Source organism: Sphaeramia orbicularis, chromosome 12, assembly GCF_902148855.1.
Source record: "Sphaeramia orbicularis chromosome 12, fSphaOr1.1, whole genome shotgun sequence".
Taxonomy (NCBI): Eukaryota; Metazoa; Chordata; class Actinopteri; order Kurtiformes; family Apogonidae; genus Sphaeramia; species Sphaeramia orbicularis.
The window spans coordinates 51,434,395-51,556,290 of NC_043968.1; the positions used below are offsets into that span (position 1 = coordinate 51,434,395).

Sequence of the window (121,896 nt, forward strand, 5' to 3'; positions counted from 1 at the left end):
CTTGCTCCAGGTTTTTGTGTAACACATTGTGTCCAGAACCTGCCCATTTAAACACATGTAAATCATGAGTGATTTTGTAACTGCGGTCATTTTTGTGAAACACTCTGCCTCGCATAATTAGTTTGATTCCCAAAATGTAAATGTGAAAGAACAAAAAGATATTCAAAAAATAGTCTTAGACCTTTTTACCATGTTACATCCGGATTTTTGTATAAAAATAATATAAAAAATATAACAATGTTTTTATCTGAACAATAGTTTCTCTTTTATCTCAGTAAATATTTATTTTTATAATAGACCCAAAGTGCTTCCAGACTTGCATCATAACATTAGTCTACATCTGGTTTGATTTTTTAGCCCCCATGTCCTGTTTTTAGGGACCAGTTTCATAGAAGCACCCAGTTATCAATATTTGTATTCTTTTTCTGACCTTCATGGTGCCAATTAGGGGAAGTAAACCATTAATAATTGTCTTGCATTTCACGTCTCACCTGCCATGTGACACGCCTTCTTGCACTGCGCCATATTTCCAAAGTTATTCCGGTTGCCATCACAGCCTCCATAAACAAAGACTTCGCATTTCATTGACGTGGAGTTGTAGAAAAACCTTGTAATATACGCTCTGCATGGGCCTGTTTTTGGTGGCAGACGGCAAACCTCTACAAAGCACAGAGCACAGTAGTTAAAGTTAATGCACAAGTAAATAGAAATGATATCCATTCCATTAGCTATGTATGTTTAACTCTTACCAGCCTTTCTTCGAGCAGGTGTTCTAAATAGAGACACTTCACCTGTAAAATATGGTTTGCAGAGTCAAAGTACTTACAAATCACAATAAAGTATTACATGCACATCTGTAAATGTGTTAGCACGTTTATTAAACATCTATTTGTGGTTGTTCTGTTATAATCCAATCATTGTGGAAACTGGTAAAATAATAAATCAATACCATTGTTTTCCATTTTTTACCTTTAGTGCCACAACTCTGGACACACTCTTCCTTGCTTCCAAAGTTGTTTAGGTTTCCACCACACCCTCCATAAATGAACGCTTCGCACTTCATTGAGGTGACATTGTAGAAGTACTTCTCAAAGGAGCCTAAACATTGTCCTCGTTCCAATTGTTGCTGACAAGCATCTACAGAAAGTTAAATTAACTCAAAAGTAAGAAAACCATTGGTTAAAACGTGGTAGCAGTTGTTCATGAATAATTTGCCCAGTTCATTGATTTGATCTGAAGATTGTCATCAACATAGATAATAAATTTAAAAAAAAAAAAAAAAAAAAAGTAATTTGTTTTCCACTTCTCACCTTCAGGTTGGCATGTCTGCAAACACTTTGACATGGTCTCAAAATTGTTCAGGTTGCCTTTACACCCTCCATAGATGAAAACTTTGCAAGTCTTTGAGTTGGTGTCATAGTAATAACGTCTGAAATAAGCTCTACATGGACCTGTTCTTGGTGGCTGATCACAAATGTCTTTAGGAAGGGAGAGAAATACAGGATAAGGCACAGAAAAGAACATAAACATCATTGTTTGTTACTGCAGAACTACAATTAAACAAACCACAGAATCATATTTAAAGTTAAATGAGATAAACTCTTACTCGGTTTATTGAGGACAGATGTTTCACCACTCTGTCAGAGCCACAGACAGAAAAAAGACCATGTATTTAATACTACAAGTATGGAATAGTTTTAAAGATGCATCAAATTAAACTATATAAGTAAAGTATAACATTTTATACCATTTTATTCTTATAAAATCTGAGAGCAGAACGATAATCTTGATGTAAAGAAATCATTTTTCACTGAAAAAAGGGAAGGTTAATGACTCACCTGGTGGGGATCATCATTTTCTTCCGCAGTCGTTCCTTGCAGACTGCAGGTCCATAACAGGACCACATAGGAAACCAGAGTCACCAGTTTCCTCATCCTAACAGTGGCTCTGTCAAACTGTTTCTGATGTGACTGAGTTCACTCTAGGACCCTTAGACTCAACCCAGTATTGACACTGACCTTTTATTGGGCTTTCTTTGCCACATTAATACAAACAGTTAAAGTAAGTAAAGAATAACTGAGTGAAAAACAAACTCCTACAATGTTTAACTTTGATACAAAGTTCAGTTTTAACAAATCAATAATGCCATGCTACTAGAGAGTGCACTCCATTTTTTTAAGCAGATGTCTTTTCACTTGTTAGAGTTTTCTATATTTTTCAGAAATTAAAATAGTTCTGATTCATAGATATAAAAGATAGCACTTCTATCTCTCTCTGCCTTGTCTGTGTTGATGTAAATGTTGTCGTTTTTTTAAAGCTTAATTACATTTTGCATTGTAACTAGCCACATTTTGATAAGCCAATAAGGAGGAGAAACCAAAGAGCAATAACCATGGAACCATGGATTCTAGATCTTCTGATACAGTTCATTCCTTTACTTTCTTCAATCAATCAAACTTTATTTCTATAGCACTTTTCATACATGTTACATGTAGCACAAAGTGCTTCACAACAAAACCCCCCACAGTCCCGCGGTTGCAAATAAAAATACAAGCAATCAAAGTAAAATTTATAGTAAGAGTTTAATTAAAAGCTAGCCTAAAAAGATAAGTTTTAAGTTTACTTTTAAAAATATGAACACTCGCAGCGGACCTCAGGTCCTCAGGTAGGCTGTTCCATAGTTTGGGGCCATAAAAGCTGAATGAGGCCTCACCATGAGTCTTAGTGTGGACTCTAGGAACAGTTAAGAGATTACTACCTGAGGACCTGAGGGTCCGAGAGGGCTCATATGTTAAAAGCAAATCAGATAAATAAATAGGGCTAAGAACATTAAGAGTTTTAAAAACCAATAAAAGCACTTTAAAACTGATCCTGAAGCTCACAGGGAGCCAGTGCAGAGACCTGAGCACTGGTGTTATATGCTGTCTCTTTCTGGTCCTCGTCAGCAGTCGGGCTGCAGAGTTCTGGAGCAACTGCAGCGGTGCAATGGTCTTCTTGGGAAGACCAGAAAGGAGAGCGTTACAGTAATCAATTCGACTTGAGACAAAAGCATGTATCAAAGTCTCTGCACTGGCTCGAGAGAGAAATGGTCGTACTCTGGCAATATTTTTTAAATGATAAAAACCAGTTTTGGTGACAGACCTGATGTGTGGCTCAAAGCTAAGCTCACAATCTAGTAAAACACCCAGACTTTTAACCCTCTCAGAGGAGCCGAGTGAATGGGTTTGGAGCTTAGCTTTGAGCCTCTCCCTCTGAGCCTCAGGACCAACAATCTCCTCTTGGTTGATTCCACGGGCATTTTCAGTTGAAGAACCTCTCAGCTGGCATGTTTGTTTCTCCACACGAAATTTGACACTATAGCAATGTGGTCCGATTGTTTATGTGTTGCAAGGTAACCCACTTCAATGATGATTCTATGATTCTGGGCATAGCAATGTGATTGGCCATTGGGAGGCTTGTATTCCAAAATGACTAATATCTTCCAAAATATTGGTCCTATCAACTTGTCGTTTTTGCTAGTCTCTTCCTTGAGCAGAACTGCATCAGTATGCCAAACTGCAGCAGTCAGCTCTTTTCGGATTTTGTGTGATGCCCGAGACACACAGAGTCCACTTTGCTTTTATGATATAGGATGATTTGGTGAAAATCTGCCAACGTAAAATCTGCAACCTTCTTGAGTTTAGTTTGTGGAAGAATATAGGTCATGTGCCAGGATCAATGTATTCAGATGTTCCCCAAGTCTTTTAAAAACAATAAAAATAAAACATAGATTCCCAAAACTGAAGAGTCAATATCTGAAGTTCAGAGTTGGATAATATTTCCTGAACATCAGTGGGAAGATTGGAACAAGTCAGAGAAGATTCAGCAAGGACTGACACACAGGTGGGCACCAAGCTTGTTAGAGCGTGCTAGTCTGTGAGCTAATTCCATGATATGATGATGATATTGAATTATTTACTCACTTATGAACGGTTTTTGGCCCCAAAACTATAGCTGTTGAAGAATAGGACCACGACCAAAAGCGACAAGTGAATGTTTTGGGCAGATAGCAGGGTGGACTCTCACGTACCTTGAATTGCGGCGCTTCCCTCCTCCTCATTGATTCTCCAGACTGCATGACATGTGCGTGTTAGTGATGTGACGTTCATGACCGAATCGAATCTTTTGAATGGCTCTTTGAAATGAACGATGGGAACCGAGCCTTTGTAAAGAGCTGTTCTTTTTTTTTTTTTTTTTTTTTAAGGAGGGAGTGTCCAATTGCCTATCAATTTAGTATCACTGGGGAGGCATTAGGCAGGAGGAGAATGTTCGAGCAGAAAAAAAAGAGTGCGCCGCACATGTCTCATGGCAAGAAGTTAGCAAAAAAGCAACAGTTTGAAGTGTGAGGTAAGCATACTGGAGGAGGCGGAGCTGGAAGACTGGTCGAAACTGAAATTGCAGTGATTAATCACTGTTGTGTTTTGTGCAATTTTTTTCCGTTTGTTTACACACATTTATTGTTCTTGTTCTGAGGAGAATAAAATGTTATTTCAGAAGAAAGTGTTCTATTTTCTTCTTCATTTTTAGGCTACAGACCAGTCCACATAATGTACTGGGATGTTTTTTGTCAAATTCCAGCATTTGCCTAATGTCACCTCTCATGTCATGTATTTAGCCCACACATTTGAACTAACTATTCTTTTTTACGGTAAGATAATATTTACTGCCGCACCAATTAAACACCTTTAAAATGTAATGTCAATCATCACATGTAGCCTATTTAATCATTAAGACATTGGTGTTTCAAAATAATGCAAAAAACATAAAAGAGCCAGTCTTTTGAACGGCTCTTTTCAGTGAACGGCTCCTGACTGAACGGCTCCCTTCAAAGAGTCAAAAGTCACTAGTGTGTGTGTGTTGCAAGCGAGGTTGCACAGGAGGAAGGGGTGCGGCGTGACAGAGATGAAAGGGCACCATGACCAGGTCAAGTGACAGCGACACTAAACCACTCTTAACATTTATTATCACTGATCTAAATTTTAGTCATGAAAATTTTAGTCATGCAGTTTTTTTGCACAAAAAAAAAGGAGTAAAAAGGGCACTTGTAGGCAGAGGATTAAAGTGGCAGAAGCTCAAGCCCCCCCGGCCCCCTGCTTTGCACGTGCCAGCAAACTAACACACTCTAACAAGCTCAGTGCCCACCTGAGTCTCAGTCCTCGCTGAAGTAGTCACACATATTTGCTCATGTTTTATTTCCATAAACTGTTGAGTTTTAGCCGCAAAATTGTAACATATGGTAATAGTCCTCCCTTTTGAGACTGAGAGACATATATTTTACATTGTAGAAAATGCACATCTTTTACAGTAGCCTAATGTAGCCTACTCTACACAGAATAGGTGCAGTCTGAGTCTAGTCTAATTAGTCATATAAATTTATTGAATGAAAATAAGCAACAGCCAGCCCACAGTTTTCAGATAATTTTAACAAGGTATTTCCAAGGACTTGTTTGGAATCTGGAGTCTGGAAAATAATGATAATACTGAATGATAATGATAATAATAAATATAGTAATAATAATGATGATGATGATGATGATGTAGCATTAGTATTATATATCTTTTTTGGAAACTCAGTGACACTTTTCATTGGATTTTGTATTCATTCCATACACATTGGTGGCAAGCTGCTGTTGTAGCCACATCTGCCCACCACCAACTACTCACTCACCCCTTACATTCACTCATGAATAATAAAATAACTTGACATGCATGGTGTGTATGTGGGTGTATTTGTTGTATTTCTTATATACTGTATTGTTTTGTTATTTAGTTTGAAGATGCCTTGCAAAGAAAGATGCATTAAACAAAAAAGAAAGGAGCTACTTGAAGCTGCTAAAAGTAGCAGATCCCTTCCCAACTGGGTGAAAAAAAGGACTACAGGTAAGCACAATATAAGGAATAACATTACTATTCATGGGCATTATGCACACCATTCACACATATAGGTATTTACAGAACTCTCACACACACACACACACACACACACACATACCCATACAAACATCTTTTAACCATGGGGGGGGGGGGGGGGGGGTTACTTTTTAGCACTGTTGGCAAATATTGATCTGGTGATATATCCCTCTCAAGTTCCTGTAAATGTCTACAGTTCCAGAATTTGCCACATTTGGGATGGGGATTATTCAAGACCACTGAGACCATCCTTTTCAGAGTGATCTTCACCTGGCCTGCAAGGAGGCTACAACAAGAAAGAATTTCAAACCTAATTTTTATGACTTTATTCGACTGTGTAAGTTATGACATATTGTTATTGTAGCTGTCTGCCAAACTAATGTAAAAATATATACTTTGTGTAATGATTGATTAAACATTTCAAATCATATGTAATTGGTGGTTATTTGTTTTCATGTGCCCTTTTGGAAGTTTGAGCCCCTGCCCCTTTATAGCTCTCTGCACGGCCCTGTTAAGTATTGTATAAACCATCACTTCTGTAAGTCCAGGTCATAGAGCTGTGAGATGTTTGTTACCCCACCCCCCAAAGGGGAGGCAAGGGGTATTGGTTTTGTTTGTTTGTTTGTTTGTTTGTTTGTTTGTTTGTTTGTTTGTTTGTTTGTTTGTTTGTTTGATTGTTTGTTTGTTTGTTTGTTTGTTAACACTTCAGCAGCAAAACTATTGGTTGAATTCATACCAAACTTGGTTTATAGATTGCCAGTGACCCAGAATAGATCTCATTACAGTAGGTCAAAGTTCAAATTTTTCATGACTTTTTAAAATCTTCCCTTTTACTTATAATGGGCAAAATATGCCTGAGGGGCAGGATTTGTTGTGCCTGACACCACTTGTTTTAAGGTTGTTTTTGGATCAAATCAAAAACAATGACAGACTACACAAAAACAACAAAACTGACCTTTATGAAACTTAGTCAAAGAAAAACATCACATTCTGAAGCAGATCAATAAAAAACTTTAAATTTTCTTTGTCAAACAACATACAATATATTGACTGAATTACAACACTGTGGGGCCTTGTTGGAGGTACACACTCCACTGAGTACCTTATAGACAGGGATGATACTTTTTTACAGACTAATTTTCAGAAGGATAGATTTCAATATCATTCACATCACATGTACAGACTTAAACTTGAACTATATTGTTACTAATGAATGATCTGTGCCGCACAAGAGGCACAATGTATGTTCAAATAAAAGTCAATCATTAAGTTATAAGTTTTCATGAGAATGTCCTAAAACTCTTCACAGATATACTGTAGCTTAGATTGGCTTTGTGAGAATTCGTCAATGGAAAAATCTTGGGTCTAACTGTATTTGTGATCTGTTTACTGTTTTTTCATTGATTATCTTCTATCATATTTATGCTGTAAGTGCACTGTCATTAGTGAAAATGAAGACATGCATTATGTGAAATGCAAAAATTACCCTGATGATATTAACAATCAAGGATGTCAAAATCATTTTAGTTCAGGTTCCACATTCAGACCAATTCAATCTCAAGTAGGTCAGACCAGTAAAATAAGAGCATAAAAATAATGACACCTAATGTTTCTCTTTGTTTAAGTGTTAAAAAAAAAAAAAAAATGAAATTACAATAAAAGGTTTACATTTACAAACTATCCTTTCACAAAAAAAATTGGAATAACCTGAACAAATATAAACAACCTGAAATGTCTTAAGAGAAGTAAGTGCTTTTTTTTTTTTTTTTTTGGTAATATTATGCCTTTTATTAAATACTTTGTGCAATTGTAGATCCACTGTGATCTGTAAGTTATAATGCACATGTGTAAATGATAAATTAAGGTATAATAATGATAAAATTGCAATTATTTTTCTTAATATAATTGAAGTTGTTCATGTTATTCAGATTTTTAAGAAACCTTTACAGATGTAAACATTTTCTTAATGTAATTTTACTTTTTTTTTTGCTGTGTTTTACAGTTTGGCCTACTTGAGATGATATTGGGCTGAATGTTGCCCCTAAACTAAAGTTTGACACCCCTGCCTTAAATGAATCTCAGAGATTTAAATAGTGTGTACCATAGGGGGCGATATTACTCTAGTTAAAGATAATTCAGTTCTGTCACAAAATCACTATCAGATACATACACATATTCAATAAAACACACCAAAAGTCCAGCACACCACCTGCTTCAGTCCTGTCACTGACTCTTTTATTTTTGTCCCCGCTGCTCTGCGAAGTTTTGTTTTTCAACAGAAAAAAATGAGTCATTCAGCAGTGCAAAAATCAGTAAATAGACACGTATGTACTCTCTCGTTTGCTAAGGAGCCAGGCTTCCTGCTTTTAGTTCCCAGAGTTCCCGGCTGCTGGCAGGAGAATGCTGGGAATATCCGGAGAGGAAGGGGAAGTGACATCACAGCGATGACCTTCCGTACCAGGCCATATCACCTGGTGCTGCATGGAGGAGTGCTACCAAACAAACACACACAATCACGCATACAGTTTACATACACACACATTCTCTGAGAAACCTCAAACACTCCAGTGTGCTTTCCAGGAGAAGAGAGAGAGAGAGAGAGGGAGAGGGAGAGAGAGAGAGGGGGAGAGAGAGGGAGAAACTGAGAGCAGTTTCCCATGAAGAGAGAGAGGAAGCGATAACTTTAGTTGGTCATGCAGAAAACTTTCCAGTACCTTTGCACAGACAGGCTGAAAAAACACATATCTATCTATCTATCTATCTATCTATCTATCTATCTATCTATCTATCTATCTATCTATCTATCTATCTATCTATCTATCTATCTATCTATCTATCTATCTATCTATCAAGTGTCTCCTCATCCCTAGTTTAATTAATTCTTAAAAAAAAAAGAAAAAACACTGAATTGAGTTTCGAGGCTCAAGGATTTAAGAAGATTTTATTGTCGTTCTAACCAAGAACAGCACATGAGAAGAAAAAAGATAAGACTCTATAACGAATTTTTAAGAAAAAAATGGAATTTAGATGATAAAATGTGTAGAAAAGCTCAGGTTTAGAAACAAAGGCTTACATAAAATTAAATAAGTACCAGTGTAAGAGACTGTACTTTTCCTTGCACCATAAAAACAGGTGACAAAACATGTCAGATAACAGCACTGGACCAAGAACAGTGTTTAATAACCATGTAGTAGATCATTTGTGCATGAAGTTCAAGTTTCTTCTGGGAGTTTTTAGAAAAATGTTGTTGTCACTGGACAGTAGCATGACAATCATATGATCATCTGATAAACCACAGTAGGTCAGACTACCCAACAGTGTATAAAGTAGTTAAACATCTCAACCTTAACCCTTTCATGCATGAATTATGAGAACCTTAGTCAAATTTTTTTCTTGAATGTTTTTATTCCTCCTTGGGCATGAAAAAACCAATGCAATCGAGTTTGTTTTTTTTTTAAATTGAGTTACAAAAATGTCCCTGCATTAAATTTTTGAAGTATAGAAATGTGTTTAAATCCCAATATCAGAAAGAGATATGAAAACAATGAAATAAAAACATTTTTAATCCTGCTAATCTGATGTTTTCTCACATTTTAACATATTCTAATGCTAGTTATTACTCACTTCATGGAGATAATATGCAAAAAAAAAAAAAAAAATTGTCTAACAATTAACAATTGATTTATACGTGTTAGTGCAGATCAGGTTTATCAAGAACAGCAAAGTTACAGTAATGGTATGAATTGCAGTGTATGAGATGATGCATACATGTCCACTGTGTTGGCTGATATGGAACTAAAACAACAAAACCCATAAATATACAACAGTTTTGAATAACTGTCCATTGTAGTGACCACTATGTATGAAAGGGTTAAACACCTACAACAGCAAAAGGCAACTCGAACATTAATGCACCAACAAATGGATCTAAAACCATCGTATTTAGTAATGAAAAAGGGAAGGTTGTACTGCACGACAACTTTTTTCACCTTTCATTCAAACAAAACTTTGCAAAGCTTTTACTTTTAAAAAAGCAAGTAGCACAAGTATTTTCGCTCTGTGGTTAGTACTCTTACCTAAGTGAAGGATCCAAAAACTTCTTCAACCACTGACCAGTGAACTGGACTGTTTTTTGATGCACCTTTTAATAACCATTCTCTTAAAAGTGTTAGATGTCCACTCCTGTGATAATAAACTTTTACTCAGTCAACATTGCTAAACAGAACATTATAGGTTGTCAGTACATTTACTCCAATAAAAACTAAACATTTCTCCCACAGCTGACTGGGGTTTAATGGATCCTCAAAGGTTACATTCTTTGGAAGCAAAACCTGAAAAACAGATATATAAACCTACATATTTGCACAAGCACAGACACACAAAGACATTTCCAAACAGAAAATGATGTATGGAGTGAAAGACAGATATGAGAAGACAAGGAAGTGAACTTGGAGGAGAAAGGGGAGAAGACGGGGGCCAGGAAACAGGGATGAGAGAGCAGAGGTAGAGAGAGAAAGAAAGTTGGTTTATGTCAAATCAGGAGGGATGAGCAGTGAACCAGCAAGGAATGAAGGAAGAAACAGTGTGTGTGTGTGTGTGTGTGTGTGTGTGTGTGTGTGTGTGTGTGTGTGTGTGTGCGTGTGTGCGTGCGTGTGTGTGTGTGTGTGTGTGTGTGTGTGTGTGTGTGTGTGTGTGTGTGTGTGGTGGAAACGTCATTATACAGGATGACAAAAGAAGAAGGGATTCTCTGGTCAGCTGCTGCTGCTTCTGCCACTGTCTATTGTCCTGCCGACAGAAGACCCAGACCCCCCCTCCGCACACACACATACATAGGGTTACACATTTACTCCCTCCCCCTCTTTCCTCTCTCTCTCGCTCTCTCACATGTTGTGTTGTACATCACTTTCTTTCCTTCTTCAAGTTCAACTCTGATTACATGGCCGACCAACTGGCAGCTCTCACCATTTAAAGACCCCCTTCTTAGTCCCCCCCCTCCCCCAAACCCCAGCTGTGTCATCTGAGTGTTTTTCAGTGAGTCTGGGACCTAACAGATGTTTGCTCTAAATAGTCAGAATACAGAACATTTGTAAAGATGTTAAGAGCTACAAAAAAGTTAGGTTATTATCAACTAGTACGTGTAACATTCAGCAAAGTTAAAATTGGTTTAGATTCAAGTTATGCTGCACTTTGGGGGATAATAAATTATTACTTCTAAAGTCTTACTTCTACCTGTAGTGCCTGATTGTTATTTGTTTATTAGGGGCTCGGGGCCTAGTTTGTGTATTATTTTTACTTCGTTCTTTCAGTTTATTGTATACTAGAATAAATTCCCGATATTGTGAAAACTATTCCTATAAATGAACATTTTTGCTGATTCTGTAATGCACCTTAACCCTTAAAGACCAGGTGCTACTTTTGTGGCAGTTCCAAAACATTTTTTTCTCCATATTTAACATTTCTGAAATAATTTATCACCATATATTATAATATTATCTTGTATATGTTGCATTTTTCAGTGAAAATAAGGTATCTCATATATTTATTTTACTGATCCTGTAGATGTTCATTACAGCTCAGATTTAATCTGACTTTTTCAGTAAAATATATCAATAACTGAATATAAAACAAATGTCTCGATCCACTGTCATGTGTGAAAGGCCATAGGTTTTACTGGTGAATCAATGTTGTAGAAGACGACAGTGTTTCCAGTGTTTACGGAGCCTCTAAACGTCCAAATGGGTCATATCTGATGACCATGAAAAGATGACAAACTGATAGGATTAGTGGATCAGCAACTATTAGCTGATGTTTTTGGTCACCAGTGGTTGCTTGGGTCTTTATGGGTTAAAGTTGTGACCAACAACTTATACTTACATTCAAATGCTGAATTAATTAAATTGAGAAATAGAATTTTTGTTTTTGAGCAATGTTAAAAACACCTTCCAAAATGATTTGAGTGTTTCTTCTGAATACCTTCCTTGTTAAATGCTGGGTTGACAACAACAACAATAATCATCATTCTTGTCATGTATTTCTATCTCTGCATTTGTTTATAATTGACTATTAATTAACTATTTAACATACAATTTACCAAGAGCTCTTTTAGCAAAAGCTATATTACTTTAAAATGATGAAGTCCGTCTCATCCACGTAGAATTCCTTAATCAAAAGCATTTTTACAAAATAGAAGATCTCTCAATTAGATACTGCATGTCATTACAGTCGTTATTGAGGAGTGTTATTGTTGGACAGAGAGAGGTTTTCTAAGAATTCATGATTGGTGCTTCAGAGGAGGCAATAAATTCAGCCACCTAATAGAAGCAGCTATGAATGAAGCTCCATTCTTCCCTTTGTGTGTGTGGTGTATGTATTCGTCTCACGTAGACGCCAAAGGTGCTGAGCTCTGCATTATCATTTATCTACCTCCCTGGTGTTTTAGCAGGAACTACTGTGCAATTATGTGTGTGTCTGCATGTGAATGAGTGTACACCACTCATTACCTATGCATTTATTTATGATTACACTTTCTGTTCTGTTTGTTCAGAGATGTTTAGGGATGTGTATTTTCTTCATTTCTGTGTTGAAATATATCTAAACTAAGTGATCTTTGACCAATAACCTCTAGAATATTCTGCCCTCCACTGTCTCTGCACGGCGTGTGACGCCCATTCTGCTTTAATTGACCTCCCTTTGACACACACACACAGAGTATATGACCACTTGGTGACACTTGCAGACAGACAGACACAATAGAGGACCCCGCACATTCCTTTCCCCAGGTGGCATAAAAGACACAGCCAGATCAATGGCCTAATGGGCTCCAAACCAATGACCGACCATCATTGACCCCCAGCGAGTGTGAGCTCCTCATACTGCAAGCCAGACCATTGTGTGACCAGTGTGTGTCCGTATACAGACCATTGTGTCGTGTGGAGCTGTTTAACTGCTGGACCAGGGGTCTAACACGGGGCAACTTAGAGATGGTGACAAGAGATGGTTTCTTAACCTCAGATAAGAGTGGGAAACTAGACCACTGTGTCAGAAATCCATTGTTTTCTGTGTGGCAGTGAGCCACAGGATTGCTGTAATTTTATCACATGTCAGTGAAATGGAAAGATTTTCAGTCTATCTGGTCTTTGTAGGAAACCTGGATATTAAAAATTGAGTTGAATATGGTCTCGATCACTAAATCCTGACTTAATTACTGATGGTTCTTCATGGTTCTACCAATGGTTTCTCACTGAAGTAAAAGTCATTCAACACTGAGAAAAGTACTCCACAAATCTGACGTCTGAATAATGTAAAAGTAGGTAGATATAGTCAGTAAAATGCACTTATACACATTTAATGCTCATTAAGTAAAGGTCATTGTGGAGTAAAATGGTCCCCTTCAGTGATTTACAGTTTTGCACAATGTTTTTGGTTCATATTAGCGTTTGTTAGATTCACTTTAATTATGTCCAGAACAGGAGTGTCAAACTCATTTTAGTTCAGGGGCCACACTCCACCTAATATGATCTGAAGTGGGCCAGACCAGTAAAATAATATAAATAATAGGATAAGAAGTTATAAACAATGTCAACTCCAAATTTTTTTTCTCTGTTTTTGAGTGAAAAAAAGTCAAATTCTGTAATGAAAATGTTTACATCTACGAACTGTACTTGAACATAACATGAACAAATATGAAGTATGTGGAATTGTATCAATATTCTGCCTCTCACTAAATGTTGTGCGTATTTGTAGATCCACTGTGATCTGTAAGTTGTGATGCACATGTATAAATGATAAGCTAAGGTGTAATTTTGTTCAAATTGCATTTATTTTTCTTAAGAATTTCAGGTGATTCACATTTTTTGTGAAAGGCTAGTCTGTAAATGTAAACATTTTTTTGTAATTTTACTTTTTTTTTTACACTACAACAAAGACAAAAATTGTAGTTTTCATTATTTACAGATTATTATGATAGTATTTTACTGGTCTGACCCACTTTAGATTGAATTGACTTAAAATGATTTTAACATCCTTGATTGTTAATATCTTCAGTGTAATTTTTGCATTTCACAAATTCATCCCAGGGGCCAGATTGGACCCTTTGGTGGGCCGGATTTGGCCCCCAGGCCGCATGTTTGACATCTTTGGTCTAGAATGTCAACTCTGTAGTAGTTCATAAACAGTCCATCCCTATTTTCCGCTTTGTGACATTAGATATCCCTAGTGATCTGTGAGAGTATCATCATATTACATTATGTATCATATTTAGCAACCCACAAGGAAATTTTTTAATTTATTACAAACATTTTAGAATCAGCACATTTGGAGATAAAAATGATTTTCACTTGACAAGAAAGGGTTGAAATATAATTGTCTGAGAAGTGATTTAAGTGAAATAAAAAGTCAAAGTCATAGTTGAAGTATGAATGGAAATATAAGTATACTTCAAATACTTCTTGGATAATAGTACACATTTACTTTCCACCTCTGCGAGTAATACTTTAAAATGAGGTTTCAAAAATGTATCATTAGTGTTGTCAGTATTGTTACCTGTGACAGATGCTTGAGGCATTTATCGGAGCATCTGCAGCCTCACCATTAGTAGGGCATCATTCAGTAAATATCTTACAGTTAAATTTAAGGGTGTATGTTAGATAGATACCTCATAATCAGAATTTTCCTTTCATCATTTCACTCCATCCATTATTGTTTTCATTCACCAGATCCCCTCTCTTCCTCACTTCACCCCCAGCAGCTCTCAGATTCAGCAGGAGCGCCCTCATCCCCCAACACCACATCCCTCTTTCTCCTCCAGGCCTCCACTCTAGTCCCTACAGCTGTGTGTGTAGGGTTAGTGGTGGGAGGACAATGGGCGGTAAGGGGGCTGGCTGAATGGGACCATTGAGTCTGCTCAGCCAAACAGAAAAGCATCTCCCATCTCACTTCAAAACCCACAGTTTCACTCTGTACAACCAGGCCTTTATTCTCCATAATTACACCCTGACACACATGTATACACACACATACATACTTACATGTACACCCACACGTATACATACACCCACAGTCAGAACATCAAATATAAATCTAATTTTGACACCCATGAAGTCAGGATTGTGTTAAAATTGATTGTGTGTGATGTTGTGTTTATGTAGGTGACATGAAAATGACTGAAAATGTCAATACCACACATATATAAAAAAAAAAAAAAACTGTTTAAGTTGTTAAGTAGTACACTGTAAAAAATGACTGTAGAATTAACACCAAAAAGTTGTAAAATTTCAACATAAAAAACTGTAAGTGACAATACAATGCAAAGTTATTTATTTGAAAAGATTTTTGTGTTTACGATTGAATCAAATATAGCTGTAGTTTTTACAGGAAGAGTATGTGAACAAAACCAGATTTGCATGTAGAAATGATGTATTTCTATTGTTTTTAGAAAATAAAACTGTAAATTGAAATACAATGTGGTGCCGTTTAAATTGCAAGACCATAATGTTGAAATAACGATGTATTTGCTTTTTTATATATATAAATATAAAAGTTATTAAAAAGTAAACATTGAGCAATGCAACATTTTAAATTTGTAAATGAATGGGTTGGTAGAGTTGGTAGAGCGGCTTGTCCAATGATCAAAGGGTTGGTGGTTTGAATCTTGGCTCTGACTGTCCATATGTCAATGGGTCCATGGAAGACACTGAACCCTAAATTGCTCCCAGTTGGACCTGGTGGTTTTGGAAAGTGCTTTGGACACCATGAAGGTGGAGAAAATGCATTAAATAAGTGCAGCCCATTTACCAGTTACATCTACATGTTTAAAATGTTAAATCTACATGTTACTCTGCAAATATGTTTACAGTTGGATGTGTTTTTTACAGTATTGTTCTGGAAACCACAGCTGCCAGTTTTTTTCCGTAAAAACAATAGGATTTTTTTTTTTACAGTGTAGATCAAGAGAGAAGACAGGAAACATGTTTAAGTCCATGAATTGTATTTATTGTTGTGTGTGTTATTATCATCATTATTGTTCCATCATTCAAGACCTAAACAATTTCTATGTATGTGCAAATCTAGTTGGTAAAAAGCCAGAAAACAAAAACACAGTCAGGACAAGTTTGACCTTTAATGTTGTTTTTGGAGATCCTGCAGCAACATATTCATTATCTATTGCTGTTTTACATCCAGATCTGCCTTGTACCTACCTTTGCAGGTGGGTTTGAAGGAAAACGTCACAAGTGTTGTTTTGTTGTCACTATAATCTAAATTTTACAGATTTAAAAAAAATTCTGTTCAGCACTGTATCGAGGCTTTGCAACATTATCTGTGCTTGGCCTGAATATTGGTTGAAATGTTCACACGGCTACCCTTTGCAGCTGGTAAATCAGCCACATTCATCCACGATCCCATCTGAGTCTCATATCTTTGCTATAATAGAACAAAATAGCTGCAACAGCTGTGTAACAATATGTGTTAACAACCTAATTCACTGTAAGCTCTTTAACAAGAGGTATTATCATAAACAGCCTGTCAGACAAAGACAGCAGGTCCTTACAGAGAAAGTGCTGCCACAGAGTGCAGTATCACCAACAGTTTGTGTCACTGTTATGTTGGGCCATTTAAACTCCACCGAGCTCGTTAGCCTATATCCAGACCTGTAGGCAGCCTGTGCATTGTGTGTCCAGCACACTGAAGCATTGTGGACTGGGATAATCCACACAGGGTAACTGGTGCACCCTATCACACAACACAGAAGATTTAGGTATGGATGGAGGCATGGGCTGATCCATCCATTCATATGACATATGCTGCGGTTAGTTAGTTTTTAAGGTAGTCAGTTATTACACTTGTCTAATTTTTTTTTTTTCTTTAGAAATCATCTGCCTCAGAGATTAAATGTGCAAAATCTTATATACTTTAATAAGAGGAACAGGAAAACAAACGATAAAAGTGCTGGTTAGCTGATAAAGTGTTAGTACATATATATTGGTTTATGTACATTTATACAATAGTTTTATAACTCTTCCACAAAAGTGAATGATGTGAATGATAATGTGCATACAGTGTTTTGAAGGTAGCTCTGAGACAAACATTCCTTTTGATTAAAACCCATTCCCTCAGTGAGTCTCAGAATTTTACATTTAGACCCAAGACTTTATCTTGGAAACTAGAGCCAACCAACATTTTTGACTTAATTTTTCTAAATTAGTGACTCAAACTTGGCAAAACTTCATTATTTCACCTCTGGAAGTATTGTACTTGTGGACTAGTGTTATTAACAAGGTTGCTAATAAAAATTCATATGGAAAAAAAGTTAGATTAACTGTCAAAGCTAAACAGACTTTGCAAAAGACACTGAGTACCTGAAACTACATTTTTACAAAACTAATTGAGATAGAATAAAATTGCGGAAGAAAATGTCCTCAGTTTGTCAGTTTATTTACTTAAGTCACAAACACGCTGACTGATGACACATACACTTCTCATGTAGTTGGTTTTTGTGGATGGATTCTTAAGTGATATATTTTTTCTGCCTTTGCAAATACACTTTATTACAAGAATAGACTAAAACATTGAAAATAATAATCTAAAATCAAAAACTAATCAAACATGAAATCCAAAAAAAGAAAAAAAAAAAAAAGTCATGTCTGTGTGATGGAATGGCATAGCATCTCACAATTACAGTGAAACAAAGGATGCAGGCAGCAGGAGATATGATGCTGGAATTGTGTGTGTGTGTGTGTGTGTGTGTGTGTGTGTGTGTGTGTGTGTGTGTGTGTGTGTGCGTGTGTGCGTGTGTGTGTGTGTGTGTGTGTGTGTGTGTGTGTGTGTCAGGCTGGGTCTGATAAAGGGGAGGAGGGGTGGGGGGGGTTAAAGCTCCATATGGGCACCCCACCCCTTGTATCCCGTACCACCACCCTCTCAGCCCCCCTGCAAACAGGCAGATGTCAAATGAGACGTCCCTCCCTGATGGGGCACAGGGTCACACTGCACAGGGGTAAATAACAGAACAGGAGGGAGAGAGAGAGAGAAAAGAGAGATGCCTTCCTGCCAACATCCCCACCCCCCGAAAACACACCAAAAGAGATACACACATGCACATGGTCCAAAAAAAAAAAACCTCCACAACACAAACATACCAACACATAGTCACAAGCACAGTCTGCAAGAGTAAGCAACAACTAGAATCACTAGAATCAGTGTCTTATTCCTTTGATCAAATGAGGTAATTTTGTCAAATTAAAAAATATATATATATATGTCAAGTATGAACAGTGAATGTGAAAAAATACAATCAGTCCCACTGCTATTTCCTGAATGGTGCTACACCTTGCAAAATATCTTGTGGGCTTTGTCATTTTCAAGGTTTGGACTTTTTTTTTCATATTTTCTATTTTTGTTGGGTTTGGGCTGAATATCTTGCAATACATTTGTACATTCCTGAGGATTTAAAGATGTACACAATGCAATACTTCTTTTTAATAAATAAAAGTCAAATATTTTCACATCTATTTCTACTTTTTAACATTGCTACAATGGACAGTTGCATCCATTTTGCATTTCATTATGCTATAATGTCCACAACTGTGAAAAAATTTTATTCTATTCTATTCTATTCTAGGTATTTTATTGGCAATGTAGGATTAGGTTGTTCTTTGTCATTAGAAAAAAAAAACTTCCTTCTCTCATATAAATTATGAATTTGTTTAAAATAAACAGCCACACTCTAACCAAAATAATTGTAGAGTTTATCTTGAAAATGTGACCTGCTCTGTAAGGTTTGGGATGAATTAAGAGACTCAACTGAATATGCACAAAATGCAAAGTGGACACAAACTGTTGTGTGCTGATGTGTGGATACATATGTTATCTGACTGTGTTTAAGTGCAAAGGGAAATGCAAGTGCTTTTCATGGACAGGTGTCAGTTCTGTGTGGAGGTATGGGCTGCAGTTCTAAACAAAGCAAGGGAATGGACACACACACACGCACACACACGCACACACACACACACACACAGGCTGCTCTCTGTGTATTGAGCTCTGAATGGTTACGCCTGCAGGGCCGGAGTAGGGTTACTTTACATACTGCACTTACAGCTCCCTTTACCACTGGGGTATAAAATGGATTTGAATGAGAAAGAGGGGAACAGAGGGGTGGAGGAAGGAGGGAAAAGGGGAAAAGGAGGGCCTGGGGACTCCCTTTGTGTAACAGGAGGTCTGCTGCTGCTCTGGCATGGCTATGGAGATGGAGGAGCGGGGTCACTCTCCCTGTACTCCCTCCCTCTGTCCTTTTACTATAGGCTGCCTGCTCTGTCTCTCCTCCTCATGCCTCCCTCCCTCCCTCCCTCTATCCATCCATCCCTTCCTCCCTATTAGCATAGCAGCTGCTTGATACAGGGTGTAGGGTGGGGAATGGCCAGGTTGCTGTGTGCATATGTGTGTGAGGGTGTTTTGCAGAGGGAGGTGGTGGTGGGGGTCCAGTCAATGGCGGTCCGTCTGGCTGGTGAATAGCAGCTAAAGCCGGCCCCCACAAGCTAGACAAAGGAGCTGGGGAGGGAGGGGACAAGGTCGGAGTGTGTGAGGGGAGATGGAGGGAGGGAGGGAAGGGTGGAAGAATGAAGCAGTGAATGGAGCGCCTTGTCACTAGCGCTATGGAAAGAAGCACAGAATGAACTGGAAGAATGAAAGAAAAGTTCAAAAAGGAGCGGAGGGCAAGGAAAAGACCGGCCCGACCACCTGTCTCTCTCTCTCTCTCTCTCTCTCTCTCTCTCTCTCTCTCTCTCTCTCTCTCTCTCTCTCTCTCTCTCTCTCTCTCTCTCACTCACTCACTCACTTTATTTCTTTTACTCCCCTTCTTACTCACAGACAGACTTTGAGGAGGGGGTGTTCACTGGTTGTGTTTAGCGACAGACATGTTTTTGTTTTCAGGCAGAGATGGACAGAAAGTGCAATATCAGCAGGATTTAAAGCTCACTGTCATCCACCAGCAGCCCTGACTCAATGTGTTTACTGCATCACTGTGGTGTGCAGCTTAAAATGGGTGTTTTGACCAAAGAAAAAGCAATATCCAGTAAACAGGACTGTGTAAGAATTTAACTCCACCAATAAGGCACAGAAAATAAAAATTAAAATAGAGATTTTAAGGGAATGTGCATCTAACTCAGCAATAAACTCACAACTAAAATTCAAGCTAAATATAGTATAAACTCCCAAATACCATTGTTATTTATTAGACATGGTCACCTGTCCTGGTAGAATACAGACAGAGCAGAAGACAGTGAGAGAGAAAGTGTCAAAGCAGATGAATTAAGCTTGTAAATTCAGTCATGAAAATCAGTCTCTTTGCAAAAGTGACACATCAAGGCTTTTTCATGTAACACTGCTGCTCACAACTTGGGTTCTTTACCCATTTAATAACCTGTGCATAACTGACAATTTTAAATGTCATTCAGTCTGTGGAAATCATACAGCTCTTCTGCTCTGCAAGATAAAAACATGAAGATAAGTAACAAAATAAACACAATAAATACATGTTAGTTACACACAAAAAAATACTTCTCATTTTTCACGAGCTGATGCTCATGCAAACGACGACATACAAAATAAGTTGTAAAACATAGACTTCATTCATTAAAATACTTACAGGATTTGCATCAACAGTCTGATTCGTTTGAGAATTACACCGAATCATATATGAATCTACTGTGTCAGTTTGCTGATTTTGGGGGGTTTGTGCACATTTACATGTCACATAAAAATATGTAGAAGGTTTTATCACAATAGTAAAATAAATTGCAGGTACACAATAACTTACTTAGATGTCCCTTTTCACTCTGTCAGTGGCATCACCTGAATATGTCATCAAAGCATAACATATAAGACACTTGTAGCAAATGTAAGGAATTATCTGTGGTCACAGTACCCACTGAGCAGGAAATCTAAAAAACACTTATTTTATGTTAATTTCTTTATCTTTATGTAATTGACTCGGCAGCTAAACTGCTTATATCACAACATGAGTCTTTAAATATGATGTGGCATGGTGCCAGTGGCTAATAAAACACTGGATTATAATTTGATACAATTTGATGTACATACAAAGGTGTCACAGACTGCATTTTTAGTGTTTTCATATCACTGCTTCCTCCAGATCTTTAGGTCAAATCAAAAACCGTACGTTATAATTGCTTTAAAATAAAATGACAAACTTGGCTGGTTGTTTAAGTCACCACAATTAAACATGTCATTTTATCAAAATTTGCCTCCAATATAATTTATAAAATACCTCCACACCTATTTTACTCACACACAGTTAATTGCACTCAAATGTTATGTATTTTCATGCATGTAGAGACATACTTTTATACTGACCATTCTCATTTCACTTCAGCCAGTCACAGCTCTGCCCACTCAGCAAGAATCACTGAAACACTTGTGATTGTACGCAGGACTTTTAAAATTAAAGTTTAACTTTAATAAGCTACAGATATTCACAGTAACACACTTGACAACGGGAAATAATATCTCAGCCACCTGTGTTGCCTAACATCTGATTAATGTAAAAACTGTTAAACGTTTCTATGAGTTCCTCTTTATGTGGCCATCATCACTCAACAGGTTCCTGCTGCAACTCTTTAAGTTCCTCATCAATGTTCTTGAGTTGGACTACGTGTCAGTATAAAACCATTTGTATCACACCGTTAGTCATCCAGAGATCAATCTGGGCAATACTGATCTCACAATCAAAGTTCATATGGTTCCTGTGTTGATCACAGTTATTATAAAAAGGAATTCAGTTTTGTGAAACCAATTAAATTGCATTTTACACGTATCACAAGACTGTCCGTTAAACTTTAACCACTCATTTGAGGATGTAGGGACAGGTATGATGCTTGACACAAAACTTTTTGGTTGCAATTAGAAATAAATCACTCTGATTCATGTAACAGCTGTTGTAATGTCAATCAGCTACCAATATTTAACTGGTTGTTGTAAGACACAAAAAACACTATACTGCCAAATACAGATTTGGAGGTGTTTTTTTTTTTTTTACCACTGTGATAAGGTAGTAAAACTTCAATATTCGTCATAAATGTGACCCACAGTGAGGGGGTTTTTCAAGTGGATGTGAGACAAAAACCTGCCAAAAGACATGTGAAAAGTTTGCTTTATGATGATGATATTTAAATGAATTGCAACAGACAGGATTTTTTTTCTCAATAAAAACTAACAAGTTAAAACCATCTAGTAATCCAGAACCTTCCAACAACAGAATACCAAAAGGTCACATTAAAGGGCTGTTCTAATGACTTTCTACTGAAAATCACAGGTGGTCTGATGATTTTATCTATGGCCGTGGCCTGTGCACACATAGGAACAAGTTGTTAAGGTATGTATCAGATGTCACCTGTTGAGTGCACTACTTAGATGACTCTAATTATGAATGAACACTTATGTCTCTGAAGTTGCAACAGTTCTCTGAGCAATTCATCTGATTTTCTCTCATCGCCTTCTCTGCAAAATTCCTCCCAAAATGCCTTGTGTTGCTCCATGCACAGGCCAGACCAAGACGAAGGAAAGCCAAGGCACATGAAGAACCTATTAGGGGGCCTAGCAGCCAGCAGCAACCCTGGGAGGCCAGCCAACTCAGTGTGTGAACAATGGGAACCCAGCTCAACAAAAACATCCTGCAGAAGTGAGAGACTGGGAGGGAGAGAGGGAGGGAGGAAAGGACAAGCGAGCAGCAAGCCAGATAGTCTGTTCAGCCTGACATGGTATCAAACATAGAGGGGCTGGTGTTTAAAGGAGCAAACTTTCCTGGTGTTGAGTTTATATCTGAGACTTTTAACAAAGAAACACATTAGATTGGTGCAACTGATGTGGTAAGTTCAAAACATTTGCGCTAAGGTCATAGATGGTTCAGCTGCAGCTCAGAAAGTTTAACAGCTGCTCTAACAATAGCCCAGACTCGTACTTGTCAGTGACGACCAGATGCAAAGAGCACCGTTTCATTTTACAGAATCAGTATCATGCTGAAATAAAAATGTTGCAACCACAGTTTAGCTGAGAACTGTTAAACTATTGCCTCCACATTTGCTAACTGCAGGTCTACACCCAATAAATGTTGCAACATGAACAGGTCGAACATGTAGAAAGATGTATTGTCGTGTCAGTTTTCCCACAACCCTCCCACAGCCATGCAATATCAGTTGCAACTCGACATTTCCATGAAACGAGGACAACATGAATAAACAGGTGCTGAGACTTAACAGTAATAATCAGAGGTCAGTGTGATCCTCGGAAAAGGCCGCTGGACACCGTCTCATATCTCGTGCTACTTTAAGAGTCGCAACTTAAATATTCGCAATTACTAACCTGAGATTCAGACTGCACACACTAACACACTGTTTATGAACATCTTTTGGTTGCAAATGAATCCGTTTTTGCAGCTCTTTTCCTTTTTGAATCATGACAAACCCAAAGAAGTTTAAATGATTTCACATTCATTTGATGCATATGTTGACTGGCTTGGAAGTGCATGTCAGACATTAAAAAAAAAAAACAACCCCCCCACACACAAATATACACATAAATAAAAGTGTTTGTTGCTTTAGTTTCCGTTCAAGTTGAGATCTGAAGCCCCTATCCAGCATGTTTTCTTACATATGATACAGAATCATGGAAAAGTAAGATAAAGCAAAAGAAGAAAAAGTATCAGTGGTAAACATACTATAGTTACATGTTCCGTGCAGAAGTTAGCAGTGAAGGGAAGAACAGGTTGTTAGTGGAGAGTTGGATTGCAGTGCAAAGCTTGGGTCTTAATCATTAGAAAGAGAGAACAAGAGGAGAGTGTGTGTTGGAAAGTTTTTGAGTGTGTGGGGGTAACATAAAACCAGCTCTCCTACAACACACACAGGGGAGGGGACCCTTCTTTAAACTGAGCCTACCCACAATGCACCAGGCTCTTTTATCCCGGCAGTGAAAGGATGAGGCCAGATGAATGACAAAAGGAGAGAATGGGGATCTGGGTTGGGCCCGGCTTGGAAGACAGGGAGGGAAAAGAGAGGAGGGTGGGGGTGTGTTTCCCAAACCAACCTTTTCTATGAAAAATGTAGAAGGGAGGTGGGGGGTGAGGGTTAGTGCGTGCGTGCGTGTGTGTGTGTGTGTGTGTGTGTGTGTTTGGGGGGGTGGTGGTGGTGCAGCTAGTGAAAACATTTGCTACGGAGATGGGGAAGAAATATATGCATACACAGAAAATTTGAGTTTAATGATTTCTTTACTGGCTTGTACACAAACGTACAAAAATAATACAGCACTCATCTCCACATGACATCACGTCATCATCACAGTGTTACAAACGTTCAAAAATAAAAGAATACAAACATAAAACAAACAAAAAAAATGGAAACCAAAAGAATCAAACATGATGGAACATCTGCATCACTCATGAAAAATCTGCTGTTTCCACTTGCTTGAAATGAAGCAAGACCAGAAACACAACTTGGTCCAAAGAAGTCAGCACTTTTTCTTTAAAAAAAAAAATCATCTCACTCATGTACACCATTCCGGCGGCTGGCTTCTTACGTCATAAATGTTATGACCCTGATAAGCCAAACAACCACACAACCGTGCAATTTTAATCATGTTACAATGATCTTACCATCAAATGTATTATTCCCCCTTCAAAAGAAAAAAAAAGGAAGACAGCACTTCAGAAAAGAAAGTGCCCCAAGATTTCATCATTATCAGCGTTGATATATATATCCATATGTATATATACATACACCCAATCACAGAGATACACGCATCTTTGTTAAAAAACATCATGTTTTTCCACAAAGTAACACACACATTAGGACATTATCACCTGGAGCATATATTTATACAATAGTATTTTGTTGTGTTTGTCTTTTTTCTATTCAGAAAAAATTTAAATGTTGACACATAAAAGCCAACCTTTCAACAACAGTCATCAGTGCAATATTCAAACAAAAAAAGAAAAGGAAAAAACATCAAGTTTAAGACAAGCGATGCATATTTCATTTGTTGCCTGATACCAATCTATACCTTGATGTGGTGGATCTATCGCTTCAGTTATTTGTGGTTGTTCCAGGTTTTAAAATGGGTAAGATCTCAGTCTGGTTGACTGTTTAACACAACGACACAGGGCCTCATGAGAAACATCACACATGCTCACACATACACAATTCACTTTAAAAAACACACACAAACATACTCCCTCAACAACTTCTCATGAGGTGAACCGGTGTGGCTGTGAAGCTTCTATACAACTGTTGGCCATTTGAGCAGTAGGCTTTAAAAAATAACATTAACAATAACAAAAAAGAAACATACAAGCAGCATTGATACAAATGTTAGGGTGCCATGACTTTCAAAATGCAGCAGGCAAGTTTATGAAACCAAATCCTTTTTTTTTTTTTTTCATTTCTGTGACATCCTGCAATAGTCATGTGTTGTTGTTTTTTTCTTACGTCTTCATCGTCCAACAGTAATAGGGTCCTGCTCAGTAGTAAGTAACTATTCCAAAGCCTTGACTCCTGCAGTTACCCCATGCAAACACTGGGGGCGCACAAGGCTCCGCATTTTTGTGCAATAAAACTCCCTGCATTTACAAGTCATGCAATACAATTCCACTTTTTGTATGACTGAAAAATAGAAAACAAAACAGACCATACAGGCTGATGAAGACAGAGAGAGAGCGACGTGGAGGTTTATAGGGAAGACATGCAACAATGGCAGTGTATGTGAGAGAGAAAAAAACCACAGACTCCCTTGCAGGAAGGCTAAATGACGCTTTGCTTGTGAGAATTCGTTTGGTTGTAGTGTAAAATAAACTGTCCCGACTGAGGATGCAGAGAGGGGTTCATCGCATCTTCTGTACTGAAGTCCATCTGCCTGTTAGGCTACATAACAAAAAATAACCTACTTGTATGCGGATGATCACAGACAAATTGTGAATCTCTTCAGACCCCAAACAAGGTGGCAGAGTGGTGAGAGAAGTGGAAAAAAAACTTGAGAATACTTTATAGTCGAGGTAGCTGGCAAAAGGCAACCAAACAAAGTCCTTAGATGGAAGAGTGAGGGGAGAAAATCCACTTGAGAATCAACAGATGATAATAGAGGGCTTTCTGTTGTGATGATGAGTGGGGTGGGAGTGGCAGGTCTACCTCCACATGGGACAGTTTATACTACAAGTCTGCAGCAGCTTGAGTCACCCTAGATATTTTTACATTTATAGATTTTTTTTAAGATGAACCACAACATATTCAAAAATGCATCTTCTCAATGTACCTTCATAAATAAAAAAAAACCCAGCCTGCTTTCACAGTGATGACTAGGATGTTAATAAAATACTGAAAGGAGATTATAAAGTGAATTTCAAATGCGACTTTTTGATACAAAGCGAAAGCAGCGGTTTTTAGTAACACAATGACCATTGGCAAATTGGTCGCACTGGCCTGAAAAGTTGGACGCCAGTATGGCAAGATCTGCTTGCAGTAGGCAGAGCGCATTGAGCTACTGTCTCTTTTTTTCTTTAAAAACAGAAACAAAGTAAAGCTATTGTGTACAGTACTTCACAACAAAGTTGAAGTCAGTTGTTGTTACATTATGATTACACATCTGAAAAGCGAGTTGGATATAATGCCGCACTTTGAGTTAAAAAAAAAAAAAAGAAAAAGAAAAACAAATCAATGAATTTATTAAACAAAATAGACCTCTGGTAGCCAACAGAGGGCAACCCTTCTTATCTTGTTCATGTGTCTTCCCTTAGATATTCCAGCATGCAGCTATATAGCATCAAGTGCCGTGTTTCATATAAAATAACTTAAAAAGGGTCTTAGAAGTGAACAATGAGGAGCAACAGGTCAAATCTGCGCCCCCAAATAGAAACTATTCAACTGTACTGAGGATGGAAGGCCATGTATAGAAAAAAAACTGGGCCATCTGCACTCTGCAGTCCAAACACACACACACACCAATGATCCACAGAAGCAGGCTTCTATTAGAGCGAACGACACGATCTAGTAGGCTAGACACATTCAAGAGGAAAGCTTTAGTACCAACAACCCCATCGAAATGGTGTTTTCTTTTGTTAAAGATTTCGTGTTGAAGCGCTGTGTATGTGCATGTGTTTGACTCAGGAGTGCAAAAAAGGCCCCGTTTGGTTTACAGTGAGGGAAGATTATTATGCAGGCCTGGTTTTGAATTTCTTTTCTATAATTTGGCACAACTATGAAGATAATGACAGTTTCTGCTTTTCAAGAGCCTGGCTTTCCCGTGTGTTGCAGTTTGATTTTCTACTTGTTATTTTGTTGCTTTTGTTTTCTTTTTTTACCTGACAGCAGAGACAGATCACCGGGCGCCAGAGGAGTACTTGGCCTTGGTGATGAGGTATAGCACAATGTCTTGGTGGCCCCCGAAGGCGGCGATGTGTAAAGCGCTCCACCCTTCCCTGTTGGCCAGCCGGATATCTGCACCAAACTTCACCAGCAGTTTTACCAGCTCCAAATTCCCGTCAATGACGGACTGGTGGAGGGCCGTCTGTCCTTCTGGCCCGAAGGAGTTAACGTTGAACTCACAGTTTGTCATGTTCTGCAGCAATGAGTGAAGCTCCTTGGTGTTGCCCTTCTTCACCGCCTCCTGGAAAACCCTCTGCGGCGCGGAGCAAGTCGACACATCCGCCTGGCTCATGGTTGCAGCTCGCTGGAGATGGGGGACCAGTAATCCTGCCTGGGCTCTAAAGCTGATAATAAGCTTCTCCTTATGAGCGTCTCTGGTCTGGTAACTATGCCACAGTTACACTGGATTACAACCAGTTATTAAGGCACTTTAAAGTACTAAATCAGAAAAAGAAGATCACTGTGTATATCCCAAAAAGGACAAGAGAAGAAACACACTTAGTGTGCAAAAATGTTTATATCTGAGAGATCCTGAAATCTCTACAATATAAAAAAGGGTGCTTTCAGATCCAGGGGTCTTTTGACTTTTAATCCCCCTCTGTAGCAGCAGCAGGTAGCCTAAATCAGGGGATGGAGGAGACACCTCCGACTTCACTTGGCGAAATTTAAGTATGACCACTATCTCCACTGGACAGCCCTCTGGTTCGTGTGTCCCCCCACAGGGTTTCCTTGAATGGTCCGACCTGTTTCCCGGCTACACGTCCCTGCTAATGTCGCTGTTCATGTGGCCAGGGCGTCTGAGAAACACAAAAAAGACAAGAGAAGTCCACATGAATTCCGATTCCTCCCCAACAGACCGCGGCACAGACCCTACACATTCCGCCACATCCAAACGAACACATCTCCATGCGCACACGTTTACGCACGGATAAAGCGCCGGACTTTTGACTCTAAACATGTCTCAAAATGTAATCCGTCCGGGATTTGTGACTTACCTGTGACAGATGGACGGGTCCGTAGCGACGAAAATGATAGAAATCCACCGTGTGGCCCGGTCTGTGTCCTCCGTGCGGTCTGTGAGTCTCTGCCCTGCGCTGCGCTTTGGGGGAATATTTTACGCGTCCTTTATTTGCATGACAATACCATCCCAAAGAATCAACTGTGGAGGAATGGGCGGAAACCCGGGGAGGTTATAGGCTACCGGCTTGGTGAGGGGGAGGGACCAAGGCCCTGTGAATCTGCTGGGAGGGGGCGTGGTCTTTCAAGGGGGAGCCAAATGTTGCTGCAGTAATATTAAACAAGCCGCCTGCAGCAATATTATGGAGAGCTCTATATCCGATCTCCTGTAGCTGACCCCAGGAAGCGGACTGAAAGCCAGAGGCACGGTGCTGCCAAAGCTGTAAACTGCTGAGAAAGCGGCACGTTGTAAAGGATCATCCACTGGATCTTATCATCAGCAGGAGATTGAAACAAAAAAGTCAGGCAAGCACTTTAATGCCATGCCGTGCATGTATGAAATATTCAGAAATGAGTTTAAGGAAAAGGATGAAAGAAAAATAACTACCTATTTATATACTGATGTAAATAAACAGGAACAAAATGAGTGATTTGTTACGTTTAGTTTGACCTGCAACAGGTGAAATCTTGCGTAAAAAGCAGTGGCATCAACCGCATCCCTTCATGAATTTGATGCCGATGAAATTAAAATGCAGCCAATGGGTGAAAGCCTGTCAGAATGAACACGTTTCAGTAAAGATTTAACCTGAACTCGTTAACACTCTTTCGTGGTGGCTAATTGGGGGCTTGAAAGGCAATAATAATGCCAAACCATCCAGGAGAGGGTGGGGTTTACAACTATGCGCAGCACTTAGAACTACGTGGCACAACTTTCTCTGTTGTATGACCATAAAAATGAATGACAGCAAACTAAAACACCTCCATTAAATAAAAACCCACATGGGCAATATACACAAAAATCTAAACCCTAGACAGTCCATCCTTTTGGTAGGACAGTTGCCTCCTAACCAAATATTACATGCAGTGCAATAAAAGCTCCAAAAGGCCGGCAGTCTGTCCACAGCTCCATATAAAAACACCTCTGCACAGGAGATTATAGGTGACTGAATCATAAACTGCGGATATATTCCAGTTGTTTTTAAATGACTGGACTGGGGGACTTCAGATAACAAAAGCCCTACGCTACTTCCTCTTTGCAAGTGAAAAGAGGTGACGCTGTGCGCAGATTGACACGCCGCTCAGCTGCCCCCGCCACCGTGGGAACTGGGCGTCTGTGAGTGTGTGTGTGGGGTGTGGGTGAGTGAGAGAAAGGTAGTTATACTAGTAATAGACAGATGAAATACAGATAAGCACGCAGCAGTGTGTGTGAATATGTAAGAGATGGATAACTGACAGAGGCAAAGACAGAAAGACACGGAAACCACCCCGGGTATATCTCAGCCAACCTCGGGCCGTTTGCTCCGTTTGGCCGCCCAGACTCCTCTCATTTGTGCAACACTATAAACCACTCTCCGCTCTGATGGTTTGGCGGTTTTCACACTGTCCTCTTTTTCCCACACACAGAACTGTACATTTGGCGCACGTCTGTGGCTGCAACTGCCTGCAGGAGTGTGCGTATATGCCTCTGTGCAGCATAGATCCCACAGATGAAGGTCATAACCCACTTTATTTAATCTAAAAGATCATCATAACGACAATGGAAAACATCCATAGCTAGACATTAATGAAATATCATCATATTTTCAAACATTGCTGCTGCACCCCCAGAGATCTGTCGTCTATTAATAAAGGGAACTGGGCAAAAATAAGTAATCGGTGCCATATAAGAACATAAATGGATGTATTATGAGAACCAGTGAAGGCACTGATGTGAGACTGAATGGAAGTAGATCCAGTCAAAAAAGGTGCCTATTTGAAGTACAAGAAAGCACTTTAATCATTGTCAGTCAAAGTACAAGTTAGCAACACAGCAGTAGTTTTCAATTCATTCAAGCTTTATTAAGGACACAAAAAACTTGGTCCAGGATAAAATAAAACAACAGAACAAAAAACTATGGCCTAAACAGAACTTTTAGTTGTCATTAAAATTACATCTGGGACAATGCTTTTCATACTCAAAAATAATTTACTCCCACTTCATCACACATTAAATAAGTATTAAACAGAAGCTGCTTAGGTCCATAACTTTGAATCATATAAGTGTAGGTGTATCATCCACACTTTTTGTTGTGGTTACAAGGAAGATAAAGACACTCTGCTTAAAATTTTGAACAGAGCTGTCATGTTGAAATGTAAATATTTGACTGTAGGATCTCCAGAATAGATGGAACAGTGGAATTGTGGGCAGTGACTTTTTAGTGAACCTGTGATTCATGTGTTTTGGACACATTAATGTTGATGTGCAGGTGAGGTTGTGTGTATCACTGTGCTGACTATTTTTGTTTGTTCCTGTATATCAAGTCATACACAGCTGGGAATGCTCTAGAACAAAGAGCGTGGCTTTGACTCATTCATAGAAATGTGGTGAATACCTAACTCAGGGACTTCATAAAGGCTACAGTACCAGATGGATGTGCCTGTCATACAGCTTTGATCTGAGTTTGCAGATCAGAAGCACATGCACATAACTATAGGATTTCTTAACAATTCAGTAAAACTGCCCTTTTTGTTTTTTTCTCTCTTTGGGGCTTAATGAATGGTGCAGAACATCTTCTGGAAAATCAGGAACATCTGTCCGCTATCAGAGCTTTTGGCTGCAGTATGTCTGGACACTTGGAAAACATTTGCACAGACCGCAGGAGCCAAAAGTTTCTCCGATTGGATGAGTTTCTCCCCCAAACTCTGTGGCATTTGCTCTCCTCTCTCTGCCCCCCCCCCCCCCCACCTCCTTGCTCTCGACTCTTGGGTAATGTGTGGGGAAAAAAGACAAATCCAGATACAGACGTTCCGTGTGGTGTAGGTAGCCTGGTTCGACACAAGATGAAATACTTTGCGGACGGAAAAAACGCAAATAAGCTTTAATACGTGCGTAAAAGCGCACGCAGTACATCACTCGCCTTTCTTTGGGAGTCAGTCTATTTCTGTTCTATTTATTCTAATTGTGCAGTCATATCTCCGTTCTATTGCTATGAGTTTATAAACACGCCGTGCTTTTGTAGATAACATGCAGTGCAGTGCTGTGAGGCTCCGCTGTGAACGGAGCACGGCAGCGCGGCGCACTGGGCCGCGTTTTGGCGCCGAGACCCGGGGTAACTGGGGCCAGACTAACGGGAGGTGTCTCCTGTCCAGTCCCGGGCATGTCCGGGGGTGTGCACGGTTTAGTTAGAGAAGAACACCGGTATAAACCCTGGGAGATGAGTGTCGACATTTACATGAAGATGTTAGTACCGGTAATGTTAATCTCTACATTCATGACGGAAAGCATGAGAGAGAGAGAGAGAGAGAGAGAGAGAGAGAGAGAGAGAGAGAGAGAGAGAGAGAGAGAGAGAGAGAGAGAGGTGACGTCTAACAGGAGGGAGGGGCTTCTGAATCCAATTCATTCCGGGCACCACGTGTCCACAGAGCGTGGGAAAGAGGCGAGCTTTTCTTCCCAGCAAAGAAAGAGCAAGGATCAAATAACACGGTGCTGCAGCAGAAAGCTCGCGTTCTGCACAGAGACTACGACCACCCGGACAAGGACGGGACAAGACACACAGAGAGGGGCTTATTTGGGAGTTATACGCTGTCGAATTATTCGTATCAATAAAAATACTTTTCCATAGTAGAGTAATGTTACTGTAGATTTCATACGGGGTGGTTTAAAAAGCGCACGGTGACATGACGGGAATGTTTATTCTCCGAAAACACGGAGCATCTTATTAAACTCATAGAAACCGTAACCCATTTGTCCCAAAGGATAGAAAGTAACTTCTGCGTAAGAACAGATACAGACCCAAAAGAATGACTGATTCTTCACTTTGTGCTCTCCCCATGTTTCAGAACACACTTTTACTTTCAAGTGATAGAGTGACTTCACTTTATTTTACAAATTAGAACTTTGGCAACCAAATGTCTGATAATACATTTTGATTTATTGAAGTAGCAACCAAAAAGACACAAAGAAACCAAATATGACTTCTGTCTTCAGTCTTAAATTGTGATTACATGTCAGTTTCCATACAGTATATCTAACATATTTGACACAAGTGTCAAGTGAAATGCACAATGTAATGAATGTTCAAAAGGCTGGAATATTTTCATAATTGTACTTACAGTATGAGCATAAAGCCTTAGAGACATTAAAATAGTCTTTCTGCTATCTGCATTTTGGACCATTTAGCTTTTCTGGTTATTTTTAATAAATATCCTGTCATTTTAAAGACTTTTTATTGGAATCTATTTAAGACCATTGTCGGTGTGAGCCAGTTTTAATCCCACATTTGGATTATTAACCAAGCTTGTTTTGGTTATTTTAAAGGCTGATGAGGGCTTAGCTGTAGCTGTGTCTGAACAGGATTACACTTTTCAAAGGTCAGTAACCCATATGGCAGGCAGACATAGTGTACAATGTGCATGGTGTAAGACGAAATAGCAATAAACAAAGATGTCAAACTTGCAAAAAAGATTCTTTCTTATTCAATTGTAACGACTCCACTTGAAGAATGAACTACTAGACGTATCATATCACCATGCAATACTCTGCCTGAGAATATTTAAGTCACGTCTGAGACTGTAATCCTCATGATCTCCAACTGTCCAAGACAGTTCCTTGGTTATTCACTATCCCAGATTTCATGATTTTCCACGAGTAGCAAGTTTAGATCCAACTCTGACAAAAGCAAACCATTATTCCACTCACTCTTGAAGAATTGCAACACTTAAAAAAGGTCCCTACAGATAACAGTATTATGAGAGGTTTAACATTACTTACTGCAACAAAACCCTAAGCCTACATTGTGTAATGCCCTTAAGGTTATGTATTTGGTAATCTGATGTTACTAATATGCAGTATATGTAGAAGACCCAACTCGTCAGGAACCCAGTTCTGCAATGTTTATTAAAAACAGCTGACATTTCATAGACAAACTGCTAATAGATGGGAAAAGGGAAAAACAGGCACACAATGTGAACATTTACTAAGCCTCCTTGTGATCCATTTTAGTCAGAATCTTAGTTGTAATAAAGATGACACAGCATCTTAGCTCCAATCTTTCAGAGAATTTTGTCTCTTTAAATACCTTTAAGAAATGTATTTTCTCAGTCTGGGTATCCTCAATTACATAGTGTGCATTTACTAAGTTTAAATGGATTTTATGTTTAGTAGCTTTGAGTTTTCAGCTGCTAATGAAATGTAAGCGTTCCCTGCGAAAGCAACACATTTGCTGCAGTGACTCACCAGATGACCTGTCTGTGAAAATAATTGGCTTTTTTTTTAATGCAAGTTAAATTATCAATAAAAGAAAGTGCACAACTGCCAATAGTTAGAACTTGTTAAATTTTATGAGAGTAACAATATTAACTCTGAACAATATCCAGGGAATGCACTTGTCCAGAAATCACCAGTATATTCTTTTTTAATTGCTAAGTTTTTCACATTGTATCTCTTAAAACCTTTCTGGGCAGTCCCATTTACTGTAATCACATAAATCCGATGTGGGATTCATGAGCAGTGGGGAGGAGATTGGAAAAGAAGGTATGAGAAAATATGAAGGGATTCAGGCAAAATGTGTTGGGTTACTTTGGGACCCATCTACCCTGAAGCTTTGTGGGTGGAAACACCACACTCAACACCTGACAGACATGAGTGAAGCCAAGATGATCTCATCAATCTGTCTGCTGCTTTTATAGGAGTAATGCTGTGAAACTGTTGAGGGATAACACCACTAAAAGCCTTGAATATTATTAGACAAAGCTCCAATTCAATGGCAGAAATCATTTACTGACTCAAATTTGTAATAGATTAATAATGAAAACAAAAATCATTTTAATCACACATATTCAGATTCCAGCCTTATTATACACATGAAGAAAATATACAGTGTCTCAGACTATTAAAAAGATCAAGGAAATGATGCCTGTTATATCCCACATGCATTTTTTTAGAACCATATGTAAAAACATTTAAATAAATCCAACCCCAGAATGTTGAATAGAACAAGCTCAACTCTGACATGTGCTTTAAGGTTTGATGATGTTATTTCCCAAAGAGTCAAAGTACCCTTTAGGAATAAACAATATAAATGATTTAACAACAATCTGAGGTGTAAACATGCCCATAAAAGTGCATGGGATAACACTGGATATATTCAGACAACAAAAGTGAAAAAAGGTAAAAATGTCATTTCAGTTAAAGCCATCTTTGGTTCACTGAAAATAAAGTGAGTTTCAAACTCTTATAAACATCAGTTTTATGTTACTGAATTATATATACCAACTGTAATAAAAAAGCTTTGGGACAAGCAGCGATATGTATATAACCGTTCATCCATTAACATTACATGACAGATGTGTTGAGACAGATCCAACCTTTGAGGGTAGTCTGTTGATTCAAGCATTAAAATAAATTAATAACACACCCAAAACAAAATAGGCAAGAAGCCTTATTCTTCATGTTCCAACTAAATGTTATCCAAATAATGTATTCCTTCAACAAGGTTTACATATTAAATGGTAATGTTGTCAATTAACCAAGAATTTTATGACAGGTGGGTGCTCATATGTATCAGAACATCTGGGTGTTTTTAGATGTCATGTGCGCTGAGGTATCCCTTCCTCAGTCAGTTTTATTGTGCTGCTGTAACGGGCGCTGCAGCTGACTCCTCATCCTCATCTGTTATGTGAAAGATATCCTGAAACATGGAAAGGACACGACCAAAGTGGGAGCCTTCCCAGAAGACCTTGCCACATCTGGTGCAGACATAGAAGAGCCGTATCCTCGGCAGAATGGTGGGGGGCACCGTGTGGAGTTGTATGGGCGCCCCGCCAGGAAAGGTCAGAGTGTCTGGATCCAACCCTGAAAGGGGGGCCCAGCGACACTGAAGGGCATACCTGGGGAGGTCAGGGGTCACACTGGAGGTCAGCTTCTCCTCTTCCAGTTGGTTTGATGTTTGTTGTGTGTAATCAGTTTCTGGATCCTGCAAAAATCCTACAGAAAAGCCACAAAACTCCACTGATATTTTTACAATATAAAGGTACAATCTTTCAAGTCAAGATAAGCAGGTATATTAATCTACCTGTCTGTCAGAATCTACCTGTCTAAAAGCAGAACTAATGGTCTATAATATATTTGATTATTTTCTCTTTCCAGTATTGGTGTGTGATTTGACTCACCTCTTTGATGGAGCATACTGACCATGTCCTCTCTGGGCACCACCACATACTGATCACTGTTACAAGCCTGAAAATATATGAAGAAAAAAAAAACCTTATTTGCAAAATATTAGAAAATGAAAGGAGTTCTGTAGGGGAAGTTGGCTGTTGGATTGCTTAGGTTATGAATATTCACAGACAGTCAAGACCTCAAGATGTGGACAGGAAAATATGGCATTTACTTACTTATACTCACATTATTCCATTTCACTTAAATTAAATTTGTGCAAGTAAAGTTAAATGCTAAGTTAAGATGCAACTTGCAAGTAGCATTTTTAAAACCCTGTCTAGGAAAGGTGCTATAAACGTGATGTTTATTATTACTGATATGGCTCTTTTTCAGTGGATCCCATCAGTAACTTCCAACCAAAGATAAATGATATTTTAGGTTTGGTACGGTATCATTATGGAAATTATAGTGACCAGAGTTCACCTGCCCAAGTCCAAAAGTGTCAGACCTGTGTTAAAGCCTGGTCTACACTAGTGTCACTGTTCAAGTAACCTGTGTTCACCTATTCACACTAATGGCAAGCATGTTGTTGCTATGGTGTGAAAAGGGTTAAGTGTTACACAAAAAAACAGATCAGTGTGTGTATGGAGACAGCGTTTACACCTAAGTGGTGTTCACATGTCCATGCCGGCCTTTCCTTGTCTGTGGTAAAGGTCTCTCTGTTAGGACATTAGTGACCCCTTGTTTGCCGGCCCCTAACGTGCACACACAGTTGTGTCTGTAAGCCATCCTGGCAGCATGTCAGTGCTAAAAGCCTAGTCAACACACCTGAGCCTCACCCAGCAAACATCACTCCACTTAGAGGTGGGCTGTAAATCAAACCACAGACCTTATAATTCCAGATCTGTCTAGGAAAGCTTACTTCAGGGCATTTTGTCTTCAATCACCATGGAAAAGTGTAACAAAGACTGAAAATCATGACTCTACACCACTGCAAAGGTATGTCCTTTCTCTGTGTGCACATGCAGAGCCGTGTTTGTCTCTGCGGTATCTGAGGTCAGGACAGGAGAAAGTGGCTAGACAGTGGAGGTGTGGGAATAGCAGAGGTGTCATCTCCTGTCTTGTCTGTGGGAATGAAGCTCATGTTTCCCTCAGTAGTCTCCACTTTGCATCATACCTTACACATACTCACAGGCATGTAAATCATACAGACACACACAAAAATGACCGCACAGACAAAACACCTCGCACATCTAAACTCTGCAATGGTGTGCATACAAACGCTCACAGCGCATACACATGGCTCTCACACTTACGAGTGTGGCAGCAGCCAGGAAAACAGACCCAGCTATTTGCTCAGCTCAAAGTTTCCCAGAGTTGAGCAAGCCAGAACCTGCTCTGAACTCTCAAGGCTTAGACACGGAGAGGCAAGCACACACGCACACTGTCTCTAATGCACGCAACCTGTATGGAAACAATTTTGTGTATGATTAATCAAAACACAACTACAAGTAAAACTGCGCTCTGTAAAAAATTCATGTGTGTGAACATTATTCTCAAGCACAAAATAAAATGAGCTCAGTAATGTTTAGCACTTCAAAAACCCAATATTAGTTTTTGATCAGTGTTGGACATCAAGTATTGCATTTTTCACAGAACCACGTGGGAAGTGTAATTTTTAGGCATGCAGCACAGCAGGAGAAGCAACAACCCAAGTACACAGGTGGATTATCTGCAGCTTCTGCACATATAGTCATATGAAAAGCATTAGAATTGCAGTGATGTCAAACAAATTCAAGTTTGGTACGTTTACATAGACAAAACTGGATGTGTGTAATCACTGAAAAGCCTGCCATGAGACCTCACTCTCCACAGTTTGTGCAGGTTTAACATATTTTCTTCAGCTGGGTGTTGTGGGTTCCTTCAAATGAGCCATGCTTTCATGTTAATCAGTGTCTTTTAAACATGTGCACTCCCAATGCATCACACATTCCTCTGTCTCGCATTAAACTGGGCAGTGAGAAAGCAGTAAAAACAGGCAACTAATATTTCTTACAGTTTGCAAGCAAGACAAAATTCCATCCTTGAAGCCATTTGGCTGTTAAGGTCACTGATAGGCCTCACAGTCAAAGTATTACCAATATTATATCAGCAACTCTACATTAAACAATTCAATTGTATAGTTATTTTAATGTAACTATACAAGGTATTGTGTACTTGTTACATCTTCTCATTCTTTCTCTCTATTGTTCTTTGTGTTTTTCAGGGAACCTCCTGCATTCTCACACTCCGTGTGGCCGTGCCAAAGAAAGAATGCTCCTTGCCGTGACAACAAAGGCTATCTAAAGTGTGATACTGCGTTTCAAAGGATGGGAGGTGGTGGAAAAAAGAGGAGAGAAAGGGGGATAGTTGAGAGGAGGTAGGAAAGAAAGGGAGGGGGAAAACGGAGAAAGGGGGGGTGGGAGATTTTTCCCTAACGTGCTCAAACACACTCACATACACACAAATGCTCACACTGCAGTGCTCTGTAGGCAGCTCCCATGGGAAAATCCTAGACCAATCTAAAAAGGCGGGGCTTTTGGGACTGCTGTAGGTCACATGGGCCAAAGCAACCAATTGGGCTCTAGTGATTTGGTTCAAATTGTGGTAAGTCAGGTAAAGGGCAGCGTGGGAACGAAAGAGATGGGAGCGGCAGAGGAAAAAGAAGTGCCCCATGGCTTCCTTTTAAAAATTGTCTTTTTGTTGCAAATGCAAATCTCAAGTCTAAGCTAGTGTTAAAATTACCAAAGTCGACTGTTCAAGGCTGCAGTGGTCTAAAACATACACACAGGATATGAGAATAGCGTCCCTCTACAGTAAGCCTTCCAAGAGAAGAAAAATAAATCATACAATCCTAAAGACCCATTGTTTGCTCCCATCATCCCATGTCTGGGATGTTCTCCCATCTTTGGTTCCCTGTCATTCTGTTTGAGCAGATGTCAAATTTTGCTGCTGCTGTGAAATGACGCAGACCAACTCAAAGTAATGGCATAGCGACCGGAAAAAGCTGCTTCATGGGACTGTAGAAATAATGTCTAAGGAGAACCTAGGAGACTGAAAACATTAATTTTTTTCTCCGCTTTCCCACACAGTCAAAAGGTCATGCCAGGTGATGTGGACCCAACGGCGATGCCAATCTCACACTGAACATGATTCTCACTGGTGGAAACACCTGGTGGAATAGTGACCTGATTTACTTTTTAGGTGGTCGGAAGGCAATGAAGGTGAACTTCTTGTTTCATTCAGTGCTCTACCATTGAACAACACTTTGAGTTAATAATTAAATCAGTTGCTACGGTTTAAAGGAAATTAAAGTCTAACTAGTAATTCTTGATCTTCTGTGTGATACAGAAGAACGCTGAAATGAGTAACAACATTAAGGACTTTGATTATCTATTTCTTTAAACAGCTTTAAAGCTACAATCTGTAATATGTCCATATTAAAATATCTGAAAAGCACTAAGCCTTTTTTGTGAACTTTATATAATTTAAGTCAATAACATTTTCAAAGAATTCTATAATATCGTTACATGTAAATGGCATCATATTCTCTTAACGGGAAACCCAGCAAACATTGTATTTAACATTATGTTAGTTAACATTAATCATATTTTTTTAATTAGAATAAAGTTTCAATACATGTCAAAAAATGTAATATGAAAACAAAAATATTTATCTCCTTTTCAGTACTAGACAAAAGGCAAAGCATATTTTATTCCCTTCAGATGCTACAAGATACCAAACTTTTATTTTGGCCAAATTAATATTAGGTTCAGTGACAAATTCCCTTATCTGAAAATATATGTATTAAGGACATTTGTTGCACGTATTTATTTTAAAATGCTGGATGTTGGTTTTAAACATGGGAAACATTTCATTACTAAGTAAAAAAGGTCTTGTATGAGTCAAAAGCTGCCGTCATCTGTTTAATATTTGTCACAAATACATCTTGATATTTTGCCCATTGTTGTAATATCAGGCTTAAACATGAAAAAGATTCACTGTGTAATTATATTTGACAATTATTCTTTATATGTGTTGATGTCTATTGGCACAGTGTAAGAGTTTCATTCTTTAGCTTGTCAAATTCTTTCTGTAGATAGCCTCTAGACATCTAGAATAGTGGCAAGTCTTCTGCTACAGCCAGAGCATGAAGGGAAATACTGTACACCAAATGTACTTTCCCACAGTATCCTGAGGGTATCTGGCCACTGTCACAGCCCGACAGTCTGAGGTAATTACCAGCTCTGTTAACTAACCACTACCACCTGACAGCAACCTGAACTTGGACCACAGCAGAGCCTGTCTGGGCTTGACATCACACACACCTTCCTCTGACTCACACATACACACACACATGCTCACATACACAACACAGATATTCGAAAGATGAAAAAACTCAACTTAAATTCACACACACATTCACACCCTTCCCGTCCCTGACTCACCTTGTACCCACTCATTTCACCTGAATGAAACACAAATCATATGAGACATACTGTGTCCTTTCCAGTTTTCCCAGGGCTCATATAGATGTGTTTTATAGAGAATGAAAACAAGAGTTCAGTTAATTGTGCTTGTGCGTGCAATTTGTCTATGTAAACTAAATTAATACTGCCATGACAAAAATTCATTTTAATTCAATTCAACAGATTTAATCCAAAATATGTAACATACTTTTGCTGTAATGAAGATCCATAGTGTTGGCTGGCAGTGAGAGACACTCTAATAAAGTTAAAAATCCCTTATTACATCCCAGATATTCCTGGTCTTAGTCAACTTCAAAAAGGCTCCATCATGACATAGCAGTCCCTGTTTTTTCCTCCTTGGATTTACAGCACATCCCATTTCTTATCCTTCACTTTATTTAGAGCTGTTTTAGTTGATTATTTCAGTTGGTTGAGTAGAGGCCAACTGAATCAGTCGCTAATTACTTGCGAGTTTTGCATTTTGTCTTTATTAAACATAGAAGTTGCAACATTGCCATTTATAATGAATTGAAATGGTTTGGAAAAGCCAAAGGAGCCACACAAGTTTAGGAAAAACAAAGATTTTGTGTCTATTTTAAAACATGGCATGGTCACCACTATGTTATCTGTAACAATTGCTCAATCCTTCTTTTATACAATCTATGGCCCAATCTCTCGTTGTTTCTTGTCTTTTGTCAGCTTTGTTTTCCACTTTCAACCATTTTCTCACCCACAACTTGGCCTCAACATTTCTGCCTTTTCTCCCCTCCCTCCCTTGCTTCCTTAGTCTGTCTTTACTGAAGCTGACTAAAAGGGGTAATGAAGAAGATAATAGTCTAGAGTCTAGTAGATAACAGTCTAGCCGTCACACAAATAGTACTAATGCTTTCCCTCGGCTTGGCACAGTCAGTCCATTCTGTTTTTTACCCACTCAACCTTCAACCTAAACCGCCATCTCTCCCTCTCTCCAATTGAACCTATGTCTTCTCTTGTTCGGTGTCTTGCTCAGAGCTCCATCCACCCCCTTCCAGTGTTCCCTTCAATCTCCCTCTCTCTGGTTGTCCCTCACCTCTAACCTCTTTCTTTTCTCTGCTTCTCCAAGTGCTTCTTTTTTTCTCTCTCTTCACATGCCGGATAGCCGGGGCCAGTCTAAGCCAAACAGCTCAGGAAAACAACGTGCTGAAAAGGTCCGCTGACAATGCTGCTCACTGGGCAATGGGTTTTGAAGAGGGATAAAAACAGCTCATCTCAAAAACGTAAAAAGCTGGATTAAACCACCAGACAGCTTCTGTTGATATGTTTTGTTATGGGTCAAAATTACAACAATCAGGTGAAAAAAAAAATCAGTTAGAGGGGCAATGGGATAGATGGCACATTTCAGCTGAGTATTAGTTAAAAAAATGTAATAGTGTGTTAAAGCTGAAATCAGGAAGGATAAAAGCCAGAAACACCTTGCTTCCACTGCTCTCTTCTGTGCAAATCGAAAGACTAAACATGAAGATAAATGATATGATACCATTTCATGCTACAACAGAATATCATGGCTAAGGGAGCTGCCATGACTCTTCTGATGGAATCTTAAAAACACATGTTTAACTCCCACCTTTCTGCAAACACATGTGATCAGACAAAACATTGCAAAGGGGTAGGTTTTCTACAGCTTGTAAAAATTAGGTGCAGAAGTCTTGTGTCCTCTTGAACTATGTGAATTACAATACGCTGAGCGGTAAATTATGGAACAAAAACTATTGTGCAATGAAGCTTTAACATACATTTTCTATTTCACAAGATGTCTTATTTTGGCGTGTTAATGCATGTACATGCTCTGTCACAGCCAAAAGTGTAATCTTTTCTTGTCTAATAGATACATAAAAGGAAGTCTGAGGCAGAATGATGTTTGCTGTTCCCACTCAAATGGTTCATGGAGCTCACAAATCAAAAAGTGGCCAAGATATTATGATGCTCTGTTTATCCCTTTCAAGATCAGTATCTATCTTTCATTCACCTCTTGCTGCTGAAATGTTGAACAAGACTTTTCTGTGATCCAAATCTGGTTTATGGTATGCTTTTTACACTTCATTACCTTTGCTATGTATGTACAGAAGCTTCCTATGTGGCTGTGTTTACAGCTATATTAGTAGTTTATGTTCGATGTGTAGCCTTGCATTGTTGTTTGAACTCACTGATGTAAACCTCTTACTCAAAGTTTCCTTGATTCAATATCCCTCAACCAAAAAAGCAAGTTAACATGTCAAGTTTTGTTGTGTTGAAGCACTAATATCTGACCTATTATAACATACAGTATAAAATGTGTCTTTTAATGTACATTTTAATATGTTTAAAATGCAACTATCCACAATGTTATTTGTGCAAAATGATGTCCCATACCTCAGGTACATTTTCACAGAAAAACAAAGAAAAGCCAATGACAGACTGGAACAATTTAGAAAAATGGATAAAATTATTACTCAGAATTCCTCAAACAATCTATTTAACAGTGATACTCAACAATGATAATCCAGAGGTCCTTCTCAGTTTCTTATCTATTTTGAAATATAATTGCTGAACAGACAAATGGTAGGTTTAACTATGATGTCATGTGTGCCACACAGACAACTGGTTCTCTCAAACTGTAGATGCAACTGTTGGTTCACATTTGTCTTTTTAACACTCAGGGCTCCAAATTTTTCCCACCGTTTGGTTGCACACAGCAAGACAGTCATACATAACTGTCAATATATCAAAATATGTTCATTTTGTCAGTCAGCTTAGCCTGGTATTGTTGCAACATCATCCACAGCTCCCCTTGACACGCACAAACAGTTCTCAAACTGTCACTACACATTCAAAATGAAATTCCACCCACCACCTGAATCCATCACCTGGAACTACATCTGCGCACTCAAACACACACAGTGCCGTCATGGGAGATTCATCAGCAGATTTCTTTGCTCAACGTTTATCACTGCTAGCACATATTTCACCCTTTGGCCCCCCTCTTCACCCCTTGGCTCACTTTTCTTTTTTTTCCCCTGATCTCCCCCTGATGTAGAAGCACGCAGGCATGCAGGGAATGTTATTGTAATGCAGAGTGATTCATCCAGGACTGTAAATATTGACAGTGGTGGTGGTGGCTGCTGGTCTCTTCAGGTCTGTTCAGTCCTGAAGAGCTAAAAGGGAAAGGCGAGGAGGCAACTCTCACAAATAGATTTTTGAGAAAGAAAGTGTCAGTGATGGGCCAGGTCCCAGTGAATGACTTTACAAGAATCCAGTTGTCTGAAAATCAAACACTTATGTCACCTCATGGAAGTTTTCTGTGGTTCAATTTCTGTGGTTCTAATATTCAATCTTGCTGGGGTTTGGTGGATGACAACTAATATTATTTTCTTTAAGTGTCTCTGGGACTCTTGTTCATGTCAACAGGACACATAGGAGAAAAACATTAGAAAAAGTGGCGTGAAGGGGGTAAAAAAAAAAAGGAAGAAGTACACACTGTTGATTATTGCATCATCTGGTACAAAACTATTCAGAGCTTCACAAGTCCATGCAAATCCAGGGATTATTGCCAAAGTACATGACTATCAACATTAGTGTAAGTTTCCAGGTTGTAAAACCACTTGTTTAATTAAACATCTTGTCGTGTGTATTAAATACTACTAGAACTTTGTTTCTAAACACAGGGTCGGATTGCCTAATAACTTCTTTTGTCACTTTAGGACCAAAACAAAACAACACAAATCATGCCTGATCCTACGGATGAATGCAAGAATGAACAAACCAATGACCTTTCTGTACATACTTATAAATGTGGCATTAATTCCAGGTTTTGGAATTTGAGTTTAGTAATTTCTTGATCTGCATAAGCACCAATAAAACTTCCTAAATTATAGACACTATTCTAAAATATAAATACTAAAATATAAAAATCTGAAATTCTAAAAAATGATTTCATCATGCAGGTAGATTGTGCTGCTGCTCAGTGAAGGAAGCCCATGTAGCCTAAGTGTTTATCACTATATGGAGAAAAATGAACTTGATATTTAAAGCAAGGAAAAAAAGTATGGTATTAGACCTTAATGCATAATTTTATCCAAACATAAAGCCAGACTGGACAAAGACTCAAAATGGGAAAAGAAAACTAGATGCAAATGTTGTGTAAAAATGTTTGACATCTTCAACATGGAAGCGGTGACTGTAAGTCACATGTAAAGGCTAAAATACTAGTGTCTTGTCACATGCACAAGGTTTTCAGTCTAGTCTGATGTGAATCCAAGACCGACCACAGCAAGTTACGAGCTAATATGAACGATGAGAATGTAACCTGTGTAAACAGCTGGCTTTTAAAATGATTTTTTCAAGTAGATATTTAACCATTTAACAGTGATTTTGAATGTGGTCTGACAAAAAGTGAGGAATTTGTCAAATAGAAAATGTGCACGCTATGGCATTAGTGACTTCAGATTTTTTCAGATCGACTTATTTGTCAATAAAGTTGAAGTCGAGTCGACTAGTCGTATGATGATGTCATCACATTGACAGCAGAGGAACAACACAGACACACAGCCGTTCAACAATGAGCATCTTGTACTAAAGTCCACTGGAACAATAACAATGTAAAGAGCAGAATAAAAAACCTGCAAGACACAAGCATCAACAGTTCTTCTCAGACATTTAACCAAAGAAAACATAAGCTAACACCCTGAATTTTCTTTAAAATTTCAGTGAACAACATAAAGTGGGAAAAGGTTAAGACAGTGGCAGCCAAGACACAGCATGTTACAGAAAACAGCGCATTGTCTTCATGAAATAAATGAACAGAATAATTCAAACACACTGGCTGTCCAGATTATTATTCAGTATTGGTCGTGCTTACATGGTTCACAGAACACTACTTAGACCATAGTTTTTCTGGATCAGTCAGTGTAGTAATCCTACTCTGAGTCGTCTTCTTCCTTCAGTCTTACATTTGCGCTAGTGATGCATGGGTGTTTTTTTTTTTCTTCCAACCTGCTTTTGTGGAATTATTTGACCCGCCCCACAAATAAAGTGACATTTTTTGGACTCGCACCAACCCAACCCGGGTTCGCTGATCTGTGCATCACTACCTTGCACTCCATATTTTCATGTAGAGAGAACAGTTATGTCAAATTGTGCCACAGACATTGACACGTCGACAAACCGGATTTTCTGTTAATTCCCTAGTGTACACACCACAATTCTAACTTAGGGTATTTCGAAAATTATCAGTTAACCAATTTTTAAACTAGTAGAAACTACCGTTGAAGTTACACATTTACGAATAACTCTAACAGCAAGTCACAGTCAGCTAAATTTGTCGGTTAGTACGGCTGTAAATTGTTTCAAGAAGTGCATGTAAGCACAAAGGAAAGCAAGTCAAGATGTGATTTTTTGTGATTTTTATTGGGACTGCAAATGACCAAAGGATCCATGAAACAATGAAGTCAGACACTTTGCATTTTGGCAACATCATTACAGCTTCAAACAGTTATCACTTTCACACAGACCATCACATCTAAACATCTGCAGAGAGATAAACACACTCATCTGCAGCACATCTGTCTGAGTGTTGTCATATATATTATCAGGACACGGGCGCATGCATCTTGCAGTGTGCAGGCTATGTGAGGGTGAGATAAAAGCAAATAAAAGAGGCAAAGGGCTCAGGGTTAAGTGGCAATAATGATGCAGGATAAGACATTTATGTGTGTGACTTCAGACTCACATCAAAGTATCTCTGGGAGCCTTGTTCATGTCAACAGGACACATAGGAGAGGAACATTAGAAAAGTGGTGCTGTGCAGGGGGAGGTAAAAAAAAAAGGGGGGGGGGGTAAAGGGGGTAAAAAGGAAGCAGTACACGATGTTGAACAAAGGCTGAAGGGAAAGAGGAGACTGAGGTGGAGGAGGGTATGGAAAGGTTAAGGAGAAGTGGGTCGTAGGTGAGAGGTTGGGGTACTCGGGCAGAGGAAGGGAGGAGGGGGACTCTTGGTGAGGGGGTTCACCTCTGGTGTGAATGCAGTGAGGTAAAACCTGAAGAAAGGATGATGGAGAGAGTTCCTGTGTCATACATACACCCTCTTTAATTTCACCCTCCCCACCCTCCCCTCTGCTGTCCCTTTCCCTCCCTCCACTGTTGCTGCTCCCTCTCAGCAACCGGCCCCAGCAAATTCCCTAGGGCCAGGGGCAGTCCCCTTTCAGTCTCCAGTGACACAGTAATTAGAAGTGTGGGAACTGAATCCGTCCCTCTTTCTGAGCCCCGCACCCCTCCCTCCCTCCCTCCTTTCGTTGGCCCTTGCCCCCCTAACCAGCTCCCGGGTCTACCCTTCCCCTTCACTTCCTTTGCCACCTCTCTTTTAGTGACCCACCTCAGCGCTCTTTCTGAGGAAGTTGCATCAGTTCCAAAAAAGACATAACGTCAGACCCACATGTGCTGGCATCTTATTCTAAATTAGGCTTCATATATTAAAACGTCTCCTAATCTGTATCACTCACATCTCTCAATTTTGGGAAGATATTATCATATGATACCACCTCCTGGCACATTCAATCTCTTCCGACAACTCATACCGGCTGAATCCTCATGGGCCACCTGTGATGTTCATGGGAGCTACACATCACACACACTCACACACATATACGCACACTCAACCCCATACCCTTCATCCCCACCCCACCCCTCCTCTACAGCCACAGAGTCCCCTATCTCTTCGAACAGAGCAACGCTGTCTCTCCCGCTCTCTGTCAAGCCCACCACCACCACCACCACCCCAACCCCCATTCGCTATCTCTGCGGCGATAACCATGGGAACAGCAGCACTGTGGGAACGGGCCACCAGTTGACCAAAATAGACAGGAGGAAAATGGAGGGAAAGAAAGAAAGAAAGGACTCCCTGCGTCCAAGGAGGCTAGTGTGTGTGTGTGTGTGTGTGTGTGTGTGTGTGTGTGTGTGTGTGTGTGTGTGTGTGTGTGTGTGTGTGTGTGTGTTTGAGTGTAGGAGGTCCATGGGATCAACCAGACAGACAGGTACTCAGGCACTCCAGTCACCTCTGGTTTCCACCGGTAACAAAAGGGATGCTGGGTGGCTTGAGTTGCTACATTAATTCATTAATGGATACGAGGTCTCGGTTCGAGTCGGTGGGATACGCTGCAAGTTCACCGTCTCACAAACAAGCACCCTTTTTTTAACAGTGCTATAGTTACAAGATAGCAGCACAGCACCCACACATAGGACCACACCCTTAACCACAATCACCCACACACCCTGACAGCAATACTACACCGCCACACACCCAGTCACACCCGCAACCATGCACCTTTAAAAGCACACGTGCAATACACAACTCTTTCAGTTTTAAAGTTTACACAAGTTAAGGAGTGAGATGATTAGAACAACATGACTGGTATTCAGAATTAAAAGTGGTGCTGCACAGATAGCTCTTCAACAGAGATTTACACAAGTACAGAAAACATAATGGGCAAAGATAAGGCTGAATATTTTGAAAAATGCTTAAAATTCTTAAGCGAAATATTTTTGTACTGAGAAACATATTCACATTAAGATTTTGACAGTGGCATTAGTTCTTTTTTTCCTTCTTGTTATTGGCCTTTGGGTTTATTATCAGTCCCTTGCATCTTTTTCTTGAGTAGCACTTAATATGCTAGATGAATGTTATAAACAATTTAAACATGTCTTTTTATAAATTTTTCTAGCTGCATTAAGTTAAAACTGATAATCCTGTCTCTGCCAGAGGCAAAACGTAAAGCATGGAAATAAACTTGTCATAGTTACTGGTAGTGGGTGTTCAGTTTTACTTATTTATTTTGTTAGCAGTCAACGCTAATGCTCTTGAGAGATTACACACAAAAATACACGTCTGTGAACACACTCCTAAGATTTCATGGCATAAGTTAAAATGCTGGGATGCAGTTCCTATGAGAAACCGTGGACACTGGTTTTCCTTGGCCTGAAAGAGGAGGAGGAGGAAGTTGGGATAGACGCAAGTTGAGCATCATCATCATTTTTTTACCTACTCAGGGTATGATTTTCCATTCCATTTATATCCTAAATGGCTTTCAGTCACTGGTAGAGGAAGTGGTCTGATCTGATCTTAAGTACAGAAGTATTAGCATCAAAAATGCTTAAATTATAAAAAGTGCAGACTGGTCTGTTTTGCATGCATTAATATGTTCATCTGTAGTGTTGCTCTGATAATGGTGAGGATCATTTTAATCACTATATAGTATATACTGTTAGATTATAGTTTAATCTATAATAACTCATTGGAATTTATGAGTTAATTAAAAATTTACATGAATATGAATGCGCAAACAAAATGATTTACACATAATAGCTGTAGTGGAGTAAAAGTAAAATAGTTCCTTGAAAATGTATTGGGAAAAAAAGTAGGAAAAAAATGTAAATGGTCTAGGCCTAGTAGTTAAGTACACATATTTTTGAAATTTGTGCTTAAGTATTTCAATTAAAGTAAATCAATATTTATTTTCCATAGACAGAAGAAGTTTCCTTTATTTCTCTTTCCTCCAAACCTTCAGTAAGATTATATCCTGTTCTGTGTGATGGCTCTTTGACTTTCCCTACTTTCTTCATTCTTTCATAATGAAAGAATATATTGATTCTTTCATGTTGAAGCACCACCACTATTTATGCTCCATGTCTTTCCCACTTTCTCTTTATGTGTTTTTCATACAGAACATCCTTTCTTTCTGTCATCTCTTCCCATTTCTATCAGTCCATCTCCCCTCTTTTATCTATCCACACTGCCCCTCTTTTGCTCTTTCCCAGGCCAAAAAGCCTGACCTCTCCAGCCTGCTACCTCTTGCTCCCTGGGGGTGGGGGGTGGGGGGGTCTGACTATGGTCATTCCCACCCCGCATGGACTTTCACTTTAATCTGAGTCTAAGTAACAGAGGAGAAAGAGAACAAAACAGTGGACTGGTGTTGCGTGAGTGTGTGCCCGCCAAGTGTAGAGTTCCCAAAGCAGGCTTCAAACCTCCTGATAGCATCTCATCACGCAAACCGCAGGCTTTGGGAAGAACCACAGCAAGACTTCAAGTTTTCAGGGAGAGCTGGCCTCACATTCCCAAGAACTACACATGCACGTACAAGCAGTGAACATGAACACAGACATCTGAAGAATGTACAGACATACAGTCTGTACATAAACTGAGAAAACATGCTCACAGACCCAGTGTTCACACGGACAGAGTCAAGTTAAATATTTTACAAAACAGCGGTACATCACAGGAACATCAACCCCAAAGCACAACACACACAGAGACAGCACCGTGGTTGGGTTCACAAACCACAGACTGTGTGGGGGGTTACCATCTATTATCTCTGTCTCCATGAGGTTTAAATTTAATTGTTGACACAACTCATTCTCGGAAACTGCACACACACAAGCTTGCACATACTTAGGGGTGCAGAAAAAAAACAGCTCAGCCTGTAATGGATGAAGGTATTGTTGTGACAATATATAGGTCAGTGATTCCCAGTCCCAGGCTTACAGTGTACTGATGGCTTTCTGTCAGTTTCATTATCCACAGTCACGAGGACTGTGCCGACCTGCTGAGCTGATCTTCTTCATTAAATAGTTAAACTATGCAAGCTATGAAAACAGCTGATGTGAATGGAAAAACTGTGTATTGTTTGCAATTGTAGTACGTTATTATGTGTTCTTCTGAATACCTTGTGTGTTGACTGAATGTTCAGACGATTTTGCATGTTATTTTCATGTTTAACTTAGTTGGTTATACCCAGGCAGAGACTGCACTTAAAAAGTCTGATTTTAACCCAATACTTGTTGCCACCAACCTATATTAGCATCTAGATGATTTTCAGATGTAAGTGTTATCATTTGATCTAAAGGATGAGGGGGCAACTTAATTAATAACATAAGTAATCATTTTTTTTAATGAAGTGGATGAATAACCAGTAGTATTTCTAACAACACAGACACAATTGTGATTGTCCCCTTTGAGCAGAAAATATCAGTATTGCACTAATTTGGTATCTCTGTTCTTACATAATTTTCTCTCATAAATTATCTAAGACTGTGGGAACAGTATGAACATTGTGACTCCAATAGAAGCTTTCTGAAACTCAAAAAACAGGAGACAGGAAGATGTATGCAACCACATAATTTCAATAGCCCTACTATAGTGCATCTGTCAGCTCACAGACAACAGACCACACACATCATGCTGCAAGACAGCAATCATTAACTGAAAGGTAACAAACATTATGCAGTTTGTAACCCAACATTAGCAAAACACAGCAGGGAGGGATAATATATCTGATTCCTGATAACTATATCATGCCATAATGTCTTTACAGTGAAGAAATGGAAGGCACACTGTAAATAAGTTTCAGTTTATAATTTTCTCCTGTGCTGTGCTATAAAACAGTTTCACTGGAATGGAATTAATCATAATTGATGATACACTGTGGTATAATTGCACCTACAGTGTAATAACTAGTTTAGAATCAACTGGTTCCATGTCAGCCTGTTACGTTGTTTGCTGCCACAAAAACTGATGTAACCTTCAAAATCTTGGCTTACACCTACGATTTTGCTCACTCTGTGTTTTTGTACTGTGATTTTATTGCTGTGACTTCTCAGACAGTAAAACATTTAGGCTGCTGCCAAAAGGGCTCACTGGTTCATCATACGTGAGGGAGCAGGGTGCTTCTAAAGCATGGCTATGTGGAGGAGTTACCAGGCTACTTAAACAAGTCCCTATGTCACGAAGTCATGGTCATATGAACTCTAAAGCACTCAGCTATTTCTTTTCTGCAGGTATTGACATTTGTTGACAAGAGTTCCTGCAGTGTGTGCAGCAGTGAATGAGCTCAGATGGTTTGCTATGTTGCAGTGCATGCTGAGTGTGGGAGAATGATTTATGATTTACTAAGCTGCAAAGACTGAAGATCACATTTCACTATCGCAAGGGAAACCATTATACCATGACCAGTGACACAAAGACAGTCATACCAGCAGAATCTGCAAGAGAAAAACACAATTGTAAGGGCTAATTCTCACAACATTTTTCTTAGGTTACCTCCTTGATTTCATTGATGGGAGCAACATATAAAGGAAACTCTTGATGAAATAGGAGCAAGCATACATGTTGAATGATTTTAAACCTTTTTAAATTTCAAATTAAACTAACATTGACCTACTTACACATGGTGTCAAGGTCAGGATATGTTTTTCCAAATGTTTCTTTCTGTAAATCTAAAGAACTGTGTGTAATAATGCATCTTTACTGGTATAATATCTTTTCTGTGTGGTACTATTGTCATTCAGTGACCTAAGCCTTGTTATTACACTGCAAAGAATTTTGTCTCCCATAGGAGACTATTAAGAAGCAGAGGGCAATCACTCACAGCAGCACAGTCTGGCTCTGCAGCTACTGTGCTCTGCAAAACATGAGAAACTTCCTCTTTATGTGTGTATGTTTGAGAGGAAGGCATCAGTAAGTGGTTCCCTCTCCCTGAGCGGCAGGGGAAAGTAGACCCTCTCGAGTGCCTCTCGGCTTCCCCACCTCCCCCATGAGCCAATAATGCACTCAGACAGACACACACATTCATGCTAACACACATACACACTCAGACACACAGTGTGGTTTCTCCTCTGGAGGGGAACATAAACAGGGCTGTCTGTCTGCGAGCAGAGAGCTAGTTCTCATGACATCACCACCCAGCAGGAATGCTCTGCTCTGCCCCGTCAAAACCCCTACATCGGCCAGCAACGAGGGCACACATACGCAAAAACACATGTTGAAGGATTTATGTATATCCGCATTTCACAAGAAAATGTACCACATACACATCATACAGCTAAAAGGCATTTTGACTTATTTTATGGTCTGACTTTTTTTTACTTTGCACTTGTTTGTCATTTGTCACTGCTTGTAGACATCCTCTTCCTCTGTAACCTTTCTCTTATCTTTAGCACTCTTGTTTTTTTCTCATTCTTACTCATAATTTCTCATTCTCTCATATCTACAATGCCCTGGGCAGTCCACAGTGTCAGACCACACAGACCACAGAGACAGGGAATAAGCATAAAAAACAAATGAAGGAGACCTAAGTAGAACCAGCTGAATATAAATCATGGTATCTGCACACTTTCTGAAAAAAAAATTTGATGCTTAAAATGGCTTCAAGTAAAGAAATTTAATATGCTTTGCACTGCAGCTGTTCAGTGTTAGGTGCAATCACAGTCACCCTATATGTATCACCATAAAAAAGCAATACGTTACAAATATTTTTCAAAATATATGACCCTAATTTTTTTCTCATTTACTCATAGACATCATATTGTTTAAGACCATTCAGAAGAAAAAATAAGAATCTTGAGGCCATTACGATACCCTTACACTTACAGACACCGCAATAGAAAATAAAGCTATATCACCAATGAGAAACTGTATGTGCGTTTGTGTGTGTACATTGTGTGTGGGTGTGGGAGACATGGGAAATTACGCACTACTTCATTGTATTGGTGTTTGGCGGAAAAGCCCTATTGAAGCTCTCCCTCCTTCCTTCTCACCTCTCTTCCTCCCTTACTAACTCTCTCCTCCTGTTTCCATCCCTCCATCACATCCTGCTTTATCTCCATCCTCCCAGTCATTTCTATCTACCTTCCCTATTTTTCTCACCCTCTGGCAACTCTTTCTCCAACACAATCTGTCACTATCATGCATTCTCATAATTTCTCTCCACTCTCTCCTTTCTGCTCTGTTTCTCTCAGGCTTTTGGGGAAGGGAGCAGGGGCAGGAAGCAGCTTGGCTCCCAGACAATGGAACACATCAAAAAGCAGCACCAGCCTCACCAACTTCACACACACACACAGAGCAAGACAAACAGGACATTCCAGCTGCCGGCTGCACCGGATTCCTCGCCTTGGCTAATCTGAAACGGAGAGTGAGACTGGGAGTGGAGTAGAGCAGGGAGGCAGGGTGAGAACGGTGGGTGAGGGAGAGGAGAGCAGGGGAGATGGGGAGAGAGTCAAACAGAGGGTAAGAAGGAGAAACTGATACAGAGATTAGGAAGAGGAAAAAAATGTGTTGGGGAGCAGAAAGGGGGAAATTGGAGAGGGGATCACCAAAGATGAAACAGTGGAAAAATGTTTGCAAGAAATGACAAAACTACTATAAAACACCAAATGCATGTACTCACTTCTCCAGTTATTCTGTTTGAGTTTTGATATCTGTCTATGTCAAATAATCATTACACTGACTTGGACACTAATATTCTGGGTCATGCAAATAGCATATTCCATTTGTATATTTCACATCAAGTTTTATTCTACATGAAACATTTTCAAAGGAAGATGCGGAATATTTCAGCATTCTTCAGGTTTTAGGAGCATATCGAGTTCTTGGCATATCTACCACAGACTTGGAATATGCAACCCAGCTGGGTTTTTTTCTGTAGATTGCAACTTGCTCTAAATTCTGTGCATTGATCACAAACAACCAGCAACAGTTTGCAAGGCTGGGGTGGATACACATGGCCAAAAGAAAATCCACATTTTTGACTGCAAGTAGACCTACTTTTAAACATTATGAAAGACTTGGACGTTAACAGATATGTAAATATGACAATGCCAAAATTTTCAAGAAGGTGGGTGAAGGAAAGCATGAAAGAGGCTGTGTTTGTGTGGTTGAATAAGTCCACCACTAGTGAAACACAAGGAAGCCAAAGCGGCTCCATCTAATCCACTTTTCCAGGCTTTTACATTTTAAACAACAAGTTAGGACAAATGTGTAAATGAACAATTGATGTACATGTGGGTGCATGTGAAAGGAAAATAAAAGGTAAGGTTGTTCAGCTGAATCACTATCTGATGTAGTCTTACGGTGTCAGTGATGCCATCAAGTAAGCCAAGTAAGTACTCGACATGCTGGTCGAGTTGGAAACGGATGTAGGGCGGCATCTTAATATTAATATTAATTAATATAATCTTAATATTCCTCATAAGAATTATAGTTTATTATTATGGATGCGAAAATTGTCTTTGTCCTCAATACATCTAAAACAACTTCAGACTCTTTACTTCGAGAGAAACCTGATTGACTCAGGGTTGTCATGTGAAAAGGAAGGAGGACAATATTACCTCTGCATTGATTCTTAGATTTATGATGAAATCTGGCACAAAAGAAGTAATAATGCACAAACTACCCAACGTCTCTAAGCTTTAAGATGAGCCTCAGTAACCATGAGGATGCCATGAGTATGTTACAACTCACACGCATACACACAGCAAAAGCATGCAGACACACATCAAGTGTGCATTCACATGCACAGGTGTCACTTCATTGCTATGCTATCCTGGGGCCAAAATGACTGTGGGAAAAGTGAGCACGCATGCTTTCTTTTAAACCAGATGCCTGGAGAGTGATGGCTCAACTTTATCCTTATCTAACTGCCTTTTTGTGTTTCTGTATCTGCTATTGTGTTTGCTCAGACAGTCATGGGAATTGACTACAAAATGAGTCACGGACATATGGACGCAATAATCTTTATATTTTACAAATGTGGAAAAGTTCTTAGGATAATCAATAAGGTAAATACTTCTTAAGAGTGAACAAACGTACGATGCAGTTTTGATGTAGTTCTTAATATATGGTAACAAATGATGCACAACTACAATTGGTCTGTTTTTATTCTGTTTTGTAGATCTTGGCCAATAATCTTTATTGTGTATTAGAATAGAATAGAATAGAACAGAATAGAATAGAATAGAATAGAATACCTTTATTGTCATTATACATATGCACAACGAAATTAAAAGAGACAACTCTCTAGTGGTGTGTAGTGCAAAACAGTTTAAAAGAGGAAGAAAAGAAAAGTGTAAATATATATATAGAATAAAAACAGGCATGTTACCAATCAAGAAACAGTAGAGATAAGTATATATTGCACTTTGACCCTGGCTGGACACTATGAATATATGTTAAATATATGTCCTTATTTGAGGTATTATCATTGCAATGTGTTCAGTACTCGTATTGCACTTGGATAAAACGCACTGCTAACATGTAATGTCAGTAGTTATATATTATATTACACGACATGTGGTCATACACATAAATATCGCAGCTCAGTGTCATTATGCTGAAAATAAATTAGACCGACATTTTCCTTTAAATATGATGCAATAAGGGTGTTTGATTTATTTCTGCTGTCATTTCCAGTTTAACAAACAGGGATATTCCATTCCTGATGAATAAAGATTATTTCCACTCCTCATTCCATAAAAGAAGTCATCTCCCAGTAAATATCATTACAGAGTAGTGATATGAGAGCTGGATGTTTTCAGTCATGTTTTACTTGCTCACTCATTCATAACTTTGGAGTGACAAAACAATCACAATAGCCTTTCCTGATTGGGCTCCCCAGCAGACAGACACAGCGACAGCATGTCGCCCTCAAGACAAAAAAAACAGACAAAGAAGATGTACAAGCAAACGGCCCATCAGTCACTCATAACTGCATAACTTCACCCACTAACTATCTACATGTGACCATGCTATAAAGTATGAGTGTTTTGAGTGACCTGTGTTAGGTTCGGGCAACAGCTTTTGTGTGTACATTCACTTTCGACACTTTCTCAAGACGTATTTGTATGTGTGTAACAGGAGCTGTGAAACACTCGCCACACACAGTGGGAAATATTTGGGATGGTTTTCCTAGGAATGTCTTGGCGTGCCTATGGAATGCCCCCTCCCCATCGTCTCCTCCTCCCTTCTCCCGTTGTCAGTCCCTGTCGTCTCTGTGGAGGGGAGAGAGTGGGAAAACGGCGGGACACACAAATTCGACCCCTGTTTTGTCACCACGCTGAACAGTATAATCACAGAGACAGCACACAAATACAGACAGAGCAACAGACTTCGAACACACTTGAAAACACGAACAAGATTCACACAGATTCAATGTCATTGTGAAAATGTCACAATGCATGTTTTGGTTTTACAGCTCGTGTGCGACCAGAGTGGGACACTGCATATTTGCGGTTTTCTAGAAGACCTATTTGCATGTGTGTTTACACATAATCCTATCGCAAGGGAAAGGAAAGGGGAGGAAAAGTAAATTGATTATTCCAATTTACTTTCCTCCACAGGAAGAAAGTAAATTACAACAATTATAAAGCATGTTTACAAAAAACTAACTTATTACTGCATACTATTTTTTGTATATTTTAGTAAAAAAGAAAAAAATATGAAATATTGCTGCCAAATATTCTATACAGTAATATTTGGGTGAAAATAAATTCTTCCGCAAGGTTATTTTATTTTTACACTATGCTATTGCTATTTTTACCAACAGACAAGCTCTAAATATTCCTTCCATTACTGGTGTGAATATAAAGGCAAGTATTGTCTGTTTTCAACTACATTTTAACACATACACACATTCTAAACATGACAAACCCTCTTTCACTCATGCACTCACACATGCACAAATATACACACAGCCAGTGAAGGGTAACTTTAAACGTGTCTCAACCTCTCACATTCCTCCTGGTTCTCAGCCCGCGGCTTTCTTTGTAGATCAAAGCTCAGACAACAAGTCTTTCTATCGCCTCGCCCTCCTCCACCGCTCCTCTTCCTTCAATGCCACCTTTCTCAGACACTCTCTCTTCCTCACTCTGCAAACACTTATCTCACTGATGCAGACACTGATTATTTCTGATTTTGTCACACACATAGCCTTCCAAGTTTAATGTCTCTCTCCTCAGCACAGACTTATTTATTTATTCCTTTCCATTTGCTTTTACTGCCGTTCCTTTTCTCTCTCGCTCTATGTTTCTTTACATCCCTGCCATCACCTCTGTCCTCACTTCTCTCCCCTCCCTCCCTCCCTCCTGTTTTCCTCTCCCCTAACCCCCCATCTCTCCCACCCCTCCCTCTCACGGTGTGGCAGTTCCTGTTGCTCTTGTTTTCACTTCCCCAGTAGTCTGGTGCGTGGGAACCAGCGTTTCTGCTGCAACAGTGTCTAACACTGAGTCTGTGTGTATGTGTATATATGTCCCTTATTCTTCTATCCTGGTGGGGACTTGAATGCACACTGGCCCAAGGGGACTCATTTCAAAGTGGGGACAAAAATTAATGTTGTCAGGGGTAGAGTGCATTTTCTGAGGGTTACAGCATCATTTTAGGGTTAAATGTAAATGAGGTTAGGGTTAGGGCTATGGCTGTCAATGCGTATTCTTACCCAGACAGTGAAACAAACTTGAATGTGTCTGTAGGTCTGTGTAACAACTACTGTGTATGTGTGAAAAGAAGCTAAGGTGTGTGCGCGATTGTATCAGTATGCTTGTCAGCTTTGGCTTTTGAATGTGTGTGTGAGTATCACTGTATGTGTCAGTGTGTGTGTTTGGTTGGTTTGAAGTCTATCTCTCAGACAATCTCTGCTATCTCAACATGTCTATAAAAGGCCAGTATGGGACATCTGATGGAACTGTGCAACTCAATGGAAGTGTGTGCGTTTGTATGTGTCAGTGTGTGTGTACGGAAAGTATATTCACAGCAGGCATTAGTGGCAGGGATAGGATATAGCTGAATAAGGAAACTGCAATGGACCAATGGCCAACTCCACCCTCTAACCTAACCCCCTGCAGGAATCCACCGAGATGAAATTTAGACATGATTTAATACTGTGACAGATGTTGACAAGTTGACACAGTTACCTTGATCTTTACACAGATGCAGGGTGATTTTCATATTAATATAATATCAAATGACAAAACAAGCTCTTAATTCAGAATATAATAGTGTAGACAGTCTTTTGCCATGTGTGCCAGAGGTTACAACAACTTGAACTGAGAAGTTATGACTTATTACTGAAGGTGAACAATTAGGAAAACTGTAACGATTATATCGTTGGTATACAGAATTTACTGTATGTGAAGGACATGAAAATCACCTATATTCCACCAAATATTAATTTCTGAACTGATGAGGTTTCTTTGTATTACTTAACACCTGAAAAATCACTATTTTCCACAAATCTCTTCTTTAAATTACATCTTTTTTTTTAAATTTAGAATTACAAAGTAATGTTTACACTAGTCTGTAAAACAAGCAAAATAAAACTTACATACACTCAAATATATACTTATACATAGTAAAGATAATGATCTCTATAATATTTTCTTGAACTGAACAGGTATTACCCTTGATAATGTACTTGCATTGGTTATGAGTATTTGAGATTTTTTCTCAAAGAAATACACCCACTGGAAGAATATAACACAAGTTATCTACATTGATCACTGCAAGACCCTGTAATCGTAATATCAGCTTGTGTAATTATATATTTTTAAATGCCTGAAACTTAAAATCCCAGATTTAGGAGGACTTAAGTTGATCTAACTGCAGAAATGGAGTAAAAATAAACACAACCTCTGTTACTCTGTAATAGTTTAGAGTGACACTGATTAGTGAGGTGTACTGTGCAAAACATGCAAAATGAACTATATATTTTTTTTAAATACCAGTTGACGTTTGTATGTTTGTGCATTTTCCCATGCTCATCATTAGTGAAATTATAATGACAATGTGACTTTTTCACCAAATAATGCAGTCCTACATTGTATACAGTTCTTCTAAAAACTTCAGTCTGCAACTAATCAGTTTTGTAGTACCAATTATTATGGACTACTAAGGTCATTTTCAAGCCTCTGTATTAAGACACAGAGGAAACCAGTAGTCATATCTAGAAAGAATCTGATCAGCAATTGGTAATTACAGCTGTCAATCATGTACGTAGCTCTCTACCTGTCTGAAAATCCCTGATTAGCAAAACTCTAGATGCCACGAGGCAGATTTTCTACAGATTTACTTTGATGCTAAAAGATAATAAAGGATAGTTAGCCCTGTGCCACTAAAAACTGTCAAGCACTGTAGCTTTAATGACATTTAAATGAAAAAAAGACATTTCCATATTTTTCTGTGTTCGTCATCATGGGTCAAGAATTCAGACAAGGACACACATACATATGAGGCCCTTCTCCATCTCTCTTCCCCTCTTGGGGTCTCCCTGGTGGAGAGACATTCCTAAGCTTCTAAAATCTGTGTGGCCTATTGATATACAGACACAAACATTAACCCTTTCTATGCACAGTCTTCACACATGTACACAAGCCTGTTGTTAATCTCCTCTCCCCTGTCTTTTTTACTTCTCTTTCCTTATGACATTCATCAGCGTGCATGAGTTAGAGCCACAGAGAGACAAAGAGGGAGAAACTAACCCATCCATTGCTAATCAGAGAGCTTTAAATTCAGATAAAGGGGTTAACTTTGCCTGGGTGGGCTATAGAGCAGGCCTGAGGTAAAACTCTTTCTCTCTAAAACCCACTCATACACAAATCAGGTAACCTTACATTTAGTATTAATTAGTATTTTCCTTTGACTGTAACAAAGGAATTTTTAACAGTCAAAATGAACTGGCAACCCAGAGTTACAGTTTCCTATATATTTCGCTTCTGGTGATATTTAATATCCTTTTGTCAAATTATAACACTGGAAAAACCAAAACCAGCAATGAACTGATCCTACAGACACGTTTGGCCTATTCCTGTGTGCCATATAAACCTTGAGGAAGTTATAGCTTTTAGTGGGAAACACTAAATTATTTTAGGGTTTGCATTTGGCCCTCCACTGACAATATTAAACCAAAGTCACCCTTTGAAACAGACTCAGGACTCACCAATAAATATTTTAGGGGCAACTACCATTTGGCCACTAGTTATTTGGGCTACTAGTCATCAGGATGTTTTAGGTGGATGTGTGTGTGTTTGGGACATTATTCTAAGAAGATAGGAGGTAGATTCAAGGTGGTCCAACTTTTAACATTTTGGGTCTGAGACAAACGTAGCTCAGTTACTGGCACATTTGAGGCCCCCCTGCTAGGAGCAGCCCAGAACACCCAAGTTTAGAAGCTGCCCTACAGAGATATCCCTCCACTGCCACACACAAACACAAACGAGCTCTCGTAACACACACAGGTTTCCCTAAACAGCCACCCATGGAGAGATCCACAGGTCAGGGACTGTAAATTCTACAATGATTGAAGTCTGACAAACATCTTTTCCAGACTTCATACAAGTTATTGAAGAGGAAGCAGATGAATGTAGTGCAGGACACAATAGGGATGACCCTGTAAATGCAGAAACGTTGTCACTGGGGTGTTTATGCTGATGTTTGTGCCCGAATGCCACCATTTACTCCTGGCAATGCATTTAGTTTGGACAGAAGAGTGTGGGCTCTATCAAGACATTTAAGTCACACAGCAGTGCTCTGCAAAGGCAGTCCCAACTATGTAGTGAGTATTGGAGAAATCTGGCCATGTGTACATGTGACAAGGTTTCTGCTTGTCTATTAATAGGAGTATGAGAAAGTACTCAGGTACTTTCAGTTGTGATGTGACAGCAGTAGGGTAGTAGAGCAGAAGGATTCATGCTGATCAGTGCTGATCTACAAACAAACGAATTCATGGATCTGATCCAAACTTTTATGGATTCATGCTTGGCTGATGCTGTACCCTTTTGCCAACTTCCACAGAAATCAACATTGTAGGTATTGTGTAATTCTGCTCACAAGCAAACTAACAAACAAACACACAAACAGTAATGAAAATAAGCCTCTAGGTGGGGTTAACAAATCAACAATTCAGATAAGGCTGATAAGAGTTAGTTCGTTGGCAAACGTAACAAAAACTAATCCAAGCTTACAACATAAAGGCTCACTGTTGCTGTTAAACTTGAGTAACTCCTCACCAGTTCACAATATATTGTATAATGGTAACCAGGTTATTTAAGTGTTACTGTGATCATTTGTCTCATTACAATCACTCAGTCTAGCGTGTTTATCCCTTTAAGAATACAGACACTTTACATCCCCCAAAGCCATATTTCAGCATTTCACAGCTCCAGATACCACATTTTCTCACAAAAGTAAAAGAAAGGCTTTCTTTTAAAAGCAGCTTTTTACATTTTATTAACCTCTTCCCCTTTCACTCTCTGTTACACAATATACCACAGTCACCACAACCTTGGTTCTCATAATTCAGCAGTGTTTAATGGCCACAGAAATATTGCCTGAGCATTGATGTCATTTTTTTTCGCTGATACAGGGACTCAAGACGTTTCCTTTCTCACTGTACATTTTATGTATGTAATTAGCCTTCATTCCACATTTACCACTCATTCTGAATCCAACTGTCTCTCATTCCCTTGCTTTCAAAAGTAATTTTTAGTCTGTTTTGCTTTATGAGGTCATAATTTAATGAGCTCATAACTATCCCTGCTGTCATGATTTCTTTAGATTTCAGTGATCATCCTTGTTTTGTTTTGGACACTTCAATTCATATGGGTTCTCACCATTTGATCCTCATTTCCGTATCATATTTATTAGGAGTGGGAATCACTGAGCATGTCATAGTACAACACTATCACAATAAGTTAGGTATAATAATGAAGGTATCATGATGCAGTCATTGTGCAATTGTGCATTACCTGATACAAAGCAATTTAATTATTTATGATGCATAATTGCATTATTGAAGGAGAAAAAATATCTCTAAAAATGCAAAAATCAAGTATTTATTCACTGCACTATAGTATCCATTTCATGGAGTTTTACAGCAGATCATTTGACTTGCTACAGGAGGGGGAAAAGATTATAGAATATTTATGTGTTAAATCTGTTCTATCTTGGTCTTCAAGAAACCCAGTGAGGCAGCACACATGAACCTAAACCCCTGGAAATGATTCACCTAAATGTATTTATGAAATAATATAATTACACCTCTTAATTTTCTGCCATAAGTCAAAATGTCATCTGGGAAAAACATATCTGGCACTTGAGATGGAACTATGTAAAAAGTGAAATTTGTGCCTTTTTAATACAAACAAAGTTGTGACACAGGTAAATCAGATTGACTGGAAACTTCATTTAGAGACCCTTTATGCATTTAGTGCCAGTGCATCAGTAAGGTTTCACAAGGGTAAATAGTAGCATTTATTCTCAAATCAGTATTTTGTCTGATCCTTAATAATAATCAGTACTAATAGGGCAATAGTGGTGTGTATGAAAGGTGGTATTCTTTACACAAATTTACAAAAGCACAGTACGAGGATGAGTTTAACCACAGACACACAAACATACCTGACAGCGGCTGAATATGTCACTGGGAGTGGGCTGGACATTGAAGTGTTTGAGGACTCGAATTGCCTGGTCTCTGGCCTTTTCTGAACAGTCCAGGGAGAGACAGCGACCTTCACCCACCTGGGACCGCAACTGCATGGAGACACACAAAAACACTGTGTTCACACAAGGAATCACTGGATAGACTCATTCACATCAGAAGTTTTAGATTATAGATCTGATCATTATTTGATAGTGAGTACGACTTACACTTTGGAATGGCTGCCCACATGTGAGTATGACACGGCCTTCAGTTTGTGCCAACTAACACACAAGATTACAACAAAATAAAAAGTTAATAGCATATGTAGTAAGTCTTCTGTGTTTATTGTCATTGGCAAAGACTGTTAACTCACTTTTGCTGCTTCTCTGTGATCATCAGTGTTCTCCAACATGACCACATCAACTCCTAAACACCGCAGGTATCTGCCGAGTCCCTGCAGCATATTGTCACAAACCACCCGCAACTGTTGTGGGGGTAAAGGAGGGGAGTCTTCACGGGGCTTTTCACCACACAGGAGCCTTTTCTCTATGTCAGAGCAAGAGGGACTGACCCTTTGAGCTCCCTGACATTCCTAAATGGAGAGAGACAATAATGTGATACTTAACTGATCCCCACAGGGGGATTTTCTTTTCACTTGCACCACGGTGAAGGGAGGTCGAAGCACAGGGTGAGCTATACAACTGCACCCCTGGAGCTCAACGGCAGTGCTGTAGAGTCTTGATCAAACACTTATCATCCCTCCCTATAGGTCAGATCATCAGATGTTCATAAATTCCACCCACAAGCTGAGTTTTTCATGGAAGTATGACTGTTGAAGTATCAGCACTAAATTTATTTTAAAAGAAAGGACTGCCACTAATTTATGACAGCAGGACGTTAAATTGAATGCAGATATAAAATGTGCCTAGTAGATAGGTTATTCAGCAGCCATTGCTGATTAAAGCTGCGGGAGACTTTCATCACCAATTTTTCATCAGTGGCAGCGGCAGTGCAACCATATGATATCTTATGGCTGCAACAAACATGACGCAGAAACGGCTGAGGGGAAGCGGAGCTCCAGCTGTTTCCTCGTAATGGTTGTTGCAGCTGCTGCTGCCAGGCAGCTACGCGAACCTCCGCTTCCCCCAACAAATGTCACGACAAAATTCTGAAGATGCCCAAGTTACCTACCAGCTCTGTTTGTAAACAAATGCTTTGTTTATGGTAGAGTACACTTTGAAATTGTTCACCATGAGGACATAGATTCAGGTGAGTAATCACAGAAAGACTTACGGATTCATGATACTTAGGCTATGACAGGTTTTACAGATTTGATGAAAAATTGGTGACATAAAGTCTCCTGCAGCTTTAAGAAAGCAGTCAATGGTTAAGATACAATGCTGTTGTTGACCACTCACGTTGCTGAAAATACAAATAAAATAAATAAAATAAAATTCAACAAAAGAGCCAAAATTGCTGAACTTGTCTGCACCCTCTTTTGTAAGTAGATCTATTTGGTACATAAATGTCTGTAGGAAAAAGAGTGGGAAATAAAGTTATAGGGCACATGACAACAGCAGTGTAGCATCTTCCTTTTTCTGTGAAAACAAAAACTTACTCTTGTGACTGTGTTCATTTTCTGTTTACTGACCTTGTGAAATACTTATTCTCTCAAAATGACATTCAATCAGACAAAATAATCACCAGTCTGTTTATCCCTAAATGCTAGATGGATTAATGAGTACCTAGTTTCATTTATGGGGGAAAAAATGTCATGCACATTGTCCTCTTTCTTGCAGGTAAGTCTTTATGTAAAAAAAAAAAAAAAAAAAAAAAAACTAAATTGAAATCTTTTAGTTTTAAGATTCGCTTAAAGTAGTGAATAAATTCTTAGGGTGTCTGGTTTTATCCCATTTATCCTCTCTATCTGAAGCACTACATGGATAGTCTAACGTCACTTAGCCCTAAAAGAAATGTGAATTTATCTATTCTATACCTCAAAATATTTTATGCAAGTAACAACTTCTTAAAAATACGTTAAACATTACCAGTTACAGCAATAGCAGTTAACTCCTGACCTTTTTGTTGCAGGCCTGTTTGATCTCATTGGCCTGTTTATTTTTCTGTTTCTTGTCTTTGCCCTTTTCTGACTGGCTTGGTGAGATGCTCCGCAGGTCAGCTGGAAGCCCGAAGGACGCTGGAGTCCTGCTAAGCACAGCGTACACATCTAGCAAGCAGTAGGCATCAGCCACTAGAAGGATGTCCACCAGCAAGAGAAAGAGAGTAACAGGAAGAGTGATTATGTTAGTTTGCATAATATGAGCAAAATGATCAGTTATGAATGGATATAGTCTGTACTGAAAAGCGCAAAGACCATCTGTCTTTTAGTCATTGTGTTTCTGTGCATGCATAATAGCTCACCTGCATATCTAATTTGGCTGATGCGGAGAGGCCGTTTCTCCCAGTTGGACATCTGCTCCGTCTTGTCCAGAGGCTTTCCGAGGACCTGCTGTACCAGCAGACTAAGGCCTTTCTCTGCAGAGTTCTCTCCTACCAGCACCTCTGAAGGACCATTATGAGTCCTGTTGGACTTTCCTTGCTGGATCTGTACAATACATTATGATCAATGCATTGATCAAAAAAAGTATAGTCCAATTTCTGACATCCCACTTTTAAATATTGTTTTAACTTACTAAGAAGTCCAAGTTGCAACCCAAAAAGTTTTATGAATTGTAATTACTCTACGATTTGGGACTATTTGAAGCCCCAGGTAAAAAAATTATGAGCAGCCCCTCTCATTTTAAGCAACACAACATTGTATTAATAAAAATGTTACCATCTACGGCAACATGTGGCCACCTCATCAATCTCATAAATTACTCGCCAGAGTTACCAGTCACTCATTCCTCCAGCACAATTTGACATCAGCTCTTAGACTAACTGTTGGTCTCCATGACTAAACTAGGACTATGATGAAGCTATGGACTGCATTCACTAGAACCACACAAAATTATTTACCTTGGCTTTCTAAAACCTACCATCTAGTCATCCGAAACTGATGCTTGTCAAGCTGAACTTAAAACTGGGACCTGAAGATCATTTAATAATTGTTTTGCAAAATCCCTTTTACATTACCCAATTTCGTAAAATAAGTAGATATTATATATTTCTTTATCTGACTTCACATTCTTTGCTATTTTGTAACTATTAGACCACCTGCTAGATTTTTATTAAGAACCCAGTTGTGTCACTGTAAATGATGTTTAACGTTACCTTTTGGTGTATATTCAGAAGATCTAACACCCCTTCCATCTTAAGTGGCTCTTCTAAAAACTGGTGCCAGGTGGCCAAGAGACACTTGAGATCCCCTGCCATACCATAACCTGGAAGGGGAGCGACAAGCACAGACCATCTGTACAGAAGATTTACTCAGATGAATTTGATTAGCCTGTCTTGAATCTGCCACATACCTAGTTTAAGGAGATTTTGTTCAGAAAACAGGCTCCTGATGAAACTGACAGTATCTGGGTGTTGACAGAATCCTTTTGCACAGATGTCTAATAAGAAAATGTGATCAGACACTGCCAGCTGTATCAAGGCAACTTGCTCAGATGAGATACAACCAAATGTTGGCTGCCACTCCATGTCAACTCCCACTATACCACCTTCCTAGAAAAGGAACACGAGAATGAAGGAAAACAACATCATACAACGTTACTGATTATAGAAAGATTTCCTACAAAAAAGTTGACTGAATTTAAGGACATATAAACTTTTTGAATGTACCTTGAGCACAATGTCCCGACATCTTTGTAGAGCCTCTGGTGTGTCCACAAAGTGAACCTGATCTTGGGAGAGTGGAACCTGGTAGAACTTCTGAAGATGAGATTCTGGAGGCATCCACTCTTCGGTTAGTGATGAAGCACTTGGTTGTACTTGTCTGAGCAAGGAGGATAAATGTAAACTTTATGGTCGCCTCACGGAGCAAGAGGGTGAAAAACAAAACAACATTAATAGAAAATTAAAAGCTAGAGAAGTTACATTAAAGAAATAAGATACAAAAAAATTGTTTTAATCATATGTCCCTGGGCATGAGGTCTCAAATATTGGAAAAATTCTCTCAAACCACACAGCCAATGTTAATATTGAAATACATTCAGTACATAATTTTTAACAGGACAAAAGGTGAGCAGACATGAGTAAAAATGTAAAAAAAACAAACAAACAAACAAAAAAAAAAAAACAGACCAAAACAGATAACTTACAGTAAAGTGACACACAATGTCTGAGTAAGGGGATGTGGTAAAGGATTCAATTTATAAATAAAGTGTTCTTCTTAGTATAAAGAGTCTGTGGAAACCACATGTTGCATAGCAGAGTATGTTTATGCATATTTTGGTGAACTCACTGCAGATGAAGTGGTAGACTTTGTTGAGTTTCCCATACTCCACATGGAAGTCGATGTCTGGGGACGTTGTACCTCAGTGACCACTGAGCAGCTTTCCGAAGGCAACTGTATCTCACTAACAGCTCCACCAACTGGATCTGCAGTTCCCTGTCATTTCCTACTACATACTACACAAACACAAGACATACATGTTCTTAAACATAACATATTCAGTAAACATTTTTTATCAAGACTTGCATCTTTACTTATTAATGTTATAGTGATCTAGCAAAACATACCTGCACATGATCACACCAATTCTCCTCTGTCATGCTTTTCTGAAAGAAAAAAATTATTAGTCATCAGATATCAGACATAGTCATTTGATATTTCTGACAAAGGGTTGTTATTGGGTAATAGTACTAAGAATATGCTTGGTCTGAATTCACAGTACACTACACAGAATGTTGTCACTGATCTAAATCTAAAGTCTCTGTCTTTAACATTTGCATGCACGGGGGATGAGGTTTTTTATTCTTATTTTGCTGTATTTCTTTAATCCCATAGATCAAGTGTTCAAAGTCATTGGGTGAATATAATCAATATTATAAAAGAATATTAACGTATAAGACATATTCTGAATTGAAGAATATTCAGGGTAATGTATCAAAAAACTAAATCCATCTTGTACCTTGTGATTATGAGATTACGTTCAAACTATTCATTCATTCATTTATTTTCTGAACCCGCTTTATCCTCACTAGGGTCATGGGGATCGCTTGGAGCCTATCCCAGCTACATAGGGGTGAAGGCGGGGTACACCCTGGACATTTCGCCAGTTCATCGCAGGGCTGAACATATAGAGACAAACAATCACTCTCACATTCACACCTATGGGCAATTTAGATTAACCAATTAACCTATTAGTACATGTTTTTGGATGGTGGGAGGAAGCCGGAGTACCCGGAGAGAACCCACGCAGACACGGGGAGAACATGCAAACTCCACACAGAAAGGTCCCACCCCCCATCGACTGGTGTTGGAATCGAACCCAGGACCTTCTTGCTGTGAGGCACGAGTGCTAACCACTGCACCACCGTGTCGCCCACGTTCAAACTATTAACACATAAAACACAGAATTTCAACAATAATAATTTAAAGGCATTTTGTTGTTAATTCCAGATACACAAGGATTGCTCAAAGGTTTTCATGAGACTTGTACCTGAGCTTCTCCACTTTGTCATAACTATTGGAGACAAACATCATGAGAGTAATCATCTTGTTCTCCCACGTACATCATATAAGACTACATGTGTACTCCTCTTTCACCCCCATTTTAACAACCATCAAGAAAACTACTCCCTTGGAATTAGAAGCTGTACATAGGTACATTGAATCACTTAACAGCCCCATATGAATATATCTTTGCAAACATACCATTTTAGTACATTTACAGTAAAATCTTGAAAGTTGAAATGAAATCAAATATTCTCAATAATCACATAGTTCAAATAAGAAGTGCCATAAATATTGCAACACCCCCAGCTAGTCTACTGTGGGAGTTTATAAATTTACTTCAGTTTTGGCCATTGGTGGATAGGGTGGGATGGGAATCTCCAAAAATCAGACATAAATGTCAAATCCTCAAGCTTTGGACAGAAACATAGCTTTGGAATTGTGATGTTCAAGAGATTAGGAGTAAAATATTTCCCATGTGTTGAGAAATAAACAGTCTTATTCATCAGCAGTGTAGCACTCTATGTAATGTAACTTTAACAAGACAAATCGGTGTGTTACGATAGCAACATTAGGAGAGGTTGGTTTAATGCTACTACAGAGAAGGAGAAACTTCGAAGAGTGAATGAGGTGGAACTAACATAGGAATAATTTGTTTTACTGTCTTGTTTACAAGAACTTAGTACAAAAAATTTGCTTTTAAGTGAAATGTCTTCATTTAGGTTTATTTCTTTCATTTCATAGTTAAATATTATGAAAAACTTAAGATGTGTCTTTGTAACTTAGAGAACAGAACATTTTAAAGAGCAAACTGTGAATTAAAAAGGAACTTTTTGGATGAATTGTAATGAAATATGACCACTGGCAAACCTATGATCATTATGAACTTATAACCCAAATAAAAACCATTCAAACAAAAATGACTCAGTGAGAGACAAATATAACAAGCAATTGAGTGACCCATACCTCCACAAAATGCTTGTACATAAGGAAACGCAGAGAGTCCAGCCTTCTCTTATGAAGAGCATTTGGGCACAGTCCTGGACAAAGAGGAAACATATCAGAAATGCCTTTGTATGTAACACACCTTAATACATGTATGCAAACACACACCTTGATCAATACTGAATTTCTCAACAAGTCTTAGGACATGTTTGGTGAGCAGCTTCGGCTGGATCTGTCCCATTGAGTGTCTGGACAAAGAGAGGCAGGTGACATGCCTGTGGAAAAACAGACAAACACAAATGATACAGTACACACTTGATGCCTACATGTACAGGTCCCCACATTCACTCATCCTCCATACTTTCTTATCTCCTCCACACTGAAGCTGGGGTGGCACCAGGAGTCAAGCAGTGTGACCAGTTGTTGTTCAAGATGATGATGGCCTGTGACATAAGACTCCGCCAAAGGCAACTTATCCTGCAGGATGAGTGGTACACAAATCTGCAGAGGAAAGTTGGAAACAGCAATGTTGAAAGTTGGTTAGAGAGTCTAAGACCTGCTTATGTCTTCACTCCTTATCAATAACCATACATGAATGTTTTACTGACATCTAAAATGAAAATGCTTGCCTCACCTCCTCCATATTTAGTTCATTCTGTAAATTCAGTTTTATGGCAAGAACTGCTGCCTGTGGAAAACAGAAAGATAATTTAGGATTTCTATGAACAGCAGTCTTCTGTACCAGCACTACTACTATAAATATTGTTAACATCAAGAGAGAAACTCACTTCTTTATAATATTTAAGCGCCTGCAAACTTTTAATGTGGAGTTGTAGTATGGATGGATCCAGGGTACAGAGTTGGTAGATGCTGATGAGACTGTCCACAAAGCTGGGCTGGGTATCTGTTAATAAGCTCAATGCTCTCCGCTGGAGCACCAGTGCTTGTTGGTCTGATAGCGAACTCAAGGTCACCTGGTAATGAGAAATAAATTACAGCAAACATATGCAAACATGTATATTTTTGTAATAAAAGGATATCAGCAAGTAAAATTTTAAACTTTTCACAACTGTTACAATAGTAATGTAACCTAGTTATTAGTGTTTATTGTGTTGCACATTTGGTGATGCCCCTGTCTGGTGATTTTATGTTTTTCTCACTACCCATACAACTCCAATGACTTAATGCCATATTGTAAGACAGCAGCTGGGTATGCACTGGGAATAATTCACATTAGGTGGCACAGTTAGCATTTGTGGTTACAAGTCAGGTAAATCTCAGTGAAGAAATGTTCCTGCAATGATTTCTGTGTCCCGCAACAGACCATTTTCCACATCAGAGGTTTTGGTTTGTTACTGTAGGAAACTTATATGTGTTAGTGATGAAAATAATCATGACTCTGTTTCATTAAGTGTCATAGAAATACAATGAGTATTCATGAGCAAAACCAATACCTTTAAATGATGCAGCTGGAACTATTAATATTGGCTTAGTTTCATTTAGGTGCAACTGTGTATCTTGTGTCTTAACAAGTCAAAATGTCTATGGTAAAAAAAGGTTTATAATATGCAGTATTGGAACCGATAGATATACTGCAGTGACTCTCCATATTCTATTATATATCATAATCTTTGTATTACCATAGTTTCAAAATACACTGAAAAGATTTTCTTTGTTTCTTAATTATTTCTAAAGTGTGTAGTGACAGCAAATAGGTGTAAGAGTATGTATCAATTATCCACAGGAAGATGCAGAATGGACTGATAGATCAGCTCAATAAGGGCATGTCTGAAACTGCTAGCACTGTCAAAATAAAACAGTCACATGTATTTAATCTACCTGAGGATGTTCCTTCATCCATGTATGGAATTCCATGAGGATGTGATGGCCAAGGGTGTGGCCTCGACCTTTCTGTTTGCCTGGACAGCCCTCCAAGATTGTTAGTATGGCCTCCAGGGGCTCAGGGAGCTTTGAAAATCCCTGGAGGGCTGCCAAATGTAGCTGTGGGGGGCAGAGGGAGGAGGGAGTTTAGAGAACGCTTACTTAAATGTAACAAAAGAAGAGTTACTGTGTAAAATATGAAAGCTTTGTTTTACTTTTCATTTTGTTTTTGAGGTAGATAAAGTATTACGGAACAATTTTGAATGCTCTAACATCAAATTTTGATTATTTCTAAGTAGGATTAAGATTAAGCACTTGGCAATTTTGGTGCATTTTTGTAACTCATTTCACAATAGCCGGCCATGACAAACAGCACACTTCCCGCTCCCTGCAGGCACTGGATTCTGACACATTTTGGATCCCAGCTTAAGAATGCAAACTCTGGCATTAGAAACTTCCTACACAAGAAAATAATATCTGTGTGAGAATGCCTTTGCGCAGTGTCTTAATTTGCAAAACAGATGTCATCCACTCAATATCCTCCTCACACAGATCTCAAGTTCATTCAGTGCAGCACAAATTCCTTCCTTCCTACTGACAGACACTCTGGTTTCCTCATTAACAGACACACACACGCACAGTTACACACACTAGTGAGACTCATTTAAACATGCCGGTATCCAGGCTCCCTCTCTCTCTCTCTCTCTCTCTCTTGTGTTCCTTCCTGTGCAAGTGCTTCTAGCAGATACACAAAGACTCAATCTCTCTATCTTTGTGCACACACACATACAACATTGCATGTGAGGAACTGACACATGCTGTGAAAGCGACTCTCACCGTCTTCAGATCTTTCCGGTTCCATAGCTCGAAGAGTTCGTCTCTCAGCGCGGCAGGGTCAAGACCTGGGGGATCACACATGCATACATGAGGTGGGGTTTCACTCTGACCTTTGGACTCTATCAACCTGTCAAGAAATCAAACCTTTGTGCTTGTTAGTGCTTTAGTTTTCTGCACTTTTAGACAGATTCCCTTGTATCCCATTCACTCTTTCTATTTCAGTGACCCCTTAAAGGCTCCTGGTTTGGTTAATATTGAAAAAAAAAAAGGTTTAACAATATGCAAACCCCCTAGTTTGCAACTGTGATGGTGAATTGTGACTAAGAAAAAAAAAATACACAAAAGGGCTTTTTTAAAAATTTTTTTATGACAACCAACTGCATTTTTTCTCCAATATAAATAATTTATGTTCTCGTACCGAATGAGAGGACATCGATTATGTACTGAAAGAAAAACTAGTTATCAGTTCTTCCACAGTGACCAGGCTTTAATGATGAGGTATGTGGATCATTGTAAACATAACTTTGATGTTTTTTATGTTGTAAAAAGAACATTGTTGATTTACCCTTGTTCTTAATGATGTGCCTGGCTAATAATACGTGCAAGTTGATGCAAAATCATCATAAAATGCCTTTTATTGGTGTCCAACCTAAATCTTAGCTGGTAAGTAATGAGATATACTGAAAATGTTGTTTGTTAAAACAGGCATAGCTGAGGAGCCATAACGTCAAATATTATTTCTTTAACAGGCATAGCAGAGCAGCCATAACATCGGATTAACAGCTGAGGCTGGTTGGATAGCAGAGGAACCCGGCATTAGCTCTGCATTCCAATTGAATCTGCAGCCAAAATACTCTAAAGATGACTGAGGGTACATTTTTGGAAGGCCACAGTAGGTGACATGGCCAGGAAACAAGGGGAGATGCATGTGTGCTTTTTGTTTTGTGTCTACCTGCCTGTGCATATATTGCACTGAGCCTTCACCAAAGCTACTGCTTCTTTCTCTGCTGTTCAGGCTGTGTGGGCTCCAGCGTACCTGCCCCCCTGCCTCCCTTCCTCCCTCCTTCCCAGGGCTAGTTTTCCTGTTCTCCTCTCCCTCCCTACAGCAGCCTCTCTCGATTTTGTCTCGGATTTCCCCAGGAAAGGGCTATGTGGTGGTCATGGTGTAAAAAATACAGCCTTCCTGACGCATAGTCTGGGAAAGCAGACCAAAAGGCCTCTCCCTCTATGTGTTGGCCTCTTTCCTTTATTGTATCTCTCCCTGCTTGACACTGTCCTACAGGGTCCCTCTCAAGCACTGACTTTTCTTCTCTCAGAATTTCTCTCTATGCTACACATGTGCACTTCAGCTTGTTTCTTCAGTCACTGACTGAACTGATCTGTAAATCCTTGACAACTTCTACCAAACTCCCTCATTCTTTAGAACCACATTTTAAGAAGTTAAAGTCATGTCAATCTGAATATTTTTGCCACTTTTTTTAAAATAAATATAGTACATCTTATGTAGGACTGAGCAATATGGACAAAAAATAAATACAAGTATATTTTGCCAAACAGTGATATATATATCTCCATAATTCTTTCTGAAGTGGGTAAAATATTAGTTTTAAGACAACATCATACATGCAACAAACACCTTGCATACCTTCAAAGTAAAATTAACTGACCAAACACTTACAGTGTTGAAAACATTCTAAGAATTACAGTAAACAGTCTTATATACAGTCGTAGGCCTACCAACATTTATGCAACAAACAACCCATGATGCAGCTCTCTGTGAAACACTTATTGACACTGGTACTCAGACAATTTGAATGAATTTGTGTCTATGAAAGGAGGAGTGAGAAAAGCAAAACACTGAAATGAGTCTCATGCCAGCAGCAATTTGTACTCAGTATGTGAAATATAGTTATGTACTTCATTCCAATGAAATTCAATACATCAATTATATCTTATGCATCACCCAGCCCCAACTCTATGCTGCCTGCAATTATAATGCTCCTAAGGCAGTAAGGGGTATCCGTAAATTCCCGTTTGACACATTATGTAAATTCTCATTATCTCATCTTTATTTCTGGAGAAAAAACATTATTTTGCAGCTCTGAATGAAACACATTGACTAATTTTGTAGTTAACTGTGAAAAATGCTGCAGCAGATGTAACTGAGTTTTCATTTAAACATCTGAATAGCTGCTTTCTTTTGGTACCTTTTTGGACCATTAAAGCACACACAAACACAACTAGCACAGACCCACAAACAAAAACAGGAGAAGTGAGGAATGTAGAGCATATAGCCTTACCATTTTTATAGTTATGGCTGATGGGTAAATGACTGTGCTGGAGGCTCCCCTTTCATTACAACATAAAGACCCTCATCAGCAGATACAAATAGGGACGCATATACAGTAATGCACGCTTTCACCCACAGAAGGTCATTTTTCTTTATTAGCCTGAAACATGATAATGTGAAATACAAGTAAAATCCTACATTTCACTAAGTGGAGTTTAAAGTAATCTGACACTGACCCAACCTCCCCTGCTTACAAAACAATAAAAGTCACACTTTAATTTCAGTAAAGTTAGACAGAGATTAAACATGCAGGCAGATCTAACAGCCTGTTGCCAGGCAGCTGCCAAAATAAAGGAAACACAAAGATCAAGTGTCTAAATAGGGCATTTGGTGTCACTACAGCCACCAGAACAGCTTCAGTGTGACTTGGCAGAGATTCTGCATGTGGCTCAACTCCACTGGAAAAATGCCACAACATTCCTCTACAAGTACTTCTCTTCTTTTGTATTTTGTTGTAGGTGCTGGAAAAAAGCTTTTATCAGGTGTCATTACAGAAATCTGAAGAGGAGGGTAACTGGCATTTGTTGAATTTGATGCTTCTAAAAGCAGAGAGTGCATGTTAATTGCCACTTTAGATTTGACAGAAAAATGTTAAGTGTACATACCAATGTGAACTGAATATATGTTAATGTCAATATTATGTGTGAACTGAAACTTGAGAAAGAAATGTGTGTTGAAAAACTGTGATACTCACCCACAGCCTCTGGAGATGCATGGGTCATTTCTCTGCACTGGAAGGTACTGCTATCACTAAAAAAGAAAAAAAAAAGAACAAACCAACACAGTGCAATAAATAGAGGGTCTAAATCAGAATTAGGTCAATATATTCATGTACAATATTAATGTAGCAGCAAAGCATGAATGAAAGGCTAACACAGTGTTTTTCAACCTTGGGGTCGGGACCCCACGTGGGGTTGCCTGAAATTCAAATGGGTCGCCTGAAATTTCTAATAATTGAAAAAAAATAAAACTTAAAAAAACGTACTAATAAAAAATATATGGTGAGTTGAAATAGACAATCACAATACATAAAAGACATGACAAACTCTGAAGCTGAAACTGAAGCACTGTGGTACTGTTTATCTTTCAAATGTTCATTGTGGTCGGTTTCAGATGCTGCAGCTCTTTCGTAATTCATAGATTGAGTTATTGTCAGCCTTGTAAATCCAAGCTGGACTGACTGTACATATCCTGACCAAGGAAAATCAAATTCTCACTTTGTGCAGTAATCTACACCTGGCTTTACTGCCTCCGTCCATAATAATATACATTATACAGATTAAATATCGTCTAAAATTAACGTTTATTTGCAACATAGTATAGTAAACTATTACATGATCAAAAACAAATTAATTTTACAAAAAAAAAAAAAAAATATATATATATATATATATATATATATACATACATATACATATACATATATATATATATATATATATATATATATATATATATATATATATATATGTGGGGTCGCCAGAAATTTGTACCGTTAAAATGGGATCACGAGCCAAAATAAGGCTGGGAACCACTGGGCTAACACCTTCAATACAGTATTTAAGCTGATGTGTTTATTTTTATGTTAGGGTAACACTTTGCACTGTTCTGTATGATGTCTCTGTCCCAAAAGGCAAAATTCAGTTAAATTCCAAATGAACAATAAAAGGGAAATAATATGTAGGAATATGTAAACCATCTTTATCTTCCTGAAAACACTTCAGTGCCTAATGATAATGACATTTTTTTTTTCTGACATTACTGCACATACACACACAGAAACCTGTGGGAACAGCAGCCTGAGATGGGGCAACATGCCAGCTGGCTATGAGGTGTGATTTCAGGCTGAGGATGTTTTTTTAGGCCTGAGGTCTGGTTCTTTCTCTGTCTTTGAATGTCTGCAGGCTGTAGAGGCGGGTTTTGGCATTGGGTACTGTCCTGGCAGCTTGAATCCCTTTCCGGGAGATTGTCAATGAGAAGAAATGATGCAGCACCTGCAGCCAAGTCTTTTAACTGTCCTCTATCTCCACCAAGCGGCCATAAAGTGCACCAACCGCCTTGTGTGTTTTATACTGTCATAAAATATTAGCTTGTCTGACAGACAAATCAACTACAAACTTTACATACACCCAAGAGTGCTTATTAAATCTTTGTTTTAGTGCCTCTAATGCCAGTCTCATAAAGTCATGAAGTCGTTTGTAGTTGCTGTTACTTCTTTTTCGCAACTCACTTTAAGCTAGCACAAAGTTTAGCGTTAGGCTGTAATGGTACCATCAAGGAGACGCCCGACTTTCTCAGGATATTAACAAGCATGGGTTAATTGTAGTAAAACACTATCATGCTATTTTATCAGTGCAAATCAACTCACCAGTTGTTACTTTCGTATCAGTTAGCTTGACTAGGAGCCACTTCCTGTCCAGGTAGTTTTGGTTTATCTTAGCATTTTGTGCCCTACGTAATATCTTGCAGGCAACAGTCACGCTTATGTTTACATTGAGCCACCATCATTTGTTAAAATTATGAGACTGTAACTCAGAAATGGAGGCAAAATACTATATATAACATAACAGTCTACATCAGTGTTTAGCATTCAGTTCATATATTAGAGTAAGAGTGGCACTTACACAAAGAGTTTCTTTTACCTGCGATACCAAATGTAGGCAAAAAAGTTATATTTAAAAAAAAAAACACATCATTGTTTCTTTTTTGGTTTTGATTGGCGGCCGGCACCCAACTTAACATGTGCATTACCGCCACCTACCGGACTGGAGTGTGGTACAGTAGATTAGCAGGTTATAAATGAATAGCAAACAAATTATTAATAATGATAACAAAATAAATGAATTTATATATATTTATATTTGTATTTATTTATAACCTAATTATTTCACTAGCCACTGCCCTTCTGGCATCTCCCAGTAGGTTACCTATATTGTGAAACTCAGTTTTGTTTTTTGAAGAAATGACTTCAGTTTGTGCCTCTTCTCATAGAATTATTAATATTAGTTTCCTTTTCTATGTCTACCTTGTTGTCAAAGTGAGTAAAAGGACCATAATTTTCCATTTTTGGTGCTAATATGACATGGGGGAAGGGTAAACAATATTCTCATAAGAACTTTCCCGCACCATGAGTATGAAGGTGTGTGTGTGTGTGTGTGCGTGCGTGCGTGCGTGCGTGTGTGTGTGACCTACTGTACTCACACCGAAGTAGAACTGATATTTCCCGTGCTGTGGGGGGCAGGGTATTCCTGCAAGGACATTGGTAGCACATGCAAAATAATCACTGATAGGTTTCAATATCAAGGGGTCATTTATGTATTCAACAAATAAACAATGCCTCAGTGCCTGACACAAAAACTTGGTCAACAAGTAACATGTAAATCATTTTCTGGAGGCCAATATCCTTGGGGTCAGATTGACCCCAAGGGTAAAATGTGTTAGTCATATTTGAGGATAATAGGAGGGTTAATTCAGTTTACAAATTGCACTTATTAATTCTAAAGGGAATTCTCTACAATATAGTCTGTTATATTTCTGTTTGGATTTGAAAGCTAAAGCAAGGCAGGTTTATTTATATAGCACAATTCTCATATAAAACAACTGAAAGTGCTTCACATTAAACATTACAGCAGAGTGCGAAAGAAAGAGTAAGAGCAGGTAAAATGCAAAAAATAAAAGCTACAGTGCAGTACAGGAAATAAGCAATTATTTGTTTTTGGGGAAAGGTAGCGGCTAATAGAAACGATTTCAGTCTTGATTTAAAGGAGCTGAGATTTCAGCAGACCTACAGTTTTTAGGGAGTTTGTTCCAAATAAGAGGCGTATAAAAATGAATGCTGCCTTTTCATGTTTAGCTATGGTTCTGGAAACAGAAAGCAGACCTGTCCCAGATGTCCTAAGGGCTCTGGATGGTTCATGGTGCATCAGAACATCAGAAATGTATTTTGGCCCCAATCCATTCAAGGCTTTATGCCATGGGATGAATCTGCAAGGTATACAAATTACACTGACGATATTAACATTCAAGGCTGTCAAACTCATTTTAGTGCAAGGACCACATACAGTTCAATTTGATCTCAAGTTGATTGGACAAGTAATACCATAACAACCTATAGATAATGACGACTCAAAAATTTTCTCTCTTTTTTTTGGTTTTGGTGTGAAAAAAGCTAAATCACATGACAAAAATGTCTACATTTGCAAATTAAAATGGGAATAACATGAACAAATATGAACAACCTGAAATGTCTTAAGAGATGTGAGCGCAATTTTAACAATATTATGCCTGTTACTAAATGTTTTGTGCCCTTGTAGATTCACTGCAATCTGTAAATTGTAATGCACATGTTGATGTAAAATATTATTAAAATTACTCCTTTTCTTGCACTAAAACACAGAAAAATGTTGAGTTGTAATTTAGAGATTATTATGCTATTGTTTTACTGGTCCTGCCCTCTTGAGATATGTATGTGGCACCTGAACTACCATGACTGGTCTAGAATGTTGTAGACGAGCAGATATCTGACATGGTCACATGGTCAAAGTTTTGTACCACGTGGTTATGGCGTGACCTCTTAAAAAGACCCAGCCGGGTTACTTGGAATAACTAACTCATTGGCTGATGTTGTTGTAGCTAATGATTCTATTTACGGGACCAAGACACCCCTTCGAGGTCCATCGTATCCTCTAGTCGGTTGTGGAGACTTTTCAGACTGACATTTAAATCAGACAGAACTCGGACACTTATCTGACCACCAGAGCAACACTGTGTCCAGTTTTTCAGCGCAGCTAGCGTTAGCTAGCGGGTGCCAGACCAGGAGCTAGCCAGCTAGTTGCCCCGCAGTATGGAGTGGATGGGAAACGGAGCCTCTGTTCGCCCCAGTGAAGAATCTAACCAGGCTTCAACGGCCAGGGGCAGCGCTCATTCCCAGCAGCAGGTAACCAGCTCATGCTAGCCACTACACATGGCCCAACAACGGTTTTATAAACATGCTAACTAGCTAAGCCTTCTTGGAGATCACTCAAGTGAGTTCATGCGAAGTTATGTAGACTGGTATTTAGTAGCGTGTTGGTTTCATGCTGTACTCACTCGTCTACTATTCCAACTTCACCTGTCCTGTAATTATATTTGGGTCGTTTTTTTATAGAGTAACTGCGGTGAAGAAGACACCTTAATCTCTTGGTCTGAGCTACTGTTACTGTACGATGGAACAGTGTCCAGGCTTTATGTTTACGAGGAGTGACTCAACCCTATGCTAATCCAGAGTCCACTTTAACATAATAAGGGCATAAGACAGACCGATACATTTTAAACTGCCATAACAGAGTCAGGACATTGCTGAAATCAGCGTTGGAAACAGATAATCTGCATGCGGGATGGTGGATGAGGTCAGAGGCTAGAACCGGGCATGAAACAGCAGCACACTTTCCCATTCCCTCAGGTCCTTGATATTCTAAGCCACTGACAGCTGTGTGTGATGGCTCCTGATGACTGGAAACTACATTAAGATATGCTTGTCCAACAGAGAGCCATCAATAAGAGTTACAAATATTTCTTATTTTTAGCCCTCTACCCATTTTCAGATAGCTGCACTGATGTGGTTCATAAAGCTTAGAGGCCAATTTTAGCTTACATCAAGATGGTGAGTCAGACTGACTGCAGTTTTAACTGCGTGTGGTGGTCATCCACACAACAGATTACAGTACTCTGCTTATAAAACCCGTTAAACAGCACGAATGTTGTCTGAAGAAAATCTATATGTAGACTATACAGTTGGATTGTGTTTCTGAAGAAAAGGCAAGTCTGAGTTATTGAATCACACTGCTGTGAAGGGAGATACTACTGTATGAGTTACCGATGACAAGGAGGTTTGTTTATATGTTTATATGTTTATATTTTCATGTCACTGTTGGTTTGCTACTCTGTACTGCACAGATTTTCATGAGACCTTTTGTGGGAATGAAAGAGTATAGGCCAACAGTGAACAAATCAAACCTTAAAGTATAAAAGAGGCAGATGATGGATCATTTTGTACTGTCTTTAATATTATGAGATCCATGATATTGAGGAAGGAAAAGATACATGGACTATTTGGTTTGGGAGAGGTCTACACTGTCCAAATAATCTTCTGGTTTAGTTTAGGGGTGATTTACATGATTTGGGCCAAGTCTCTGACACTCACGACATTACATGGACAACCCCTCCCACCCCCTGCACCACACTGTAGAGGCCCTGAGTTGCTCCTTTAGCACCAGACTGTTAAATCCCCTGTGCAAGAAGGAGCAATTCAGGTCATTCCTCCCCACAGCCATCAGACTATATAGGTAACAGTTCCCAGTGACCACCCCCCACCCCCCATATCACACCATGTAAATGTGCAGCCAAGATGATGATGATGATGATGATGATGATGATGATGTAAAAATGTAAATAATTAATTTTAATTCAAATGATTTTATGTAAATTTCAAATTTCTTATTTTTCTCTATATTTTTCATTTTCACTTGTGGTTTTTCTACTTGTTTTTCACTCTGCTATTGCTTGTTGTATGTTGCAGCTGTTAACTGAAATTTCCCCATGGTGGAATAAATAAAGTCTTATCTTATTATAGAGTGAGATTTTTTACTGATTGTAACTCTGATGTGACTGAGAGATGGCCATATCTATTAAAAAATACTGGAACATAGAACATCACCTCTCTGACTAGGAAGGAGTGGGAGCTTGAGGAGGAGGTTGAGTGTTATGGGCTAGTTATAGTTGGTCTCACCTTGAGTTATAGTGTCGGGTCTGGAACCCAAGTCCTTAAGAGGGCTTGGACTCTCTCCTTCGCCTGAGTTTCCCCAGGTGAGAGGCAGAGGCCAGGGGTGGGCTTTTTGATTGTGCCCAGGCTCTCTGCCTCCATGTTGGAGTTTACCCCAGTGGACGAAAGGGTTGCTTCCCTGCATCTTTGGGTCAAGGAATGGGTTCTAACTGTTGTCAGTGCGTATGCACCAAACAACAGCTCAGATTACCTGCCCTTTGCGGAGTCCTTGGGACAGGTGCTGGAAAGCACCCCGAAAGAGGCCTCCATTGTCCTACTGGTGGACTTCAACACTCATGTGGTTAACAACAGCATGACCTGGTGGGGTGTGGTGGGGAGGAACGGTCTGCCTGATCTGAACCCAAGTGGTGTTCAGTTATTGGACTTCTGTGTGAGTCGCACTTTTGCAGTTTGGCCATAACTAACATCATATTCGAACATAAGGATGCCCATCAGTCCACTTGGTGCACCGTTTGATGATTGACTTGGTGGTGGTGGTGGAGCCCTAGGGGTTGATGAGATCAGCCCTAGGTACCTCAAGGCTCTGGATTTTGTCAGGCTGTCTTGGCTGAAATGCCTCTGCAACATTACGTAGACATCGGGGGCGGTGCCTTTGGAATGGCAAACCGGGGTGGTGGCCCCCATCTTTAAGAAGGGGGACCAGTGGGTGTGTTCCAAGTATAGGGGGATCACACTCCTCAGCCTCCTTGGTAAGGTCTACACCAGGGTACTGGAGAAGAGGCTACGGTTGATAGTTGAACCTCAGATCAAGGAGGAGCAATGCGGTTTTCATCCCAGATGTGGAACTGTGGACCAGCTCTTTACCCTTGCTAAGGTGCTGGAGGAGGCACTGGAGTTGGCCCGTCCAGTCCACATTTGTTTTGTGGATTAGGAGAAGGTTTATGACCATGTCCCCAGGGGCATCCTGTGGGGGGTGCTCCAGGAGTACGGGGTGGATGGCCCCTTGCTACCAGCCATTCAGTCCCTGTTCCGTAGGAGTGCAAGCTTGGTCTGAGTGGCCGGTAAGAAGTTTGACCTGTTCCCGGTGAGGGTTGGACTCTACCAGGGCTGCCCTTCGTCACCAGTTCAGTTCATAACTTTTATGGACAGAATTTCTAGGCACAGCTGGGTGGTTGAGGGGGTCAAGTTCGGTGGTGGGAGGATCTCGTCTCTGCTTTTTGTGGATGATGTGGTCCTCTTAGCTTCATCAACCAGCGACCTCCAGCTCTCGCTGGGGCAGTTCACAGCCAAGTGTGAAGTGGCTGGGATGAAGATCAGCGCCTCCAAGTCTCATGTCCATCCGGGAGGAGACCTCGGGGCCGACCCAGGACACACTGGAGGGATTATATCTCTCAGTTGGCCTGAGAACGCCTCGGGATTCCCCCAGAAGAGCTGGTGGAAGTGGCTGGGCAGAGGGCTGTCTGGGCTTCTCTGCTGAGGCTGCTGCCCCGGTGACCCATACCTGGATAAGCTGATGAAGACTGTATGGTACTGGCCTTAAATAATGTTCTACCATATAACAAATAATTATGTGTTTGTGAAGGACTCTGATGGTCTTACACACAACACTGAGTGTGGTTCAATACCTCTGGGATGAAACACTGACTGTGATCAAGGACTTCATCGCCTCATATCAGTATTTGATATGACTCTATGAGAGCTTGGATACTTTGGCAGCATTTGGTTTAGGCTATCTTGGTCCAGTAAAAATTTTAATATCTTCACTTTAACTCTCTACTCTTCATTGTCACTATTTTATTATTATATAGTTTTATTATGTGGAGAAAGTGAAAGTAGCAAATTAATTTCTTAAGTGTACAAACTACTGAACCAGATATGGGTAACATTACATTGCACTAATGCTGAATACAATGTTTTTATTTGTTGCATAGAACAATTTGAGTTCTGTTCAATTTCTTATGTATCTCAATGTCTTCTCCTTTCTGTTTAACTTGCAGCACTCCCCATCATCACATATTTGCGACAGTGCCATTATGACATCTCTATATCAGAGCCAGCAGCGCTGTGTGAAAGCCTCAATCAGCTCCAGCTGGAGCCTGGCCGAGGCCCAGGACCAGCTGTGTTCTCTAGGGGTTCACAGCTCTGAGTCTCTGGAACAGGAACGTGCTCGGACTATGGTCTGTCCCACAGAACTCACACACACTGAGCAGGAGTGGCGACGTAAGGAGAGCATGCTGGGAGGTCAGGAACCCAGCCGCAGCCCTGTGCTCGGAGCTGTTGGAAGTTGGGATGTTTTTGATAAGGTTATACTGAAAACACATTGACTGCTTTGGTGTTTAGCTTTACTTTTGACATTGAAATTTATGCAACTCTGACTTGAAACTGTATTTGTAACAAATTAAGACAGGGAATAACATTTTTGGTGAATTCAATAAACAGCTTGTTGTACTTTGTATCTCTACTCATCATTAACATTGACTTACTGCCTGATTTTTTTTTCCTTTTTTTCTAGAGTATCATCAATGTCCAAAGTCAACCTGTAGATATGGACCAAGACAAATGCAAGACATTTCTCCAAAAGTATGAACAAGAGCTTAGGCATTTTGGTAAGATATACACTGAATTAGACATGAATGAAATGAGACCTAAATGTCGAATAGTCAATATGTCTTACTTACAAAAAAAAAAAAGTCTTTCTGTATTTTAACAGTTTCATTATATTGGTCAAAAAATGCAGTAGTGTCATCATTCATCTAGCTCATTGTATGACTTTAACTATGGTGAAAGAAGTTTGGTCATCCTGTCATCTACAGCAAAATTTGAATTCCAAGTAGTGTTATATCCACATTTTAAGTACTTTGCATGCATGTTTCTTTAGTAATCACAGTGAGTGATTTTTTTCGTGCAACTGTGTTTTTGTAACAACAAGCAAATTTTTAACCAAAGAGCAAAAGAGAGAAATTGTATAAATGCAAGATTCATGTTTACAAGTTTATTATCTTTGTAAAAATCCATCAAGTTTCTCAAAGGTGGGAATCTGACTTAAAACAACCAGAGATTAAGATGCTTTGAGTGAGCTAGTTTAGAGTTATGTGAATAGTACTGTGTTTTGTTTGGTTTGGTTTTTAAATAATACATTCTGATTTAAAAATTATGTTTTATACGGCAATACAAGAGAAAATTTCACTCTGTAAGTGGTTGGTATTTCTAATGAACACAGTATACATAAAACAAATCAGCATCAAATAGTGCCCATCTACTAAAGTCAAAATGATCTGTCATATGATGCTTGTTTCCAGTATACATATAAAATGAACTGACTGTTGTGTAGAATAATGTGTAAGAGATGAAGATCCTTGTTGAAAAACTAACTTTATTTTTTTTTAAATTGACTTTTAATTGTTGTTTTTGAGAAAAACATAATACAAATAGTAATAGAACAAACAGCAAGGGGAGAATCCAACATTCAAGTAACAGAAAAACTAACTTTTATAACAAATAACAAGTAAATTATTTTCTCTGGCATTAATTGTATGACTAAAGAAAGCATAATCCTCTATTACAGGAACTTTTCAATTAACTGATGTGCTTTGGTTTGTTTCCATTAGGTATGTTGCGGAGATGGGATGACAGTCAGCGGTTCCTATCAGACAGACCTCAGCTCATCTGTGAGGAAACGGCAAACTACTTAATTGTGTGGTGTAGCAGACTACAGCAAGAAGGGGTAATTTACTTTAATGATTAGGATGAGTTTTAAGTGTTTACAGTTGTATTTGTATTTAGAATTCATTAGCAGCATTTTCACCAATTAACCAACCCAACAGTAACTTAAAGAATGCATATAGTCTGTTTGGTTATACTCTTCCATTCAGTAATTTGGAATGTTCGTGTTTCCATCAAAGCCCATTCACGACGTCTTATTACATCTACTTGTAATTACAGTGAGGCTACTTCATTTATTTGAACTTGTCCAACAAGTAATACAGTGTAAACATATTACAGGTTAGCCAAGCATGGGCATCTGCAGATACTATAAACAAGTTTACATCTTTATAGTGTTTGTAAGACTTCGTCAGCAATCGTGTTCATAGTTGTGGGAGAAAAAACAGGAAATACTGTTGGTATTATTACCCGACACACACATGCAATTTTTATCATAAGGTTTCAGTTCAATTAAGTTTTATTTGTGTAGGGCCCATCACAACATTATCTCATAAATTCAGCTCGAAGCTTCAAAAGTTCTATTTGTAGAGCATCATCCCAGCAACAAGCCCAAGGTGACAATGGGGAGGAAAAACTTTTACCAAATTAAAAACCTCATGAAGGACTGGACCCCAGATAGGTAGCCATCTGTCTGTGTTTTTTTTTTTTTACCATGTGTGAAGGCTGAGTATTGTTAAAGCTGCATATGATTTTCATCACCAATTTTTCATTAAATCTGTAAAACCCGAGTCACAGCCGAAGTATCAGGAATCCGTAAGTCTTTCCATGATTATGCACCTGAATCTCTTCCCTCATGGTGAACAATTTCAAAGTGTACTCCACCGTAAACCATCCATTCGTTTACAAATAGACCTGGTAAGTCACTCTGGCATTTTTGGAAATTTGTCGTGACATGTACTGTGGCAAGCAGAGTTCAATGCAGCCACAGTAGCAGCAACAACAAACATAGATCAAGTGAAAGCAGGTGTGTGGAACTCCGCTTCCTACAATGCACATTGTAACAAATTTCCAAAAATGCCGGAGTGACCTACCGGCTCCTTTTGCAAACACAGAGTGTTTATGGTGGAGTACACTTTGAAATTGTTCACCATGAGGGAATAGATTCAGGTGTGTAATCATGGAAGGACTTACAGATGCGGGATACTTGGGCTATGACTCAGGTTTTACAGATTTGATGAAAAATTGGGGACGAAAGTCCTACGCCACTTTAAGTTTTCAGTAACTGACTGACAACAGTGGTTCTTCAATATACTTTCTTCCAAGTTTCCATGTTGACTAAAAACAATATTACACATTGCAACAATGATGCTTAGTATTATATTTCAGGACTTTGGCATTTTTATAAATTCAAAGCAAATTCATAATATAGAAAATTCAATTATTATTATTATTTAAAAAAAAAAATCATGACTTTAAGTTGCCATCCACATATCATGTATCATGAATATGTAAATGAAAATGTTGATGATTATGCCTTGTTGTGTGGACATGTGAGATCATATGACACAACATTTTTTTGTAGTTTTTGATAGTATCAAGGGTTATCAGTCAGTGCAATAACTGTTGAAATTCACAACTCAGCCCAAGTGTTGCTTCACTTGGAGACTAACAACCAGCAGTAGGTAGTTTTAGTTTTCTAGGCGGGGATTAGGCACTCAGTCTTTTTGAGCATGTGGGTCTTGTTTTCACTTTTTATTTATTTGTTTATTTATTTTAATTTGGAGTCATGCTCGTAGTTACAGTTGTGTTATCGGATGTCTCTGTATACCTGTAATCTACTTTAGTGAGATACCTCCATCTATTCTTTACAAATGCAATGCAGAAGTATTAAATGATAGATCATGTATCTTCGTATATAGCACTAAAAACACTATGTACTGTATATATTGTTTATACAATATGTAAATTAATATGTAGTTACAAGCAAGTTTTGTTACAGATAGGTTCTGGGGTTAGATGTATAGAATAGAATTTATCATCCAGCTTGACCAGGAAAATTATCTTTAGTATTACCAGTATAGAATGAGCAATAATTACAGCATGAAAAATCAAATTCTTTTTAAAATAAAACCTTCTATGTGCATAACCAAATCAGATTTTTGTTTTTCTATTTTGCAGAAAGAAGCGCTGATGGAGCAGGTGGCTCACCAAGCTGTGGTCATGCAGTTCATCCTGGAAATGGCCTCAAACTCTCAGCAGGATCCTCGAGGCTGCTTCAGACAGTTCTTCCATAAAGCCAAAGTAAGACAAATGAATGTAACTATTCAACCTTCATATTGTTATTTGGAGGAGTCATATTCAAAAATGTCTTTTCAGGAGACATAGCTCCATCCTATAGTATATTTTTGTACTTTATAATAACACTTTATAATCCTACTCTGCAAGGAAAAGTGTCAAACCTAAAATTGGACACAGACATGTTTCCATAATTCTATCAAGGTCTTAATGTTATGGCACGCAGTGTTTACTGATATTGTTTTCTTTTTGTAGGAAGGACAGGACGTCTACTTAGAAGTCTTCCACACAGAGCTAGAGGCCTTCAAATACAGAGTGAAAGAATACGCAGTCAAGTGTAAAGGTGACTTACCAAACACTTTGGACACAAACTATAGACTTGACCCCAAAGAATCTGTGGACTCTTTACCTCAAGTAAGTTCTCTTCCTGCTCTTATAGAAAGTAAACGTTCCTCTTTTTTCTTGTTTTTTGGGAGTTAGAAATGTCAGAAATAAAGATTGTATAACTTAAAATGGTTATTTCTGTCATAACATGAAAAATGTGGGACCTGGTCTGTGGTAGCAGATCTACTCCATGAGCACTCTTAGTATTACTTCTACTGAAGAGGATTGCTGTACTGACCTGACATGGTGGTTAGATGGCACTAGTGAGTTATTAGGTTTACACCCACAGACTTACTGCAAGAATCGGGGTCATCTTTTCAGTGGGTCAGCAGGCATTGGGAGATGTATGTATGTGTGTGCTAATTGATTATTTTTTTTAACCAATAATGCTTTCCTATAGCATGTGCTTCTAGGTTCAACATATGCATTCAGAGAGTTTGTGCTCTTCTGCATCCCTCAGTTGTAGTAGCCACTGGTTATTTGCATTTCTGTTGCCTTTCCATCAGCTCAGTCTGGCCATTCTGACCCCTGGTATCAACAAGGCATTTTTGCAGAGAGAACTGCTTCTCACTGGATATTTTCTCTCTCTTTTCTATTTAATTTATTTTTTTAAAGATTGTCTGTAAATCCTAGAGGTGGTTGTGTATGAACATCCCAGTAGATCAGTTTCAAAAATACTCATATCAGCCCATTTGGCATCAACAACCAATGTTCACAGTCAGTCACTTTTGCATTATTGAGTAGTTGAATAGATGTACCATGAAATGTGACCTATGGTTTTTATATTGACTAATACTGTTTATTCACAGTGGAATAGAATTCCAAGATGAACATTTCTCCCCAATGACATTTTCAGCATCCAGGCTGAAGCTTGCAAGTAAAATGAGTTGGCACTGCTCTATATGTTAGTGTTGATTCACTGTGTGTATGTTGCTTATTATTTCCGTGAATTTTAATTAAATTACCGGTCACTATCTGGGCCTGCATTTCCTCTCCTAAATCCAGATAATATCACCATTTTGCTGTCAGTTATCGTCGTCATGTCAACAGCTTTAATGTGAGGCAGTTTCCTCAGATTATTTTGCATCGTTTTGCTTCCTGCTTACATGACTGGAGTGATGCCGTTTAGAGGAAGGATGAGTTGCATAATGTGACCAAATGGCTGCTCTGTGGAATGCCTCTTTCAGAACTGGCTGTTTATTGTAAAGTAGTTAACAAAACTCTAAGAGGTTTTCATCCAAGTGTTTTTAATATTCATACAAAGTACTAAATGCAACATTCAACAGGCTTTGCTAGTCAACTTGATCTTTGCTGTTTGAAAGCCTTTTGTATGAAGGGGAGGAATGAAGCCTCCTCCCCTCTGTTGGCCCCTGGTTTGATTTTCTGCCAAACAGCAACTCGGAGGAGGAGGTTTTTTTGTGTTTTCTCTACCAGAGAAAAATGGCAAAGCAGGAATGCACTCCAACGTCCAGATTGTGAAGCTAAGCTTAGCTTGCTTGGTTCTCTAATTTTCAGTTTTTGTGTAGTTCCTCAATCTCGTTATGGATTTTTTTTCCGATCACTAAATTTCATCTTTGGCCATGTTCCTGAAATGTAGAAGAGGCTAAGTGCTGTTACATAACCCTTGTAATCTTCCAACTAGGAGACAATAGGTTAATCCCCCAGAGTCCCTTTCTCTCTGCCTTATTTATTTACTTATTTTTATTTGTTAGTTTATGAATGTCAATTGTCACCTGTGAATGATTTGTCATCTGATCTTCTGCTGTGTGTCTGTCATCCTCCACCAGGTGGCAGAGTACCATATGAAGCGCTGCTTAGATGCTGGACTGTGGACAAGCACAGGGAGGTGGACAAAGGACGACAATACAGAAACCGATGAAATACGCATGATGGAGACCTCCTAGGAAATGTAGTCAGCCCTTGCTTTTTGTCCTTCTGCACCGTCACCCCATGTAGGAGCCAGCCTGAGTTCGACACCTTCGTTACACAGCAGGCCCTGCTGAGAAAATTCAATGCTGCTGAATTTCCAATTACAGCTGCATAAGACAACACTGAACAACATGTTTAGTATCATGTGTGTCCTGGTGCACTCAGCTTATCCTTTTCTATAAATGCATAATGCAGACTGCTGGTTGGTTGCTTATTTACACACCTTGACATTTGTCAAAGTTTGAAGCCTTCTTTACATAAAAGAACCAGCTGAGAAATGGCAGCATAGACCAGGAACAAATGAAAGTCAGATCAGCTGTGGCTGACATTGTCTTATCAGCTCTCTGTCGTGCTGTTCCGATGTCAGTGCAGTTAGTTCTCTTGCAGGTTGGTTCAGTGATGTTTCCTACCAGCTAAATGCATGTGTTGTGCCATGGCCCTGATTTTGCAGATCTTGGTATCCTTCCAGCCAGTTTGTTTTTTATCCTGCAGAGTAACATACACAAAATGTACTCACTTCCAAACGGTGAACAAAAATGATGTGGAAAATGAATCCAGACAACGCAAAGAATACTTGAACCAAAAAGGTACATTATATAAATTATGCAGTCATATGAGTGTGAGTTTTAGCTATTACTGAGCAGTCTACATAGAATATTGTATATTTGTAGTTTGCGTAATCTTTAGGTCAACGTTCAGAATGACCTGTGATATACCACCATAGTTGCTGAATAATTTGGCCTTGCTCATGATGAAAATATTTATAGATGGACACCTGTGAGCATGTGTGCTCAAAGCAGAGATACAATGTTAGCCTCATAAATAATCTTATGAGTGTTTCTGACTTAAACGTCATTAAAATGCCAGTCGTCTCTTTAATCATCTGTAGAACAGAGGACATTTTGTCAACCTGTTTGATAGTGTTGTGTCTGAATCTGTAATGTATAAAGCAGCAAAAGTGCTTCAGTTTGTGGATACTTAAGTTTGTGTGATCTTCAGCTTAGCAGGTGAGAGTAGTACAGTTTTGAAGTAACCCAGGACTTGGATCTGTGGATCAAAGTCTATCAATTTCCCTTCTTTGCACACTTTTTAATATGAAGATCAGAGCAAATATGTTCAAGAACAAAAATGGCAATAAGGGTTTTCTGAGAAGGTATTCCTTAGTGTTGTCTGGACAGGCTTAAAGAAAACATTATGTTTGTGGTAAATCCTGTGTGATCCTCCTTTATATTTGTCATTAACATGCATCTTTGACATTCAGATTTTATGTAGCTATTATAGACAAACTGAAATTGACCAAATACCAATAACATATGGTTAAAAATTAGATGCATTAGAATTTCCATTTAGGACACAACTGCCTAAGAAAACACGAAACAAGATGTTTAGTGTCATCTGTTTGGGTGCAGCAAATCCTTTATTCATGCAAATATACAATAGACTGCTAGTTGGTTGCTTTTGTCAATGGTGTGTGCTCTTTAATAAGCATGATGAAGCACATGGCTTTTGATGCAAGACAGCACAAAAATCTGTACATTTTCTGGAAACCTCTGACATTTTAAATTTTGTCAGTAAATTATACGTATCAGATGTGTAAATCGTCAGTGGCTTCACAGTTCAATTCATGTAGGAAGCAAAAGTAACCAGGTCTACTTTTTCAGTCATTACAAGCAGCCAGAAAAATCTAAACTCTTATTCAGAAAGTCCTTTTGAATAATCACACAGAAAGATTCATTGGTCTATATCATGATGTAGCTTTGAAACAAAACACTTGTGTCTCTAATACATTTTTAGGCCATATCTGTGTGTTGGACTCATGATAATGCAAGTTGTAAAGGGGGCACCATGTTATTTAGCTGCTTAAGCTTCCTTGGAATTTATTGAACAGATTAAAATGGCACAAATTCCAATCAGAGTAAATTACCTTAAATGCAGTCAACTGAGTACATGTCACGTTGAAGTTTTCATTTCATGTATTTTTTTTTTTTTTTTTTTTTTGCATTTTCTTTACCAGCTGACGTCCTTCCAGTTGCATGATAAACACCTGCTCTGTGCAGACTGTTGTCAGTAGTGATGGCTCAGCTGCTCCGTTCAGGGATCAACACCCAATTCGGAAATGGAAAGCACCAGTATGGAGGGCAGAGGTGAAAGGGCTGAGCTTTGCACCAAGACTTTGACTGTATATTTTTTTATGCAGAACGGAGCTCTCTGAATCTGAATGTGTCTTGCACTTTATATTTCTCTTTTAGAAACAGAACGTGATTTTAAAAAAGAAAAGGTTGAAGTGGAGCGTGTAGAACACTTGATTAATCTTCATTATACACCGTCATTTTACCTTCGTTGCTGTTTATGTTGTCCTTATTCATCCAGAAATGAACCAGGAATTTAATTTTTACAAGCAAGCCTTTGAATCGCTTGTTTTTTTGTGTGATATTTTATGGGTTTATCTTTTGTATTGTTTTTCCTGAATTTTGTTTTTTTTAAGAACACTGTGTTCAAAGGTGCTTTTGCCAGAATTTTCAGGCTTTAAGCTAACTGTCCCCTTGGTATTAGTATTCTCTATTTAACAAAATCAGTGTGAAAATCTGCTACACAATATGGTCAGTAATATTTTTACTGCAAACTGTGGAATTAAAAGTACCAGGTGACGCAAAGTACATGATTTGTGTTTGACTTTAAACTGCTGTGCAGACACATTGTTGCCTCAGTAGTGCACGTCATTATTATATTACAACTTTTAACAGGTATTCATGTGCTCCACGTAGCTCAGGGGCAGTTCACACTTTAATATTTTTGAGTATTATATACTTAAAATGTCAAGTCATGTTAAAGATGTTTCGTCTGCACCTATGCAAAGTAATTGTTGGGCTTAAACTGTTGTACTGAAGTTGTAGCAAGTTATTGAACTGTCTGTATACAAATAATCCCCCAAAACCCAGTGGCAGAATCAGAAACATGGAATTTGGCCTTTCTACCATTTCACTGTACAAAATATACTAAAGTGGACATAAATGCTTGTGTTTTAACTGCTTCAAAGGTGGAACTGGGAAGTAAGTTCATTAAAATCTGACTGTGTGACTGTTAATGTCGTCCAATGAAATCAACTGACAATCTAGCCATGTTATTCTGGTGTGTGTATGTGTATAATGTTCAGGACAGTTAAAGGTTGACTGAGGGGAACATCTGCTTTTTAACTATTCAAAAAATGCACACTATGCAAAAAAAAAAAAAAAAAAAGCTTTGCAGAAATTCACAACAATACAAGGCAGGTTAATGTGGCTTTTAATGTGGTGATTCTTTTCAGACAAAAGTGCAAAAACTGAACTACAGAAAATATATTTTTTTTAAATTATAGCCCTGAATAAATTTTAAATTAAGTCACATTAAAAGGCAAATATCTGTATACACATATAGACATGGTTACATCTTATTTTGTAGGCAACTTTCTTAAGACTTTAAAGGTGAAACAATGGAGTCATGACGCAGAGGCTAGGTTCGATAAATGTGATCACTTAATACATTATTTTATCACTTTTAGATGCTCATTGTTCACGTAGCTACAAACTACATTCTCTGAGCTACCTGATTATTTTTGAAAAGCAGCTAAAGGCACTTCTATCCAAAAGTAAATTTACAGTAATTTGTTGAACACATAGCACATTTCCCTTTAGGGCAACTACAACAGGAACAATGTTGCCCAGAAAAAGATCTAACAAGGCATTTTTTTTAGCACACATTCTCTCACTAGTGTTAAAAAAAAAAAAAAAAAAAAATCATCTGGAGTGTTACTGCTCAAGACAATACCCCTCATGTTTATGACTAGAAAATGAAAAAAATTAAAACAATATTGATAAATAACTCTCCTTAAGGACATGCACTGAAATTGTCTCGCCTGTGAAGGCACAAAGTGAAACTCTGGATGAATAACATGAAAATACAATTTTGCAGAAGTTCATGTCCTCATCCTAATTTTTCAACATACGAAATAGTGCAATGTGAAAAGTTTTGGAGTTTTCCCACCAACTGTGCTTTTACTCTTGCTTCATAAGATAAACAGTACTTACTTGGTCCTCATCCTGAACATTATCGCTCTATCACTGTGACTCTGGGACTGGACCATGTGGAGAGTGGTTTCAGCTGGTAAACATTTCTCAAGTCATGATGTTTTTAGGCTAGGTTTTGGTTACACATGGAGAACTTTTTCTGAAGAAAAGCCTCAATGTGTGGCCAGATCTTGTTGGTTTCTGTCCCAGTGAAGGTCTCCAACACACCTTTACTTCTGTAAGACAAAAAGTACTCCCTCATGAGTCAGTTGCTCCTAGTTATGTAACATAGTATAATACATCGACTCCAGTATATGTACCAGTAACACACAAGTAAATACATTTACAAAAGTACAGACTATCACTATGTTCTATCTGAATTTGGTGAGGTTCATTATTTTCTCTCCATGCTATTCTGGTTCAGATGATGAAAACCCTGTCAAATGTTGAGGTAAAAATAAGTGGGTCACACACTCGGCACATCCCTGAGGTTTGAGGTAACACAAAGCAATGTGTTTTCCTGCCTAATTAGTCTAGAAATAGAAAGTGTAATGCCTGTACTTTCAAACTGGGTCTACAGCCTAGCAGGTCTTGAGTTTGGGTTTTTGTTTCCTGCTTTTTGCATCTTTTTCACACCTGAAAGTGAAGAGGATGTTGTGGTGCCTGCAGCTATCACATTGTCGCCTTGGAATGTGTTTCTCAAGCAGTCACTCAGTCGTGCAGTAATCCACACAAAGGGGAACCCACCCTAAGGTCAATGTTCAACAGCCTTTCACCTATTTTGGCAACAATGTGGAAAAAACTATGCAGAGATATGGCTGTAAGGCAGTTAAACTCACCTTACGTGTATAACTAGTTTATAATCTATTAGTGTAGTCTTATGTATCTGAAATCTACCTGTAGTACTCCAGGACAGGTTCAGTCTGAGTCTCATAGGCTTTCAGTCTCCGTGTTACCGTCTCTGGTTTGTCATCGTCCCTCTGGACCAGAGGCTCCCCTGTCACATCATCAAAACCCTGGAGATGCACAGAAACAAAGGCTGCATGATTCAGTGAAGAATTACTGACTAAAACACAGTGAAACATGACCAACACTAGAAGTGAATTTTTTATTCACACTTTATGGAAAAAAAAAACAACTTGCATATACAGTATTTATCCCTTGAAAGAGTTCTACCTTGGTACCTACATGTTTTGTTAGATTACAATCATTTGCAAACCAGCCTAAAGCCAGACACAGAGATTGGAATGTAAACACTGCTGAAGAAGCCCAAAGTGCTACCTGTGTTTTGCAACCAGTTAATCAAGACCAGAGTGCTGAGAGCAGTATGTCTCCAACACTCAAACAAACATCAATGCTTAACCCATTAAAGGCCTAAACATCCACTGCTGACCAAAAACATCTACTGATCTGATCACAACTGTTGATGCATTAATCCTATCAACACATGTAAATGATTGGTGTAAAATAGTTTGTCATCTTTTCCTGGTCATCAGATATGACCCATTTGCACGTTCAGATGCTCTGTAGTGAATGTGGAAACACCGTTATCTTCTGCAACATTGATTCACCAGTAAAACGCATGGAGATGGATCAGAGACAGTGAATGGAAACACTGGGTTTATGTTCAGGTAATGCTATATTTTACCTTCTCTTCAGTTTTGATAGAATAACCTTTGACTTTACTCTGAGCTTTTATGAACATCTACATCACAGGTGTCAAACATAAGGCCCGGGGGCCAAATCTGGCCCACCAAAGGGTCCAATCCAGCCCGTAGGATGAATTACACTGAAGATATTAACAATTAATGGCGTAAAAATCATCAGGTTCCACAATCAGGTTCCACATACAGAATAATTCATCTCAATTGGGTCAGACCAGTAAAATATTATCATAATAACCTATAAATAATGAAAACTACAGATTTTATCTTTGTTTTAGTGTAAAAAAAAAAGTAAAATTACATGAAAATGTTTATATTAACAAACTAGCTTACAAAAAATGTGAATAACTGTAAATGTCTTAAGAGAAGTACATGCAATTTTACCAATACTCTGCTTGTTATTAAATGTTTTGTGTATTTGTAGTTGTAATGTAAGTTGTAATGTACATGTGTAAATGATAAACTGGTAAACTGAGGCAGAATATTGTTAAAATTGCACTTGTTTTTCTTGAGACATGTCAGGTTGTTCATGTTATTCAGATTTTTAAGGAAACGTTGTAGATGTAAACATTATCATAATATAATTTTACTTTTTTCAATGTTGTTATTTCACTGGTCCGGCCCACTTGAGGTCATATTGGGCTGAATGTGACCTCTGAACTAAAATGAGTTTGACACCCCTGATCTACACGATCAGTCAATTAAACATAGGAAAATAGATGATCTTCACTGGAAAAGATGCTAAATTCAGAGAATAATATTATAATAAATAGTGATAAATCACTTAAGAAAGGTTAAATAGAGAGAAAACTTCAATTGCCACAAAAGTCACACTGGGTCCTTATGGATTAAATATTAGTCATTAGAACAGATCATTATTTCATTTACGTTGCGTCATTCTGTTATGGAGATATACTTACACACATTACCTAGCATGTACATTTAATCAGACGTATCCTTTTTTCAGCAAATAACTCGTGCAAAAAATATTTGCCACCATATGTATACTTTTTCACCTGTAACTCATGTCTAAATGTTAGATCCACACAGTTTTCAGTAAAGACAGTGTACTGTTAAATTCAGAGTGAAATCCAGTGAAGTTTCAACAAAGAATCTAAACTTTAATGAACTAAGTGAACGCCTTTTATAGACTAACTCTGGTAGTCTGCATATTTCTTCAGGAGATGTTTCCATAAACCATGCATACAGTTTTTTTTTTAATATAATCATGTATGTACAGTATATATGTGAATGTTATCCTGAGCCAATGTGGAGTAAAAGTCCTGTGTAAGACCCTGTGACAGTCTTATCTTAAACAACTGAAAGACAGCTGACAGAAAAACTGGCACTGAGTAGTCATAGCTGATGAGATTACCACTAATTTAGCTCTGAATGGCTACTGATATTTCTGATTTATTTAGCAAGTCATCAGAACTCAGACTGATCAGGTTATATGATAAGTGAAGTAAACTAAAATCTTATCTCCTTTAGTTACGTTAGGGTTAGGGTTAAGGTTAAGGTTAGGTCATATAACCTGATGACTGGTTATCAGGTTATATGATGAGTGAAGTAAACTAAAATCTTATCTCCTTTAGTCCCACGTTTATGTGTGAGTCTTCTATTGTCCTCTCTCAGAAAGGACTATGAAAAACAAAGTGAGGCAAATGATTAACCGTAAGTGTATCACTCCACCGGATCTTAGAGAAAATCAAGTGAGAACATGTTGTAAGTCACAGAGAGGACCGACAGACGTGACTACAGACACGCTGACTGTGAATCATCATTTCAGCGGAGCGCATTTATCAGAAATATTATAACTCATGATGATTTCTGTTGAAGTGAACTCTAAATGTCATTGTCAGTACCTGCTGCTGGTGGTAATCGCAGTGGATGAGAGCAAAGGTCCCTGCATTGAATTTCAAAGTGAACCTGCGTGTTTAATCTCCCCATTTTTCCTGTTTTCCCAGTCTGTCATTGTTCGTCCACTCTGTCCTCATTACTCTCTTTGTATGCTAATATTTTTTATTCAATAGAATTCAGTTAATCGTATTATGTCTTTAATCAATATCTGTAAAATATCCATGCAACATCCAGTTTTTTGGGGGTTAAAATTTGTAGCTTAACATATTTTTTCTGTTCTACTTTAACCCTTTCAATGTATGAATTATGAGAATATTAATCAAGATTTTTTCCCTGAGTGTTTTTAGTCAACTTTAGGCATGAAAAAAACAATGTGAATGAAATTTTTTGATGAACCTATTATTCATGGAGTTACAAAAATGTCCACTTAGCTGGACACCATTTAATTAATTTAATTTTTCAAGCAAAGAAACATGTATTTACTGATATACTGTGTGAAAACTATGAAATAAAAAACATTTTTAATGCCGCTGATCTGATGTTTTCTCACATTTTATGCTAGTTATTATTCACTCAAATAATATGTAAAAAACCTTTTTGTTTTTAAAAAAACAAGTTAATTACAGTCTAGTAACAATTAGCATTTGATTTACCTCCAAATATGACAGTGCAGATCAGGTTTATCAAGAACAGGAAAGTTACAGTAATGGTCTGAATGTCAGTGTTTGGGATGGTGCATGCATATCCACTGTGTTGGCTGATATGGAACTAAAACAACAAAACCTGTGAATATACATGAGAACAGCAGTAGAATAACTGTCCACTGTAGTGACCACTATGCATGAAAGGGTTAATCTATAAGTAATTTCATGACAGTAAAGACAAACCAAGCTACAGTTTTTTTTCCTTTAACTCCCAGTGCAGATTAAGAAATTTCACTTCCTTCTTTCTGCCTTAAGTTTTTTGCTCAAACTGTTTTAAAGAACTAGAAAGCAGAAGTTCAGATATTTACAGGGACTTTAGGTGGGTTGAAATCGACATTGTAGACTCTGCCGCTGGGGAGGTGAGTCCAGCGGGAGGTGAGTCTCTGTTTGATGGTCTGGAAGGGCACATTAAGGTTGATGACTGTGTCCACACTGTGGGCGTCATCCAGAGACTCCGCCTGGGACACTGTACGAGGGAAACCTGGGAGAGGAGAGAAAACAACAAAGAAGGACGGAATTTATACAGTCAATGTCCAAACAGTGATATCATGAAGCAGGGGTGTCAAACACATGGCTCAGGGGCCAAAACCAGCCACCAAAGGTTCAAGTCAGGGCCACTGGATGAATTTGAAGGTGCACAAAATTACACTGAAGACTTTAACAGTCAAGGGTGTCAAACTCATTTTCGTTCAGGGGCCACATACAGACCACTCTCATCTCAAGTAGGTCAGACCAGTAAAATAACAGTATAATAACCTAGAATTAATGACAACCTGTTACTAAGTATCTTGTGCCTTTGTAGATCCATTGCAATCTGTAATGCACATGAATAAATTATCTATTGAGACATAATATTGTTAAAATTGCACTTACTTTTCTAAAGAAAGAAAGTTATTCACTTTTTTTGGATAGTTTGTAGATGTTGACGTTTTCAGCATTTACATTTTTTGCATTAAAGCAAAGACAAAATTTGAAATTATCATTTTTTATAGGTTATTAATGCTATTATTTTACTGGTCCGGCCCACTTGAGATCAGATTGGGCTGTATGTGGCCCCTGAATTAAAATGGGTTTGACACCTTTGTTAGGGCCCAAATAGAGAGAAATGATGATAATGATGATGAAACTACCATCGTAGATCCATTGCAATCTGTAATGCACATGAATAAATGATATATTAAGGCATAATATTGTTAAAATTGTATTTACTTTTCTGAAGAAATTTCAGGTTGTTCATATTTGTTAGTTATTCACTTTTTTTCTGATAGTTTGTAAATGTAGACGTTTTCAGAATCACATTTTTTTGCATTAAAACAAAGACAAAAATTTGGAGTTATCATTTTTTATAGGTTATTATGCTACTATTTTACTGGTCCGGCCCACTTGAGATCAGACTGGGCTGAATGTGGCCCCTGAATTAAAATGGGTTTGACACCTTTGTTAGGGCCTAAATAGAGAGAAATGATGACAATGATGATGAAACTACCATCGAGCAGCCAGCTGCTGCCTTGCTCAAGTGATTTCAGATCCTTCAGGATGATACGAGCTATGACATCGTCGGGGACCAGCTGACCCTGATCGATACAGGACTTCATCAGCAGGCCAAGCTCTGACAGAAACACACAGAGGTGATGAGACAGAGGAAGGTGATCAAACTTAACATTAAGACAGTTTTTTTAGTCTTCCTGCTTCTGCTGTAATGAGACAGTGACTGAGAAGCCAGGACAATCTTTTTAGTTTACACAATAACCTACAGTTTTCATATATGGTAATAATATTTTGGCTTCTGAGAAATGCAAATAACATGGCATACAGTATCTAGAATAACACTTGGACACTTGTGGATAATGTTGTGTAAATACCTTACTCAAAGCTGTACAAGTAGATTCAGAAAAAGACAGTAATATTACAAAATGGTAAATATAAGGGGGTAAACCGGGTTTTAGAGAATAAGGCACAAGAGGTATGATTCTGACAACTTCTACTTTAAATGGTCTGTGTCCAGCCAAACAAAGGAAGTTCCTGTCGAATCTTGTATGCATAACCTGACTGTGACCCTACACTGCTCTAATTTCACTCTGAAATAGAGAAAAGGGTAAAGTGACTATAAAACTTAATGCTGAGGAGCTGCTCTGCCTTTTGGTCTCTGTGAGGCAATAGTCTGTGTTATGTAACTCTTTGTGTTCCGTGTGTCTTTAGTATGGTGATTTCAAGTCTTTGTTATGGTCTATTATCCAGCCCCTTCATGAGGTGACCAAGGGTTAGCCTCAGCATGATCTCTGTCTTTCCTTCTTTGAATAATACATGTAGTATATACATTGTTGTATAGTATTTCCATGACACTAGCAAACCACAAGCAACAAAGAAGATTGTAACAAAAGCAGAAGTTCTATTGGTTTGGTGTTGCTCTACAGATGAGACTTCCTTAAATGTGATGAATGTAATAGTCGAATGGACTCTCAGGACATAGTGCTCAGTAAGTGAAAGCACTGTTGCATGACTACTAGTTTGTCAATGCAAGAGTAAGTAAACAGACAACCAGGGAGGATTTGTGAAACGATACATGTATTACTCATTTTCAGAAATGCTTCAACACAAAAAGGCATTACTACTACACAGGTTGACATGTGAGAAAGTTAGTGAAACAGTCCCCAACAGTGGAGGGTTACTGGTGACTGGATCCAAGGACTGTTAGGGAACAGTCGACGAAGGAATGTCAATAAGAAGATCTGCTTTTGGCTGCCAACTGCCCCAGTGGAGCGACTCAGCAGGTCAACACCGAAGGGATTTGATTCACTTCAGTGTAAGAGCAAAAGGAGGAAATGGCTAAGTTAAATAAAGGTTCATCTTGATTATGCAGCTGCAGTGGATTCCTGTCCAACTAGTAGCTGCACTGTAGTGTATCAACATGTGCATTCTTCTGTAATTCCTCTTTTCAAAGGGTAAAACTATACAACTTTTCTTATCTTTATAACTCACTTTATCTATACCCAAGGTGACTTGTAGTAAGCCTACTGTAATATTCACCTTAAGTTGGGTGAGGTTTGTTTGTAGTGTCAACATATTACAGCACCCTCTATATCCTGAGAATGACTTTGACCTTGAGTAGAAAAGTATAGATTATATTCCCTCATGTTTTCTATCATGTCAAAGTCTCTGGTGCCAAGTAAAGATAAGAAAGAACTGTTATTAGTGTAGGTGTGGTGCTGTTATCACAAACTTAGAAACAGAGTTTGTACTTCTCACACACATGTATTCATGTTTGTGTGAAGTATTGTGAGTGTGCAATGGGTCAAATCAGGAATTTTCCTAAAGCAACGTCCTGTATGAAAGGATAATAATCAACAATCTACGCATTCTAAAATACTATTGCACTAAGTTTTAGGATTGTGTGATGTTTGGTCTAAGTTTTGACTCTTTCTTACCAGTTTTAGCATTGATGTTGGCTCTCAAAATATCCCCACTTGAGATGTGCGTAAGTCCGAAACATTTGGTTATCCGTGAAGACACTGTTCCCTTCCCAGACCCCGGAGGTCCCATTATAACAGCACGAACAATCCTATGCAGAACCATCTCTCAGTGGTTTGGACTTCAGATGCGTTTGTGTAAAACAGGATGTCCGTGTGTATTCCCATTAAACTCCTCTGTGCGTTCTCAGTGTGGAACTGCAGCCGACTATCGAATACTTTCCTTTCCCAAGACGTGCGCAACGTAGACAAGAGTGGGCGCGTCTTTTGCAGCCAGACTCCTACTGGACCTTGACTCTTATTTCCATCCGCTTCAGAGAAGGAGGAGGAAGAGGAAGAGCAGGGAGAGGATGGGACCACAGATCGGTGCGTTGTCAGCTGGGACAGATGATGATGGTGATGCAAGCGTCCTGTCCATGCACAAGCACCAAAATACGCCAAAGGAGCGCGTAATCCCCAATTTAAAGCAAACTTCCCCTCTCGTGTCACTGTTTACGGTTATGTTGGGGAAGTATTTGTTGTATAACGCGGTTATGTAATGGGTCTGTCGTCGGAAAAAGCTCGGATCGGTTGCAGTGATTAATCCCTTCCGAGCTTGTATCCCGCCTGCAGGCAGAAGTGCAGATTTACAGGCAAACCGGACAGACAACAGCCCATCTGCTGTTTTAATATAAGCTGGACCAGCTTTAAGCCGCTTTTGCAAACATCACCTATACAAAAAAAAAAAAAAAAAAAAAATCTGTATCATAAAATATAAAATAACTTTTCTTTAGCCTAGTTGTTATTACATTCTACTATGAAACCTGACAATCATTCTGTCTAGCTGATCTTATTTTAGGTAATTTCGTACAGATTTGAAATGAAAGTAAATAAAGTAATCCTCGCGTGTGTACCTGTTTACACTTTTGAAACGATTTGTGACTTTAAGACGAAAAAAACCTCATTGAATCACGCCTATGATGTTTGTTTTTTTTAACCGATATTCTGGCACCATCTAGTGACGATAATCAAGCAGTGCATACGCAAAAGCTAAGTTTGACCCTCCTGACTTGCCGTACCTTCGCTTCATATCATCGTCTTCCTGGGCAAACACACGTGGATTTCCACTGACGCCAGGGAGAAACAATAATAACATGGCAAGCCATGGACTCGAATACGACGGTTGCAATTTCTTCAGACAGCGCCTGGTTTTGTCCACGCTCAGCGGAAAACGAGTTAGAATAAAAAACATACGATCTAAAGAGGACGACCCGGGGCTCCGCGGTGAGTTTAGGTTTGCTGTTCATGTGGCGTCGTAGTTAGCCCTGTGGCTAACGTGCTAGCTGTTACGCAGTTGGGAGTGTGTTTTATCACTGGACGCCAGAGGTGGGGAAATTATGGGACAGCAGAGATAAATGCAATCTTACTTTACAGGACAGAGTTATGACGTTTATCTGCGTATTAAGAGCTTTCAAACATCACAGGACAGTTGTGTCGTATGTTGGATTACTGTCTCATTTGAGGTGTGTGAAGGAATTCTGTCTGAAGTTCCCATGTGGAAAGAAAATACTTGACTCAGTTCCTATTTTTGACTCAAGTCCAAAAACCATCAGAACGGACTAGTTTATATCAACCCACCTGTTGACATGGAAAAGCGAGAAAGACATGTTTTGGACACACTGAATGTGTTTTTCTTTGTTTTTATGTCTTTCAGATTTTGAAGCCAGTTTCATCAGGCTCCTCGACAAAGTGACCAATGGCTCCAGGATAGAGATTAATCAGACAGGTGTGTTTTCAGTGTTACATCTTAACACTTTCATGCATGAATTATGACAACCTTAGTCTAGATGTTTGTCCTGAGTGTTTTTATTCCGCTTTTCAAATCAAATATATTTATTGATTTTTCTGGTGTGAAGGAAAATATACCATAGTTGTTCAATTAAAGACGTTTTTCAACATAAGAAACAAACATTAGACTCCCAGCAATCAAAACAAGACAGAAAAAAAATTCCTTTTCAGATGTGAAAACAATGCGATTGAAATTTTTTTATGAAGCTATTTTTCATGGAGTTACCAAAATGTCCACTCATTTGGACACCATGGGTTTAATTTTTGAAGCAAAGAAACATGTGTTTAAAACCCATCATCAGAAAGGGATGTGCTGTGTGAAAACTAGGAAATAAAAATATTTTTAATGCAGCTAATCTGATATTTTCTCACATTTTTATCATACTCTTATATTAGTTATTTCTCACATCATGGATATAATATGCAAAAATAAACCCTTTTTGATTAAGAAAACTGTTAATTACAGTCTAAAAACAACTAGCAATTGATTTACACTAAAACATGTTACTGCAGATCAGATTCATCAAGAACAGCAAAGTTACAGTAATGGTATGAATTACAGCGTATGGGTGGTGCATAAGCGTCTAATGTGTTGGCTGAATTGCAAAAAAAACAAAAAAAAACATGAATATACAAGAGAACAGCAGTAGAATAGATGTCCACTGTAGTGACCACTATGCATGAGAGGGTTAATGTTTGATTGTAAGTTGACTCTTTATTATAGACTGAGAAGAAGAATAGAGTTTGGGTCTGAAGTCAACAGATACCCTGAACTTAATAATAAAATCTGACGAATTGTGTATTGATTATTTTTTTTTATTTTTTCTCGTTTTAATCCAGTCTCAAAACAATGTTTGTATTGAGATTACTCCATGTTATGCACAAATCTCCCACCCTCATGGGTTTGTAAGGCATCAACATTAAGTGGCAGTGTTCAAAATATTTCACCTCATTACAGACATTTCTTTAGGGAACACGGTGTGCTTGTGATTTGCAGTTTGGTCCAAACAAAACATTGTGATATTTCTGCCAGGCTTAGAAACTAGAATCTGCCATAAAGAATATTGGCTACATGAAACAAAATTCAGGTTTTTCAAGTGAAAAGAAATAAACATGAACTTGGACATCTTACTCAAGAATCCCTCATGTCTTTGTGGAAATAACAGCAAAACATCAACTGTCACTTTCAGTTTCATTTACCTCTCACCCCCCCACTAAACTTGTAGATCTATATGGCAGTTGGTAATTTTTCAGAATGGAACTGTCCATGTAAGGATTATTAACTTTCCTTGTATTTTTGTCTTTTCAAGGTACTGTATTATTTTACCAGCCTGGCTTGTTGTATGGAGGTGCTGTCGAACATGACTGTAACCCACAGCGATCAATTGGCTACTATCTGGAGGCACTGCTCATGTTGGCTCCATTCATGAAAACTGCTTTGAAGGCCACTCTGAGGGGAGTTACCAATGACCCCATAGATCCAACGGTGAGGAAACACATGGTGCCTTAAACTAATCAAATCTTCATCTACGCACAACTCTGGAGCACATTACCTTAAATGTTAGCCTCCTCCTGCACAAAACATGAAAACCTCTCAGTGCAGGGAATTCATGAGTGAATTGTTAGTTTCTTGAATCCATATGGACACTGCCCTCTAGTGAACACATCAATATATGCACTTATCCCAGTTTCACAAAAATAGTGAAAAGAATGGCTGGAATGTTGTAGGAGAAAGCTGGAGTCATTGAGGATATTGTTTAATGCAGTTGTTTAAGAGGTTTGGTGATCCTTCCACCAATCTTCACTTGAGAAGAATTGTGAGACCAAAGAATTGATTGCAGAGATTTGCTGCTTTTTCAGTTGAGGCCAAGATGCTTGCTTCCAAGTTTGTTTGGCTGTTTGGACTCTCAGAATTACCTTTTCTTTCCAAAAGCTTCATTATTTCAATGTATACGATGTTGGTAACGCTGCAACAGCCAATCAGTTTTTTGGTTGAGCAGAGAAAATCTGCATCCATTCAGTTAATGGATTAGTGATTTTTAGATAAATGCCACTGTAATGTGGGAAATTACCTGGGTGTTTTTTTTTAAACTGTTTTATCTGTTATGCTAGAGGTAATTTACACAGAAAATGATACGCACTAAAAAATAGAAACAGTTGTCAGTTGCAGCCCTAGATGTCAGAAAAACCACAGGTAAGGGAGCAGCAGGAAGTGGTGATGCTGGAAAGAACTGTTGTTATGGAAACGGTGAACAGCATTTTTGCTTGTTGATTCCAGTTTACAGTGATGCTCTGGAATGGTTGTTTATGGTAATTACCAATATGAACTTTCTCTGGTGCAGGTTGACTTGCTGAAGACCACAGCTCTTCCTCTCATGAAGAAGTTTGGCATCGATGGAGCAGGTTTTGATCTTAAGGTGATACCTGGGGACAGACATTTTTAAAATATTAACAAATGTAGTTCATCAGATGTTTGTGAGTGATTCAGTAGATCAACCTGTGTCTGCAAATTATTGGCAATATAATTTCAGTGCTTGTTTTCATCCAATTTTTTTTTATCTCACGTTTGATTGGTTTCTTATGTAGGTGGTGAAGAGGGGGATGGCTCCTGGAGGTGGTGGAGAAGTACTTGTAACATGTCCTGTCCGCAGAACCATCAAACCTGTTCAGCTGAGAGACCCAGGCAAGATCAAGAGGATTAGAGGAGTAGCGTATCCTTTATCAGATGCACATGAATGACACTTTTTCTAAATAAATAAATAAAGAGTATTTTATAATCATGTGTCCTTCTTGTAGTTACTCAATTGCAGATTATATTTTAGAACTTTTCCATGCATTATGTCTGAAAGTATAAATGAAAGTAAAGTTTGCTGGATTTTCTAAAAACACTGTTATATGATTTAAGATGATTACTAATTATTTGGATAATGCTAAAGTTCTTTACTATTTAGTTGTCTTTGAAATATGATATTTTTTCTTTAATGAGTGTTGTGTGGTAGATTATTTTCACTGTGATGCAGTGTATTCTTTTGACTCTTTGAATGTATGCTTTGCTGTGTGAGCTTCTCAAAGTCCTTGACTTTTTGAACCAAGATATTCTGTTCGAGTTTCCCCTCAGATGGCTAACAGGATAGTGGACTCTGCAAGGAGCGTCCTGAACCAATTCCTTCCAGATATCTACATCTACACTGACCACATGAAAGGAGCCAACTCTGGCAAGTGAGTGTTTCAACATTAATGACATTTTGCATAGGCATTTTTTGTGTTTATTCCAGTTGTTTTACATGTTATCTGTTGGTTAACTTCAGGTCTCCAGGTTTTGGTCTGACCCTGGTGGCAGAGACCCTGAATGGTTGTTTTCTCAGTGCTGAGATGTCATCCACACCACAGGGGCAAGGAGACCCCGTTCTACCTGAGGACCTCGGTAGGAACTGTGCCAAACTGCTTTTGGAAGAAATATACCGGGTATGTACCATGAAGGCCCACAGTTAGAGATTTTTCTCTCTGTGAACAGGCGTACATAATGTGGACCACATTCTCTTCACGGCACAGACCTTCACTTATACTCAAGAATCCTTGCACAGCCATGTGCCTGTAAACATCCATAACCAGAGTCTAGTGAAGAGTGTCTTCTCTTATAAGAACACTGGATTGAAAATGTGTTTGGGTTTGGGTCTCGGGGAGATCAGACAGGAGATCAGACCAGCCTTAATTTGTGAACAAAGGGCTTTGCAGGGTGTTTGGTTTTAGCTGCTCAAATACCACAAGCAAGCGAGTGTCTGTCATCACCTAACTGTTGTGAAAAGTGTCTGTCATTCCACACACAGAGCCTGTCTAGTTTTATTTGCATATATTCAACACAAACAAGAGGCTACTTCACTTGAAAGCACACATGTTCAACAAGCCTTGAATGCAGTTCACAAAACATTCATTCATTCATTTATTATTGAATATTTCTTCTGGGGGCGGACTATGTTTATGTAATTATTCATTGTTTCTAGATGTATTGTAGTATAAAACTTTTATTCCTATCAGTTTTTGGCTGCTGTGCACACATGAGTTAAACAATACGTTTGGGACCTATCCCTGAACAAATTAAAATTCTTGGGGAATACCTGACACACAGTCAGGATGTGTTACCACTGAGCTCGTAACAATGACATTCACTGCCCCTGTTTACCCACATTCCCTGGTAATAACCATCAACCCTAGTCTGGAATTCAACAGAGACACTGTTTGTGGGCAAACGTACAATGTGCAAAGTAGAATCAGATCCTTAAATGCTTATTTTGTCTCTGGCTATTAAAACAGAAGATTCAAACACTGATAAATCTGTCTGAAAGAGTTTGTCTACACTTTAAAGAAAGTTTTACTCTGTAGGTAAGTATTCTGCTCTAGTGTAGTTAGTAATATAGGTGAGGGTTTCTCTGTAGAATAAATGATGTCTAAAAACTAAGGGCAGAGGATAAAAGTAATTACCCTTTTGGAATTACATTGTCAGGAGGAATTCTGCAGTTTAGTTCATTTTAGGATTGTTTGTATCATTTTCTTAACATAAAGATACTGAATTTTTTTACAATAAAAGCAGCATCAAACAGCTCTGAATGTGAATGTTGATCATAAACTGATTGTAATTTAATGTATAGTTTACTGTATTGCTTTTCTATACATTGATTATTTCTTGTTTTGATTGGAGTGAATAGGAGATTAGAGGTTTTGTGTTAGACTGTTGGAATAATAATCAGTTTTTGTTGCCACATCTCTGGACTGGTACTGTTTTAACTCCATGTGCACTTAAGGGGAGAAACTGTGAACCCCACTCGGCTGTTTACAAATTATTTCACATAGACACATACAGAGTCCATTTCATCCGAATATGTACAATTAGATCCAGTGATTCTGTGACTTGAGTTCGCCTCCACATGGCTCTGCCTCTCAGCCCTCTCTCATAGGAGCCATGTGAGTCCATTTAGCTGGTCAGGGTAGTGCTGATTAGCTTTGAAAGAGGAATATTGTTGGATGGATCCTCTTAACTCCAAGCAAACGCAGTCGGGAGCTAATGTTTCTGTCTAGCAGAGTTGGAGCTGGTTGGGAAAAACAACTCCAGCCTTCTGTAATATTTGATGAAAACAATGTTAAGATGTAGAAAAACCTTTTAGAGAAATGTAACAGATTTTTTTTTTTTTTATTTTAGTTGATTACTGACTGCTACAGCTGAGATGAGGAGAATTTGGGAGTAAATTGGATTCATGTCTCTTCTACCGGGATTGTTTTGAAAAGAACAGCGTCGGATTTGCATTTAAGGACACGGACGCTCACTTTTCTGTGTGTTTGTTTTGTGGTTAATGAGTACAGCCGTCTTATAGTAAACCAAAGCTAGACGATGGACATTTTGTTTTTGGAGGTGACATCTTCGTTGAACTTGAGCCGACGTAAGTAGTACACTCAGCAAGTTAAAAAAAAATTGAATCTTTAGTAGCTTAATTTGTAATCTATTACAACAGCGGATGTGTGTAGGCTTTTGCAAAGAGTTGTATTATCTGTGGGATACTTCTGTTGTAATATCCCCTGCCCTTTTGTCAATAATCAATATCACTTTATTTAGTTTGAGGAAAGAAGTAAACCACTGTAGGAACGAGATGTGCTTAGGAGTCTGGAATCGGAGCAACACAAATTTTGCCATCTGTAGATTAGAGCAGGAACTTGTCGGGTATGGGGTTAATATCTGTTGTCTGATGTCTGTTAAATCACACAAGTTGGTCAGAAGAAAAAAAGCCATGAGTCTTAATTATTTTCGCTATCAATCTATTAAATCCAAAACATTGTTTGTATTTCCACTTTATTGTGGCCTTTTCCCTTTGTATAATTCATTAGATTAAGAGTGAGAACCATTTGAAGAATAATGTATAAGTGAGGGAAAATATTCACATTGTTCAGTGATATAGAACCGTGTTATTGTGATCAGTAATATAGAACCGTGTTATTGTGATCAGTAATATAGAACCGTGTTATTGTGATCAGTAATATAGAACCGTGTTATTGTGATCAGTAATATAGAACCATGTTATTGTGCCATGAATGTGTGCACAGTTACATGAATTTATTTTTTATCATTTGACTGTTGGTGAAAGGGGGGTTACCATTTACTCTAAGGAATCATAGGGACTTTTCCTTGTGGCCTCTCAGTTGCCCTCACTGTCTGATCTTAACGTCATAAAACATAGCTTGAATTGAGCAGTCGGTCCACAGCGTGTACTGGAATTGATCTGTTTGTCTAGCAAAAATATACCACGCACATAGCAGAAACGCTATTCGGAAATACATTAAGTTGTTGGAAACAGTGTAGTCGAGATCAGCAACTCTGAAGGTAAGGCACACAGGTTCAATGCTTTTTCACTAGTCACCCGTATTTCACTTAAGTCTCAAGCTGTTGCTTCAGTTTTCAGTGGATTTTCCATTTTCATGTCAATATTTGACATGTTTTTAACCACTGCTTGAATATGGAAAATTCCTCCTGCTTCTGCTCTTTTGCATTGGGTTTGTTACCTTAGTAAAGCTGTAAACATGAATATTCTTGTCAGATTTTTGTTTTACTACATGTAATGTTTTGAAACTTTTATTTATACAGTGGCATCTAACCAGTGTTTTTGTGTATTAATAGAAGGAAATGCAGTTAGCTGAAACCCCAGCCTCATCAGCAACAAAAACAATGTCACCATGGTTTCCCTGTGGTTTCATTGATACGATTATGTAATTGAATCATATTTTTGCTGACAGGCTGTCACAATGCCATATCAGTGTGACTCGCCTACATTACATACTTGAACATAGCACAAGGAACAGTTAAAGCATTGCACATTTGTTACCTTCGGTTACAGATTGCATCAAGTAGTCAACATCTTGTATTACTAAAATGCTCACGGCTGTGTTTGGGTTGATTTAGTCTGTTAAATACTCTTGGGTGTGTCCTTTCACAGATGTTTTCAGGACCCTCTGTCCTCAAAATATCGCATTAATGGAGAAAAAGGAGCAATTTTGGGCAGATGGCGTAGATGTGAAATGAAGTGTTATGGGTTGGATGTGGTATCCACTGGATGAATTTATCGACCATATACAATGTCACACAAACGCCACAGTTGAAACATGTTACCAAAGCATGTCATAACAAGCTATGAATCTTGTCTCAGACTCTGATACACATCTACTGTGTCCTGTGATGTTTATTTAAAAAAGCAGTCTGAAATGAAAATGGGCAATAGAAAGGTTTATACAACTCGAGAGCCTGTTCCTGGTGTTTTTTACAAGGGGCTTGTGCAGGTCTTAAAAGTTTTAAAGTATGGAATTTTGAAACACTGTTTCCAGACCTTGAAAAGTCTGGAATTTTGTGTGAAAGTCTTCATAAAGTATGGAAAAAAGTTTCTCTCATAGTTGAATTTTAGGGTAAGGCACATAATCTTGTAAGATAAGAAATACATGAGGAAAGCATATAAAAAAACTGGATATTATTTCACTAACCGGTTGGTACTGGAATGATTCTCTGGGTTACAAAAAAATGTTTTTTGCAAGTTGTCTAGGTTTTTTCAACTGAATTAGGACCATTTTGCACCGCTAAATCCAAAAAGGACATCTGTTTTTCTCAATCAGGTCAGGTTTTTTTGCTAATTTGATTTTGAAAAATTTGATCTTCTCACAAAATTGATTACATTTTTGTGACTTTATCAGTTGATTTTTATATAGTTCTCACCCAAAATAGGTTTTAAGAGAAAAAAAAATCATTTTCTAACAGGATTCCTGTTAGGCACAATGGTGTATTCACTGCAGATGTAGCAGAATACGTCAGGCTTATTTTTGCAAGATCTTCTAGTTGAAGCCATTTCATTCACCTGTAATATTAAAAAAAAACATTAATCCTAAATTGGCAAAAGTAAAATCTTCAGAACTCATTTATTGCAAGAAATATGAAAGAATTTTGTATCATATGATGTGAAAATGCCCATAAATGTAAGCAAAAATGTTAAAAAGCCAATATGTAGCATAGTTCAGAAAGTTGACCTGATTGAGCAAAATTAATGTGATTTTTGGATTCAGCACACCAAAATTATCCTAAATCAGCTCAAAAAACTTAAACAATAAATGTGCTATTGACCAGTGTTCTAGTGAAACTTGTGTGATATTCATGCACTTTTGTGACTTTGATATATTTTAAAAATGTTTGTAAAACAATTTACTGTGAATTATACATTCATACATTTATTAAAATGAGCTTTTCTACTACACACAACAGGTACAATCTCAATCAAAAAAGTAGGCACGCAAGTATAAAAGTACATAAAGTCAAGGTCATGGGGAAAAAATGGCAGTTTTGAAAGTCTGGAATTTTTACTTGAATAAAGAGCAAGCACCTTGGTTTTAGTTGCTGCAGTTTTAGGAGTTTGTTTGGCTGAGAAACATCTGACCTACAAGCACCTCTGTTGGACTCCTTTCATGTGTTTTTTCAGTGGAAATTGCAATCAGTCTTCTGTTATTGGGTGGCCGAGTTCTTCTATAATATGTCCACCTCCATGACATGTTGTTTTTGTCGCTTAAAAACACGTCGCCCATCCTCTTTCTGTTGTAGGGCGGCTGTGTGGATTCGTCCAATCAGAGCCTGGCACTACTCTTGATGACCCTTGGCCAACAGGATGTGTCGAAGGTTCTGCTCGGACCTCTCTCCCCCTACACGTAAGCCACCGTCATTCACACACATTAGTCCCTGTCCCACTGAACCTAACAAAGCAGGAATTTGGCTCATTCATACGTTAACCAACAAATGGAGTCAGAGCCTGTCATACCCTGCGTTTAGTTATTCTTCTACCAGTCCTCTTTGGCAAAGGAAGATGTTCCAAAGTTCTCCACAGCAGGACTCAAAATGCCAGATAAACAGTGAATACGGTGATCAGATTCCTGTGCAAGTGCTACGGTTTGTTTTTACACATTTGTCTTTCAATGTTCTCTAAAATTTAGTTTTAATCAGAAATTCTACTTTCATGTTGCACATAATATCAAAAGCTACTAAATTACAGATAAGTCATCTGCAAGGATGCTGGTTTTCAGTCACAGGTTTTGTTTTTTTTTTAAGACAAATCTTTCTTGTGCTCTTACGTTGTCACAAGACTTGTGCTCACGTGGCTATAAAAATTGACATTGCTATGTGTGGTGAATGGAGATGTTAACAGACAACAGTACCGTTACTGTCGTTGTTACTTGCAGGTTGTCTTCTACCTATTAGTTCTTCATGAAGGAGACTATGAACTGTCCATTTTCAGTTATCATGGTACCGGTGCTGTGTCCCTCTCAAGTACAGTACTATGATAACTGAAGATTGGCAGTGCCATCACAATACACTCTTCCTCTTTATTCAGGTAATGTTGATTGTAATTCCACTGTATTTATTATGACAGACTCAGTGGAGGACCTTCAATTCAGTTCTTCATGCCTCTGACAAAATATTTTCCGTATATTATTAAAATCACACCTTGAGAAATTTAAAACAGTATGCAGGAGGTAAAGTGGATTGCTCTTGACATTTAGGAATAAACAACATTTTTCTCCTCTCCATCCTCCACCCCTCTCTCCCTGCTCTCTCCAGAATTGAATTCCTCAGACACATTAGAGATTTTTTCCAGATCATGTTCAAGATTGAGGTTCAGAAGCCTCTAGAGGACGAAAGAAAAGGGGGAGACAAAGTCCTGATGACCTGCGTAGGAGTCGGATACAGCAACATAAACAAAACCCTTAAATAAAGTATTTTTTATACAGATCTCACATCTTGTGTCTTTTATGTTGAAACACTGATTTATTTTCTTAAATGTGAAGCTTTTAAGAAATATTTTGATTATTTGTGATACATAACAGCATAAAATACTGACTAAGTACAATTTTGAGAAAGACTTACAAGATCAGGAATACATTCATTTCTGTATTCAGTCATCTTTGTGTTCGTTAAGACATTAACATGTGTATATTATGAATATCAGACTTCTCACTGGTGTGTTAATCCTCCAGTATATAGGATACACTGGTGTTGAAAGCTTAAAGTATCTGTCTGTATCATTCCTGGAATTCCACAGTAGAAAGCGTAGTTAGTTCCAGATGTTGTTACAGTTTAGTTCAAGCCACTATTTCAGTATAATGCTCCTGAATCATGACATTCCTTCTCTTCGGCTAAAGGGGTTAGGCTGAAGGTCACACCACATGTTTCTCATCACATCTGGGGAGGAGTTAGTCATCTTGGCCGCACAGATGTTTGAGGGCGTCGCCATAGTTACCCGAAACCTCAGACTACACAAGCATGAAGGAAGAGAAAAGGGAGGGAAGCATTAAAATGTGTGTTTCATATTAAGCAAAACTAATACATTTGTATGGTCACAAACTGTGACAGCACTCGGTTAATCATATGTAAGATAAAATGTATACATTTATCTTTGTGTACTGACCTCCAATTGGGAATAGAGAGAGTTACCAAACAGCTTCTTGTACTCGGCTCTGATGTCCAGCAAATCGATTTCAGAGCGGCTGACAAGTATCCTGGTCAAAGTGGACTCTGTGGTCCCCAAACCCTGTACAAAGTAGTCCATTATGGAAGAGGGTTAACAAGACAAACATCCAAATGTCCAAGACAAAGAAACTGAAGAGCGACCTGTGGTGGACAATGACTGTTTAAGTAAGCACTTGAACATTTCAGGTATATGTACTTGAATTAATCATTTCCATTTCCTGCTACTTGTATTTCACTCCATCTCAGAGGTAAATACTGTGTTCTTTATTCCAATACATTTATCTGACATTTAGTTTCTAGTTAGTTTAAGATGAAGACTTTACACAATTCATATTCTAACAAGCACTTCAAATAAAGCCCATTGTTAAAGATTAAACCAGAGGTTTCCAACCTTTTTTATCTACTAACTTTCCAAAAGCACTGTGTACTCAGGAACATACTTCAGATTTCTAGGAGTTAACAACTACAATCCCTTCTTTCCCTCTTTTTCCAGACTCTTTTCAATACTTGTTCAAATATCTTACAAAAAACTACGGTTAGAAAAACATTCAGAAACTGAAAACAGATTTCTACATCATATGATTTTTTTTTCTCCTATTAATCATGAGGTGAGCCCTTAGATTTATTTGGTATCTGTCAGTAAACTGAATATGAAGCACTAAAAACTCATCCCACCTCCAGTTGAAACAGCAGTAACGTGCTGTGACAACACGTCAGTATTAATCATCCAATGATGTCATCTGTCAGAAAGACTAAACCTGTACTTCTACTTCAATACATTTCATTTTGCTGCCAGTATAGTTTCACTTGAGTATGTTTTTTTTCCATACAGGATTGAAGTGTTTTCTTTGACAGTATTTACTTGAGGATCTCAACACTTCTAACCACAGTCAGCAACTACTTTTATCACTTGTTCCCTGCACAAACATTTTCCTGTATTGTGTAACATTTGCAACTTGTGTTTTTTTGTTCATCTTCTACTTAGTGGGACATTTAGTCAAAGTAGCACCAATAAAACCGTGGCTTAACATTCCTTTCCACACCACTGGTGACCAATACAATTGTCTGCTGTGGCTGAATGGGACATGAATGTAACCAAAGAGTTTGTGGGTTTTCTATTCACAGCATTTGATACAAATGTAAGCTTCAAAGAACTCCAGTGACCCAGATGAAAAGGTTACCTTTGGTTATTAGTAAAGTGGTCCCTCTCAATCCAAAATTAAGCCATTTTAATTTTTACCCATAAAGCTTTTTAAATTTCTTACTCAAATTAAGATTCTTGATTTTGTCAGTACACACGTAGACATGCACTGCACACCGAAATTGAACTTCTGCATTTAACCCATCACTAGAACATGCAGGAACACACCACACACTGCAGACTAGGAGCAGTGGGCTTGCCATATCAAGTGCCTGGGGAGCAAATGGGAGGTTAAGTGCCTTGCTCAAGGGCACATCAGTCCGGGAAATTGAACCAGCGACCCTTCAGTCACAAGCTGACTGTCCATCCTTCAAGGCCATGGCTGCCCCCCCAAAATAAGGTATAGCTCACTTTTTGAAGAAGCAAACAATCTGGACTATCACAATGTCTGAAAGGAATGATTTGTTTTCTCACATTGGAAAAATAATGTATCCTGCAAAAAATAAACTTGTTGAGTTTTGTGACGTATGAAACATGTTCTGACTTCCTGGATAATTTTATTGCACAAGAAGATTGACTCCGTGATACTGAGCTAAACTAAACTGATAGCTTGATAACGTACATGTTTTTTGTCTCTGAAGTGGTGTGCTTTTTTTTGTCTTCTTCCTTTTTTCTTTTTCTTTTTTCGATAAAATGTAATAAAGATGTTTCAAAAAGAAAAGCATACCTTCATGCTCTTGAAAAGTCTCTCTGCAAGGTATGTTGGGACGCTCTTCACACACTTAACTGAAGAGATGAATTAAAATGAGTAGTTCATTCCACACAAAGTAGTATTTCAGAATGCCGCTTCACTGGTAGGAAGCAATGTGAAAATTCTTCTCACCAATGGCTACGAGCAGCTTCTCCAGGTTACCAGACATCTCACTCTCAATGCTCTCCTGGAGGGTTTTCTTGCTTATGTTCTTGTACTCTACCAAAGCTGCCAAAAACACAACACATATTGGAACAAATATTTTTTTCTGCTGCTAAACAGATAACATATATGTAACAAATGAATGCATTCTGAGCAGTGCATCAACAGTATAAGTGTTAAAATGTGTACCCACTCTGTCGAAGCTGTGGAATACTCCTGTGGCACAAGATGTCGATGAATTTGCCTTCATCTGTCCCCCACTTTTTCTCGCCTGCTTCATACAAAGCCTGGATGAGACAGACAGGTAGAGCAAGAGAGAGCTTCTATACAACGCATCTTAAAACACTGAAAATGTTCTGTATTATTGGAACGTTCAAGGGAATATCAGGTCACTGGATGAAACAATGATACCTTCGCATCAGCCTTAGCTTTGGCAGAATCAACATGGGTGCTCTCATCTCTTTTTCCCTGTAAGGAAAGAAATTATAACAGCTGTGACAGGGCAAAGTACTTGGTATACTGAGGTTTGTTTCATATCTCAGACAACATTTCCATGTGGGTCCGATCAAGCGAAAGTGAACATCAACATGAAAAAGAAAATTTGCACACATCATTTATCAAGTGGGCTCATGTTCTAGCTAAAGATCTCTATTTTATGGAACTATTCTTTTTAAAATACCACTTGTAGAAAAAAAGTTACAACCAATTTTATCAATTGTATGTTTTACACCATTGCCATTGCTCGAATTTGATGCAAAAAATTATCTCTTAAATTTTTAAAAAATTTATTCAGTCTGTTGATTATAAAAATAATCGTTAATTTTCAAGTATTACATTTTCATTATTTTGTGACTATTACTGATTTTTATGAGTTTGAACATTTGTGAGTTACTTTAAAAGGCCCTGTCCACGTGTTACCACAAAAATACAAATTTTTAATTTTCAAGTTACTTATAATTCAGATATTTGAGTGAAACTTTCAGAAAGTAATGATCTTTTGATACATTTTGGGTGACGCATACAATAGTAAAGAGTCGTCCACGTGTTACTATGGCAACCTATCCACATGTTACCACATTTTCATGTCAATAAAACAGAGACTTTTCAATATTTTACTCCAAAATTTATTTTCAGCATAGCTGAACATAATATCTAAAAGGTTTTGTCCTACTTGATATCAATTTCTGTTGAGAACCGCATGTGTTGAATGTTTGCATAAAGCTTAAAAAAAATTGATGTCCGTTTCAAGTCCACATGTTGCCAAACAGTAATTAGACATTTTTCACCTAAAAACTGTAGCTCCCCAAATTTTGTTATTCATAATGTTAAGTGATTATAAATACTTACTCAAATATGAATAATACATGCATATAAGTTACTCTGCTTACATGACAGAGACTGTTGAACACCAAAATGTGTCCACATGTTACCGTTAGATCGGTCCCATATTCAAATAGTGATGCTTGGTATTGTCACCGGAAGTACTTTTTTTATGTCATGTTTTCAATCTCATATTGGCATGACAATAAATGCATTAATTCAGAAATAAATATGATTGACATTTTGAGGCTTTGTTAGCCAACAAAATCATCACTTACGCTAATAGTTTACTGCAAAGGATAGGAAATGATCATCTGTCTATTTACAGTAAATCCTAAATCCACAGTGGATCACTGATTAAATCTACTGTACCTCAGCTAAAATGAGCAGCGCATTGCCATAATCTCCAGACACCTCCAACTTCAGATCATGAAGCAATGATCTTCCGGTTTCTTAAATGAAACAGCACAATCAATCAGCAGAGTTTCAACATCATCTCTGCATGCTGCTTCAGTAAGAGTTGCCACATTTCACAAAAAGATGAGTCACTATCTCATCAAGAAGTTACAAAAATGCTGTGTGTTGAACTGAGGACAGTAACCTTCAAAGTAGACTTCAGACAGGGCACGGATCTGTCTGTTGGACCTTGAGGCAAATATTTCAGTCAGTGTGCTCTCGGTTGTACCAGCACCCTGTACGAAAGACACACAAAGCACCATAAATAAGGATGCATGAGGTATTATCACCAGAGGGAGAGTAAAGGTTAGCAAAGTTATTAATCTTTCAAGTCACAGAAATTAAACAAAAATGAAGAATTCATCTTGAGACATGTTACACAGTGCATACCACACACAATTTCATCTGAAGATCATGTCCAGTGTTTTCAGTGGGATACTAATCAAATCAACAATAATCACAATATCTAAAACAAGACTCAATTGTTGATACTAAAATGTGAGTACAGTGACATGTCATCAGTTAACACTAATCTGAATCTATTTAAGCCAGTTTTAAATGAACAAATGTGTAGTGAGTGTCATACTTAACTCTTTACGTATTCTCACCTTGATTGCTTTAATGACTTCGTGACAGTCGTAAGCAGTTGTAGGTGTCACCAAGGCAACTAACAAATCCTCAAAGTCTCCATGAGTGTCACCCTTCAGGTCATCCACTAATGTCTAACACAAGAAAGTAAATCCAGATACATGTATTCGTCACCTACCATCAACCTCCTTTCACTTTAGAAAATTAAATCACTATCTAAAACAGGGGTGTCCAGTCCTTGTTCATCACAGCTACTATGCTGCATGTTTTAGATCTATCCCTCTTCCAACACACCTGACTCAAATGATAAGCCTATCATCAAGCTCTGCAGAAGCCTGATAACAACCGTCAGGTGTGCTGGAAGAGGGAAACATCTAAAACATGCAGGATAGTAGATCTCGAGGACCAGGATTGGACACTCCTGATCTAAAACTCCTTCTTACTCTTCCTGTAGCTTTGTGATATGCATTCGCAATGAGCTGCCGCTGAGCGTTGCTTCTCTGTGTCAACACTTCAACCAGCGTCTTTTCTGTCGTACCTAAAACAAAGACAGCAGAAAACAAACTTAAAACTGCTCTAATGTTCATTAGTGTGCAACTTTTTATAAACACAGATATATCCAGAGATGGGTAATCCCAGCTCCATAGAGTAAAAGTCCTGCCATGTATTTGTTCCAACCACTCAATGAACCAGCCCATTTTGATGAGCACAACTCCTCATCCAGGTAGACAGGAGAATTAGTGGAATCACCTGTGTTAAGTGAACAGGTACAACCAATACATGGCAGGACTTTTACTCTGTGGAGCTGGGATTACCCACCTCTAGCTATATCCATGTGCATCATTCTGTAGAAAAACAGGCAAATGTGCAAATTATTTTAACACTAAACTAGCAAATTTAACTACCTACCAAGGCCTTCTATGGCATTCCTTAGTGCAGCCACATCCTCTTCCACTTTGAAATTCACCTTATCTTTCACCGTTCCTCTTGCATTTGACTAATAAACAAAACAAAAACAAAAAGGTCAGTAACCAATTTGCAAATGTAAAACAGTACCTCCACACCCTTGTAACTTTGGTAAGTGGTTCATTATCATAACTTTTATATTTAGCAGTGTTCATTCAGAAAATTATCATTATTATTATCTTTTAAATAGGATGTACAACTTACTGTCACAGTCAGTGAAGAAGGGGAGTCTAAAAGGAGATCCAGGTCATCCTACAATATACACAGAGATGTAAAAAAAAAAAAAGTGTATTATTGCTCATTTACTCTCATTGTCTAGCACAGGGGTGTCAAACATGCAGCCTGGGGGCCAAATCCAGCCCCTAGGATGAATTTGTCAAATGCAAAAATTACACTAAGATATTAATAATCCTTTTAGTTCAAGTTCCACATTCAGACCAATATGATCTAAAGTGGGCAGGACCAATAAAATACTGTCATAATAACATATAAATAATGACAAATTATAATTGTTCACTTTGTAGATGTAAATATTTTCATGTATTTACACTAAAACAAAGTATAATTTCACAAAAAATGTGAACCACATGAAATGTCTTAAGAGAAGTGTAATTTTAACACGATTCTGCCTGTTATTAAATGTTTTTGTGTGTTTGTAGATTCACTGTGATCTGTAAGTTATAATGTACACATGTAAATGATAAACTGAAGCATAATATTGTTAAAATTACACTTATTTTTTTCAGTTTGTTCATGTTATTCACATTGTCTGAAAGGATAGTTTGTAGATGGAAATAATTTCATAAAGTAAATTTACTTTTTTCACTCTAAAACATTGAGAAAAGTTCGGAGTTGACATTATTTCTATATTATGTTATTATTTTACTGGTCCGGCCCACTGCAGATCAAATTTAGCCGAATGTGGCCTCTGAATTAAAATGAGTTTGACACCCCTGGTCTGGCATGTTATGTTATGTTATGTTATGTTATGTTATGTTATGTTATGTTATGTTATGTTCAGGGACTTACCCAAACAGACATTGTGGTGGCTGTAGAAAGATATCCTACAATTAAGAACAAATTGTTTCTCATTAATAATAAAATTACCATATAACAAACACCATATCAGCTGGAAATTATATATCCATTTATTGTTGATTGTTTGATAATGTTTATATCCTTTTTATTTTCTACAAACTACTATTGCTGCTACTAAAGATCAGCTCTTTGACATAGTTGTAATTTTTTAAATATGTTTCTACTGTTGCCTCTGGTTTTTTCTGCTCTTTGCATGTTTAAATCCAGTTTCATCCTCTCACTCACAAAGCCAGGACTTATAGGCTGCCTCATTTATATGTCTTGGAATAATAATAATTTAAAAAGTCCATCTTCTTGTATAGATCTTAATGCAGCTCCAGTGTACATGAGCTGACATGCACAGCTGGACAGGCCAACTTTATATCCGAGTGACACGTGAACTGTAAATATCACTAAAATACCGAATCATCAAGCTTTCAAACTGTTAACATAAGCACAAATGCTGCAGTAAAGCGTTAGAGAAAGAGAAGTTTTCGGCTTACCAAAGAAAGAAGTGGATTGGATTGATGTGACGACAGGATTTTTCCCTGTGTACCAAAGCCAGAGAAACCACACCTTCCACCCAGGCTGAACAGAGGACAGGCTGGACACGCCCAGCAGGAACTGAGGGAAGTGGAATCACCAAGACTTTCCTCACAAACCCCTCCCCTTGTGTACACACTAAAAGAAATACTCCCCTGCAATATCACAAACGGAAACATTTAGCTTTTTGCCCCTTTCCCCTCAGAGGAGAATCTTGTGGTGGCCCAAAGGTGCAACAGCCCAAAAAAGTATCCACTATAAGAAAAATAAGACAACAGCCCAAAAAAAATTATCCACTATTAGAAAAAAAGACAACAGCCCAAAAAATTATCCACTATAAGAAAAAAAAGACAACAGCCCTAAAAATTATCCACTATAAGAAAAAAAGAGACAACCACCCCCAAAAATTATCCACTATAAGAAAAAAAGACAACAGCCCAAAAAATTATCCACTATAAGAAAAAAGAGACAACCACCCCAAAAAATTATCCACTATAAAAAAAGACAACCACCCCAAAAAATTATCCACTATAAGAAAAAAAAGAGAGCAGCCCAAAAAATTATCCACTACAAGAAAAACAGACTACAGCCCAAAAAATTATCCACTATAAGAAAAAAAAGAGAACAACCCAAAAAATTATCCACTATAAGAAAAAAAGACAACAGCCCAAAAAAATTACCCACTAAAAAAAAAGAGGAGACCAAAAAAATTATCCACTATAAGAAAGAAAAGACAACAGCCCAAAAAAAATTATCCACTGTAAGAAAAAAAAGACAACAGCCCAAAAAATTATCCACTAAAAAAAAGAGAGCAGCCCAAAAAATTATCCACTATAAGAAAAAAAGACAACAGCCCAAAAAATTATCCACTAAAAAAAAGAGAGCAGCCCAAAAAATTATCCACTTTAAGAAAAAAAGACAACAGCTCAAAAAATTATCCACTATAAGAAAAAAAAGAGAGCAGCCCAAAAAATTATGCACTAAAAAAAAGAGAGCAGTCCAAAAAATTATCCACTATAAGAAAAAAAGACAACAGCCCAAAAAAATTATCCACTAAAAAAAAAGAGAGCAGCCCAAAAAATTATCCACTATAAGAAAAAAAGACAACAGTCCAAAAAAATTATCCACTAAAAAAAAGAGAACAGCCCAAAAAATTATCCACTATAAGAAAAAAAGACAACAGCCCAAAAAATTATCCACTATAAGAAAAATAAGACAACAGCCCAAAAAATTATCCACTAAAAGAAAAAAAGAGAACAACCCCCCAAAAAATTATCCACAATAAGAAAAAAAAGAGAACATCCCAAAAAATTATTCACTATAAAAAAAAAAAAAAACATCATCCACCTTTTCAATCACAGGCCACTGTTTACCTGAAAGGTCTCTTGCTTTAAAATAAAGACCAACACAAAAAATAAAAGCATAGGCTGAAAATGTTTAAGGCCTTGAGCTAATGTGGCTAATGCTAACAAAGTAACCCACCGGAAGTGGAGGTCGGTGAGCTAAAAATAAAGTTATTCTAAAAATATATAGTGGATAATTTTTTGGGTTGTTCTCTTTTTTTTCTTATAGTGGATAATTTTTTGGGCTGTACTCTTTTTTTTCTTATAGTGGATAACTTTTTGGGCTAGTGGATAATTGTTTGGGCTGTTGCATCTCTGGGCCATCGTAGAATCTCGAGACTTTTAGCATAAAA

General features: G+C 38.4%; 7 protein-coding genes across 7 annotated transcripts in view; 2 read left to right on the top strand and 5 right to left on the bottom strand.

Annotated features, from left to right (window-relative positions):
* Positions 1–1,934, bottom strand: part of LOC115429102 (papilin-like) — a 7,386-nt gene extending 5,452 nt beyond the window's left edge. Inside the window, exons 1-4 of the mRNA XM_030148351.1 lie at positions 1,839–1,934; positions 1,607–1,637; positions 1,311–1,478; positions 492–659 (exon numbers count right to left, since the gene is read on the bottom strand). Of these exons, the coding sequence (XP_030004211.1) occupies positions 492–659; positions 1,311–1,478; positions 1,607–1,637; positions 1,839–1,934 (463 nt within the window). The remainder of the gene's footprint in view (positions 1–491; positions 660–1,310; positions 1,479–1,606; positions 1,638–1,838) is intronic.
* Positions 1,935–24,189: 22,255 nt separating this feature from the next.
* nrarpa (NOTCH regulated ankyrin repeat protein a) lies at positions 24,190–28,758 on the bottom strand. The gene is made up of 2 exons (XM_030149639.1): positions 28,358–28,758; positions 24,190–28,159 (listed from the first exon to the last, which is right to left on the bottom strand). The coding sequence occupies exon 2, from the start codon at positions 27,652–27,654 to the stop codon at positions 27,316–27,318; it is 339 nt and encodes a 112-aa protein (XP_030005499.1). The 5' UTR covers positions 27,655–28,159; positions 28,358–28,758; the 3' UTR covers positions 24,190–27,315.
* Positions 28,759–32,745: 3,987 nt separating this feature from the next.
* Positions 32,746–76,495, bottom strand: exd3 (exonuclease 3'-5' domain containing 3). Its single transcript, XM_030149638.1, has 21 exons — positions 76,432–76,495; positions 74,758–74,813; positions 71,714–71,778; positions 70,835–70,996; positions 69,784–69,969; positions 69,630–69,683; positions 69,357–69,496; positions 69,164–69,270; positions 69,017–69,090; positions 67,114–67,152; positions 66,836–67,002; positions 66,214–66,367; positions 65,898–66,096; positions 65,701–65,810; positions 64,849–65,032; positions 64,506–64,678; positions 62,801–63,019; positions 62,655–62,708; positions 62,406–62,537; positions 35,688–35,754; positions 32,746–35,502 (listed from the first exon to the last, which is right to left on the bottom strand). Exons 2-21 carry the CDS (start codon positions 74,783–74,785, stop codon positions 35,141–35,143), a joined length of 2,676 nt encoding a protein of 891 aa, XP_030005498.1. The 5' UTR covers positions 74,786–74,813; positions 76,432–76,495; the 3' UTR covers positions 32,746–35,140.
* Positions 76,496–78,633: 2,138 nt separating this feature from the next.
* cdc37l1 (cell division cycle 37-like 1) lies at positions 78,634–92,194 on the top strand. The gene is made up of 7 exons (XM_030148685.1): positions 78,634–78,999; positions 82,821–83,126; positions 83,336–83,429; positions 84,432–84,547; positions 86,665–86,787; positions 87,037–87,195; positions 88,953–92,194. Exons 1-7 carry the CDS (start codon positions 78,907–78,909, stop codon positions 89,067–89,069), a joined length of 1,008 nt encoding a protein of 335 aa, XP_030004545.1. The 5' UTR covers positions 78,634–78,906; the 3' UTR covers positions 89,070–92,194.
* Positions 92,195–92,360: 166 nt separating this feature from the next.
* On the bottom strand, positions 92,361–101,430 carry ak3 (adenylate kinase 3). The gene is made up of 5 exons (XM_030148687.1): positions 100,791–101,430; positions 98,852–98,974; positions 97,674–97,846; positions 94,035–94,153; positions 92,361–93,373 (listed from the first exon to the last, which is right to left on the bottom strand). The coding sequence occupies exons 1-5, from the start codon at positions 100,936–100,938 to the stop codon at positions 93,262–93,264; spliced, it is 675 nt and encodes a 224-aa protein (XP_030004547.1). The 5' UTR covers positions 100,939–101,430; the 3' UTR covers positions 92,361–93,261.
* Positions 101,431–101,896: 466 nt separating this feature from the next.
* rcl1 (RNA terminal phosphate cyclase-like 1) lies at positions 101,897–112,463 on the top strand. Its single transcript, XM_030148683.1, has 9 exons — positions 101,897–102,095; positions 102,526–102,597; positions 103,970–104,145; positions 105,002–105,076; positions 105,246–105,370; positions 105,753–105,878; positions 105,968–106,124; positions 111,277–111,380; positions 112,288–112,463. The coding sequence occupies exons 1-9, from the start codon at positions 101,966–101,968 to the stop codon at positions 112,439–112,441; spliced, it is 1,119 nt and encodes a 372-aa protein (XP_030004543.1). The 5' UTR covers positions 101,897–101,965; the 3' UTR covers positions 112,442–112,463.
* On the bottom strand, positions 111,770–120,249 carry LOC115429343 (annexin A3-like). The gene is made up of 14 exons (XM_030148684.1): positions 120,161–120,249; positions 119,610–119,644; positions 118,785–118,832; positions 118,524–118,611; positions 118,058–118,152; positions 117,635–117,748; positions 117,172–117,262; positions 116,943–117,022; positions 115,662–115,718; positions 115,444–115,537; positions 115,221–115,316; positions 115,065–115,123; positions 113,135–113,257; positions 111,770–112,979 (listed from the first exon to the last, which is right to left on the bottom strand). The coding sequence occupies exons 2-14, from the start codon at positions 119,619–119,621 to the stop codon at positions 112,920–112,922; spliced, it is 1,017 nt and encodes a 338-aa protein (XP_030004544.1). The 5' UTR covers positions 119,622–119,644; positions 120,161–120,249; the 3' UTR covers positions 111,770–112,919.
* Positions 120,250–121,896: the final 1,647 nt, after the last annotated feature.

Coding starts and splice junctions, on each gene's coding strand:
- ak3 (XM_030148687.1), bottom strand. CDS start 100,938: ATGGTTCTGCATAGGATTGTTCGTGCTGTTATAATGGGACCTCCGGGG. Junction 98,975..100,790: donor CAACATCAATGCTAAAACTG/GTAAGAAAGAGT, acceptor TGTTTCTGTCAG/AGCTTGGCCTGCTGATGAAG. Junction 93,374..94,034: donor CCTGTCCTGGAGTACTACAG/GTAGATTTCAGA, acceptor TTTGTCTTACAG/AAGTAAAGGTGTGTTGGAGA.
- LOC115429343 (XM_030148684.1), bottom strand. Junction 117,749..118,057: donor ATCACAAAGCTACAGGAAGA/GTAAGAAGGAGT, acceptor TTCTTGTGTTAG/ACATTAGTGGATGACCTGAA. Junction 117,263..117,634: donor AAGTCATTAAAGCAATCAAG/GTGAGAATACGT, acceptor TCTTTCGTACAG/GGTGCTGGTACAACCGAGAG.
- cdc37l1 (XM_030148685.1), top strand. CDS start 78,907: ATGGAGTGGATGGGAAACGGAGCCTCTGTTCGCCCCAGTGAAGAATCT. Junction 79,000..82,820: donor GCGCTCATTCCCAGCAGCAG/GTAACCAGCTCA, acceptor TTTAACTTGCAG/CACTCCCCATCATCACATAT. Junction 84,548..86,664: donor GCAGACTACAGCAAGAAGGG/GTAATTTACTTT, acceptor TCTATTTTGCAG/AAAGAAGCGCTGATGGAGCA.
- rcl1 (XM_030148683.1), top strand. CDS start 101,966: ATGGCAAGCCATGGACTCGAATACGACGGTTGCAATTTCTTCAGACAG. Junction 102,096..102,525: donor GGACGACCCGGGGCTCCGCG/GTGAGTTTAGGT, acceptor TATGTCTTTCAG/ATTTTGAAGCCAGTTTCATC. Junction 111,381..112,287: donor GGACCTCTCTCCCCCTACAC/GTAAGCCACCGT, acceptor TGCTCTCTCCAG/AATTGAATTCCTCAGACACA.
- nrarpa (XM_030149639.1), bottom strand. CDS start 27,654: ATGAGCCAGGCGGATGTGTCGACTTGCTCCGCGCCGCAGAGGGTTTTC.
- exd3 (XM_030149638.1), bottom strand. CDS start 74,785: ATGACCCATGCATCTCCAGAGGCTGTGG. Junction 69,271..69,356: donor AGTGTGGAGGAGATAAGAAA/GTATGGAGGATG, acceptor GTTTTTCCACAG/GCATGTCACCTGCCTCTCTT. Junction 69,091..69,163: donor GAAATTCAGTATTGATCAAG/GTGTGTGTTTGC, acceptor CTCTTTGTCCAG/GACTGTGCCCAAATGCTCTT.